Source organism: Silurus meridionalis, chromosome 25 (genome assembly GCF_014805685.1).
Source record: "Silurus meridionalis isolate SWU-2019-XX chromosome 25, ASM1480568v1, whole genome shotgun sequence".
Lineage (NCBI taxonomy): Eukaryota > Metazoa > Chordata > Actinopteri > Siluriformes > Siluridae > Silurus > Silurus meridionalis.
The window spans coordinates 14,732,948-14,877,126 of NC_060908.1; the positions used below are offsets into that span (position 1 = coordinate 14,732,948).

At 36.3% G+C, this 144,179-nt stretch overlaps 11 protein-coding genes across 22 annotated transcripts in view; 3 read left to right on the forward strand and 8 right to left on the reverse strand.

Moving 5' to 3' along the window:
- Positions 1-23,530: 23,530 nt before the first annotated feature.
- Positions 23,531-29,342, reverse strand: LOC124378791 (verrucotoxin subunit beta-like). The gene is made up of 4 exons (XM_046838560.1): positions 29,242-29,342; positions 28,055-28,181; positions 26,193-27,959; positions 23,531-24,265 (listed from the first exon to the last, which is right to left on the reverse strand). The coding sequence occupies exons 3-4, from the start codon at positions 27,844-27,846 to the stop codon at positions 24,129-24,131; spliced, it is 1,791 nt and encodes a 596-aa protein (XP_046694516.1). The 5' UTR covers positions 27,847-27,959; positions 28,055-28,181; positions 29,242-29,342; the 3' UTR covers positions 23,531-24,128.
- Positions 29,343-35,920: 6,578 nt separating this feature from the next.
- On the reverse strand, positions 35,921-77,317 carry LOC124379487. Its single transcript, XM_046839854.1, has 33 exons — positions 77,091-77,317; positions 76,735-76,945; positions 76,583-76,629; positions 75,223-75,380; positions 74,344-74,500; positions 73,875-74,099; positions 73,572-73,771; positions 73,259-73,324; positions 71,381-71,528; positions 65,019-65,243; positions 64,726-64,925; positions 64,097-64,124; positions 63,962-64,008; positions 63,605-63,673; positions 62,669-62,699; positions 62,446-62,507; positions 62,043-62,103; positions 61,158-61,772; positions 58,591-58,726; positions 53,376-53,416; positions 51,711-52,705; positions 44,829-44,907; positions 43,978-44,463; positions 42,024-42,175; positions 41,134-41,290; positions 40,686-40,910; positions 40,393-40,592; positions 39,441-39,468; positions 39,293-39,339; positions 38,955-39,020; positions 38,580-38,634; positions 38,326-38,424; positions 35,921-37,062 (listed from the first exon to the last, which is right to left on the reverse strand). The coding sequence occupies exons 1-33, from the start codon at positions 77,143-77,145 to the stop codon at positions 36,083-36,085; spliced, it is 6,351 nt and encodes a 2,116-aa protein (XP_046695810.1). The 5' UTR covers positions 77,146-77,317; the 3' UTR covers positions 35,921-36,082.
- Positions 44,446-46,567, reverse strand: LOC124379142 (verrucotoxin subunit beta-like). The gene is made up of 3 exons (XM_046839269.1): positions 46,524-46,567; positions 46,005-46,146; positions 44,446-45,743 (listed from the first exon to the last, which is right to left on the reverse strand). The coding sequence occupies exons 2-3, from the start codon at positions 46,102-46,104 to the stop codon at positions 44,455-44,457; spliced, it is 1,389 nt and encodes a 462-aa protein (XP_046695225.1). The 5' UTR covers positions 46,105-46,146; positions 46,524-46,567; the 3' UTR covers positions 44,446-44,454.
- Positions 77,318-81,987: 4,670 nt separating the features above from the next.
- LOC124379141 (immune-associated nucleotide-binding protein 9-like) lies at positions 81,988-88,897 on the reverse strand. Its single transcript, XM_046839268.1, has 10 exons — positions 87,304-88,897; positions 86,654-86,815; positions 86,186-86,410; positions 85,893-86,092; positions 85,280-85,307; positions 85,139-85,185; positions 84,794-84,869; positions 84,556-84,629; positions 84,145-84,205; positions 81,988-83,804 (listed from the first exon to the last, which is right to left on the reverse strand). The coding sequence occupies exons 2-10, from the start codon at positions 86,808-86,810 to the stop codon at positions 82,852-82,854; spliced, it is 1,821 nt and encodes a 606-aa protein (XP_046695224.1). The 5' UTR covers positions 86,811-86,815; positions 87,304-88,897; the 3' UTR covers positions 81,988-82,851.
- A 31-nt stretch (positions 88,898-88,928) lies between these two features.
- On the reverse strand, positions 88,929-105,129 carry LOC124379143. 3 transcript variants are annotated; one of them, XM_046839270.1, is made up of 23 exons: positions 105,008-105,129; positions 104,662-104,698; positions 103,249-103,320; positions 102,915-103,094; positions 101,776-101,969; positions 101,600-101,624; positions 101,283-101,405; positions 100,460-100,678; positions 100,094-100,287; positions 99,919-99,943; positions 99,603-99,725; positions 98,224-98,250; positions 98,109-98,122; positions 97,753-97,801; positions 96,955-97,173; positions 95,779-95,972; positions 95,603-95,624; positions 92,917-93,132; positions 91,352-91,536; positions 90,630-90,657; positions 90,497-90,546; positions 90,216-90,276; positions 88,929-89,535 (listed from the first exon to the last, which is right to left on the reverse strand). In XM_046839270.1, exons 1-23 carry the CDS (start codon positions 105,053-105,055, stop codon positions 89,420-89,422), a joined length of 2,421 nt encoding a protein of 806 aa, XP_046695226.1. In that variant the 5' UTR covers positions 105,056-105,129; the 3' UTR covers positions 88,929-89,419. The 3 variants fall into 3 exon arrangements, with proteins under 3 accessions (XP_046695226.1, XP_046695227.1, XP_046695228.1); XM_046839271.1 differs by having other exon boundaries at positions 104,662-104,799; positions 105,008-105,086; XM_046839272.1 differs by lacking the exon at positions 104,662-104,698 and having other exon boundaries at positions 105,008-105,086.
- A 93-nt stretch (positions 105,130-105,222) lies between these two features.
- Positions 105,223-111,948, forward strand: LOC124379145 (immune-associated nucleotide-binding protein 12-like). Of its 4 annotated transcripts, none has more exons than XM_046839274.1 (8): positions 105,223-105,489; positions 105,575-105,617; positions 106,655-106,981; positions 108,979-109,010; positions 109,168-109,200; positions 109,768-109,828; positions 110,074-110,247; positions 110,397-111,948. In XM_046839274.1, exons 2-8 carry the CDS (start codon positions 105,599-105,601, stop codon positions 111,641-111,643), a joined length of 1,893 nt encoding a protein of 630 aa, XP_046695230.1. In that variant the 5' UTR covers positions 105,223-105,489; positions 105,575-105,598; the 3' UTR covers positions 111,644-111,948. The 4 variants fall into 4 exon arrangements, with proteins under 4 accessions (XP_046695230.1, XP_046695229.1, XP_046695231.1 ...); XM_046839273.1 differs by having other exon boundaries at positions 105,262-105,489; positions 110,373-111,948; XM_046839275.1 differs by having other exon boundaries at positions 105,262-105,489; positions 106,743-106,981; positions 110,373-111,948.
- Positions 111,949-112,054: 106 nt separating this feature from the next.
- Positions 112,055-116,505, reverse strand: LOC124379185. The gene is made up of 6 exons (XM_046839340.1): positions 116,296-116,505; positions 116,031-116,108; positions 115,125-115,181; positions 114,429-114,553; positions 113,537-113,641; positions 112,055-112,786 (listed from the first exon to the last, which is right to left on the reverse strand). The coding sequence occupies exons 1-6, from the start codon at positions 116,420-116,422 to the stop codon at positions 112,649-112,651; spliced, it is 630 nt and encodes a 209-aa protein (XP_046695296.1). The 5' UTR covers positions 116,423-116,505; the 3' UTR covers positions 112,055-112,648.
- Positions 116,506-118,622: 2,117 nt separating this feature from the next.
- LOC124379186 lies at positions 118,623-126,452 on the reverse strand. 5 transcript variants are annotated; one of them, XM_046839345.1, is made up of 12 exons: positions 126,333-126,452; positions 125,306-125,503; positions 124,275-124,468; positions 124,109-124,142; positions 123,704-123,943; positions 121,894-122,081; positions 121,679-121,712; positions 121,249-121,488; positions 120,798-120,991; positions 120,555-120,654; positions 119,615-119,660; positions 118,623-119,514 (listed from the first exon to the last, which is right to left on the reverse strand). In XM_046839345.1, exons 1-10 carry the CDS (start codon positions 126,349-126,351, stop codon positions 120,595-120,597), a joined length of 1,401 nt encoding a protein of 466 aa, XP_046695301.1. In that variant the 5' UTR covers positions 126,352-126,452; the 3' UTR covers positions 118,623-119,514; positions 119,615-119,660; positions 120,555-120,594. The 5 variants fall into 5 exon arrangements, with proteins under 5 accessions (XP_046695301.1, XP_046695299.1, XP_046695300.1 ...); XM_046839343.1 differs by having other exon boundaries at positions 120,555-120,657; XM_046839344.1 differs by having other exon boundaries at positions 119,615-119,850; positions 120,555-120,657.
- A 515-nt stretch (positions 126,453-126,967) lies between these two features.
- Positions 126,968-130,357, forward strand: znhit1 (zinc finger, HIT-type containing 1). The gene is made up of 5 exons (XM_046839611.1): positions 126,968-127,048; positions 127,914-128,084; positions 128,760-128,839; positions 129,312-129,481; positions 129,799-130,357. The coding sequence occupies exons 1-5, from the start codon at positions 127,015-127,017 to the stop codon at positions 129,818-129,820; spliced, it is 477 nt and encodes a 158-aa protein (XP_046695567.1). The 5' UTR covers positions 126,968-127,014; the 3' UTR covers positions 129,821-130,357.
- A 116-nt stretch (positions 130,358-130,473) lies between these two features.
- Positions 130,474-137,346, reverse strand: mogat3b (monoacylglycerol O-acyltransferase 3b). Its single transcript, XM_046839612.1, is given in 9 exon segments — positions 130,474-131,205; positions 132,290-132,474; positions 132,789-132,822; positions 132,825-132,962; positions 133,551-133,755; positions 134,121-134,183; positions 134,736-134,869; positions 135,910-136,011; positions 136,900-137,346. Coding segments are annotated over 9 exon segments (1,029 nt in total). The 5' UTR covers positions 136,913-137,346; the 3' UTR covers positions 130,474-131,050.
- A 1,914-nt stretch (positions 137,347-139,260) lies between these two features.
- Positions 139,261-144,179, forward strand: part of LOC124379390 (neuronal tyrosine-phosphorylated phosphoinositide-3-kinase adapter 1) — a 35,090-nt gene continuing 30,171 nt past the window's right edge. For 2 of the 3 annotated variants that reach the window (XM_046839717.1, XM_046839720.1), the window contains exon 1: positions 139,261-140,117. The gene's annotated coding sequence lies outside the window, so the exon portion shown is untranslated. Of the gene's footprint in view, positions 140,118-143,377; positions 143,488-144,179 lie in introns of those variants that run through there. The other variant, XM_046839719.1, reaches the window with a different exon arrangement.

Here is a 144,179-nt window from a genome sequence, read left to right on the forward strand (position 1 = left end):
GGGAACATTTGAACTTTTGACAGCGCACTCGTGAATCCGATCCAGCATTTGGAAATGCTGATATATTTCTGAGGACTAAACGTTCAGAAGATTTAAGTTACTTGCAGGGTTGTAAGAGGATTTGGGAAAAAAAAACATTTAAAGAGCCATTGAATGCGAAACTCTCAAAATAAATAATCAAGCTGAAGTAAAAGAAAGAGTATAATCGAGATAGATAAAAAAGATAGCGAAGATGTGCACATGTCCTTTGGAGGAAGTGTGCAGTGACTCTTTTTCCTGTATTTATCCTGCACTAACAAAGATAGTGCTATAGTGGTAAACTGTTTATGCTTCACGACTGTTGTCTCCCCCTTTGAAGAACAGCGAGCTTTACATGCGCTGAGCATCAGTTATAAACAATGCGGTCTGCCTGCACATGAGCATTGTGTCCTCGCTATTTCGACATCGATCTACAGGCCACGGTGGTCAGGACAAATAAACGAGCATGGGCAAATGTAAACTTGCCAAAGTTTCTGGCTCTTTCTTCCACTCATGTCATAATAGCTCTTAAAACGATTTCCTCACTTTACATGCCGCTCCGCAACACAATGGCCATGGGATAAAAAGCCGATTGCTTCCTGTATTATTGTAATCTGTGAACATCTGCAAAGGCAGAGGGATTGACCCAAACTACCAGTGTTTTTCAATCAATGTTGTTTGTGTCACAATGCATTAAACGGGATTTCTTATACTTGTGTGTCTTTTTCCACTGAGATTGTGGAAACTGAGATTTCCACTATATTTAGCATTGTTTTGAAAAACATGGTTTGACCTATATATATATATATATATATATATATATATATATATATATATATATATATATATATATATATATATTTTACATTTTTACCAATATGGCTGGCTAATTACATACACTGGTTAGAAACTGACTGTCGTATTGGCTGTACATTAAGTGCTAAACACATGGGGGGAAAAATGAAAGAAGGAAATCGGCAGTACTGATACTTTAAAAATGTATTTTAAAGAAAACTCGCATATGAATAGCTGGATTCATTTATTTTAGCTAGCAGGTGGAAATTGTTTTGGAACTCGTGCCTGTTTTAAATCTCAGTTTTAAATAATTTTATAATAAAATATTTATAATATTATTTTAATCCTAATTGGTCAAACTACAATATTTTGCTAGAAATGTAAATTTATATTAAAAAAATATCGAAAAAATAATTTCTTTAAAGGTCATGTGATCAAATAAACTGCATACATGGGATAAAAATTCATCTTCAATTCGACCAACATAAATATTGTCTCCCACTGTTTCCCTCCACACAAATCATCTCTTTGTAAAGGCTGAGCTTAGTGTCATGTACAGCAGGTGAATCACACAAATGCCACAAAGTCTTTCCAGACACATCATTGGGCCCGAGAGAGGCAGCAGTGAGCCGTTACTGCAGTACAGAGCGCTGTTTAGCTGCAACAGGGATGAGCAGCTTCAAAAGGAACAGATGGGTAGGAGGGACAGGGAGGCCAAAGGATCAGGGCTACACCTCCAGATGTGAGAGCATCCTCTCCAGATGTGCTGGCCTCAGACCCTGGGCCCCGCCAGACACCTAGGATGAGATCCAGCAGGCATTCTGGCATGTTTCTTCACTGGCTAGGGAGAACTTGGACCTGATACACAGGGGCCCCGATGTGTGAGAAGGAAGTAAGCATGTCAGAGCCACGATGGTTAAACATCCGAGTGGCCGGAACAGTTACCACTAAAGAGGGAGGACGGTCTGGATGGGGGGCCATGAATAGATACAAACATCCAGACACAGGCGTGCACGTGCAAACACACACACACACACAGCTCTAAAAAGGCAAGGATTTTTCTTTAAAAACTGTCGTGTTTTTAATGATAATTATGCACTTTTCACAGGTTAGAAAGAGGAAATGTTTCCCACACCATGAATGAGCTTAAACTACTTGATTAAATGGCCCTGTGAGGGTCTGCAACTTTCCTGTTATGGATCCTAAATAACAGCACCATCATTTAACCATTCATCTTCCATGTGGGTATAGAAAATGTCTTACTTTTCTCCATAGTGGAAAAACTGGAAGAGAAAACCAAATGGTTGTGGTCTGAAATTTGCATTAGACCATTTAAATACACACAAGTATATACACACACAAGTATACACACACACACAAGTAAACTTTCTGGCCTAAACCTATATACACCAAAATACATATCATTTTATTGGCTGAATAAAACAAATTACATTAAGAAAAACCTGCAAGGTAATTTTAGAAGAAAAAAAAATCGTAAATTACTTTTGAAATATAAAAAAAAGATCATTTTAGTATTGTATAATAGCTGTGTTAAAAATATTTAACGACATAAAATCGAATAAAACAACAGTGAATTACATTATTCTTTAGTTACACTTTTATATCGAGCCCATTTATTTTATTATTATAAACTGAAGCTACAAATGGCACTATATCTTAAATAATGTGCTAGAATTTTGGTGCATATTTACTTTAGACACGCGACTATTTCATTAATTAAAACAAAAGGCAATTATTAACATTAAATAAATAAGCGAAAAAACGATCCCAAGGGCTGGCAGTGTGCACAAGGGTCTCTGAATGTAAAGTTATAGAGAAATGTTGGTATAGAGACACGGTGCAGTGGCAAATTACAATGTTCCAGTATGAATGTATGTGCTACATAATGAGCTACAAATGCACTGGTTCTGATCTAAAGATGTGTGCAAACAGTTTAGCCAAGTTTTTAGCTACTGACTGCTTGAGAACAAAGACAGCTGACAGTACAACATTTTGGAGGACGTGTTCACAAGCAAAAAATGTGTACATTTCCGTGTGTCTCTATGTATACGAAAGACAGACATACAGACACAAAAGCCTACGATAAGCAGGACAGAGACATTAGATCAGTAGCATGCTATGCTGTGGTTCATCATTAGTGCACAAGGCCAACGTGATCATTTATCACACTACACAACTTTTACCCCTCAGTAATGGGAATGCACACACACACACACACACACACACACACACACACACACACACACACACTCAAATACATACATACACTCACAACTCAAGCCTTTGAGGGCACTTCACGTCAGAAAAAGCTCTCCTCCCTACCCATCCAGCTGAGCAGGCGGCTTTTGTGTGCAGAGAGAAAGGAATCTACGCGGGAAGCAGCCTGAAAAACCATAATGGTGCTTCAGATGGTTCGAGAGGTGGAGACGAGGAAGGGGAAATCTTAATGAATATAGCATCCTCCTCGCTTAGTGACCCTTAACCCTTTCCCCGCTGGCACAATTCATGCTAATCAGGACACGAGCTTGTACAGTAAACTAGCATTTAGCATTTAGCAGTCTGCTAAATGGTATGCGTGCTCATTTTTTTAGCCATAATCAGAGCCGAAATGTAAATATCAGTGCTAAAATATTATAAAAACACAGATTTCTAAAGCCGTCCATAGATTTCGACCAGCTACACGTCCTGTATACTCAATTTCCACCTATATTTTTTTGCAAATTGCAAAATATGTTCTAGATTAAAGGTTGTACAACATTTCACGTTGAATAATCCGATCACCATGCAAGTGTGCCATTATGCAGGGAGGAATAGTCATGTAGAATCCTCAAATCCTTTATTTACTTACTCCAGGGTGCACACAGACTGTAAAGTGTGTCCAAGATGATCCTTGTATACAATGTATTTTGAGTTTTGTTCAGTTGTTGGTGTATAATATGCTAATTTGAGCTGTTGCTGGGTTCTATGGCTTTTTAATACAGACCAGTTAAACATGGCAGCAATACTGATATAAATACGAGCATATTAATAAATCGCATTGCATACACACAAACTGAGTGTGTCACCGAACAGCAGTTTGAAAAGGATCAGTGTATTGAATTAAATTGATTTTTACTGATTATTTCTTAGGATTAATTCGTAAATAACTTCAGCAAACACAACAATACAAATATTAACATAACATAATATTTAGCAATATATATACAATATTTTTGGCCTATAGATTTAAAGTGAATGAACACTAAGAACAGCTAATCTATGCATCCGCCTTTAATTAGTCTTGAAAAGCAAAAGGAGAATAATAAAATTAAAAAAAAGAGTCTCTCTAGGACATCCCCTTCTAAGACAAACAGCTGTTTAAACATGTCCCAGATACAGAAATTGGCTCCATTTATCCAGAGCAAGACTTCAAACGATGGGCGCGAGCAACTTCTATTTACATAACTCACTGAGAAGAGCATCTCCACTCGCCAGGGACATGGAGCACATTAAAAAAAGGCACAATAAAAAACTCCATTCTACACCACTACATATTTTTTTAATCTCAAACAAGTATTTCTGATATCCTGAACTATTTATCGCCCGTACACAAATCTCTGACGGGGTACGTGCACTTTACGTGATTGTGATAAAACCACATGCTCTGTAAAACTGATCTGTTTGTTCAAGTTATCCCTTGGAAATCGTTTTCCTTTGTATCCAAGTGCTAAGAGAGGAAAAAGTGCACTTCCATGTCAAGGATTTTGAAAAAACTCCAGATAAAAAAGCTTGAGCATTAATCTGGAGATATGGAACCCTAACAGTGGGAGGTTTTGATTTTGTTATAAGCAGAGCACAGACTATCTGTACGTGTTGAATCCGATCTCATACTGGGAAACGTGGAAGCTGTTTTCATGACAGAGGAATATAAATATATATCGCACAGGAACTAAAAGCTTTTTGGGACTTTTGAAGCTACTTAATATTTAACTTTTGGTTTTAACAACACTGTAAAATTAAACACTTTTAAAACGGCCTTTTTTTTAAATAGACTTTTGCCCAAATATATGATACACAGATTTGCTATGTACAAATAGGTCCAAAAAAAAGGAGTGTAAAAAGAGCTCTAGAAGAAAAAGGAGCTCTAGAAGAAAAAAAGAGCTCTGTAGCTCTCTAAGAACTCTTTTCAAACTCTATACAAAAGACAAACACCACTAATTATGCATTTTAATTACAAATTAAAAATATACAAACCATTGAACAAATACCAAGCAAGCCAGGTTTTTCTTAGCAGTACTGTAAAGGAAGATTGTTGTGCCAGGTTCAGGTTGTGTGTAACAGAAGCCTTTCAGCTGCTCACACTTGGCTCACTTACTGAGCTTCCAGCTCCCCTCTTAGGCCACACTGAGGAACAACTGACTCCATTGGTCCAGACTTTAATCTAACTTGGTTCTTGGTGTTGTGTGGATCGCGTGATCGCACACAACACAGGACACGTAGATGTTTCTATGTTGGGACCGATTTTTTTTTTTTTAGATCATATGTATGGGGGGAGTGGGTTATTAATATCGAGTTGAATTCGACAATGAATTTCTATTTAGAGCAAAAATAAAAATGTTATTGACTTTATTTGTATTTTGTTTCCTTATTTCTTCATTACGACTGTTAAAATGTATGGTCATGTTTTCAATTGCTTAAAGACAGTGGACCAAAAATAATACTCAATACCAATACCGCATTACAATACCCAAAAATAACCCAGAAAATATTTGCAATTTCGGGTAATTTAATGTGTACGGTAGGAAAACTATAATGTAAGAATAAACCAAAATATAATTTAAGTTTATCTATTACAAAAAAGAAGAGTCAAAAGTTGAGTTAGAAATGGAATAGTTTATGGTTTGTATTACACAATTGTTCATTTCATGCTACTTTTGTCAAATCTAATCCAATTGCCTTAAAATGCAAAATATAAATATTACAAATAATATAAATCATGGAGAGACAACACGTTTAATATTAAGCGTTATTTAATGTGCTTAAAGTAGCTAAAGTATAGTATTTCATTTATTGACAAAAGCTTTTTGAACCACTTTGACAGTAAATATAAACATACAAATCTGAATCTGAATGATTTTGCTCTCAAAAATGAATCAGATTCAATCAAATCTGCTGTTGAACCACATGTAACGATATTGAGATTTTTAATCGACACTGCTATGGTACAGTACGACTTTGTACTCTGAAACAATGAGATTTTTACCACAGCAGTTCTTTCCCAAGCATGTTGGTGTTTGGCCTCGCTGACAGGTGGTCCTCTGTGCCTTTCTTTGAAAAGTCAGGCTGATTTACAGCATTGCAAACTGAGAAAGCGTTCCTGCTCCATGATATCACTAAGCCCAGTTAGTAATTAATATGTGGTCAGGGAAAAGAGGATGAGCTGGACTAAGAATATTGCCAGGTGCTGCGAGTGAGTTTGTTACTATAGTGATCAGATGCCGTTTTTACTCTAGTGGGTTGTTGGCCTTTATTTATTTATTTATTTATTTATTTATTCATGTATTTATTATTAGAATTTTTTTTTTTACGATTATTGACAATGATGCCAATAAGACGTCCTGTCATTTAAGGATTTGACGGTATACTGACTTGGCAACCTACTGACTTGGCAACCTACTATTGAAAATAAAATTGGACACGTCTTGTGCACTTCCTTAATAAAACACACAAAACAAAATTAGTATTACGTCATCCTTTAGACCACTGAAGAATACAAAAAAATGATATGAATAAATTCTCAAACACAAATGTTTATACTATGAATGTTTCATGTTGTCTCAGGACAGTCAAAATGCTTTTTCTTTTGCTTGTTTTTTGGAAATTATGAACTACCATATTTTTTATAAAATACATATTTAATACAAATATTTTTTTCTAATAAGAATATATTTTAATACGATCTGTGACACCAATAATCAGGCAAAAAAAAATTAAATAATGAGCCTAAACTATTATTTTCTATAAAATACATATTTAAAACTTTTTTTTCTATTAAAATATATATTTGAATACGATTTGTGAACCCAATAATCAGGGAAATTTTTTTTAAAAATAAGCCTAATATTTCTATATATTATAGATAAAAAATCTCTATATTAATGTATGCAGAATCTATGTCCTGAGATCCAGAGTTTTCTAACAGGAGTCAGGGGCTGCACAAAGTTTACCACAAGCCACAACCAATTCTGAACTGGTCAGTCTGATGTTAATAACCACGGTTGATTACAAAAATGCAAAAAAAACAAATCTAAAAAATGAACAGAACCATAAGCTCTATAACAAGACGAAATAAAAGCTGTCCAGGATCAGTCGTCTTGGTCTTTAGACGCTTTGAACGACATAAATGTGACTTATCCGGAGTTTGCCAGAGAACCGGAGGTGCCGAAAGGCCAGTATGCTGAGTAATTTGGTCGTCTACAGCGGGTGTACAGGAGACAGAAAGCCTCCTCCAGCAACAAAACACGGCTGATAAAATCTGTCCAGATATTCCAGCCATGCAGCGGAGAGACAAAAGGAGGCATGGTGCAGGGGTCGGGAGGGACTCCTCTGCCCCGTAAAATAAAAGCCGCATCTTGTCACTTTTCCTTTGCTTTTTTTTTTTTTTTTTCAGTATAATTGGGGCCTCAGCTATGACAATTTGGTTGAGAGGAGACTCAAGAACCGGCTCTTTCTTCTAGGCTTTGCTCTCGGATTGACAGGATAATTGGTTATGGTAGTGGGGAATGTTTTCAGGCCCTCACATTCCTTGTGAATTGTCTTCCTCAGTTTCGACCATAACAGTTACACTGGCCTGCTTTGGATACATTCTCCAGCCATGTTTTGCACTGCTGAAAGAAGATCTCGGGTATAGATTTTGTTGACCGCGTTGTTTTTGCGTGACAGCGAAAAAGGCTTGGAGGCTTCGCTTCGTTTTTTTTTTGTTCCGTAAGTTATTCCATGCCAATTTACATCAAGGAGCCACAACGTTATTTAAAATTAGTGACTTACTAATATGAGTCACACATTAATTTAAGTCACGAAGTACTAATCTCGGACATATGGCAGCAGCTCAGCTTGAAACCCATGTCGTTAAAAAAACTAAAGGAAAGTTAAAATGAAGACGGGTTTCCACATTTGTTTCCTGTTTTGAAGTACGTTGCCAGACAAACAATTGTTTTTGTTTTATTCAAACGTGGAATTCGTTAACGTGCTTCGCCACTTAAAGAGCTGACTCGTTTAAACAACAGGATTTAATCTGTATGAAGGAGAACCCCAGCTAAACCCGACATGCACATTCATCGTGCCGTTCATGCCATGAATTCTTAAATCTGATGATCAGAACGTATTAAAATGATCCTTAGCAGCAAAAAGATATTTATTTCACATTTTTGGAAGTGTCTCCATTTCCATTGTAACAGTCAGGTATTATAATGATTACACGTAACAAACCCTATATCGCATTATGTCTGGTTTAATACATTTAATACAGGTATATAAGGACATTATATTATGTACCAAATAAAAAGTTTAAATATGCAATAAGCTACAGTAGGCAAAAATTTTAGCCAGGGTCCCTCTGTAAACAAGCTCAGTAATCTTGCTAGCAAGAGCTACAATACATTTAAATCTGTACAATGCAACACAGCGTTATAAATTTTTGAAATATATGTATATATTTGTATATATGTTTATTATATTAGAAATCTATGCTTAATTAAAGATAACAAAATAAGCTATGTATTTTAATGTCGATAAAAAAAAGCATTTACTTTTTAACAGAATAAAGAATTACGCAAGTTTGCCATTTGAAAACACAAGTTCAACAACAATTTCAATGCACAGTCGGATCCTCTGGAAGGTGCAGCAGTAAACGTGCATTTTGGAGCACAGGGTAAGGAAGGCCGGTTTCTTAGGGAGGTCAACGTGCCGGGAGCAGTTTTGATAAGGCCACGGGGCCCAGCCGTCTGTTGGTCCCTTATCAAGCCCGCAGTGCACTCTGTTTAAGATAACCGCTCTCCGGACACTAGGCCCTCTCCTTCTGCTCTGTTTGCCAAGCCACATCAAAGGGTTCATGCACAAGCTAACCAGCTGCATTAGTCATTGACAAATTAAGCAGAGTATCTTCTGGTTGGGGCTACCCCCACCCCCAACACACACACACACACACACTTTTCCAAACAAAAAAATCGTCCGGCTTCCTCGCACTGCCCGGAGGTGTTTTTGAGACTAATTACTCCTGAATAATGACAGTCAATGCTCCGGTAAGCTGTAAACAGCAGGAGCCTCGTAAAGTGGCTGTGACCAGTGAAGGTGTGAATGCTGTGGATTTAGTGGGCCTGCCCACACGTGCACACACACACACATTCAATTTTGAGACTGGAAATGACATGGCTGCTGCGCACTTTCACAACAGACATCGGGCAAACGGGGAAACTGCAGAGTGACTTTTCAGCATTAGTAAAACCAAAACATCTCCATTCATCATTTCCAAAAATCAAACAACCAAATAGCTCTAAGTATTTACAATGACTCAATTAAAACCTCTTACGGCCTCAAAGGAACCGGCTCGTTGTGGCACCGCTAACATCACTGGAACAATGTGAATTCTATCTCGAATCTATTTATATCACATTACCTCAGAACCGGTTCCAGAGCATCCCCTTCCCCCCTAAAAGTGTCAATTGTTCGCCACACAATGCAACTGACAACCTGTTTACTAAAGGAGTTTCCTAAAGAGAAAGGACTCACCTAGATATTTACTTTTGGCAGTAAACGGCTGATATAAATAGATAAATATCACAGCTGAGACTGTAGAGTTTTATTTTAGACCTGGAAGTTTGGGGGGGGGGCTGGGGGTGGGTTTTGGGAGGGAGATGAACATGCTTTAGGAGTCCAATCTTAAAGGAAGTGTTAAAAGTCAAGGTATTTTGATACAAAACAATATAAAATCGCTTGTGTTGGTGGAACATTGTAAACATGAGACAATGGCTGTTGTATATATACGTGGCTCTGCTTCTAAATCTTTCTGCATTTGGTTTCTGCACGAGAAAGAAATCTCAACTTGGTCAGTGACTCAAGTCAGTTTGCGAGGTACAGAGTTGTTACAGTGTCAGTGGTTTGTGACAATGTTCATCTAATAATTATAACTAAATTTAAGGGCGCTAAACCGTTTTGTGAAATATTTCACATCCCAATCTACCAATCTAATATAAAAGCTATTATGGTGGTATAATTTATAACCAAAAGTTTGGTGACACCTGACCATCACATCCATGTGTAGTTCTTTTCCAAGCAGGTGCCTGAGAGTCTGGGAAGCACACAATAATCAAGAATGGTGAATGGAGTCCAAACCTGTTTTATCATGACAATGCCCAAAACAAGCACCACATTGACATGGTTACCAAGATCTTCAAAAAGTTGGGCGATCAAGCCCACTAAGCATCTTTAGGATAAACTAAAATGTTGAGTGTCTGCCAGAGCTTCTCTCGTAACATTCTCTTCTGACCTCACTAACGATCTTCTGACTGAATGTACACCCAAGCTACAAAATCTAGTGGAAATCCATCACAAATGAGCAGAGGTAATTACAACAGCAAATGGGAACTAAATCTAGGATGGAAGGATCACCAAACACAGATATTGGTCAGGTGTCCACAAAACTATTGCCTTTACACTGGCCATTATTTCATTGTGTAGCAGCTGCCAAAAAACTCATCAGGGCATGGACCCAAACTCTGGTACCATATTATGGTATCTAGCCAGACATTAGCAACACATCATTTAAGCCCAATGAGTTTTGAGGTGGGGTTTCCATTTACATCAGACTTGTTTGTCCAGCAGATTCCACAGATGCCACAGAAATCCTACTGAAAAGGATCACTGGGATAAAGTTGTGTATTTGGTTAACAATGTTTGGGTAGGTGGTACTGTATGTGTAACATTCACATGAGGAACATTACATGAATGTTTCCAAGAAGAACATTGCTGAGAGCATCCTGATGTCACCTATTTCCTAGGCAAGTGATGCCGATGTATCACATCCAGCCATCACAATCAATGATGTAAAAGAAAAAACATCAGACCAGGCCACTGGACACTGCTTAGACAAGCTAAAAAGCACTATTTGTTTTGACATCCTTCTGTTGTATACTTCTTATGAGTGTTCTTATGAGCGTTCGTTTTCCCACACGCATCAGCCTTGGGTGTATGTTACTCTATTGTTGATTCACCAGCTGTCCTTTTTGGCAATGTTTGGTAGGTAGCAACCACTCCACAATAGAAGAATAGTGTAGAATAGAATAGGCTTTATTTGACACATATACATGACAGCACAATTAAATTCTTATCACAATTTGGTTCTTGTCAAAGTCACCAAGATGCTTGTCGATTTGTCTTTAGGAACTCACTTTACAGTTGCATATATACTTATTATTCTAATAAAACCAGGTCCATGACATTGTAACGTAATAATCCACCTTATTCACTTCATGTCAGGGGAAGTGGTAGCTCAGTGGTTAAGATGATGGACTTGTGATCAATAAGTTCAGCTCCACAAACAAAATGCCATGGTGAGACCCCCTGAGCAAGTCTCACTCAACTCATGTTCTGGATAATAGTGTGTACTAAAATGCTGTAAGTGTCATTTGTTTATGTTGTGCTGATCGGGGTAGATTCCCCACAGCCACTCTCTTTTCCAACTTATAACAGTAACAGTATTAAATACTCACATGATAACGTCAGGAAAACAACTGGGTGATTTGGTGGTCTTGTTTCCTTATGCTTTCTTTGAATTTTTTATGTATGCAAAAAACATCAATTCCTCTGCTCTATTTTTTACCACCATAATCAACGAATCCCATGATACCAAGATATTCTTGCTAAGGTTAACTTTCTCTGAGACTTTCGAAATGCTAAACCCCCAAGAGTAAACATTTTTACTCATCCTCAGAGAGTCATTGGTATAATAAAAAAAGAAACATTTGTGGAAATCTGGTTTATAGTCCCCCTTCCACCAAGGGTCTAGCAAGTGAAAAGGCTGGCATTTGATGAAAACGAAATCACAATAATGACCCTCTTTGCTAGAGTAAACTGGGTTTTCCCCAGAAACTTCGAGAAAGCCCAACGATGGGAAATGCGCTTTTCATTAAAAGAGATTGAATACGCTTCGTGTAGAATTGCTAGTAAAATACAGAGTGGCTGTGAAGCTGCGCTGAAATAAAACATCTAGACTTTGACCATTTATCACTGTTTTCTATTCATCACACTAATTGTTTGGGCGTTGGAGCATGTTTGCTTTGGAGAGCGGAGTCTTCATTTTGGTACATAAAGTTACTGTGCTGTAGCCGCTTAACAAAATGCCGTAAAAGAAAAAGTGCTGTCTCTGCTAAATTTATGACTCCCACAAATCAATTAAAATGTTCTTTTTTTGCCGAGAGAGCTGGCCTGTCTCTTCTTGTCCCCCTTATACAAAATGACATGCCTCAGACTATGAAAAGCCTTTTAAACAACACTGTGGTCTGTCAGGGAAAACAACCTATTCTTTCGAACCATGGGAGCTGTATGCTTGGTTGTGTGTGTGAGTCTTGTCTCTTGACAGTATTTATAATACACAGAAAGATACAAGGAGGATGAAAGGTTTTTGTGGATGCTGATTTCAAGTTATCATTGAAAAAGCCAGAGTGTCAGTAAATACTAGAGTGCTGGGTGGCCTTGCGAAAGTTTAAACAACAAAAAAAAAAGGGAGACACACTCAAATATTCCACGTTCCTCAGCGCACAGTTGGGAAACTGGAGCCATTTGAGATATTTGTCCACAGGTCACCACAAACAAGCAGCTGAGGCTGGAATACATCACACGAGGAATTAACAACAACTTCTGGTTTGTTGAAAATACAAGATATGATTGAAACAATGAAAAAAGGGTCAGATTATAGCAATTCTTTTAAAAATGGAAGATTTCAAAGTGATAGTTATATAATATGGAAGGCAATTCACAATGAAATGCAAAACATGAATTCCTTATTACTCAATAGATCCAGAAAATGCATTTATTGGGTGGTGTGGCAACTGCAGTAAATCCACTTCTCTTTGGAGAAAATCACAGCTCATCATGATGATAATAAGCAAATATAACAAATATTAATTATACTAGATTAATGGTAGTAAGTCCACAAAAATTGACCAGTTGTTTGTAAAACATTGACTTCAATGTTGATTTGCACAAAATCTAATTTTGTTAGTAACCAAACATCTATTAACCCCATGGATTAACCCCAAAGGACTTTTTGCAAGAGTGAAAACTTACATTCACATCAGACAAATGAATGTTAAATACCACCTCAAGCTAAGTTCACAAACACACAATACCTTGCAGTTACAAAGGAAAGCAGAGGCCATTCACTTTCAGTGAGATCTGCTCACTTCTAACCCCTGGCTACTTGATGTCAAAAGTGATGACCAGTGAGCTTTGGAAAACCAGTTACCAATACACTGGTTAAATCGTGCTATCTGGGTGACATTTATTCTTTATCTATTTGCATTTTTGGATGAAATATTTATTTAAAAGCACCCAAAGGTCAAGCCTTTGCTTGGATAAAACATGATAAGTTCACCCCCTCAGTGGTGCATGTATCGGCTTTTTATCAGATAAGTATTTCTGAGGTATTACAGTGTCAAAATGAAAAAGGTGTGCATGTTTTTACACTACAGGACAACCATACTGGCAACCCAAGGTTTGGATATTTCTCATATTATAAGTTTTCTTCTAATAACATAACTATATACCATAAAGAATATTCTAGGCAATGCTGCTAGCTGTGAACAAGCATGTGTTATTCCTTTTTAGTTCTAATAATAAAGGCTTAATAGCGATCAGATAGAGCGGCCCACTGCGATATGAAACCAGCTGCCTATAAATTTCTCATCATGAGGCAGCAGGTTCACAAGCAAGCGATTCTATGGCCCTTTTTTTAGTCAGAAAGTGACAAGTAAATATACAATTCTATAAACTATAACTGATAATAAATCCTAATAGGCATATTGTATTTTTTTTTTTTTAGGACCGGAAATGGAATGCATTCCTCTTGGTGACAGAAGTCTTTAAGTACAACATATTATAAATGTAAAGAAAACAAACACACATAAGGTACAAACATGTGCATGTTATATACAAAAGTTTGTAAATGGGAAGTAGTCTGTAGAAACTGTGGAGGTGTAAAAAAATTATAAATAGACTAAGAATATACTGTCCCTGTATATTTATATTGCACAAGGTGGTCCGATTGGTGGTCCATTGTGATTGGAGATGTTTGTTTCCTCACTCTGGGAATGTATAATTGGTAAAGAATGAAATGAGGAGCACTAATCCTCTCCGCAGTCCTGCCATGTTTAAAACTATTTGTATTTTGGAATATTTAGTACATTTTGAATTGTAAGGAGCAAAGGTAAAGGTAAGAACTGTGCAGTCAAAACTTTGTGAAAATGGACTAAAGGTTGAACAACACTGCCCCCAAGAGAGAATCCAACTGCCCAGTTTAAGGCAAAGCTACAATAATGGCAATTCCATCATGTCCTTACAAATTCCCAGATAACTTTGAACGTCAATGTTTTTTTAATCTAAATATGTTCAAGAATATTTTTTTGTCAAACCAGTGCACAATGTAGTCTTTTTGTTCAGTGTTTAAAATGGATGCAGGTTCCTACAAACCTAAGTTAATTTTTAAAACTAATATCTTTATACCCTGATTGTAAGTGACACCGGACCCCAAGTGTATTAGTATCAACCATGAAGGCAGAACCTGTCAGCAGTGTCTCCATTAAAATAGAGCAGATCTGACAATGGATCATTGTATCTTATCCGTCATTTCCAGCAAGGAAGTGGAACAGCAAAACTGAAAAATTGAGGCACCATATATTCAAATAAATCAGCAAGAATAAGGTCAAATCTCAGTGTTTAAAATTACAGCAACAAAATGTTAAACTAAAAATAAAATAAAAAGATATATTAAAAAATACAAATTTGAATATCACATTGCCTATATTTAATCAGGCAGGTTGTAAAAGGTTTTGAATGTAAAAAAACAATTTTTAACCTAAATGAAAATTATTTTAAGTTGAAAATATGCTATTTAAATAGTAAACCCTGGTTTCTGGTACAACTCCAACGGGTACACAGTGTAAAATGGATATAAAAACAGAATGCAATGATTTGCAAATCTCATATTCTATTCAGAAGAAAACCACATCAAATGTTTAAACAATTTTATACAATATACCATTCAATGGAAAAAAATACAGTAATTTTAAATTGAACAGCTAAAACAGATCTCATAAAAAGTTGGGACAGGACTGTTTTTACAAAATTTTTACCAACTCTTTATTTCAATGTTTATGCTACTTAAATAAATCTTAAATGACCTAAAAAAAATATATAAAATAACAATTTTAAAAACCTTTACTTTCTAAATCTGTATATACACACATGTTGGAAATCTTTATCACTTTCTGTCATTGTCTCACACACACACACACACGTTTGCTATCTCCAGGATGACACTGTGACCTGTGTTGCCAAAAACATTCTCATCAAACTTCACTTCTTCAAACTGTTCTCTCACCTGCTTCCATCATATCAATCCCTCCCTTTCTCTTTCTGGTGATAAACCCCCCGTGGTTTGTACAGGAGCCTGGCCCTGTCTGCTCCTAATGGACCTTCTGTCTGACCGCCCATCCGTCGCCCCTCTCTGTACTACCTCTGAATCCCAGGCCAAGCTTGTGTATGTGTGTGAGGACTACTCAGCCTTAAGTGCACCTAAGAGCACCCTCTTGAAGAGTGCAAGTCAGACAGCGATGGTGTTTAAGAAGTGGTCTGTCTGCACCACAGCCTGTGGTGAACTCATGAGTATCTATGCTAGGTATGCATTTTCCATGACTTAAATGCTTGCCTTGAGGAATTTATCAAGGTCTCTGTTAAAGTCTTTAAGAAAGCCCAAGAGCGTGTGTATGTAATATCAGTTTTGATATTCCATCAATTGGATAAAACATTAACTGAAGTGTAGTGTTTCGGAGCTTTGTGGCCTTAATTCAAACCTCGCATTAAGACAGGCACTGCACATAAAACAATTCCAGCATAGCACATTAAACTCTACAAACAAGCTTTTTTTCCCATGGCTCTCTCTGTTGAGTTGCTTCTTAAAAGCCTTTCTGTAACTAAGCCCAGACTTTGGACCCTCAACTTGACCAGGTGATAAATCTAGTAATGGCATTACACTAGCTCCTAAACTGCATCTAATAGGATCCAGCCTGAAAACAACAACCAAACATACAGCAGTCTTCCAGTTGTTTCCTTTGAAAAAGAAATTAGCGCAGACCCATGTCTTAGAAATAATCCTATTATACAAGAGCTTAGCAGCTCTCCCCTGTCTCAATAAGGGGTCAGGGTCTTAGTGACCCTACACTTTAGTGAGCCAATGGACTAGTGAATAACACAATAAGTGTTGCTCTGTCCCAATGCAGCAGCTCACACAACAGACGTTTTGTCCGGAGGGCAACTAAATACACTTTTCACTGACAATCATTTGGCTTTGGTTTCAGAGAACTAGATGATACTTGAGAAAAACTTAAACGTCGGTTTTATTGTTTTTTGGGGGGTTTTTTTAAACTGATTTCAAGCCCCGTAACTCCACAGAACAATGAGGTATGGAAGGAGGAATGTGGGTTTTTTCATGCCATAAGACAAACCACAGTCATGTTTTTAACCATCTGATACAACACAGTATGACAGTAGCAAATCAGCAGTTAGAACAAAAATCTTCAAAAATTTTAGCTAAGACAGAGAGGACACGTTAGCATATTTTAGCAAGTATTAAAACACTAATGAATTATACCATAGCACACGGATCTGGTGGAGACGGTACTCAGACAAGATGCTGTTGTCGATCGTTTACTAGACCAGGCCCCATCACACTTCAATTTCCACTATTGTGAATAGCAATAAAACCCTTCTAACAGTGCTGATTGGAAAGCCCATTAGAAGTTGATCAATCAAGCCAAATGCTTTGCTTAATAATTGATGACAAGCAATTTACACGCAGCCTGTTTGGAAGTTCTTTGTGTTTTTCTCAGGAAGTGTGTTCACATCAGTATTCAGTTTATTAACTAACATAGGCTTTCTATAAAACACAAAAAAGGAGGTAGGATCAGTCTAACTACAACTCGCTGTTTCTTAGAAGTCTAAGAAATCTGTCCTTTGGATTAATGTATGCAAACAGCATAAACTACTTTGCTTCGAACTACATTTTTAGAGCAAACAAAGTTGCCTCTTGGCACCACCTATATCAGCACCACTTAAGCTACAGTAGAAACAATGAATCTTTGTTTGCTCAAGTCAATGGACTGCTGTTCCTCACCCGGATAAAGAGCAGACAGACATTAGAAATCTCTTTCTCTGTCTCTACAATGTCAATCTGAAGACTCAGAGCCAGGCTTAGGCTCAGGGGCATTGTTATAAATTACGATGGCCGCAGACGACCAGTCTGTGCGGTGAGTCTGTCTCTAACCTCGTTTTCCCCTGCAACCTCTCGATGCTCACCCCTTTGATGTACGCCGCCATTATGCCTAATGGCCCTCATCTCACACAGGCTGTTGGGGCTTCATTAGGAGCTGATCAGGTGGCTGGAAGAACAGACATGTTCCTGATAAATCAATGCCAAAGCCTGAAGAGTTTGCAGAGAGACTGGAACCATATGGACCTGTGATAAGTCCTGCTCATCTGTAAAACGATGTGAATAAATCCAAGCTACGGGCTTCTATAATGGGGCAGAAGATCATGACTCGTAATCATGTAAAGGCTGTTTGAAATCATGCAGATTTTCCTAATCAATGCATTTTTTCTAACTTTCTATCTATTTTCTGGAAAATCTACTTGCATGAACAATAATTCATGCAAGAAAGCAACGGTTCATTAGCTAAATCCTTCACCATTGAGTTGTCAGATTGACGACTGTCATCTCGTCATCATACCACGATGACACAGTTCTAACAAGACAAATATCAGGGAGACACACACCACTTTCTTTGATAGGATCAGCACTTGGAATGACATTTCCATTTTTGGGGAGGGGGAAACGGTTTGAGGATTTCCTCCCAGTGTATCCTGGGGACAATTAGCGTACCAGTCAGCAAAACTAAGTGTGTCCATCTAAACCAATTACACAGCCTTAGTGGAGGCAACGCTAGCCGGTGGCAGGGCGGATGGCTCCTGTACTGATTAACCAGCAGACACATTGACCCTTGGTGCCCCCTGAACTCCCTAAGGGGGAAAACCACTGTCATAAACAATAAATCCAGCCCTTGCTCCACTTCAGCTTAGACAAGACCTCCGAATAAGCAATATCCCATTAGACATGAAGTGAGTATGGATAATAACAAACATGGCTCCTGCTCCACTGATCTTTGTGACTGTTTATGTTACGGTCGGATCAGACAGTGATACAATACGGAACCAAACAAAAGGACCGAACGTGATGCGATTAGGAGTTTAGAGGAAGTCCTTTGGGCTTCTGGGTTTTCCTTTGTCTTGAAGATTCAGGGATTGTGAAATGGATGTGATTAGTAAGATACACTTCTCTGAGACTCATTTAATGACTCTATCAAATGTACGTAATATAACAGAGCACATAGAAGTCTGGTTATTTAACAATGTTTGATCTTCGAAATAAAAAAAAAAGAAGCAGCTAATATCAATAGAACTGCTTAATCTGTATTGAAGGATAATTAATACATACAAGTGGCATTACATAAATATGAAATGATTCTTATACAAAATATTTAGTTCAATTGTGATAAAAAAATACAATTGCACTTCAAGAGCCAAAAACATCTGGTCAGGTCTTAAATTTTTGAAAAGCACAAACAAATAGAAATTTGCTGACATGCGCTTGATTTCTGTCTCCTGAAATACCGCAGGCACATGCAAAACCTTTTGTGTTTGTAAAAACATTTTACTTCTATAGATTTAAAAAAAATACGTCTAAAACGGGATCCTGTTTCGCTTTCCGCCTGCATCAAAACACATACATACCCTTATTGTGTTTAATTCAATAACAAGCCCAAGCCGTTCTTCAGGCCTTCCATAACCAAATCAGAGGGAGAACAGGATCCATTAATACCCTGAGGAATGAGAAGTCTCTCCATTCCCTGTCTGTCAAAGAGAAAACGCATTTCACCATTTCCCTCTTGCCTTTTGATAGATCCCTTTGCTCCAGGCACCATTACGCATGTCAAGCTGTAACAGAATTTCCACAAGCTGAAGCACAGGTTAGAATTAGGAACCATTATCCTGAATCATATTTGAAAATGTCAGAGCCCAACAAAGCGGGAGGTGTGCTGTAGCTCTGGCTTCAGACTCAGTATGACGTACCAGGCACTGATTGTATTATATTAATGTATCAATTACATTGAATGTGATTGCCCTTTAACTGGGATCAAAGCTGGGGCTCTTGTTCGAGGAGATCATCAGATTAGACGGGGCGACAGATACATGGCTAAAATAATCAGCAAAGGGTGCTGGGAGGGTCATGTGCTGCCTGTTAAAAGCGTTCTTTTATGTTGATTCGATCTGATACCAGGGATGTTTCGGTTGTAGTAAACGACATCTGTATGGGATGCGGTTTGGGGGTCAGTATTTTCAGCATCATGTTTTATCATTTGGGTTTCTGCTTTTGTTTCAGCACTTCAGTATACTGATTTTGTTCAATGCAGCTTTTTATACAGCTTCATTTGGGAATGCATCAATACCATTACTGGTGTCAGCCCAATGTGTGATCTATTGTTTGTCTTCATACTCGCAAACAATCCGACATTATACAATATACTGGACATACAGGTGCATCTCAATAAATATTAAAAAAAGTTGATTTATTTTAATAATTCAATACAAAAAGTGAAAAATATAAAAATTGATCACACATAGAATAATATATTTCAGATCACCTCGCATGCATGTTCATACTTTTCAGTAGTCCAAGATTTCAGTTTTTTTTATTTTTTTTTTTATTGGTTTTAAGTAATATACTGAATTTTTGAGATACTGACTTTTTGGATGTTTCATTAGCTGTAAGCCATAATTATCAAAATTAAAAGAAATAAACACTCGAAATATATCAGTCTGTGTGTGATGAATCTGATGTGTATATAATATACGAGTTTGACTTTTTTTTTTATTGGATTGCTAAAATAAATCAACTTTTTAATGATATTCTAATTTATTGAGATGCATCTGTTTTGCATAATGAATGATCAATGAATATTTTAATTGCCATAAGAAATGACAGGCAGGTGCTCATAAAAAAAATAAAAAAATTACAAATGGTTACTTTTAAACTTCTAAAAGGTACTTAATAGTAGTAAAACTAAACACTTTGGCCAGGAGTTTTTGATTTTTGATTTCTGTGCAGCCTCTTTCTCAGCGTTGAATTCCTGCAAAATAGTGAGTTTCAAACAACTTTTTTATAAAGTTGTATAACTGCATAACACATGAAGAATGTTTGCTGTTGCATTCCAGAGCAATCACAGGGTCCACAGGTGCAGATGATTCCCATCATAAAGATGTGAATCTCACATGCTAAGCTATGTGCAAAAAAAAGACCACTAGTGTTACAACCGCGTTAAACTGAACTGACGCTATCGCACAATAGGGAGGCATCATGATTTATCATTCCACCTCTACTACTTTATCTATAGTAATACTGTATTTAAAAAGAAAAAAACATGCTAATATTTAGCTTCATACTGTAAATCATGAATTATTAATGGATATCTAGGTTTAATTTAAAATTATGTTTAACATAATATATTTTAAATAAATAAAAAGCCTTAGTTTTTAACTTACACAATATCTGATGCAGATCTGGAATTTCTGTGTTGCCTTCCATGTTATTTTAAAGCAATCTTACCTCACACTAAGTGCGTATCCCTCAGACACCTCCTCATACCAACACGCCTCCTCTTAGGCAGGTGATCCATCATTCTCCATCTATCTCACTCCTGCACTCAGACAAACCCTGAGCCCGTCGCCCCACCAGTCTGATGTTAACACACAGACTTGAGAGCAGCGGCCGAGAGAGAAGTGCTCCCTTGTCAATTTAACGCCATTACGGAGGGTGCAGGCTTAACGGCTGTCAGAAACACTTCACACTCACTCCTGCTCTCAGATAAAGTGTCTCTATATACAACAAGGTGGACAAAAACTATACCAAAACACAGGAACAGAAAAACATTTCATGGAAAATATTTGCGTTAATGATTCTGGAATGTCAAAGTGGAGAAAAAGGTTATTCTAGTTTACCTGGAAGTATAAGCCTAAATACAGTTTATTTCGAAACAAGGCCATTACTGTGCAAAGATTAAGGCAGGTGTAAAAAAAAATTCAAGTTTTTTTTTGTTTTTTTTCCCTCACCCGAACACTGCTACTAAGCTGAGGCTGTGGAAGACCTGCGAGTTTTATGTCGCAGGTCACACACCGTGGCAAGATGGAGCCCAGCAATTAACTCGCAGAAACCAGTGGGACTGCAGCCAAAAAGTCATACCTCCAACATGGAAACAAGGCAAAGCGACTTAACTGAGAATCACTAGAACTGTGGACACCTCACAATTAAGTCCTTCAGGGTTGTTTGGGGAGGAGAGATGCCTAAATCAAATCAACTGGTCACTGGGGTTCTTCAGAGATCAGTCCTTGGACCGTTTATCTTTTTTATATACAGTACATCACTGGGACCCTTCATTCAGGCACATTGTTTTTCCTACCATTTTCTAAACTGATGACACACAGTGCTACCTCTCGTTTTAACCAGATGATCCAAAAGTCTTGGTGGAGTTTAGTGGAGGTGGATGTTTCTTACAAGAGGCATGGTGGAGGTTTCCTACAAGTTTGGGCTTACATTTCTGCAAACAGAGTTGGATTAAAGTAGAGTGCATAGACTTGTCCATCAAGCAGTACCATCAGTAAGGCATCCGACTGACCCTCAAATAATTCTGCAGGACAACGACAATAAACAGTTAATACTATCATCAGCACAGAGAAGAACAAGAATTCCTTGAAGTGATGGTTTGGCCCCCACAAAACCCTGATCTCAACATTATCGAGTGTGTCTGGCACAAAACTTATAACCATTATTATACCATCTCTTGTTCACACCATCATTAGGTTTTATCACTACGAATGTAGTGACATTTGTGCAGAGTGCCAACCAAAATGTCAGCGTAACAAGTACATTATTAGGGAATTAATCACAAGGTACTATTTACCTGTTCAAGATTAGTATCTTAGAAACAAATATAAGAAACAAGCACACAATTTATTGAAGTGTATTGTATTTTATGTTGAAGCACCCCTTTAAAAGCACCTTCCAGAAGCCTAAATAACAGCATAAAAAAAACAGCAGACCTCATTAGAAAACTGTATTGCGTAATCAAGAGTTTTGAAAACGTATATGATCAGACTCTGGTCTGTGCTGCCGCCTAGTGGACAATTGTAATACCGCAGCTCAAAATTCCCATCCTAACTCTGGGGTGGCAAATCTTTCAAAGTTGGGTTTAAAATGATTGTATCATTCATTTCATTTTTAGCAATAGTTAAATACAATAAATTACATACTATTGCTGCAATTGGAATTGTAAAATGTAGACGATTAAACCATTAGAAAAAAATATTAACAAAAGTTTGATATTATAAACCGTTTCCTATTCCATTACAGGTAAAACAGAGCAATAAAACGTTAATTTGACCTGGATTATGAATAGGAACTACACTTCCCATCATCCACTGCACCTCCCTGAACCATGTGCGGTCAGAGTTTGTGCACCTGTTTCAGATTTACAACTAATTAGCACTTAAGACTCACCTTGGTCTCATGGTCTCTTGGCCTTCACACACTCATGGTCATGGTTCTAGGTTTAGGGTGATTTCCTTGCTTCGTAACGGTGTCTCTTTTTTAAACAATGTAGTGGGTTTATAACAGTGGTGGTGAGTGTTTGCGTCATCTTTTTTTTAAATGGGAATAATTGGCGCAATTTCTGTGTCCTATGGATTTTTACTCAATTAAGAGTCAAATTGTCAGGCCCGATTAGCAGTGAATGGAAAATGATGTTTAACTCACTGGCTTTATGGTTATATACTCAATTACAATATTTGTGCATTGTAAATGTGCATTATTGAGTAACTTCATGACTTCATGCCAACACCTGTGCAGTGTGAGAGGATTAATTACTTACACATGAAAGCTTTTTCTTCTCATTATCATTCACAGAGCACATTAAAAACAAACACACCAAAAAATAATAAGGTATAAAAAATATCTGTCATCCATCTGAATGCATCACTGCTCACTTTCTATTCTAATGTAACCCTTCGAAAGAAAGAAATGAATTTATATCATTCTAAACACCTGATTTATTTACATTACAAAGGATTCAGCTGTCAAAACGTTTAATAGAGAAATAGGGATTTCTTGTGCTTTTTTTTTTTTAAATACGCACTTCTAAAGTAGGGAAGGAATTATGCTGTTAGAGAAAAAATTATAAATGAAAGTAATGTCACACAAGGCAAAGCATGAACAATATAGTGTCATATATGTGAGGTTTGAAATGCACCAGAATATCTGTATACAGTAACAAGACTTACACAATGGTAATGAAGCTTTTTTATTTGTGTATCCCATCAATAATACTTGCACAACATAATAACGAACCCTAATTTTAATTTGTAATATAACCATTGCACAAAGTATATTCCAGTTTGTGTCACTGACATTCATTAGTAGTTTTGAAAACTTGTTATATCTACTGTACAGATAGAACTTGTCATTTTTTTACACTCTTATAGTGAAAAACACAAATTAAAACCTATATGCTATTAATCAAACATACAGTCTGCAGAACAATAAAATAGGTCCGTTTGCTAAGAAACATTACAGAGAAACATTTGGCTATATAACATTTTTAACACCTAAAACAACGAGTAGAACATTTGCATCAGAATGATTCAACTAACCTAAAATGGACAATGTGTTCAATAAAATAAAAAATAACACAACAATTGTTGGTGTACCTGTTAACTGCTACATTTAATTGAGTTTCTGTTGATCATTAAAACAATGACACATGCCTGAAGGAAAATACTTTTTGTATGAGGATAAATGGAATTTGGAGTGTAAGAAGAAGTACAAACTTAATGAATTTAAAACATTTTCTACAGTGTATAACAGTGTAAAGAAATAGAAACTATTGTTTAGATCTCATACCAGAACTCTTTAGCTCTTGGTAGCGTGGCTGACTCTCATTTATTTGCTCGTCATCAGATGAGTTTCCAGAAACTGCTGTAGCACTTAAGTACTCCGAGGATTCAGCACTCTCTGTTTCTTGTTTTTAGAATGAATAAAAAAAAACATTACGAAAAAATGTAAAAAGTGGAAAAGGGTTTGGAGGAATGAGCAAAACAGTACAAATTATAGTTTTGTATTTTATCAGCTACTGCAGTTTACTTAAATGGGTATAACTGTTAAACATAAAACCGAAAAAGTACCTGCAATTTCAATACGTTTCATCACCTAAAACAGAGTAAAACCTTTACATCAGAATGATGAAATAAATCTTAAGAGGAAAATATGATAAAGCCGCCTAAAAAAGAACAAGTATCTGGTGTTTTCTGTATATAATATGAAGTTATGATCAGTGATGGTGCATTTTTTCAGCATACCTGCTCCTCAGTGCAGTATTTTACTTTTTCTACTTTTACTAAATTAATGTTCTAGAAGTTTCTGTGTCTAGCTAATTCAGTTTAGCCTTTATATGATGATGGGAACAGAGGGTTTACTGCCACCAAACTTGATTTTTTGAGACTTTAATGAACAATACACAGAAATAATTATTGGTCTAAATAAGATCCCCAGTGCAATGTAAGTTGTGTATTTTATCAGTTTTGTGAGCTTTGGTTAGCTTTTTGATTAGCATTAGCTTCCTTGTGAGGAGGATGAATGGATGGAGAAAAATACCATTTGTCTGAATAATCTACAAAAACAAATGGACTTTGGAGAGTGAGAAGAAGTGTAAATATTGATCTGAGTGCTGATATGGTCAGTCTATTTTCTATGGAGTTTACAGGCTGTATAGTTTGAAAATTATTCAGGGGTTATGTAAGACCATGGGTATCATTTTAGTTTCTAAGAAATTTAATTATAAATTTATGTAAATTCTGTCAGTTCAGCTGTTTTGTCTGTTCACATGTATATGTTAAGATGAAACCCCAACTCCAGAAATATTGGGACACTGTGAAAAATGTAAAGAAAAAAAAAAGAACAGAATGCAGCGATTTCAATCATTTCTATAATTGTAATATTTTCACTACATTTTAAATGTATGAATAACAATTAAAAACAATTACAATCTCCAGCCGTCCACAGCTCATTACATCTTATAAACTCATATTGTTTGTCACAGATTATTGTTTAGTAGTAAAAGTGGTAAAATCCTGAGTTTACATGCGGTATACTGTGGCTTCCTGTGCATCATATCAATGTATCCATGTAAGTAAATCAAAGATTAAATAAAGAAATCATGTGCCTTACATGGTAAAAATTATTGTGCAACCAAAGAATAATGAAAATTCAAACTCACACTAAGTGTGTAACTCACACACACATGAAAAATTCACTTTATTTTCAAGTGTAAAATGTGTAAAAGTGTAAAATGTGTAAAAGTGTAAAATGTGTAAAAGTGTAAAATGTGTAGATTTCACTTATGAATCATGTGAAGTTTCTGAGAGGAAACAATTTAGAGATTATCCAAAAATATTGATATTTAATGCATCATATATTGAAACTAATAATGACTAAAATTGAAATAAATGCTTTGCAGCTAATAAAGGAAAGAAAAAAATGAAGGGTGAGTCAACATTTTTCTGGTATCGGTTGGCAAAACAGCAGGTTTTGTGGCTTTTTAAAAGCATACATATTTTAATTATATATAATTTTATTACATTATATATTAAATACAATTATGAGTTTTATCAATAGAATATAAAAAAAAGATCATATAAAGTAGGTAATAACACTGTTCATGCAAGGAGATACTCATCCTTATCCCTAGTTCAGTTTAATTAAAACATTACATCATGCAGATCAATTTACAAATAAATAATTATAAATAGGTATCTGACTGCAAATTATAAATATTGATATTGTTATTATAATGTGTAAATTATAAGAATATATTACAATTTATATTTTTATTAAGTTTTCCTTTAGAAAATTGTATTTTTACTTCTTATAATATTACTTTGATACTTACCAATTTTCTGCTGGGTTGATTCACTTTCAGTTGACTTTGGTTCCTTCTGGGGTTTTACTGCAGACAGTGTAGTTGTAACAGTGTTTATGTCACTTTCAACCATGTAGTCAAGTTTTCCTACTGCTCCACATTTTATTTCATAATCAGTGCCTTCTTTAAGATCTGTCAGTGTGATTACATCCTGATCCACAGGCTGAGATTTCCAGTCTTTCTCTAGTTTCATTTTGTACAGTAGCTTCCTCTGCAGTGTAGCAGCACACGGAGAACCCATTTTTACTGTTACATTGTGATCAGTGACACACTCGATTTTTGGACATTCTGGCTTTGATGGAGGAGTAAAACAGATCGGTTCACTGCACCCATTTTCATACACTAGAATGCAGGAACATGGGCCATTTGATGTTTGATTCAGACTTTGGACAATGAATTTTGTGGACTCGCACTTATTATTAAATGTGATCAAATTCTTAAAAATTTGTAAATTGTTCTTCATGTGCATGAGCTCATCAGAAGTCAATGATTTCTCCTGAAAATCTGGATCAGGTGTATTTTCACAGGTATTTTCCATTGTTGAAGGGTCCAGGTAGATCTTTTGTTTAGTCAGGAGAAGATCTGAATACTGAAGACAGTTAAATGCATAAGCAACCAATTTTTCCACGTTCAAGTCCAGTAGATATTTGTGTATGTCATCATTCACTTCTGCACCAAGGTCACTGAGCTGCTTCAGGACTGTTTTTATTTGGATGGATTTCTTTTCTTTCTCTGTTATCCACTGCTGAAGATCACGAGTATTAAAAGGAGATTTCTCATGGGCTTGTAGGAGATCACTTACGGCACTGATATCTGTTTTACCTCCACGGATGTCTGGCAGAAGGAACCCGAGCTTTTTCATGAAATCTTGCTTGTACTCGTAGCAGAATTTCTGAAAATCCTGCACTTGTTTATAAAATGTGGTAAATGATTTTGCCACTGTGTCTTGTAACAAGTCACCACATTTCATGTTTGTGACATTTAAAGCTTCTATTACTGACTCCACAGCTCTAATTACATCTGTGCTGATAGTTCTTACAAGTTTGGCTGCTTTTGATTCCAGTTTAACCAGAGGATAAAGCCACACCCTCACTGGAACTGCATGTTTTCCATTCTCTCCAAGCAGCTTTGGAAGATCAGTGTAAACCTTCATAGCTTCATCAAAAGTCGCTGGATTTAAGGGCAAATTAAAATCCCCATAAAATGTACAGCTCAGTTGTTTCAATGCAGCCTTCTCATTTTCATCCATGTTTACTTTTGCACTTGCCCCAGCAAAAAGAAGATTTTTCAGCTTTTCAAGGTCAATTTTTCCTTCTACTCCTGCATTTGTTGTCTTCTTAGATAAATTCTTCTTTCTATCAAACACAAAGTAAGCATTGGCTCCATACAGCACTGCTGTAACCACGTGTGTTGCTACATCATGCTTAAAAACCCCATGGTGACCCATTTTTCCTTTACCCAGATGGTCCATACTCAACTGCTCGAACTTGGTGGTTGTTCTGTAGTGCAGCGTCAACCTCTCTTGTATAAATGATTTTTTCGTGTCATTGAAATATTTGGCAGAACCACTAAGTGGGACAATTCCTCCCATTAGACTCAGTTTCAGTTCACCTTCAACATTCATGTGCGTTGCTTTTTTCTCAATTGTGTCTGAAGTTGTAACATCAAACTCTGTATAATTTTGAGAACGAAAATCTCTGTCCTGCTGCAGCTGCTTTCAATCCCAAAGCGTGAATCCTGTTAGCATCCACATATAACAGATTTTTAATATAAAATCATTAAATTGCTACATTTTGTCAGTGTGAATAACAATAAGTTACAATCACTGATACCTGGTACTAATGCATCTCTTCTGCAGTCATACGGCATTCCTAGTCGAAATGGTCTCCCCAGTGCTGCTGTTTCTATTGTGTCTCCCATGTTAAGATGTTGAAATTATAAACTGATCTTCAAATCAACCTTTAACATCGACAAAGTTATTAGTATAGCAGGTATGAACTGAAATGATGCAAAAAAACATAACAGTGCCACAATTCCTAAACTTAAGTTATAATGCTCATGGTTCCATACTGACATGATTGAGTGGAATATTTCATTTAGAGGAAAAATGTAAATAAATGCACCCATATATTCAGGACTGTACCTCTCTGATTTACTCTGATTTGTTAAAGTTTAAAATGAAAAAGTGAAGTGGTAAAAAAAATCTAAATCTGAAGAGAATAGCAGATTATTAGTTTAAGGTGGCTCCATTTTTGTCTCATCATAAATCCTTTAGCTTTATTTGGCAGGTTGTATTACAAATGTAAATGTTTTTATTCCTGAATACCTACAGGATACGTTTGTCTTGGTTAACAAGTTGATTTTATCTCTTTGGACAAAAATACTTGCTTTTCACTGTTTTTCACCTCAGGTAAAAAATCTGATTTATGACCCAATACTGTTTTATTAGATGAAAATTTGCAAGAGCACAACTCTACTGAATTTCCAGATAACTGTGATCTGGTCATAGACACAAAGTCACAGTCCAAGCTGACATTCAGATTAATTACATCACTGTGAATTAAATATTAAATAAAGCTATTTTATAAAGTAATCAGGAAGGAAAAAGTTATATATATATATATATATATATATATATATATATATATATATATATATATATATATATATATATATATGGTTTTAACTATAACATACTGCGTTTAAATATATATATATATATATATATATATATATATATATATATATATATATATATATATATATATATATATATATTTAAACGCATATGTTATAGTTAAAAACCTGTGTTATAGTAAAGCATTGAAATGCATCTGTGCTTACTTTTGTGGAAGAACACAATAAACTTTCGCTTTTGTTTTCTCACAAAAATCTCATCTATATATATATATGTGTGTGTGTGTGTGTGTGTGTGTGTGTGTGTGTGTGTATGCTGTTATAGTTGAGTTGAAAAACAGTTCAAAAAGATCAAAAATATATTACATGCCTGGGTACTTACATGCATCATCCATCTGCAACAAATCTGAGGGTGAGCAAGCTGTTCTAGTCAAGTTTTGTTTGTTAAACAGTTTTGTCAGTTAAAACAGAGGGGAAACAGAAAGATTCAGACAGGAAGCAGAAGCAACTGAGCAAAAAAAACACAAGTACAAAGGAAGTTCTCACCTATGAAAATCCAAATGCTGCAAAATAAGTGCTAAATGCATGTGAAGTGTGAAAATAGAAACAAACATTAAATGAATTTAGATTTGTAAAAAGTAAGTCGAATTTGAGTATTGAGGGAACAATCCAAGTTGTACGCCACTGAATTTATAAAAGAAAAGAAATCACTCATATTACTTCAATATGAGTGAACACCACTGTGCCCACAATGAACAAAGTCACTTATTCTGATCCAGAATCTTGTGTTATGAGTAAACAGCCATGTAAATAAAATAGTTTAAAGGGGCAAAAGGTATTAATTTGATAAAAAAGATTGTTTAAAATGTGTAATAAAATAAAAAAAAAACAATATTTGCTTTGTTACTACTCAAATCAAGTTTCTAACTAAAATGGACTAAAGGAATTTCATGATTTTTTTTATTTTTTTATTTCCACATTAAACTTCTAATCATGCAAAGGCTGACTGCTACAGTGCTGGTTGCTATTACAATAGTATATTTATATACAGTGAGGAAAATAAGTATTTGAACACGCTGCTTTTTTGCAAGTTCTCCCACTTAGAAATCATGGAGGGGTGTGAAATTGTCATCGTAGGTGCATGTCCACTGTGAGAGACATAACTCAAAAAAAAAAAAAATCCAGAAATCACAATATATGATTTTTTTACTATTTATTTGTATGATACAGCTGCAAATAAGTATTTGAACACCTGTCTATCAGCTAGAATTCTGACTCTCAAAGACCTGTTAGTCTGCCTTTAAAATGTCCACCTCCACTACATTTATTATCCTAAATCAGATGCACCTGTTTGAGGTCGTTAGCGCCATAAAGACACCTGTCCACCCATACAATCAGTAAGAATCCAACTACTAACATGGCCAAGACCAAAGAGCTGTCCAAAGACACTAGAGACAAAATTGTACACCTCCACAAGGCTGGAAAGGGCTACGGGGAAATTGCCAAGCAGCTTGGTGAAAAAAGGTCCACTGTTGGAGCAATCATTAGAAAATGGAAGAAGCTAAACATGACTGTCAATCTCCCTCGGACTGGGGCTCCATGCAAGATCTCACCTCGTGGGGTCTCAATGATCCTAAGGAAGGTGAGAAATCAGCCCAGAACTACACGGGAGGAGCTGGTCAATGACCTGAAAAGAGCTGGGACCACCGTTTCCAAGGTTACTGTTGGTAATACACTAAGACGTCATGGTTTGAAATCATGCATGGCACGGAAGGTTCCCCTGCTTAAACCAGGCACATGTCCAGGCACGTCTTAAGTTTGCCAATGACCATTTGGATGATCCAGAGGAGTCATGGGAGAAAGTCATGTGGTCAGATGAGACCAAAATAAAACTTTTGGGTCATAATTCCACTAAACGTGTTTGGAGGAAGAAGAATGATGAGTACGATCCCGAGAACACCATCCCTACTGTGAAGCATGGGGTGGTAGCATAATGCTTTGGGACATGCACATGGGACAGGGCGACTGCACTGTATTAAGGAGAGGATGACCGGGGCCATGTATTGCGAGATTTTGGGGAACAAACTCCTTCCCTCAGTTAGAGCATTGAAGATGGGTCGAGGCTGGGTCTTCCAACATGACAATGACCCGAAGCACACAGCCAGAATAACCAAGGAGTGGCTCTCTAAGAAGCATATCAAGGTTCTGGCATGGCCTAGCCAGTCTCCAGACCTAAACCCAATAGAGAATCTTTGTAGGGAGCTCAAACTCCATGTTTCTCAGCAACAGGCCAGAAACCTGACTGATCTAGAGAAGATCTGTGTGGAGGAGTGGGCCAAAATCCCTCCTGCAGTGTGTGCAAACCTGGTGAAAAACTACAGGAAACGTTTCACCTCTGTAATTGCAAACAAAGTCTCCTGTACCAAATATTAACATTGACTTTCTCAGGTGTTCAAATACTTATTTGCAGCTGTATCATACAAATAAATAGTTAAAAAGTCATATATTGTGATTTCTGGATTTTTTTTTTAGATTATGTCTCTCACAGTGGACATGCACCTACGATGACAATTTCAGACCCCTCCATGATTTCTAAGTGGGAGAACTTGCAAAATAGCAGGGTGTTCAAATACTTATTTTCCTCACTGTATATACACACATGCTGTTATAGTTGATTTGAAAAACAGTTCATATAGATCAAAAATATATTACATGCCTGGGTACTTTCATGCATCTTCATCCATCTGCAACAAATCTGAATGTGAGCAAGCTGTTCTAGTCAAGTTTTGTTTGTTGAATATTTTTATTCCTTTTTACTGTAACTCAGGCGTGTACAGGAAACACTATTGTTTCATCTGAGCTACAGCAGAAAACAACTCCTGCTGTTTCCCTTTAAAGTCCCTTTACCTGATGAAAATCATTATATATTTACAATTTTTTCAACAAATGTTGCATGTTTTACCTGTTGATCATTACTCATTCCTTTTTTTAAAATTTCAAGATTTAAATATGTAAATGCAATTACATGTGATTGTATTTATGTATATTTACATGAGTGAGAACATTTAAAACTTCCACTGCAAGTTAAAACAGAGGGGGAACAGGAAGATTCAGACAGGAAGCAGAAGCAACTGAGCAAAATAAGTGCAAAGGAAGTTATGACTTGTGTAAGCAAACTTTCGCACCTATGAAAATCCAAATGCTGCAAAACAAGTGCTGAATGCATGTGAAGTGAGAAAATAGAAACAAACATTGAATGCATTCAGATTTGTAAAAAAAATTAGCAGAATTTGAGTATTGAGGGAACAATCCAAGTTGTATGTCCCTGAATGGTAAAAAAATAAAATAAAAAATCACTCATATTACTTCAATATGAGTGCACACTACTGTGCCCACAGTGGGTTTTTAAAATTTCCTGGGTTTTTCCCGGTTTCACAAACTTCAAGCCAAAAAACTGTCAGCCCGCTTGAGCACTTCAGGCATTACCGGCTCAATCACTGAGGAAACGCCCACTCCCAACCAGCTGCACGGATATGGCGTCTAATTTTCTCCAACCAGGAACCCTGACGCTGCCGTCGAGGCTGGAGAACGGCCCGAGCAGCCCTGCTTAAGAATGGCATAAGGCTTTGCCAGGGGGCCAACCGTAGGCAGCGCCTAGCCCCCCGCCACCGTGCCGGGCAACGAGTATGGCTCTCTACTCGGGACCTTCCCCTTAAGGCCACCTGTCGGAAGCTCGCCCCACGCTTCATTGGCCCTTTCCCCATTTCCAAGGTCGTCAATCCCGTGGCCCTCAGACTCAGGCTCCCCAGGGCGCTCCGGGTCCACCCTCTGTTTCATGTGTCTAGGGTTCGGCCTGTTCGGGCCTGTTTCCTGGTGCCCTCCGCCAGGCCCCATCCGCCCGCCCGGGTCAATGATGGGGGTCCTGCCTACACCGTGCGCTGCCTGCTCCGCTCCCGTCGTCGTGGTCGGGGCCTTCAGTACCTTGTGGATTGGGAGGGCTATGGTCCTGAGGAACGCTCCTGGGTCCCCTACCGCTTTATCCTGGACCGTGACTTGATTGGTGGCTTTCATCGGGCCCACCCGGGGCAGCCTGTTAGGGCGTCTGAAGCCGCCCTGGACAGGGGGGTACTGTCAGCCCGCTTGAGCATTTCAGGCATTACCGGCTCAATCACTGAGGAAACGCCCACTCCCAACCAGCTGCATGGATATGGCGTCTAATTTTCTGGCACTGATAAGGACGCCTGAATCCTCCAGACAGTGCCAGATTGTCTTTAGGCTTGCCCTGATCACTCTCCAGCATATTCTCTGTTTTGTTTATTCGTTCTTTTGTTTCTGACCTGACCATTCTGTCCTCCGCGCTTCGGTTTCCGGCTCTGCTCTGCTCGCGCTGGACGCGCTCCGGTTTCCGGCTCGGCTCGGCTCTGCTCGCGCTGAACGCGCTTCGGTTTCCGGCTCGGCTCGGCTCGCGCTGAACGCGCGTTTCGGTTTCCGGCTCGTGCTGAACGCGCGTTTCGGTTTCCGGCTCGTGCTGAACGCGTTCCGGTTTCCGGCTCGAAATCCTCACCCTCCGTGCACATCGGCTCCCTGATTCGGCTCACTGATTCGGCTCCCTGAATCGACTCCCTGAATCGGCTTCCCGATTTAGCTCTGCACAGCCTTTTTCCCTGCTCTTTTTGCATCTGCCTTGGATCCTATAACCTGAATTTTTTAACAAAAACTGAACCCCATAACATTACACCAATGACATTTCCGAACGGAAACAAAAAAAAAAACGCACTTCACCTGTGTTCTGAGCTGCACGGCATCGGGAGAAAAAACTTTTTTTTTTAAAGCACAACGATGCCAAAAGTTAAACTCCCGAGAGAAATAGTTGTGAAAGGAAGGAGGAAGACAGTGAACAATGACTGTCTTGGTCGTTGTAACGTGTTGAGTCTGGGTGAAGGGAGAGCTCACTAACTCCAGTTGCAACAGAAATCATATAAGCACAGACAGTTTTCCAAAACTCGTGCTTTTTTATTTTTCTTGACAACAGTGTTACGGGTTAGTCAAAGAAACTTAGAAATGAGCATCAGAAAATAATAAGGGCATATTCCTTGGCCTTGCACACGCAGTAATACCGTACAAAATGCAGTGGCATGCTATTCCCAAAATACCGCTATGCTCATAAAGGAAGCGCAACATATTTAACTCGTTACACCGTGTAACATGTCTTTCGTTAAAGCCTGTGTAAAGTTCATTCATTTTATAAGTGCGGATTATAGACAGGTGCAGATTATTTATGTTCACAATAAAAATATTTGTAAAATTCAGTGGGTGCGGCTTGTATATGGGTGCGCTTTAAAGTCCGGAAATTACGGTAATATTAATTAACATTTCCCGAAGTAAATTAACAAGATTTTTAATTAAATTGTGTTATTCTTATATCCCTTTATTTATTCTTCATGTATTAATATTTGAAAAGTTTCAAGTCTCTATGTAGATAAACAGTACTAGTATTTAAAGGTTAACTAAAATGTAATAAATTAATTTCAGTTTTATGTTTGTCCATTTCCACATTGCACTTGTAAACCTGCAGAGGCTAAAAAATGTAAATCTAAAAAAAAAAAAATTAACAAGCCACAACAATAGACAATTACTTTCAATTCTTTTCCAGCCTGAACTTGTCAGGGGTTTATTTTTTGTAATATATACCATAATTCTCATTTTGAAAATGTAAATTATTTCACACTACTGAATGATTCCACAAAAAACACAAATTGCCACAAATTGCATTCAATATTTTATAAACTTTACAGTATATGCGCATACATTCATACTGCATTGTAACAAAGTTCAGTATTAATTGTAACAAAAAACATTTACTGTGAATAAATGTAATAAAAACTTCAAAAAAAAAATTACTACAATATTTAAAGTGTTTTGCTCAAGGACCCACACACTGCTTTATGATTGTGCTGGGATTTGAACACTTGCCCTTCTTACTGAGCCATTACAACTAGCTCGGCATGCTTGTATTGTTTCGACACAATCGTTTGTGGAGTTAATTCACTGGTAGGAGTAATGCAAGCTGCTGTAGCTGAGGTGTTATGGTAGTATAGTTGTGGTGATTCAGCTATTAATAATTTCAGTAACAAAACAGAAGTTGTTTGTTCAATTAGCAGCACCTCCAAGATACCATGGTGAGACAAGACACTTCCACCCAGCTGCATCTTATTTCAGTGTTCTACAGTATGTGTTATTACAGCAGTTTTACACATGTTGCCAAATACTGTAAAATTTAAAGCACTTCATGTATAATTAACAGATTAAGGCCTCGTTTTGCCACTAGCCTCAATTCTTCATGGCATGGATTCCACAAAATGATGGAAACATTCTTTGGAGATTATGTTCGCTGTTGACATGATTACATCACACAATTCCTGCAGATTTTCCAGCTAAATTTTTATCCCCTTTCATTCTACCATAGCTTGTTTATATATTGCTTTAGGAAGCACGTCCAGCATAAAACTTGTGCCAAATCAAATATGCGGATCAGGAAAAGGTTGATCCCTTCACACTGAAGGCATCAAAACTATGAATTAACACATGTAGAATTATATATGGAATTATATACATAACAAAAAAGTGAACTGAAAATATGTCATATTGTAGGTTCTTCAAAGTAGCTACCTTTTGCTTAGATTACTGCTTTGCACACTCTTGGCATTCTCTTGATGTCTACTTTGAAGAACCTACAATATGACATATTTTCAGTTCACTTTTTGTTATGTATATAATTCCATATATAATTCTACATGTGTTAATTCATAGTTTTGATGCCTTCTGTGTGAATCTACAATTTTCATAGTCATGAAAATAAAGAAAACTCTTTGAATCTGGCTTTTGGACTTTTGGTCTGTACTGTGTGTGTGTGTGTGTGTGTGTGTGTGTGTGTGTGTGTGTGTGTGTGTGTGTGTATATATATATATATATATATATATATATATATATATATATATATATATATATATATATATATATATAAATTGTATGGTGCATATATATTATATATACACCAAATCCTTCAACAATTTTAGAGACTAGTGAATGTTTGATTACTTCCTTCACATGTAAGATATTTGACTCGCTAACAGATATTCATGACCTCTGCTGCAATCTACCTCTTATCAGGTATATATCAACGAAATATTAATCATCTTCATCTTCACAATTTATTTATTTTTTTAATGTTTTACTCCTATGGTCTTTAAGAACAATTCTTTAAGTTGGGCTAACACCTTTTCAGAATTTACGGTCTGTTGATTTGGCAGTGAAATCCATATAGACTGCTGGTTTTCTGGCAAAATAACTCTAATAAACTGTCTTTCTTCCAGCCTTGCAGCTCTGCCATACATTTCCTTTATATTCTCTCCAATTTCCTTCATTAACTCATGTTTCTCTTTCAACTTGGAAATCATTTCCTTATTTACAGGAACAATCTGTCGTGTCTCTAACTCTTTTAGATCTTCTGCATATTTCTTAATATTCTCCTCTATGGCTTTAAGTTTATTCTCCATTTCAAGTTCCACTTGTCTGATTGATGCATCTTTCTCCTGGCGTTCTCTCTCCATATCTTTAATCATCTGAGAAATCTCACTTGCATTTTTGTTTCTGTTGAGCATCTTTTCTATTTTTTCTAGCAGTTCTGAAACCTGAGAACCATCTCCACTGTCCTTAATGTTAAGACAGTGAAACCTGTTCCCACATTTTTCTACAAGTCTCCTGGTCCTCAGATCTCCTGATTGGATAAACTCTTCGATTTGTCTCTCCTGAAGTTTATCAGAATCAGTGAAAAGGATCATGGTGTTGGACCAACATTTTTTTCCAAAAATCTCCTCTATTGTTTCAGGTGACATTTGTGTTTCATCTACATTGTGCACTTTGTCTTCTGAATTCTTTACAGGTATGACCAGGAGGAAAGCTTGTGGTCCCACACACTGTTTCACTTCCTGAATTTCAGGAGAAGACCCATCAAGATTGTCCACCATGATCATCTTCCTTCCAGCTGAAGCATGTGTGCTCTGACTCTGCTCTGTGGCTGTAGCTGTAGATGTTGTAGCCAGGTTCACCTCCTCTCTGCCCTGGATAATGTTTTTTGCTGCAGTCTTATCAGATCCACTCTCCCCCACAAGCACCAACCGCAGTTCTGTTGTGATAATTAACTCTAAAACAAAACAATAACTGTTATTTCTTGTCATGGATTTTGACACAAATTAAAGTAGCAAAAGAGAGAATATAATGTTCAACCACTAACACTGCTAACAGGTGCAAACATAGCAGAGGATCACAAAAAATCCATCTCTGTCATTCCGAGTGTGATGGTGGAGAATGGCCCCCTTCTGTGTGACACTATTGTTTGTCTGACTGTTGTATTTAAATGCCCAGGAAGGAAGTGTATCAAGGTTTAATGTGTGATACCTGCCCTTTCTGGTCTTCTGTGGTAGGGGTCTTTTCAGGCACTACATTGTTATAGATGTAGATTTCTTCTTAGAATTGTATTATTATTATTATTATTATTATTATTATTATTATTATTATTATTATTATTAGGTTGTTGCCTAATCTGTGGGTGTGCTTTCCCAACCTGAGTTAAAATAGATCTCTGCATTTATCTATTATGTATGTAGGGTTATTGCCTTCGTTTATCTATAATCAGCTTATTGCCAGTGGAAATAATGTTCTTGTGCTGCAGCATTGTTGTCCAGGCGGTGAACTTTGGGTTAAGCTGCTGTTTGTGTCTAATCTGCTGTGTTTTTACTCTATAGTGCTGTTGTTTTTTGTCAATGGTGTTATTTTTGGATAATGTATTTTATTAGTTTTGCTGCCCCCAAGGTGACTCTTACATTTTTGGTTTCTTTTCTTCCTCATTTGTCAATATTTACATGTATATGAACTTTAGTGTATCAGGTTTTTACCAAGGTATGTGTGTGTGTGTGTGTGGCTACAGTTGCTGTTGTTAACTTGTCTGGAAATAATTAGCATGCTGTTTTAGTTCTGCAGTTTCAGCATTTCTGTGTTTATTATAAAGTGACATATTTTGGTTTTAATGTGTTCATGTTGTCTTGAAATCATAGCTCTGATGCTTCATTGTGCCAAAAAACTGTTCATCCTTAGGGTGGTTCCCTGGGTAAAATGTCCAGAGTGGCATAGCAATCCATAATACAGGATATATTTACCAATGACAGTTCTGTATTTAATCAAACACAAATGCATCATTTTTAAGAGTGTAACTTGTTCATGAACAGGCGAATTACAAAGTTAGAGGATTTTACCAGACTACTATTGTCCTTAATACGACATTGGTTTCACAATGCACACATTATAGATATACAACTATACTATTATATATCAGCGACAAAAACTCTTCTCTATATATATTATACATTTAAAAATATTTAAATAAATTTATCATAACTTACACACTTACCTTTGTTCACACTTAATTCTGCTTCCTTTTTTAAAAGTTCTTTTTTTACGTTTTCCAGTTGTTTAATGTTCTCAGATAAAATATCTGTAGTTGAAAATCCTTCCAGATGACCATATTTAAAAACAATAATCATTGTACATTATAGTGTTCATAAATAAAAAAAACAAATATGCTGTATTCTTTGACTAAGCTCCTGGTGTACGCTGTTTAAGTTTATTATAACGATTGTTTTATATCACAGTTATTACACTTACCGACAGCATTTCTAAATTCACGTGCTTGTTTCTGGCTTTCAAATGTGGTACATGGCTGTTACATAAAAAACATTCATTAAATATGTAATAATTCACTGTGTTTTAAGTTTAAAAATAAATGAGGATAAGATTACATAACACTACTGTAAGAAAGGTTGTAAGCTGTACGCTGATCCCACATGCATTAAATATTAGCATAACTCGGACCACAAAATAGCTGTATATATATTTCTGTTCTACTGTAACTAAAATATCTTCAGTAAGAGAAAAAGGATCAACCCAGGCATCCAGCGTAAAAACATGTGCCAAATCAAACATGCGGATCATGAATCAGAATTTTGTAATGTAGTCCATAACCTAAACCTGAAAACTCACCTGTGTCCCTTGTTTATTTTGTTCATTAATTTCTTTGTGTCGTGAGTCTATTGCTGGATTCTCTTTCTAATGAGGTAAAACAAAGTACACAGAATTCTGGTCTATTATATACATTAATAATAAAATTGAGCATTTATGAAAATATATATAAAAATACATTTAATAATATTTTTTTTTATCTAAATTGTCACTCTAATCATTATATTGCAGTTAATATATACACTGGACCGAATTCACATGCACAGAATTAAAAGTTAATTGAATTCTGGTCTACTTTACTGCATACACAAATTCAGGAAAAGGAAAAGAAATCAGTGGAAATGTGTTTCCATACTCACACGTGTAGAAGATCTCTGTTCACTTTTATTATTAATATTTGACCACTCTAAATAAGTAAAATTTATTTTATTAATTGTTTTCCATTCATAATAAGAGCCTTATTTTGTAAAACAACTTATTTATATATAAAGTACCGAATATTATTACCTGTAAGGTCCAAGAATGGGATCTGTATCTAAAATATAAAAGAAAGTTTAGGCAGTATACTCATACAACTCCAGAATTGTTTCAATTATATAGTCTCATCAAATGAACAAACATGGATGAATTAATAGAAGAAAACATTCGATATCTCTTTATTTTTAACTAAATGTCACAATCACCATGGACAGTACCAACATATCAAGGCTACAAAATTTGCTGTGAAACCTTGAATTATGGTCCTGAAGGCGCCTACTTAGGTTTGTGTCATTGCTGTTTGTCCAATTCAGCCTTACTTCCTGTTGGAAACTTCTCTGATAGATACAATAATTACAGACCTTATGAAGTTATAAATTATTTTGAAAACTTTTTGAGGCTCAATCTGAAAATACATTGTTAACTTGTTTGTTTGGTGAAGATACGTGGTAATCCAGGGGTGTCCATGGAAACATGGTTCAAAAGTTATGACAATAAACAAACCTAAAGACCTAAGACCTAAAAGACCTAAGACCTAAGACCTAAAGTTGTTGGAGAATTAGGAGCACTTGTCCAAAATCTGGTTAGAATGTTCCCTAGACCCTCCTTAATGCATCCATCAGAGTTCACAAACTGACAAATTAGCCATAATAATAACAAAAAAATGTTTAATAATGTTTAAAATAATTATTGCATTTATTTTAAAAAAATGCACAATTATTTAAAAAAATCTTTTTTTTACTGTTTATTATGTTGAAGCTTTTAAATAACTCTGGAATTCTGGTTTGTGTACTTAATAATTGCTGGTATGAATATGCAGAAATTTATATCTTGTCTTCAGAATGAACAGCAATATATTCTTAATTTTTTGTTGCTTTTTCCTCTACATGAGAACATATTGCTGGTGAAAGATCATATCAGTTTTTCCTTATTCATGGGTATATATGAATAAGAGCTTCACATATATGTTAAAAGAAAATACCTTTGTTTGTGTTTTTATTTGTGTTTTAATATTGTTAATGACATCAGCATTCCTCTTGCATTGCAGTAATCCCCGATCTTCATGGAACAGACAGTCATATGTGATCATATTCTCTCTTTTAGCAGTTCTGCTGCTGTCTGATACTACACACTCTGGATCAAACGTGTGATGGAGCACCACCAGAACAGCAGGTTTTGTGGCTTTTGAAAAATATAAAAATATTAATTTATACATTTTAAATAATAAAGTTATGAGTTTTAACTACAAATTAGTAAAAAAAGATTGTTTTCTACCTGAAATGTTATGAAGACTTTTCTCTGCTGCTTTAATGTCATTTCCAGCTTGTGACACAACAGGACAGAAAACCAGAATGAAATCACACTCATCCACTGTTTTCACCTCCTGCAGCCAGGGTGTGCTCTTTTTTAGCTGATCCATAAATTCTTTATGAGAATTCAATGTTCTCCCAGTTACATGAATAAAGAACTTGTTCCCGAGCAATACAGGTTTTATATTTCCTGTGAATAAAGACAAATAATTTGTATTATCATTTTTATGAACATTTATTCCCTTGAAATGCTCAAGCCAGTGTGGGTCTGTAGGAAACAAACAACAACAAAATGTTTTTGATCATCATTTCTATAACATTAATGTGATGAATCATGATGTCTGATTGATCTGCAAATTACATACTATTGCTTTGTTGTGAATTTGAAAAAAGCTTTTAATGTGAATTTGTACCAGCAATCTTTTGATCTTTGGAGGTTTTCCTTTGATTTGTTTTATCTTCTGAACTTGTACTGGGCTTTTCACCTTCTGGTACAGTATTCATTGGCTTTGACTGATCCGTCTGGAACTGCTCATGCGGCTCTTCACAGTTGCTACTCATCTTATTTCGCTACAAGACACAAACAAATTGATAATGAAATATGAACAAAATTCTTGTTCATTGATGATCATTCATGTGTCCTAACTCGGGCTACAAAATAACAATAAGCATTACTACTGTAACTAATGTCCTAAATTATTCAGTAATAAATTCAGTAAAAAGGAAATAATAAATAAAATGTAGCCTTGTTTTGTTATTTTAAAATTAGTATGTGAATATGTACATTTGACCCTAAATTTTTATTGTTGATGGATAAAGTTCATTGAATTTATTACTAACCTAAAAATAAATGCATACACATTCAGAAAGAATAAAGAAAATAAAACACATGAAAATAAATAATGGCATAATGTGGAAGATCTTGGTTCACTTTTATTATTTATATTTAACAACCTTAAATAAGTAAATGTAATTATATCACATACATGATAATAACATTAAAATATTTCAAACAACTACTTAATATTTTTATTTTATAATATTTTTTTATGCTTTTGATTGATGATATTCTGATTGTATACTTAATCATTACTGGTAAGAATGAAACTTTATATGTAGAAATACATGTCTTGTCTTTATAATGCTACAAACAGCTATATTTTTTCAATTTGTCTATTTCTATGTGAACACATACAGTATTTCGTGTAAAAAGTCACAACTGTTATTCCTCATTCGTGGAAATAGAAGGAACTTGTATTTATAGGAACTTGTGAAACCAGTAATCATTAATTCAAATAAACACCTCTGGTAGTATTTGCTTTTCAGTGCTGCCACTGTTACTTGTGTCATCAAAACGTGTACTGGGCTTTTTGTCTTCTACTGGAGAATCCACTGATCCTGACTGATCCATCTGTGGTTTCTCAGGGTTCTCATTACAGTTGTGAACCATGTTACCTGGATACAAGTCACAAACAAATTGCTAATTGATAAATTGTCCCACAAAATAACAATAAACACGGCATTACTTGGTTTTTGCAAGGATATAGATTTGATAAGTTAAATATTTACTAAATAAATAAGTTTGAACACTTCAAATATGGCAGCCATTTATTCCAAATCCCACACCACATCTTTAACATTAATTAACACTCTGATTAAGTGCACAGTTTTTTCAGCTACACAAGGATTTAATGGTTGGTTTTTAAATCGTGTATATTTGTTTGCTACTTTAATCCTGGTCTGTTTGTTTAATTATTCCAGATTTCTGCAAGGCTCTTGATAGACTGTTAGTGAATCACGTATTGCCTTGCGAGTTGTTTATTGATTCGGTCCCTCTGCTATCTGCTATTAAATCTGTCTAAAACTGCAGCCACATCTGTCTAGTGCCTTATATGTATTAAATAGAGTAACACTGTTTATAAAGTGTATTTATAATTTATTTTTAGATCATTTTAGATAAATATGTTTTTGCTTTTCCTGTTTAAAAAATGGCTGATATTCAAGATCTAGGGAACTTTTTTCCCCTATAGAACTGTTTAAAACTATTAATACTGTAACAGCATCACTGTTATAGAAAAACAATGACTGATGCCTGTTTTAGGATTGGAATAATTTGGCTTGATTTAAGTGATTATAATTCAGCAGTGTTGAACTCTAACATCAGCAACTATAAACGTATATTTGATTACCACCTACACATCATGTGCTCTGAAGGCAGACGTGTAACTCAGAACATTCATTATGTGTTTTATACACTGAAGGTGGAATCTGATGTTTTAATACCACTATACTTTCAATCATTTCTATAATTGTAATATTTTCACTATATTTTTTATGTATGTATTGAAAATGCATTAATTTCTCTACCTTGACTATTTTATTATTATTATAGTATGTTTCCTGTTACTGTACATACTTTTACTTTCTGTTTTCATTGTGTGATCATCATTGTTTCTGATTGTTGACCTTGAGAACATTATACCCTGCATTCACTTCTTCCCCTCATTAATCAGATCATCATTTGGTCATTTTCAATATTAGTCTGTCTTTCAGAACTGTGGCCTATTAAAGGAGAAAATATATTTTGTCTTGACATTTTACTAAAAATCATTAAAAACAATTACAATCCTCAGCCGTCCACAGCTCATTACATCTTATAAGATCATAATGTTTGTCACAGATTATAGTTTACACTTGAAAAGTAGTAAAAGTGGTCAAATCCTGATAGTTTACATGCGGTATACTGTGGCTTCCTGTGCATCATATATCCATGTAAGTAAATCAAAGATTAAATAAAGAAATCATGTGCCTTACATTGTAAAAATTATTGTGCAACCAAAGAATAATGACAATTCAAACTCACACTAAGTGTGTAACTCACACACACATGAAAAATTCACTTTATTTCACTTATGAATCATGTTTCTAGGATGAAACAATTTAGAGATTATCCAAAATTATTGATATTTAATGCGTCATATATTGAAAATAATAATAACTAAAATTTAAATAAATGCTGATTCAACATTTTTCTGGTATCGGTTGGCAAAACAGCAGGTTTTGTGGCTTTTGGAAAGCATAAATATATTAATTATATATAATTTCATTACACATATATATATATCTGAAAGCAAATTATTAAATTTGATATTATTATAATGTGTAAATTAAAAGAATGTATTACTATTTATATTTTTATTAAGTTTTCCTTTAGAAAATTGTATTTTTACTTCTTATAATATTACTTTGATACTTACCAATTTTCTGCTGGGTTGATTCACTTTCAGTTGACTTTGGTTCCATCTGGGGTTTTACCACAGACAGTGTAGTTGTAACAGTGTTTATGTCACTTTCAACCATGTAGTCAAGTTTTCCTACTGCTCCACATTTTATTTCATAATCAGTGCCTTCTTTAAGATCTGTCAGTGTGATTACATCCTGATCCACAGGCTGAGATTTCCAGTCTTTCTCTAGTTTCATTTTGTACAGTAGCTTCCTCTGCAGTGTAGCAGCACACGGAGAACCCATTTTTACTGTTACATTGTGATCAGTGACACACTCGATTTTTGGACATTCTGGCTTTGATGGAGGAGTAAAACAGATCGGTTCACTGCATTCATTGTCATACACCAGAATGCAGGAACATGGGCCATTTGATGTTTGAGGCAGACTTTGGACAATAAACTTTGTGGACTCAGACTTATTATTGAATGTGATCAAATTCTTAAAGATTTTTAATTGTTCTTCATGTGCATGAGCTCAACAGAAGTCCATGATTTTTCCTGAAAATCTGGATCAGGTGTATTTTCACTGAAATTTTTCATTGTTGAAGGGTTCAGGTAGATCTTTTGTTTAGTCAGGAGAAGATCTGAATACTGAAGACAGTTAAATGCATAAGCAACCAATTTTTCCACGTTCAAGTCCAGTAGATATTTGTGTATGTCATCATTCACTTCTGCACCAAGGTCACAGAGCTGCTTCAGCACTGTTTTTATTTGGATGTTTTTTTTTTCTTTCTCTGTTATCCACTGCTGAAGATCACGAGTATTAAAAGGAGATTTCTCATGGGCTTGTATGAGATCACTTACGGCACTGATATCTGTTTTACCTCCACGGATGTCTGGCAGAAGGAACCCGAGCTTTTTCATGAAATCTTGCTTGTACTCGTAGCAGAATTTCTGAAAATCCTGCACTTGTTTATAAAATGTGGTAAAAGATTTTGCCACTGTGTCTTGTAACAAGTCACCACATTTCATGTTTGTGACATTTAAAGCTTCAATTACTGACTCCACAGCTCTAATTACATCTGTGCTGATGTTTCTTTCAAGTTTGGCTGCTCTTGGGTCCAGTTTAACCAGAGGATAAAGCCAAACCCTCACTGGAACTGCATGTTCTCCATTTTCTCCAAGCATCTTAGGAAGATCAGTGTAAACCTTCATAGCTTCATCAAAAGTCGCTGGATTTGAGGGCAAAATAAAATCCCCATAAAATGTACAGCTCAGTTGTTTTGCGACTTTCTTGTCATTTTCATTCATGTTTAATGCTGCATGTGCCCCAACAGAAAGAAGACTCTTCAGCTTATCCAATGAAATCTTTCCTTCTACTTCTACATTTGTTGTCTCCTTAGATAAATTATTTTCTCTATCAAACACAAAGTAAGCATCAGCTCCATACAGCACTGCTGTAACCACATGTGTTGCTACATCATGATCAAACACCTCATGGTGACCCATTTTTCCTTTAGCCAGATGGTTCATAGTCAACTGCTCGAACTTAGTGGTTGTTCTGTAGTGCAGCGTCAACCTGTCTTGTATAAATGACTTTTTGGTGTCATTGAAATATCGGGCTGCACCACTTATTGTGACTAGACTTCCCAAAAGACTCAGTTTCAGTTCACCATCAACTTTCAGGTGCTTTGCTTTTTCATCAATTGTGTCTGAAGTTGTAACTCGGAATTCTGTATTATTTTGTGGTTTAACATCTATGTTCTGCTGCAGCTGCTCTTGATCCCAAAGTGTCATTCCTGTAATCAATTACAAATAATAACATAAGAGTAAATCGAAGCTCTTTAATACATTTATTTTTAATTGTCTTCTGTGTTTGAACTGATTCCTACAGGATAATTTGGATGAGTCTGTGGACACCTTGTACATAGAAATAAACATGATTAAAGTTTGGGAATGGGAATTTTATGGTTTTAATATAAAAATAGCAAATAAGTTTACAAAGATTAACCTGGAAAAATCTATTATATAAAATACACATAATGTAAATATTGTTATACCTGGTACTATTGTATCATTTCTGCAGTCATACAGCATTCCCAGATGAAATGGTCTCCCCAGAGCTGCTGTTTCTATTAAATTGTCTCGTACAGAAGCCATGTTTTCAGCTGATGGTGTCGTGACATTTAACTTCAAGTCGACCTTTGAAATTTTTCAAATTGTTAAAAAAAAAGCAGGTGTGAATTCAGACAAAAATAAATAACTAATAAAATCCATAACACAAGCAATAGGGATGAAATGTACTTTTTGATAATGCCTGTGTTTATGTTCCTCTTTACAGTTTGTTATAAATTGGTTACAAGCGCTTATAACATACTTATGCATTTTCTTTCAACTTTACCAAACTAGCCATTATTCAGCCTTCTTTATACACTCCCGAATCATTCAGTGGATATTAATCACTTATTTATTTATAGATTAACAACTCTTTCAGCATTACTGCTGACCAATAAATTCAACAAGAACTTATATTTTGTCCACCAACACCTTAAAATTCTATCTGAGTATCAAACACTTACATATTGGTACGTATGAGTTGAAAACAGGAAACACCCGTTACTTCCTGAAAAAAAAAAGTAAAATACTCAAAAGAAAATTAAAGCTAAAAGATCATTTACATATTTACACACACACACACAGACACACACACACACACACACACACACACACACACACACACACACACACACACACACACACAAAAGGAAAAAAGCCTCAGAAACTCTTAGCAAAACATGACATACATCAAGTTCATCGTTCAAACAGTGCAAACACACAATGCATTTTCACTTTCTATCTCATGTGAGTTCCGCCCTTTTTAACCCTCTAGTTGCCAGAAACAATCTTAATGTGCCTTCAGAACAGCTTCTTCTTTAAATCTTTATTTATCAATTTAAATTATATTTTGTAATATTTGCATTAATCTGAGCCACACAATCACTTTGGCATAATTCACAGTTCTACCTAAGTCCAGCAGCTACAGTTCAGCAGGGGTCTTGAACTGAGACAGTGATAAACATAGACTGAGACACTTATAGACATATAACCCACTGAGTCTTTAGAGATGACGGGTTTTGCTGTTTTATGAGGTCTATATTTAGTTTTACTCCTCTACCAGCAAAAAGAGAAATTATTTATAAAGAAGTACTAGTTAGTTTCTGAGAAAGGAAAACCGGAATTATGGTTAGGGTTAAGATAACAGCTAAACCCAACATTATTATCACAAAGGCACACACACACACACACACACACACACACACACACGCACAAACACACTTCAAAAAGTGCAATAACACAGTGCATCTTTCACTTTCATTTTTAGTCTTTTCACACTCTTTTAACCCTCTGATTGTCAGAATTCAGCTTAAAGAACTACTTCACTCTGGTAAATAGTAATATTTATACACATACAGAGCTTTTCCCGAGTCACCATAGCTTTATTTTTATTATAATAATACTACATTTGACTTGACAAATATTAAAAAAATTAGTGTGAAGGCTTCACATCTTTTATTTCCTGGTGGAAGGAGGAAACTGCTTCCTCGAGTATGTTCATGCTGTACATCTAGTTTTAGCTTTTACCTGATCACAGATACGCACCAGTAATGAAACTGCAGATGTTTCCTGTCTCTAAAGTGAACACAGTGTGTGTGTCAGTAACTCTCAGTGAGTGTGTTGGAGCAGTTAAAGTAAACAGGTGTATGGATTTATTATCTTTAAATCAAACACAATCACAACACAAGTTTTGCTTTATTTATATAATGAATTGAGGCAACAGGAACATCATGCAGTGATTAACAAATAGTTTAAATGTATAAGGAAAAAGAAAGAGAATCATCTGATTTATCTTTGGTCGGAAACCATCAATATCTCTAAACTATCAGTGTTTCTTTACCATCTCCCAATAATTCAGCTTTATCCCAAGGGCCATATAAGATAAAAAGATCACTTAATTCATCCCAGAGGGAAATTTACACATCTACAGTGATGAAAATAAGTATTTGAACACCCTGCTATTTTGCAAGTTCTCCCACTTAGAAATCATGGAGAGGTCTGAAATTGTCATCGTAGGTGCATGTCCACTGTGAGAGACATAATCTAAAAAAAAATACAGAAATCACAATATATGATTTTTTAACTATTTATTTGTATGATACAGCTGCAAATAAGTATTTGAACACCTGTCTATCAGCTAGAATTCTGACCCTCAAAGACCTGTTAGTCTGCCTTTAAAATGTCCACCTCCACTACATTTATTATCCTAAATTAGATGCACCTGTTTGAGGTCGTTAGCTGCATAAAGACTCCTGTCCACGGGAGAAAGTCATGTGGTCAGATAAGACCAAAATAGAACTTTTGGGTCATAATTTCACTAATTGTGTTTGGAGGAAGAAGAATGATGAGTACCATCCCAAGAACACCATCCCTACTGTGAAGCATGGGGGTGGTAGAATCATGCTTTGGGGGTGTTTTTCTGCACATGGGACAGGGCGACTGCACTGTATTAAGGAGAGGATGGCCGGGGCCATGTATTGCGAGATTTTGGGGAACAACCTCCTTCCCTCAGTTAGAGTATTGAAGATGGCTCGAGGCTGGGTCTTACAACATGACAATGACCCGAAGCACACAGCCAGGATAACCAAGGAGTGGCTCTGTAAGAAGCATATCAAGGTTCTGGCGTGGCCTAGCCAGTCTCCAGACCTAAACTCAATAGAGAATCTTTGGAGGGAGCTCGAACTCCGTGTTTCTCAGCAACAGGCCAGAAACCTGACTGATCTAGAGAAGATCTGTGTGGAGGAGTGGACCAAAATCCCTCCTGCAGTGTGTGTGTGTGCAAACCTGGTGAAAAACTACAGGAAACGTTTGACCTCTGTAATTGCAAACAAAGGCTACTGTACCAAATATTAACATTGACTTTCTCAGGTGTTCAAATACTTATTTGCAGCTGTATCATACAAATAAATAGTTATAAAAATCATACATTGTGATTTCTGGAATTTTTTTTTAGATTATGTCTCTCACAGTGGACATGCACCTACGATGACAATTTCAGACCCCTCCATGATTTCTAAGTGGGAGAACTTGCAAAATAGCAGGTGTTCAAATACTTATTTTCCTCACTGTATATACACACATGCTGTTATAGTTGATTTGAAAAACAGTTCATATAGATCAAAAATATATTACATGCCTGGGTATTTCCATGCATCTTCATCCATCTGCAACAAATCTGAGTGTGAGCAAGCTGTTCTAGTCAAGTTTTGTTTGTTGAATATTTTTATTCCTTTTTACTGTAACTCAGGCGTGTACAGGAAACACTATTGTTTCATCTGAGCTACAGCAGAAAACAACTCCTGCTGTTTCCCTTTAAAGTCCATTTAACTCTCTTACACATTACAATTATTAAATATAAAATCATTATATATTTACAATTTTTTTCAACAAATGTTGCATGTTTTACCTGTTGATCATTACTCATTCCTTTTTTTATATTTCAAGATTTAAATATGTAAATGCAATTACATGTGATTGTATTTATGTATATTTACATGAGTGAGAACATTTAAAACTTCCACTGCAAGTTAAAACAGAGGGAAAACAGAAAGATTCAGACAGGAAGCAGAAGCAACTGAGCAAAATAAGTTCAAAGGAAGTTATGATTTGTGTAAGCAAACATTCCCACCTATGTCTGGGGGTAGTCTAGATTAGTCTGGGTGGTGAGAAAAGAATTGTGAAGCTGATAACAAAAAAGCATCTCAATTAGGTGAAGCAAAAACAATACATAAAGTATTTTACGGACTATAAGCCACTACTTTATTCCCACGTTTTGAACCCCGCGGCTTAAACAACGGAGCGTTTCACAAACTTCGAGCCAAAAAACTGAACCCCATAACATTAGACCAATGAAATTTCCGAACGGAAACGAAAAAACGCACCTCACCTGTGTTCTGAGCTGCACGGCATCGGGAGAAAAAACGTTTTTTTTTAACGCACGACGATGCCAAAAGATAAACTCCCGAGAGAAATAGTTGTGAAAGGAAGGAGAAAGACAGTGAACAATGACTTTCTTGGTCGGTTACTGTTTAGATACAAGCCGTTGTAACGCGTTGAGTCTGGGTGAAGAGAGAGCTCCAACTCCCTTTACAACAGAAATCATATAAGCATAGACAGGTTTCCAAAACTCCTGCTTTTTTATTTTTCTTGGCAACAGCGTTACGGGTTAGTCAAAGAAACTTAGAATTGAGCATCAGAAAATAATAAGGACATATTCCTCGGTCTTGGACACACGCAGTAATAGCGGAAGAAAAGCAGTACCAGGCTATTCCCAAAATACAGCTATGCTCCTAAAGGAAGCGCAACATATTTCACCCGTTACACCGTGTGTACCGTGTCTTTCATTAAACCCTGTGCAAAGTTTATTAGTGTAGACACCTGCAACTTATAGACAGGTGCGGCTTATTTATGTTCAAAATAAAAATATTTGTAAAATTCAGTGCTTAAATTCAGCTTATATAAGGGTGTGCTTTATAGTCCGGTAATGAAATTACGGTAATATTAATTAATATTTTTCTAAGGTAAATTAACAAGATTTTAAATTAAATTGTGTTATTCTTATATCCCTTTATTTATTCTTCATGTATTAATATTTGGAAAGTATCAAGTCTCTATGTAGATAAACAGTACTAGTATTTAAAGGTTAACTAAAATAAATTTTTTAATTAATTTCAGTTTTATGTTTGTCCATTTCCACATTGCACTTGTAAACCTGCAGAGGCTAAAAAATGTAAATCAAAAAAAAAAATTAACAAGCCACAACAATAGACAATTACTTTCAATTTGAATCTCACTTTTTTTTATTCTTTATCCTGAACTTATTTTTTGAGTTTATTGTTTGTAATATATGCCATAATTCTCATTTTGAAAATTGGAATCATTTCACACTACTGTAAATGATGCCACAAAAAAAACACAAATTGCATTTAATATTTCATAAATGTTACAGTATATGCGCATACATTCATAGTGCATTATAACATAGGTGTTATGGTAGTATAGTTGTGGTGATTCAGCTATTAATAATTTCAGTAACAAAACAAAAGTTTTTTGTTCAATTAGCAGCACCTCCAAGATACCATGGTGAGACAAGACACTTTCACCCAGCTGCATCTTATTTCAGTGATCTACAGTATGTGTTATTACAGCAGTTTTACAGTTGTTGCCAAATACTGTAAAATTTAAAGCACTTCATGTATAATTAACAGATTAAGGCCTCGTTTTGCCACTAGCCTCAATTCTTCATGGCATGGATTCCACAAAATGATGGAAACATTCTTTGGAGATTATGTTCGCTGTTGACATGATTACATCACACAATTCCTGCAGATTTACAAATAAACTTTTATCTTCTTCTAGCTTGGAAGGGCATCCAGCATAAAACGTGCAAAAAATCAAATATGCGGATCAGGAAAAGGTTGATCCGCTGTGGCGACCCCTAATGGGAAAAGCCGAAAAAAGAATAAACATATATATTTTTTTTATATGCAACAAATCCTTCAACACTTTTGGAGACTAGTGAATGTTTGATTACTTCCTTCACATGTAAGATATTTGACTCGCTAACAGATATTTATGACCTCTTCTGCAATCTACCTCTTATCAGGTATATATCAACTAAACATTAATCATCTTCATCTTCACAAATATTATTTTTTATTTTCATGTTTCTCTCCTATGGTCTTTGAGAACAATTCTTCAAGTTGGGCTAACACTTTGTCCTTTTCAGAATTTACAGTCTGTTGATTTGGCAGTGAAATCCATATAGGCTGCTGGTTTTCTGGCAAAATAACTCTAATAAACTGTCTTTCTTCCAGCCCTGCACCTCTGCCATACATTTCCTTTATATTCTCTCCAATTTCCTTCATTAACTCATGTTTCTCTTTCAACTTGGAAACCATTTCCTTATTTCCAGGAACAATCTGTCGTGTCTCTAACTCTTTTAGATCTTCTGCATATTTCTTAATATTCTCCTCTATGGCTTTAAGTTTATTCTCCATTTTAAGTTCCACTTGTCTGATTGGTGCATCTTTCTCCTGGCGTTCTCTCTCCATATCTTTAATCATCTGAGAAATCTCAATTGCATTTTTGTTTCTGTTGAGCATCTTTTCTATTTTTTCTAGCAGTTCTGAAACCTGAGAACCATCTCCACTGTCCTTAATGTTAAGACAGTGAAACCTGTTCCCACATTTTTCTACAAGTCTCCTGGTGTTCAGATCTCCTGATTGGATAAACTCTTCAATGTGTCTCTCCTGAAGTTTATCAGAAACAGTGAAAAGGATCATGGTGTTGGACCAACATTTTTTTCCAAAAATCTCCTCCATTGTTTCAGGTGACACTTGTGTTTCATCTACATTGTGCACTTTGTCTTCTGAATTCTTTACAGGTATAACCAGAAGGAAAGCTTGTGGTCCCACACACTGTTTCACTTCCTGAATTTCAGGAGAGGACCCATCAAGATTGTCCACCATGATCACCTTCCTTCCAGCTGAAGCATGTGTGCTCTGACTCTGCTCTGTGGCTGTAGCTGTAGATGTTGTAGCCAGGTTCACCTCCTCTCTGCCCTGGATAGTGTTTTTTGCTGCAGTCTTATCAGATCCACTCTCCCCCACAAGCACCAACCGCAGTTCTGTTGTAATAATTAACTCTAAAACAAAACATTAACTGTTATTTTTTGTCAGAGATTTTGACACAAATTAAAGTAGCAAAAGAGAGAATATAATGTTCAACATATATAATTGTTATAAAGTTGTTGTTTGTCTGATTGACTGTTGTATTTTAATGCCCAGGAAGGAAGTGTATCAAGGTATATTGTGTGATACCTGCCCTTTCTGGTCTTCTGTGGTAGTTATAAAGTGACTTGTCTACATATTTTGGTTTTAATGTGTTCATGTTGTCTTGAAATCATAGCTCTGATGCATCATTGTGCCAAAAAACTCGCACAATGACCTTAGGGTGGTTCCCTGAGTAAAATGTCCAGAGTGGCATAGACATCCATAATCAATAATACCCCATGTTGCCACAACAACAAGTAAATACAGGATATATTTACCAATGACAGTTATGTATTTAATCAAACACAAATGCATCATTTTTAAGAGTTTATCTTGTTCATGAACAGGCGAATTACAAAGTTAAAGGATTTTACCAGACTACTATTGTCCTTAATACGACATTGGTTTCACAATGCTCACATTATATATATATATATATATATATATACAGTTATACTATTATACATCAGCGACAAAAACTCTTCTCTATATATTATACATTTAAAAATATTTAAATAAATTTATCATAACTTACACACTTACCTTTGTTCACACTTAATTCTGCTTCCTTTATTAAAAGCATTCTATTTTACATCTTCCAGTTGTTTAATGTTCTCAGATAAAATAGCTGTAGTTGAAAATCCATCCAGATAACCATATTTAAAAACAATAATCATCGTACATTATATTGTTCATAAATGAAAAAACAAATATGCTGTATTCTTTGACTAAGCTCTTGGTGTACGCTGTTTAAGTTTAATATAACGATTGTTTTATATCACAGTTATTACACTTACCGACAGCCTCTATATATGTACATGCTTGGGTCTGGTTTTCAGATGTGGTACATGGCTGTTACATAAAGGACATTCATTAAATATGTAATAATTCACAGTGTCTTAAGTTTAAAAATAAATGAGGATAAGATTACATAACACTACTGTAAGAAAGGTTGTAAGCTGTACGCTGATCCCACATGCATTAAATATTAGCATAACTCAGACCACAAAATAGCTGTATATATATTTCTGTTCTACTTTAACTAAAATATCTTCAGTAAGAAAAAGGATCAACCCAGCCATTAGGGTTGCACAATCCAGTGCACTCTTAGTGCCGATGCCACCCCAGATAAATGGAGAGGGTTGCGTTAGGAAGGGCATCCAGCGTAAAACGTGCCAAATCAAATATGCGGATCACAAATCAGAATTTTGGATCGGTTGAGGCCCGAGTTACCAACGAGCACCGCAGTTATTGTTAGCCAACAGGGTACCGGTGGAAATTGGGCTACTGTTGGCCGAAGTAGGAGAAGGAGAGGAGGAAGACATCTACAGAGACAGCAGGGAAAGGAGAAGTGTAGGAGAGTGGAGGTTCGGATTGGTACTTTAAATGTTGGTACTATGACTGGTAAAGGGAGAGAGAGCTGATATGATGGAAAGGAGAAAGGTAGATTTGCTGTATGTTCAGGAGACCAGGTGAAAAGGGAGTAAGACCAGGAATATTGGAGGTGTTTAAACTGTTCTTTTATGGTGTAGATGGAAAGAGAAATGGTGTGGGGGTGATCCTAAAGGAAGAGTACAGTAAGAGTGTAGTGAAGGTGAAGGAATGAGGAATGCAGGAAATTAGGATCATGTGATGGACAGGATGACAAACGAGGTCAGACAGGAGTCTCCGTGGACTATGATGTTTGTGGATGATATTGTGATTTGTGGTGAGAGTAGGGAGCAGGTTAAGAAGAGCCTGGAGAGGTGGAGATATGTGCTGGAGAGAAGGGGAATGAAAGTCAGTAGGAGTAAGACAGAGTACATGTGTGTGAATGAGAGGGAGGGCAGTGGAGGGTGAGGTTGCAGGGAGAAGAGGTGGAGAAGGTGGAGGAGTTCAGGTACCTGGGGTCAACAGTGCAGAGTAATAAAGAGTGTGTTAGAGAAGTGAAGAAAAGAGTGCAGGCAGGGTGGAGTGGGTGGAGAAGAGTGATAGCAGGAGTGATTTGTGATAGAAGAGTATCTGTGAGAGTGAAAGGGAAAGTTTATAGGACTGTGGTGAGACCTGAGATGTTGTATGGATTAAAGACAGTGGCATTGAGTAAAAGACAGGAGATGGAGCTGGAGGTAGCAGAGCTGAAGAGGGACAGCCCATGTAGGACGTTTTGGAGACAAGGTGAGGGAGGTGAGATTGAGATGGTTTGGACATGTGCAGAATGCTGAGGATGAACCCACCAGGAAGGAGGAAAAGAGAAAGACCAAGAAGGAGGTTTATGGATGTGGTGAGGGAAGACTTGCAAGAGGAAAGAGGCAGATGTAGAGGACAGGGTGGTATGGAGACGGATGATCCGCTGTGGTGACCCCTAATGGGAGAAGCCGAAAGAAGAAGAAGAAGAAGAAGAAGAAGAATAGGAAAGGAACAAATAAACAAAATGTAGGCATAGTTTCCATACTCATGTCACGGAAGCAGAAGCAGATGCAAATTTAATACACTTAACAAAACATAAGAAAAAAATGATTGACTTTACAGTGTGCAGTGAATGATGCAGTTCTACACACAATTGGTAACAGGATACAGATGAATCATGTGCACAGACGTGAGACATGGACTCGTTATGTACAGTCGCTGATTGGAAATGTAGTCCAAACCCTAAACCTGACAACTCACCTGTGTCCCTTGTTCACTTTGTTTACTAATTTCTTTGCATCGTGAGTCTATTGCAGGATTCTCTTTCTAATGAGGTAAAACAAAGTACACAGAATTCTGGCCATTATAAACATTATTAATAAAAATGAGCATTTATGAAAATATATATAAAAATACATTTAATAATATTTTTTTTTATCTAAATTGTCACTCTACTCATTCTATTTATGAATATGATTCTACTCATTTCAGTTAATATGTACACTGGACCGAATTCACATACACAGAATTCAAGTTAATTGAATTCTGGTCTACTTTACTGCATACACAAATTCAGGAAAAGGAAAAGAAATCAGTGGAAATGTGTTTCCATACTCACACGTGTAGAAGATCTCTGTTCACTTTTATTATTAATATTTGACCACTCTAAATAAGTAAAATTTATTTTATTAATTGTTTTCCATTCATAATAAGAGCCTTATTTTGTAAAACAACTTATTTATATATAAAGTACCGAATATTATTACCTGTAAGGTCCAAGAATGGGATCTGTATCTAAAATATAAAAGAAAGTTTAGGCAGTATACTCATACAACTCCAGAATTGTTTCAATTATATAGTCTCATCAAATGAACAAACATGGATGAATTAATAGAAGAAAACATTCGATATCTCTTTATTTTCAACTCAATGTCACAATCACAAAATTTCAAGGCTACAAAATTTGCTGCGAAACCTTGAATTATGGTCCTGAAGGCGCCTACTTAGGTTTGTGTCATTGCTGTTTGTCCAATTCAGCCTTACTTCCAGTTGGAAACTTCTCTGTTAGATACAATAATTACAGACCTTATGATGTTATAAATTATTTTGAAAACTTTTTGAGGCTCAATCTGAAAATACATTGTTAACTTGTTTGTTTGGTGAAGATACGTGGTAATCCAGGGGTGTCCATGGAAACATGGTTCAAAAGTTATGACAATAAACAAACCTCCAAATAAGACCTAAAGTTGAACTTTGGAGAATTAGGAGCACTTGTCCAAAATCTGGTTAGAATGTTCCCTAGACCCTCCTTAATGCATCCATCAGAGTTCACAAACTGACAAATTAGCCATAATAATAAAATATATATTATAATAATGATTATAATAATTATTGCATTTATTTTTAAAAATGCACAATTATAAAAAAAATCTTTTTTGAATAATTGTGTTTACTGTTTATTATGTTGAAGCATTTAAATAACTCTGGAATTCTGGATTGTGTACTTAATAATTGCTGGTATGAATATGCAGAAATCTTGTCTTCTGAATGAACAGCAATATATTCTTAATTTTTTTGTTTCTTTTTCCTCTACATGAGAACATATTGCTGGTGAAAGATCATATCAGTTATCCCTTATTCATGGGTGTATATGAATAAGAGCTTGGAAAAACAATCATTTTTTTTAAATAAATACCTTTGTTTTTGTTTTTATCTGTGTTTTAATATTGTTAATGACATCAGCATTCCTCTTGCATTGCAGTAATCCCTGATCTTCATGGAACAGACAGTCATATGTGATCATATTCTCTCTGGTTACGGCTCTGCTGCTTTCTGGTACTACACACTCTGGTTCAAACGTGTGATGGAGCACCACCAGAACAGCAGGTTTTGTGGCTTTTGAAAAATATAAAAATATTAATTTATACATTTTATATAATAAAGTTATGAGTTTTAACTACAAATTAGTAAAAAAAGATTGTTTTCTACCTGAAATTTTACGAAGACTTTTCTCTGCTGCTTTAATGTCAGTTCCAGCTCGTGACACAACAGGGCAGAAAACCAGAATGAAATCACACTCATCCACTGTTTCCACCTCCTGCAGCCAGGGTGTGCTCTTTTTTAGCCGATCCATAAATTCTTTATGAGAATTCAATGTTCTCCCAGTTACATGAATAAAGAATTTGTTCCCGAGCAATACAGGTTTTATATTTCCTGTGAATAAAGACAAATAATTTGTATTATCATTTTTATGAACATTTATTCCCTTGAAATGCTCAAGCCAGTGTGGGTCTGTAGGAAACAAACAACAACAAAAAGTTTTTGATTATCATTTCTATAACATTAATGTGATGAATCATGATGTCTGATTGATCTGCAAATTACATACTATTGCTTTGTTGTGAATTTGAAAAAAAGCTTTTGATGTGAATTTGTACCAGCAATCCTTTGATCTTCTGAGGTTTCCCTTTGATTTGTTTTATCTTCTGAACTTGTACTGGGCTTTTCACCTTCTGGTACAGTATTCATTGGCTTTGACTGATCCGTCTGGAACTGCTCGTGCGGCTCTTCACAGTTGCTAGCCATCTTATTTCGCTACAAACAAGTTTATAATGAAATATGAACAAAATTCTTGTTCATTGATGATCATTCATGTGTCCTAACTCGGGCTACAAAATAACAATAAGCATTACTACTGTAACTAATGTCCTAAATTATTTGCATAAATAAATTTAGTAAAAAGGAAATGATAAATAAAATGTAGCTATGTTTTGTTATTTTAAAATTAGTATGTTAATATGTATAATGGACCCGAAATTTTTATTGTTGATAGAGAAAGTTAATTGAATTTATTACTAACCTAAAAATAAATGCATACACTTTCAGAAAGAATAAAGAAAAGAAACACATGAAAATAAATAATAGCATGTGTTTTCATACTAACCTATGTGGAAGATCTTTGTTCAATTTTATTATTTATATTTAACAATCCTAAATAAGTAAATGTAATTATATAAAGTTAAGTGAATGTAATTATATCACATACATGATAATATTATACTATTTGAAACAATTACTTAATATTTTTATTTTATAATGTGTTTTTATGTTTCTGATTGATAAAATTCTGATTGTATACTTAATCATTACTGGTAAGAATGAAACTTATGTAGAAATACATGTCTTGTCTTTATAATGCTACAAACAGCTATATTTTTTACATTTCACTATTTCTACGTGAACACATACAGTATTCCGTGTAAAAAGTCACAGCTGTTATTCCTCATTTGTGGGAATAGAAGGAACTTGTATTTATAGGAACTTGCAAAACCAGTCATCATTAATTCAAATAAACACCTCTGGTAGTATTTGCTTTCCAGTGCTGTCACTGTTACTTGTGTCATCAAAACTTGTACTGGGCTTTTTGTCTTCTTCTGGAGTATCCACTGGTTCTGGCTGATCCATCTGTGGTTTCTCAGGGTTCTCATTACAGTTATCAGCCATGTTACCTGGATACAAGTCACAAACAAATTGCTAACTGATAATTTGGGCCACAAAATAACAATAAACACGGCATTACCTGGTTTTTGCAAAGATATAGATGTGACCATTGTCAGGAAAATATTTGATAAGTTGAATATTTACTAAATAAATAAATTTGAACACTTCAAATATGGCAGCCATGTATTCCAAATCCCACACCACATCTTTAACATTAATTAATAAGCTGATTACGTACACTGTTTTTTCAGCTACACAAGGATTTAATGGTTGTTGTTTTGTTTATCTTGTATATTTGTTTGCTACTTTAATCCTGGTCTGTTTGTTTAATTATCATCATCTCTGCTATCTATTATTAAATCTGTCTAAAACTGCAGCCACATCTGTCTAGTGCCTTATATGTATTCAGTAGAGTAACTCTGTTTATAAAGAGGAAAAGAATGAGGAAGTACATTTTTTTTTTGCTTTTCCTGCTTTAAAAACGGTTGATATTTAAGATCTAGGGAACTTTTTTCCCCTTTAGAACTGTTTAAAACTATTAATACTGTAACAGCATCACTGTTATAGAAAACAATATAACAGAAGTACAGTAGCACAGACATTTCAGACAAACATGTAAGAACTCATGCAGATAAAATAATTCACTTACATCACACACACACACACACACACACACACACACACACACACACACACACACACACACACACACTCACGATCATTCACACACACACACACACACACACACACACACTCACGATCATTCACACACACACACACACACACACTCACGATCATTCACACACACACACACACACACACACACACACACACACACACACTCACGATCATTCACACACACACACACACACACACTCACGATTATTCACACACACATGCACACACACACACACACACACACACACAGCCCCCACAACATAAATGAATTTAATAAATAAGCAAGATTTTGTATAATTCATGTAGAAAATACCTGCTGCTGCTCCACTGTTCTATCAGAATGACTGTGCAAACACACACTGTGTTCTTGAATAATGCTGCTCCACTGCTCTATCAGAATGACTGTGCAAACACACAAGACACTTTCACTTTTGTTTTTAATAACTGAATGCTTTATCAGTATGAACTCTCTCACTGCCACCTTTGTGTAACACTTGATTTTATAGACTCACACACACCCTGAATTTGATGCCTGTTTTAGGATTGAAATAATTTGGCTTGATTTAAGTGATTATAATTCAGCAGTGTTGAACTCTAACATCAGCAACTATAAACGTATATTTGATTACCACCTACACATCATGTGCTCTGAAGGCAGACGTGTAACTCAGAACATTCATTATGTGTTTTATACACTGAAGGTGGAATCTGATGTTTTAATACCACTATACTTTCAATCATTTCTATAACTGTAATATTTTCACTATATTTTATATGTATGTATTGAAAATGCATTAATTTCTCTACCTTGACTATTTTATTATTATTATAGTATATGTTTCCTGTTACTGTACATACTTTTACTTTCTGTTTTCATTGTGTGATCATCATTGTTTCTGATTGTTGACCTTTAGAACATCATAAACTTTTTTTCTGGTATGGGTTCAGAATTTGGCTTCTTTTTTTTTTTATGAATTTTAATTGGAAAGAGATTTTTTAGAAATAAAACCCAACATGGCCTGCTTTTCATAAGAAAATAACTATAATCCTATAAAACCATTTTCTTTTGAATTTGGACTTTAAAAAAAAAAACATTACTTTTTTATAGAAACGCATAAACATATTTTTGTCTTCAGATCTTGTTCCCAATTATTCTCTCACCAGCTTCTTTCATGAAGTAAAAAATATACAAACAGAAATAAATTCATTATTTTAGAATGATCCTGAAGGAGAAGTGTTGGTTTGACCATCAAGTTTATTACATAAAACATCAAACTTCATATCAGCATATACATTATCCAATCAATATTATATAATTATGAGATAAACGAGTACAGTAAAAGACTTGGAAAGTAGAGTAGAGAGAGGAAGTTAAGGACTGGGAAACATGTTAAAGTTTGGAAAAACAGAACTCATATATGCAACTATTTAACAAATGAAATATTATATATATATATATATATAAATATTAACAGTAATATATATTAACAGTTAACATACTTCTCCACATTTCATGCAAGGTAATCTTCATTTCTTCTCTCTCTGCCTCCATGGTGACCACGTCTTCATTCACTTCCTGGCTTCCTATCTCAATATTTTCGTTGAGTTGTTTCACATGTTGCTCGATTGCCTGATTTTTGGGTTTTCTCATTATCATTTTATTCCCTGCTTCATCAAGTTTCTTTAATTTCTCACTTATCTTTTCCTCAATCTTTCCAATCTGAGCAAACGTCTTCAGATAAATGTCTCTGCTATAGAATTACTCACTTCCGTTCACCATCTTCTCTATCTTTTCAAACAACTCAGAAACTTGTGAACCACCTCCACTCTCCTTAATGTTGAGACAGAAAAACCTGTTCCCACATTTCTCTAAAAGGGTCTGGACCTCCTCATTTTCTGATTGGATTAAAATCTCAGTATTTTTTCTCTGATGTTCATCAGTAACAGTAAAAAGAATTATGGTGTTCCTGCAACATCTTTCCCCAAACATCTCCTCCATCTTTGGAATAATCACTTTTAATTCATCTTCTATATGAACTTTGTTTGTGGAATGCATCACTGGTATGACCAGGAGGAAGGCATGGGGTCCTGAAGAGGACATCTGGACACAGTGATCTACATCTTCTCTTACTTTCTCCAGAGAAAGTTCAGGACAGAACCAGTCAGGAGTCTCCACCACAATTACCTTCTTCCCAGCCACCTCCCCCAGTGTGCTCTCACTCTGCTGGGTGGATGTAGATGTAGCTGCAGTTGCAGCAGCCTGGATCTTCTCCTCTATGCCCAGGATGATGTTTCTTGCTGAACTTTTTCCAGAGTCCTTTCTTCCCAACATCACTAACCTCAGTGGAGATTCTGGAATTATAGAACCTTTTACATCTCAATGAAAAGAATAAAAAGGTAAAAATGCATGTTATTTGTGCTTCTACCACTAGGGTTATAAGAGAAAATATTTGTTTTCTATTATTAGAGAGGAGTAAACGATTAGGAAGTAATATGGAATGAATATAAATCCAATCATAATAAAACAAAAATATAATTTTAAAAAGTTCAATTGCTCATGTTATATTACGACTCCCCAAACCCACTTTTGAAACCACCGCTTACCAACTGCATACAGTGTAAATTTCAGAAAAACAGAGTACATACTTTCATACGCATTTTTCTCCAGATCTTGTTCCGGGTTTTTTGGTTCTTCTAAGCTTTCGTACTAATAAAGAAGATAATGAAAGATGATTTTGTAACAAATCTAAAATCAGGTATAATGCACAGGTTTCTTGAACAAATCAAATCAAATTAAATTGTATTGTATTTTTATTACTCTCAATCTTTCACTTGTAAACCTTTATGTCGTTGCTAACATGGCTGGGTCAAGATTATCAATCACTAATAAGTTTGCATGTGATAAATGATCACACACACACACACACACACACACACACACACACACACACACACACACACACACACACACACACTACAGAATAAATTTTTTTCATTCATTTATATATATATATGCTATTATTACAGTATTGAAGTCAAAGAATATTACCTTTCTGCAATTACAATGTAATAGATTCCAGATCCAGAACCACACAGTCAGCAAACATTTAACTAATACATATAAATAATAATGAATAATTAGCAATAACATCACAATTGATTGTAGCAACATGAATCTATTTATGAAACAATATTATTGCAGTCATCCTCATCTCAAATAAAATCCTTCTAAATGTGCATAATCTATAATCTTTATAAATAAAAATACATACCGAAAGAGCTCCAAAAAGTTCCACCTGTCTCCTGAAAGAAAAAAGTCAACATATCAGTTACACACCTTTTGCAGTAACCAGTTTACAAATGCTTTTGAAAGTGGGTGAAGAAAAAGCTTGAACCCTCTTATTATGCTTCCTGGATCCCACTTGAAAATCTGTTTGACAAAAATCGATTTCATTCTCTTACCTACTACAATATATAACTCTATAAACCTGCCAAAACTATTACACAAAATAAACAAATCAAACAAACAAATGCAAATTGAATGATATTCATCATATAATTCCCGCGATTTACATAACATTGCTTAAAAATTTAATTATAATAATAATAAAAAGTGCACTCTTAGTGCCGATCACAAGCCCGGATAAATGGGGAGGGTTAAAATAGGGAGGGCATCCAGCATAAAAACATGTGCCAAATCAAATATGCAGATCACAAAGAGGTGGGAGGAGAGGAAGTGGAGAAGGTGGAGGAGTTCAGGTACCTGGGTTAGCAGTGCAGAGTAATGGAGAGTGTGTTAGAGAAGTGAAGAAAAGAGTGCAGGCAGGGTGGAGTGGGTGGAGAAGAGTGATAGCAGGAGTGATTTGTGATAGAAGAGTATCTGTGAGAGTGAAAGGGAAAGTTTATAGGACTGTGGTGAGACCTGCGATGTTGTATGGATTAGAGACAGTGGCATTGAGTAAAAGACAGGAGGTGGAGCTGGAGGTAGCAGAGCTGAAGATGTTGAGGTTTTCGTAGGGAGTGTAATACACTTACATGCATGTATATAAAAAACACACAGAACTATGGTTAAACATAAGAGAACACACACACTACACACAATTGCTAACAGGATACAGATGAATCATGTGCACAGACGTGAGACATGGACTCGCTATGTACAGTCGCTGATTGGAAATGTAGTCCATAACCTAAACCTGACAACTCACCTGTGTCCCTTGTTCACTTTGTTCTCTAATTTCTTCGCCTATTTCTTCGTCTATTGCAGGATTCTCTTTCTGATGAGGTAAAAAAAGTACACAGAATTCTGGTCATGATATACATTAATAATAAAAATGAGCATTTATGAAAAAAAAAATATAAATACATTTAATGATAGTGTTACAACGCCCCAACCCCCCCACCCCACCCCACTTTAAACATTATATTGCAGTTAATATGTACACTGGACTGAATTCACATACACAGAATTTAAAGTTAATTGAATTCTGGGCTGCTTTACTGCATACACAAATTCAAGAAAAGGAAGAGAAATCATAGAAGTGCAAATGTGTTTCCATACTTACACGTGTAGAAGATCTCTGTTCACTTTTATTATTCCAATTAAGCCGCTCTAAATAAGTAAAATGAGTTATATATAATGTTTTCCATTCAAAATAATAGACTTTTTTGAGAACAAATACTTATACTATATTTTTTACCTATAGAGACCATGATTCGGTTCTGGATCTAAAAAACAAAAAAACAAAAATCAAAATCAAAAATCACTCATACAACTCCAGAATTGTTTCAATTATATAGTCTCATCATGAAAATGAACAAACATGGATAAATGAATAGAAGAAAACATTGGATATCTGTTTATTTTGAACTAAATGTCACCATCACCATGGACAGTACCAACATTTCAAGGCTACAAAATTTGCTACGAAACCTTATTATAACAATAATTACAATAACAATAATAAAAGAAAACAACAAGGAGAAAAAGAAGGAGAAATAAAGGTAGAATAAGTTAAATATAAACCTACATTCCTTTGCTCATAATAATATATTAACAGTGCATTTATAAAAAAAAAAAAAAAAAAAAAACACGATTATTTAAAATTAAATTAAATAACTCTGGAATTCTTGATTGTGTACTTAATAATTGCTGGTATGAATATGCAGAAATGTATATCTTGTCTTCAGAATGAACAGCAATATTCTTAATTTTTTGTTTCTTTTTTCCTCTACATGAGAACATATTGCTGGTGAAAGATCATATCAGTTTTTCCTTATTCATGGGTATATATGAATAGGAGCTTCACATATATGTTAAAATAAATACCTTTGTTTGTGGTTTTATCTGTGTTTTAATATTGTTGATGACATCAGCATTCCTCTTGCATTGCAGTAATCCCCGATCTTCATGGAACAGACAGTCATATGTGATCATATTCTCTCTTTTAGCAGTTCTGCTGCTGTCTGATACTACACACTCTGGATCAAACGTGTAATGGAGCACCACCAGAACAGCAGGTTTTGTGGCTTTTGAGAAATATAAATATATTAATTTACACATTTTTTTGAATAAAGTTATGAGTTTTAACTACAAATTAGTAAAAAAAGATTGTTTTCTACCTGAAATTTTATAAAGACTTTTCTCTGCTGCTTCAATGTCAGTTCCAGCTCGTGACACAACAGGGCAGAAAACCAGAATGAAATCACACTCATCCACTGTTTCCACCTCCTGCAGCCAGGGTGTGCTATTTTTTAGCTGATCCATAAATTCTTTATGAGAATTCAATGTTTTTCCGGTTACATGAATAAAGAACTTGTTTCCGAGCAATACAGGTTTTATATTTTCTGTAAATAAAGACAAATAATTTGTATTATCATTTTTATGAACATTTATTCCCTTGAAATGCTCAAGCCAGTGTGGGCCTGTAGGAAACAAACAACAACAAAAAGTCATCATTTCTATAACATTAATGTGATGAATCATGATGTCTGATTGATCTGCAAATTACATACTATTGCTTTGTTGTGAATTTTGAAAAAAGCTTTTGATGTGAATTTGTACCAGTAATCCTTTGATCTTCTGAGGTTTCCCTTTGATTTGTTTTATCTTCTGAACTTGTACTGGGCTTTTCACCTTCTGGTACAGTATTCATTGGCTTTGACTGATCCGTCTGGAACTGCTCATGCGGCTCTTCACTACTCATCTTATTTCGCTACAAGACACAAACAAATTGATAATGAAATATGAACAAAATTCTTGTTCATTGATGATCATTCATGTGTCCTAACTCGGGCTACAAAATAACAATAAGCATTACTACTGTAACTGATGTCCTAAATTTTTTGCATAAATAAATTTAGTAAAAAGGAAATAATAAATAAAATGTAGCTATGTTTTGTTATTTTAAAATTAGTATGTTAATATGTATAATGGACCCGAAATTTTTATTGTTGATAGAGAAAGTTAATTAAATTTATTACTAACCTAAAAATAAATGCATACAATTTCAGAAAGAATAAAGAAAAGAAACACATGAAAATAAATAATGCCATGTGTTTTCATACTAACCTATGTGGAAGATCTTTGTTGCCTTTTATTATTTATATTTAAAAATCCTAAATAAGTCAATGTAATTAAATAAAGTTAAGTGAATGTAAGTATATCACATACATCGGGGTGGCCAACCCGCGGCTCGCGAACCGCATGCGGCTCTTTGGCTGGTTTCATGCGGCTCTTACGTTTATATCGATTTTTGTGTGTTTGATTTTTAATGTGCGTGTTCGCTTCGCTTACGTTCAATACGGTATTTTTAAGACTTAAATGAGCTTGCCCCTACTGGGAAACTGGGAAGACCTTGGCATGAGGCCAATCATAAATTACGATGCACAGAGAATTTTCGGAAATACCTAAATACCCGAAACAACACGGCAGAAACACAATTGTAATGACGCAATAAAAAAGCGCAGCAGCACACGGTTATCTGGATAAGAGCAACATGTCTGCGGTGTGCGGAAAGCGATTTGCAAAACATGCAATGCTGAAATTTCAAGAGGGGGTGTATCTGCATAGAGTTTCTCCAAGTCGGGTTTAATTTATCACCTGAAATCCAAACATCCAGATTTCCTTTAAATATGAGAAGAACGCGGCGCAGATAAGTAAAGTCAATCCGAGCATGCGCACTCCGTCTGTAGAGGACGTTTTTGAAAAGGCAGGAAAGTTTTCCAGTGATGGTGCAGAGGCAAAAGGCATAACACAAAAAATTATATATTTCATTGACTTTTGAATTGAATTTTCATTTCGGTGCATCCCTGAAATATTATCGTTGGTGTGGCCCTCTGACACAATTCAGGTTTCTCATGTGGGCCCCTTGTAAAAATTAAATGCCCCCCCCCCTGCGGTATATTCATCTCACGCACATGCGCATTTGACGAAAATACCGTAATGAACTCAAGCGAAGTGAACACGCATATAAAAACACAAAGTCTGTTTTTTTTCTACACTGAAACACGTGAAATCAAAGCATCGATCTGTTCTGACAGACACCCATGTGAAAGAATTGCTTCGAGTGGCAACAACGGAATACGAGGCAGATTTGAAGGGGATTGTTCAAGGCAAGGATGCCAAAAGTCCCACTAAGTAACATGCATAGTAAAAGAAAAACACTATTGTAAATTATTATATTTTTGTTTGTGGACTTGGTTAAACAGAGTTTGTGTGTGTGAGACAGTGCACTCAATGTTGATTGTTGAAAATGACTGTCCTGTGGTCTTAGAACTGTAGGAGTCAATTTCTGTCATTATGTTAGTGTGTGACATTTACAATAAATCTGGCTGAGCAGAGGTGTGTGTGTGTGTGTGTGTGTGTGTGTGTGTGTGTGTGTGTGTGTGTGTGTGTAAGAGGAAGGGATGGGTGATGTTCATGTGTGCCCATGTGTATGATGTGGCTCTCGGTCTCTGACTGGTTGGCCACCCCTGACATACATGATAATATTATACTCTTTTAAAATTACTTAATATTTTTGTTTTATAATATGTTTTTGTTTCTAATTGATAAAATTCTGATTGTATACTTAATCATTACTGGTAAGAATGAAACTTTATATGTAGAAATACATGTCTTGTCTTTATAATGCTACAAACAACTATATTTTTTTAAATTTGTCTATTTCTACGTGAACACATACAGTATTTCGTGTAAAAAGTCACAGCTGTTATTCCTCATTCATGGAAATAGAAGGAGCTTGTATTTATAGGAACTTGCAAAACCAGTCATCATTAATTCAAATAAACACCTCTGGTAGTATTTGCTTTCCAGTGCTGTCAATGTCACTGTTACTTGTGTCATAAAATCTTGTACTGGGCTTGTTGTCTTCTTCTGGAGTATCCACTGGTTCTGGCTGATCCATCTGTGGTTTCTCAGGGTTCTCATTACAGTTATCAGCCATGTTACCTGGATACAAGTCACAAACAAATTGCTAACTGATAATTTGGGCCACAAAATAACAATAAACACGGCATTACCTGGTTTTTGCAAAGATATAGATGTGACCATTGTCAGGAAAATATTTGATAAGTTGAATATTTACTAAATAAATAAATTTGAACACTTCAAATATGGCAGCCATGTATTCCAAATCCCACACCACATCTTTAACATTAATTAATAAGCTGATTACGTACACTGTTTTTTCAGCTACACAAGGATTTAATGGTTGTTGTTTTGTTTATCTTGTATATTTGTTTGCTACTTTAATCCTGGTCTGTTTGTTTAATTATCATCATCTCTGCTATCTATTATTAAATCTGTCTAAAACTGCAGCCACATCTGTCTAGTGCCTTATATGTATTCAGTAGAGTAACTCTGTTTATAAAGAGGAAAAGAATGAGGAAGTAAATGAGGAAGTACATTTTTTGTTGCTTTTCCTGTTTTAAAAACGGCTGATATTTAAGATCTAGGGAACTTTTTTCCCCTTTAGAACTGTTTAAATCTATTAATACTGTAACAGCATCACTGTTATAGAAAACAATATAACAGAAGTACAGTAGCACAGACATTTCAGACAAACATGTAAGAACTCATGCAGATAAAATAATTCACTTACATCACACACACACACACACACACACACACACACACACACACACACACACACACACACACAGCCCCCACAACATAAATTAATTGAATAAATAAGCAAATTATTAAGTAAATAAAAAAAATAAATAAGATTTTGTATAATGCATGTAGAAAATACCTGCTGCTGCTCCACTGCTCCACTGCTCTATCAGAATGACTGTGCAAACACACACACACACACACACACACACACACACACACACACACACACACAGCCTCCACAACACACACTGTGTTCTTGAATAATGCTGCTCCACTGCTCCACTGCTCTATCAGAATGACTGTGCAAACACACACACACACTTTCACTTTTGTGTAACACTTGATTTTATAGACTCACACACACCCTGAATTTGATGCCTGTTTTAGGATTGAAATAATTTGGCTTGATTTAAGTGATTATAATTCAGCAGTGTTGAACTCTAACATCAGCAACTATAAACATATTTGATTACCACCTACACATCATGTGCTCTGAAGGCAGACGTGTAACTCAGAACATTCATTATGTGTTTTATACACTGAAGGTGGAATCTGATGTTTTAATACCACTATACTTTCAATCATTTCTATAACTGTAATATTTTCACTATATTTTATATGTATGTATTGAAAATGCATTAATTTCTCTACCTTGACTATTTTATTATTATTATAGTATATGTTTCCTGTTACTGTACATACTTTTACTTTCTGTTTTCATTGTGTGATCATCATTGTTTCTGATTGTTGACCTTTAGAACATCATAAACTTTTTTTCTGGTATGGGTTCAGAATTTCAAATTTATTTATTTATTTTTTTTTTTTACATGAATTTTAATTGGAAAGAGATTTTTTAGAAATAAAACCCAACATGGCCTGCTTTTTATAAGAAAATAACTATAATCCTATAAAACCATTTTCTTTTGAATTTTGACTTTTTTGATAAACACACATTACTTTTTTTATAGAAACGCATAAACATATGTTTGTCTTCAGATCTTGTTTCCAGTTATTCTCTCACCAGCTTCTTTCATGAAGTAGAAAATATACAAACAGAAATAAATTCATTATTTTAGAATGATCCTGAAGGAGAAGTGTTGGTTTGACCATCAAGTTTATTACATAAAAACATCAAACTTCATATCAGCATATACATTATCCAATCAATATTATATAATTATGAGATAAACGAGTACAGTAAAAGACTTGGAAAGTAGAGTAGAGAGAGGAAGTGGAGGACTGGGAAACATGTTAAAGTTTGGAAAAACAAAACTCATATGCAACAATTAACAAATGAAATATATATATATATATATATATATATAAATATTAACAGTAATATATATTAACAGTTAACATACTTCTCTACATTTCATGCAAGGTATATTTTCATTTCTTCTCTCTCTGCCTCCATGGTGACCACGTCTTCATTCACTTCCTGGCTTTCTATCTCAGTATTTTCGTTGAGTTGTTTCACATGTTGCTCGATTGCCTGATTTTTGGGTTTTCTCATTATCATTTTATTCCCTGCTTCATCAAGTTTCTTTAATTTCTCACTTATCTTTTCCTCAATCTTTCCAATCTGAGCAAACGTCTTCAGATAAATGTCTCTATGGAGACGGATGATCCGTCTAATGGGAGAAGCCGAAAAAAGAAGAAGAAGAATAGGAAAGGAACAAATAAACAGAATGTAGGCATATTTTGTTATTTTGCATTGTTTCCATACTCATGTCACGGAAGCAGAAGCAGATGCAATTTCAATACACTTACATGCATGTATATAAAAAAACACAGAACTATGGTTAAACATAAACAAAATTTGCTGCAAAGCCTTATTATAACAATAATTACAATAACAATAATAAAAGAAAAAAAGGAGAAAAAGAAGGAGAAATAAAGGTAGAATAAGTTAAATATAAACCTACATTCCTTTGCTCATAATAATAATATTAACAGTGCATTTATTTAAAAAAAAAGCACAATTATTTAAAAAAATCTTTTTTGAATAATTGTGTTTACTGTTTATTATTTTAAAGCATTTAAATAACAGCAAAATGTTCTTAATAGTTCCCTTATTCATGGGTATACATGAATAAGAGCTTGGAAAAACAAATCATTTGTTAAAATAAATACCTTTGTTTTTATCTGTGTTTTAATATTGTTGATGACATCAGCATTCCTCTTGCATTGCAGTAATCCATGATCTTCATAGAACAGACAGTCATATGTGATCATATTCTCTCTTTTAGCAGCTCTGCTGCTGTCTGATACTACACACCCTGGATCAGAGGTGTGATGGAGCACCACCAGAACAGCAGGTTTTGTGGCTTTTGAAAAATATAAATATATTAATTTACACATTTTATATAATAAAGTTATGAGTTTTAACTACAAATAAGTAAAAAAAAAAGATTGTTTTCTACCTGAAATGTTATGAAGACTTTTCTCTGCTGCTTTAATGTCAGTTCCAGCTCGTGACACAACAGGGCAGAAAACCAGAATGAAATCACACTCATCCACTGTTTCACCTCCTGCAGCCAGGGTGTGCTATTTTTTAGCCAATCCATGAAATTGTTATGAGAATTCAATGTTTTTCCAGTTACATGAATAAGGAATTTGTTCCCGAGCAATACAGGTTTTATATTTTCTGTAAATAAAGACAAATAATTTGTATTATCATTTTTATGAACATTTAATTCCTTGAAATGCTCAAGCCAGTGTGGGTCTGTAGGAAACAAACAACAACAAATAGTCATCATTTCTATAACATTAATGTGATGAATCATGATGTCTGATTGATCTGCAAATTACATACTATTGCTTTGTTGTGAATTTGAAAAAAGCTTTTGATGTGAATTTGTACCAGCAATCCTTTGATCTTCTGAGGTTTCCCTTTGATTTGTTTTATCTTCTGAAATTGTACTGGGCTTTTCAGCTTCTGGTACAGTATTCATTGGCTTTGACTGATCCGTCTGGAACTGCTCTTGCGGCTCTTCACAGTTGCTACTCATCTTATTTCGTTACAAGACACAAACAAATTGATAATGAAATATGAACAAAATTCTTGTTCATTGATGATCATTCATGTGTCCTAACTCGGGCTACAAAATAACAATAAGCATTACTACTGTAACTGATGTCCTAAATTTTTTGCGTAAATAAATTCAGTAAAAAGGAAATAATAAATAAAATCTAGCTATGTTTTAAAATTTTGAAGTTCGTATTTTAATATTGTACAATTAATATTGTATTGTAAAATTGTACATTGAACCCGAAAGTTGTATTGTTGCTGGATAAAGTTCATTCAGAAAGAATAAAGAAAAGAACCAATGCCATGTGTTTTCATACTAACATTTTTATTTATATTTAACAATCCTAAATGAGTTAATGTAATTATATAAACTTAAGTCAATTTAATTATATACACCTAAAAACATGTAATTATAACCCATACATGGTAATAACATGATATTTTAAACAATCACTTAATATTTTTATTTTATAATATGTTTTATGTTTCTGATTGATGATATTCTGATTGTATACTTAATCATTACTGGTCAAAATGAAAATGTATATGTAGAAAAACATGTCTTGGCTTGCTAGTTGTTTAAAGATTCTGTACCTCTGCTACCTGCTATTAAATCTGTCTTAAACTGCAGCCACATCTGTCTAGTGCTTATATGTATTCAGTGACAAAAATCGATTTCATTCTCTTACCTACTACAATATATAACTCTATAAACCTGCCAAAACTATTTAAAAAAATAAACAAATCAAACAAACAAATGCAAATTGAATGATATTCATCATATAATTCCTGGAATTTACATAACATTGCTTAATAATAAAATAATAAAATAATAATAATTAAAAGTGCACTCTTAGTGCCGGTCACAAGCCCGGATAAATAGGGAGGGTTACATCAGGAAGGGCATCCAACGTAAAAACATGTGCCAAATCAAGCAGGAGTGATTTGTGATAGAAGAGTATCTGTGAGAGTGAAAGGGAAAGTTTATAGGACTGTGGTGAGACCTGAGATGATGTATGGATTAGAGACAGGGGTATTGAGTAAAAGACAGGAGGTGGAGCTGGAGGTAGCAGAGCTGAAGATGTTGAGATGTTCGTTGGGAGTGATGACGATGGACAGGATTAGAAATGAGTTTATCAGAGGGACAGCGCATGTAGGACGTTTTGGAGACAAAGTGAGGGAGGTGAGATTGAGATGGTTTGGACATGTACAGAGGAGGGACATGGGGTATATCAGGAGGAGATTTCTGAGGATGGAGCCACCAGGAAGGAGGAAAAGAGGAAGACCAAGGAGGAGGTTCATGGATGTGGTGAGGGAAGACATGCAGGTAGTTGGTTTAAAAGAGGCAGATGTAGAGGACAGGGGGGGACAGAGTACGGATGTCCGCTGTGGCGCCCCCTAATGGGAGAAGCCGAAAAAATAAGAAGAAGAATAGGAAAGGAATAAATAAACAGAATGTAGGCATATTTTGGTATTTTGCATTGTATCCATACTCATGTCACGGAAGCAGAAGCAGATGCAATTTCAATACACTTACATGCATGTATATAAAAAACACACAGAACTATGGTTAAACATAAGAGAACACACACACTACACACAATTGCTAACAGGATACAGATGAATCATGTGCACAGACGTGAGACATGGACTCGTTATGTACAGTCGCTGATTGGAAATGTAGTCCATAACCTAAACCTGACAAATCACCTGTGTCCCTTGTTCACTTTCTTTACTATTTTTTTCGCGTCGTGAGTCTATTGCAGGATTCTCTTTCTAATATGGTAAAACAAAGTACACAGAATTCTGGTCATTATATACATTAATAATAAAAATGATCATTTATGAAAACATATATAAAAATACATTTAATAATAGTGTTACAATCCTCCCCATCCCCACCCCGCACCCCTAAAATGTCACTTTAAACATTATATTGCAGTAAATATGTACACTGGACTGAATTCACATACACAGAATTCAAAGTTAATTGACTTTAAATAAATGACTTTAAAATAAATACCTTTGTTTGTGTTTTTGTCTGTGTTTTAATATTGTTGATGACATCAGCATTCCTCTTGCATTGCAGTAATCCGTGATCTTCATGGAACAGACAGTCATATGTGATCATATTCTCTCTTTTAGCAGCTCTGCTGCTGTCTGATACTACACACTCTGGATGAGAGGTGTGATGGAGCACCACCAGAACAGCAGGTTTTGTGGCTTTTGAAAAATATAAATATATTAATTTACACATTTTTTATAATAAAGTAATGAGTTTTAACTACAAATAAGTAAAAAAAAAAAAAAAAAGATTGTTTTCTACCTGAAATGTTATGAAGACTTTTCTCTGCTGCTTCAATGTCAGTTCCAGCTCGTGACACAACAGGGCAGAAAACCAGAATGAAATCACACTCATCCACTGTTTCCACCTCCTGCAGCCAGGGTGTGCTATTTTTTAGCCAATCCATGAAATTGTTATGAGAATTCAATGTTTTTCCAGTTACATGAATAAGGAATTTGTTCCCAAGCAATACAGGTTTTATATTTCCTGTGAATAAAGACAAATAATTTGTATTATCATTTTTATGAACATTTATTCCCTTGAAATGCTCAAGCCAGTGTGGGTCTGTAGGAAACAAACAACAACAAAAAGTCATCATTTCTATAACATTAATGTGATGGATCATGATGTCTGATTGATCAAAGTAAGCAATTAGACAGGTTTTATCTGCAAATTACATACTATTGCTTTGTTGTGAATTTTGAAAAAAGCTTTTGATGTGAATTTGTACCATCAATCCTTTGATCTTCTGAGGTTTCCCTTTGATTTGTTTTATCTTCTGAACTTGTACTGGGCTTTTCAGCTTCTGGTACAGTATTCATTGGCTTTGACTGATCTGTCTGGAACTGCTCATGCAGCTCATCACAGTTGCTACTCATCTTATTTCGCTACAAGACACAAACAAATTTATAATAAAATATGAACAAAATTCTTGTTTATTGATGATCATTCATGTGTCCTAACTCGGGCTACAAAATAACAATAAGCATTACTACTGTAACTAATGTCCTAAATTATTTGCGTAAATAAATTTAGTAAAAAGGAAATAATAAATAAAAATTAGTATGTTAATATGTATAATGGACCCGAAATTTTTATTGTTGATAAATAAAGTTAACTTAATTTATTACTAACCTAAAAATAAAAACATACACATTCAGAAAGAATAAAGAAAAGTAACACATGAAAATAAATAATAGCATGTGTTTTCATACTAACCTATATGGAAGATCTTTGTTTACTTTTATTATTTATATTTAACAATCCTAAATAAGTAAATGTAATTATATCACATACATGATAATATTATACTATTTTAAACAATTACTTAATATTTTTATTGTATAATATTTATTCTGTTTCCGATTGATAAAATTCTGATTGTATACTTAATCATTACTGGTAAGAATGAAACTTTATATGTAGAAATACATGTCTTGTCTTTATAATGCTACAAACAGCTATATTTTTTACATTTCACTATTTCTACGTGAACACATACAGTATTTCGTGTAAAAAGTCACAGCTGTTATTCCTCATTCATGGAAATAGAAGGAGCTTGTATTTATAGGAACTTGCGAAACCAGTCATCATTAATTCAAATAAACACCTCTGGTAGTATTTGCTTTCCAGTGCTGTCAATGTCACTGTTACTTGTGTCATAAAATCTTTTACTGGGCTTGTTGTCTTCTTCTGGAGTATCTACTGGTTCTGGCTGATCCATCTGTGGTTTCTCAGGGTTCTCATTACAGTTGTGAGCCATGTTACCTGGATATAAGTCACAAACAAATTGATAACTTCAGCCACAAAATAACAATAAACACGGCATTACTTGGTTTTTGCAAAGATATAGATTTGACTATTATCAGGAAAATATTTGATAAGTTGAATATTTACCAAATAAATAAATTTGAACACTTCAAATATGGCAGCCATGTATTCCAAATCCCACACCACATCTTTAACATTAATTAACACTCTGATTACGTACACTGTTTTTTCAGCTACACAAGGATTTAATGGTTGTTGTTTTTTTATATCTCGTATATTTGTTTGCTACTTTAATCCTGGTCTGTTTGTTGAATTATTAATACCTCTGCTATCTACAATTAAATTTGTCTAAAACTGCAGCCACATCTGTCTAGTGCCTTATATGTATTCAGTAGAGTAACTCTTTTTATAAAGAGGAAAAGAATGAGGAAGTACATTTTTTTTGCTTTTCCTGCTTTAAAAACGGCTGATATTTAAGATCTAGGGAAATTTTTTCCCCTTTAGAACTGTTTAAAACTATTAATACTGTAACAGCATCACTGTTATAGAAAACAATATAACAGAAGTACAGTAGCACAGACATTTCAGACAAACATGTAAGAACTCATGCAGATAAAATATTTCACTTACATCACACACACACACACACACTCAGGATCATTCACACACACACACACACACACACAAACGCGCACACACACACACACACACACACACACACACACTCACGATCATTCACACACACACACACACACTCATGATCATTCACACACACACACACACGATCATTCACACACACACACACACACACACACACACACACGATCATTCACACACACACACACACACACACACTCAAGATCATTCACACAAACATGCACACACACACACACACACACACACACACACACACACACACACACACACACACACACACACACACACACTCACGATTATTCACACACACACACACACACACACACACACACACACACACACACGATCATTCACACACACACACACACACACACACACACACACACACTCACAATCATTCACACACTCACACGCACACACTCAAGATCATTCACGCACACACACACACACACACACACACACACACACACACACACACAGCCCCACAACATAAATTAATTTAATAAATAAGCAAGCTTTTGTATAATGCATGTAGAAACTACCTACTGCTGCTCCACTGCTCCACTGCTCCACTGCTCTATCAGAATGACTGTGCAAACACACACACACACACACACACACACACAGCCCACACAACATAAATTAATTGAATAAATAAGCAAGATTTTGTATAATGCATGTAGAAATTACCTACTGCTTCTCCACTGCTCCACTGCTCCACTGCTCTATCAGAATGACTGTGCAAACACACACACACACACACACACACACACACACACACACACACACACACACACACATAGCCCCCACAACATAAATGAATTGAATAAATAAGCAAGATTTTGTATAATGCATGTAGAAAATACCTGCTGCTGCTCCACTGCTCCACTGCTCTATCAGAATGACTGTGCAAACACACACACACACACACACACACACACACACACACACACACACACACACACACACACACACACACACAGCCCCTACAACATAAATTAATTGAATAAATAAGCAAGATTTTGTATAATGCATGTAGAAAATACCTACTGCTGCTGCACTGCTCCACTGCTCTATCACTAAACGTAATAACTAAATGTTTCATCAGTATGAACTCTCTCACTGCCGGCTTTGTGTAAGACTTGATTTTATAGACTCACACACATCGTGAATTTGATGCCTGTTTTTGGATTGAAATAATTTGGCTTGATTTGTCAGAAAGTTCAGGTTATAGGATCCAAGGCAGATGCAAAAAGAGCAGAGCAGGAGAAAGGCTGTGCAGAGCTAAATCAGGAAACCGATTCAGGGAGCCGATTCAGGGAGCCGATTCAGGGAGCTGATTCAGGAAGCCGATGTGCGCGGAGGGTAAGGATGCCGAGCCGGAAACTGAAACGCGCGTTCAGCGCGAGCGGAGCCGAGCCGGAAACCGGAGCGCGTTCAACGTGAGCAGAGCAGAGCCGAGCTGGAAACCGGAGCACGTTCAGAGCAGAGCCGAGCCGGACACTGGAGCGCGTTCAGCGCGAGCCAAGCAGAGCCGAGCCGGAAACCGGAGCACGTTCAGCGCGAGCCAAACCGGAAACCGGAGGACAGAATAATCAGGTCAGAAACAAAAGAACAAACAAAACAGAGAATACGCTGGAGAGTGATCAGGGCAAGCCTAAAACCAGGGAGCAGGCCCAAACGGGTCGAACCCTAGACACATGAAATGTAGGGTGGACCCGGAGCGCACTGGGGAGCCTGAGCCGGTAGGCCACGGGATTGACGACTTTGGAAATAGGGAAGGGGCCGATGAAGCATGGGGCGAGCTTCCGACAGATGGCCTTAAGGAGAAGGTCCCGAGTAGAGAGCCATACAAGTTGCCCAGCGCGGTAGTGGGGGGCTAGGCGCCGCTTACGGTTGGCCCCCTGGCAAAGCCTTATGCCATTTTTAAGCAGGGCTGCTCGGGCCATTTTCCAGCCTCGACGGCAGCATCGGAAGAAAAGGGCGGCAGAAGGAACGGCGGACCGGGGTTCCTGGTTGGAGAATGTTGGCGGCAGGAAACTGTGGACCACCTGGAAGGGCGCAAGTCCTGTGGCAGCAGTGAGAAGAGTGTTATGGGCATACTCAATCCACAAAAGTTTATCCGACCAGGAGGAGGGTTCCCGACTGCAAAGGAGGCGGAGACCAGTCTCAAGAGCCTGGTTGAGTCTCTCGGTCTGTCCGTTCGTCTGGGGGTGAAACCCAGATGAGAGGCTGGTCGAGATGCCCAGGAGGCGGCAGAACTCCCTCCAAAACTGCGCTGAGAATTGGGGTCCGCGTGGGTTTCCTCTGGGAAATGTGTGCTGGAGGGCCAGCTTGGCGGTTTCTTTGGCAGATGGCAGCTTGGGTAGAGCGTTAAAGTGGCCCATCTTAGAAAACCGATCAATGACCGTCATGACGACCGTGTTGCCACTGGAAACGGGCAGCCCGGTAACAAAGTCCATGGCCACCACGGGCGTTTCGGGATAGTAAGGGGCCGAAGAAGACCTTGTGGGCGGCCACGAGGGTTCTTGTGTTGGGCACAGTCGGGGCAGGCTGCAACAAAGTCCCAGGTGTCCTTTACCATGGAAGGCCACCAAAAGCCAGAGACAAGGTGCGAGGCTGACCGGGGTGACAGAAGAACAGGGAGTTGTGACACCATTGAAGAACTCCAGAGCGGAGACCCTCGGGGACGAACAGGAGACCAGTGGGGCAACCCTTGGGGACAGGACCCCTGTCACAGGCATTCTTGACCCGCTCCTCCAAGGCGAGACTAAGGGTGTGGACCAACACAGACTTGCCAAGAATGGTCTCTGGGCATGGCTCCTCCTCCTTCAAGGCATGAACTCTAGAGAGCGCATCAGGCTTGACATTTCGGTTCCCAGGCCGGTACGAAAGAGAGAACTGGAAGCGGCCAAAGAAAAGGCCCCTAGCCTGTCGGGGGTTGAGTCATTTAGCCAATTGGAGGTACTTAAGGTTGCGATGATCCGTCCAGACCAGAAAGGGGACCTCTGCACCCTCCAACCAATGGCGCCATTCCTCCAAGGCCAGTTTGACAGCAAGGAGCTCCCTCTCACCCACCAGGTAGTTACGTTCCGAGGAGCTAAGGCGCCTGGAAAAAAAGACGCAAGGATGCAGGCGGTTATCCTCAGGGCAGACATGGGAGAGCACCGCCCCTACTCCTAGCCAGAGGCGTCGACTTCAACAACGAACTGCCAAACCGGGTCAGGAAAGATGAGGATGGGCGCTTCCGTGAATCGCCGCTTAAGCTCCAGAAATGCCTCCTCAGCCTCAGGGCCCCAAAAGAACGAGTGGAGGGAAGACGTCAGGAGGTGGAGGGGCGCCGCCACCGAACTATAGCCCTTTACGAAGCGGCAATAAAAATTGGCGAAGCCAATTTTGGCGGTCTTCCATTCATCCCCCTCCCTGATACGCACCAGGTGGTACACGTTGCGTAGATCCAGCTTATTGAAGATCGTGGCACCTTGCAGGAGCTCAAACGCCGAGGCCATAAGCGGCAAGGGGTAACAGTTCCGGACAGTGATTGCATTAAGACCCCGGTAATCAATACATGGGCGTAGGGACTTATCCTTCTTTTTGACAAAGAAGAAACCTGCCCCAGCTGGGGAGGAGGATGGTCGGATGATACCTGCTGCCAGGGACTCCTGGATATACTGGTTCATGGCAGTCCTCTCTGGGGCAGATAACTGATACAGGCACCCCCCAGGGGACTGGCTCCAGGAAGCAGTTCGATGGCACAGTCGAAGTGCCAGTGGGGAGGCAGGGAGGTAGCCAAGGCCTTACTGAACAAGCGCACAAGGCCATGATAGATCTCAGGAACCGATGCTAAATTGGAGTGCTCTGGAGTGACAGCCGGCAGTGGTTTGGGTGGAGGAAGAGCAAGGCAGTGGCCGAAGCAATGCACACCCCAATCCAGAATACTCCCTGTCATCCAATCAACACATGGGTTGTGAGTTCAGAAACAAAAGAACAAACAAAACAGGGAATACGCTGGAGAGTGATCAGGGCAAGCCTAAAGACAATCTGTCTGGAGGATTCAGGCGTCCTTATAAGTGCCAGAACATTAGACGCCATTTCCGTGCAGCTGGTTGGAAGCGGGCGTTTCCTCTGTGATTGAGGCTGTAATGCCTGAAGTGCTCAAGCGGGCTGACAGAATTGAGTGATTATAATTCAGCAGTGTTGAACTCTAACATCAGCAACTATAAACGTATATTTGATTACCACCTACACATCATGTGCTCTGAAGGCAGATGTGTAACTCAGAACATTCATTATGTGTGTTACCCCCTTTATGGTTACGAGTGTATAGGGTCTTGGCGCACAGGAGCCTGTGGTCCCAGCTGATAGATTGAGAATTATGCTGGGCTTTCACCTATAGTTCCTTTTCCCAAAATACAATAAAATAAAACAGTAGAAATGTCTATGCCGGTGCCTCCAAAATGTAATAGTTACCGTTGATCAGTATGTTCTCAATGAATCCCGAAACATTTATCCTGGATTATGAACAAAAATAAGATATTTATTATTCTAAACCAATCTGCAGTGAAACAAAATAATAACAGTAAATTAAAGAAATGTTAAATTAGACTCAGACAGGGATTTAAATATATCAGCAATAAAAACAGAAACAAATCAGCCTGTCAGTTCCTTTGGACGATATTTTATACAGATGTGGCAATAAACTGAAATAGACAGTCAATGACTATTGAAACCAATAACCGAGTAGTCAGTTCAAAAGGAAAACAACATGTAGAAACACAAATATAGAAATACCCGGGTATGAAATTAGTTGGGGCCCTTAGCGTTGGTGCACGTTTGCGGAAAAGGCATCCATTCAGCAACAAACAGGTGCTTTCAGAATAAGTTTTCAGCTTCCAAGTTACTCACGAAAACAAACGATTCTCATTCAGTAAAACAGGGTTTTCTCTGGTTTATTCCTTCCTGCTGCAAGGTCATCCGCGACGAGAACAAAACAGTACCGGAAAAAGTTGTAGGCGATCGCAACTCCACTGGCACGCAAAAGTCCGCAGGATAACACCTGACTGAAATCCGTCTGGTTTCGCTTGTCGGCCGAGTCCCGAACTCTCTCCCGATCTGCTGTTGGGCGACGATTACTTTGGTCGTCGGATTTCGAAACAAATCAAAAATGATATTCGTTATACCCGGGCTGAACGAACTTAATCCAACTGTCTAGATATTAATACTTTCTGGGAAAACATCCCGCACCGCCATTTTTCTGTCTCGCTCCTTTTTCTTTTTTCCCGCGTTCCTCCACCAACAACCAGTCCACCTCCGAAACCTGATTGGACAAACAGTCTGTCCCTCATACAGGGAGAAAATCCTCATTTGCTATTTTTCATGCCCTATCAAGACAATATATTCTTACAGTATTACAATAAAACAATTTTTCATTAAATGGGTTTGAAAATAAAATGAAATGAAATATATACATTGCCCTAAATCCATAGTATGTTACATGTGTTTTATATACTAAAGGTGGAATCTGATGTACCTTGACTATATTATTATTATAGTATATGTGTCCTGTTACTGTACATACTTTTGCTTTCTGTTTTCATTGTGTGGTCATCAGTGTTCCTGATTGTTGACCTTTAGAACATCATAAAGGAAAGGAAAATTTCTTTTTTTCTGGTATGGGTTCAGAATTTGGCATTTTTCTTATGAATTTTAATTGGAAAGAGATTTTTTAGAAATAAAAACACACCATGGCCTGCTTTTCATAAGAAAATAACTATAATCCTTTAAAACCATTTTCCTTTGAATTTGGACTTTTTAATAGGAAGGCATACACACTTTTTGTCTTCAGATCTTGTTCCAAATTATTCTTTTACCAGCTTCTTTCATTAAGTAAAAAAATATACAAACAGAAATAAATTCATTATTTTAGAATGATCCTGAAGGAGAAGTGTTGGTTTGACCATCAAGTTTATTACATAAAAACATCAAACTTCATATCAGCATATACATTATCCAATCAATATTATATAATTATGAGATAAACGAATACAGTAAAAGACTTGGAAAGTAGAGTAGAGAGAGGAAGTTAAGGACTGGGAAACATGTTAAAGTTTGGAAAAACAGAACTCATATATATGCAACCATTAACAAATTAAATATTATATATATATATATATATATATATATATATATATATATATATATATATATATATATATATATATATACACAGTGTTCCCCTGAAAATAAGACCAGGTCTTAGATAAATGTTTTATTTTCGGGTGATGTCTACTTTTCATGTACAAAAATCTATCAGTAAATTTGTTTATGTATGGTACAAAAATCTATATATCATCCACTTCATTACTTGCACAAAGCCATCTGCTTGGGTATTTACGAATACTTATCAGTAATTAATCAATACATTCAATACATTATGTATTGCATCAGACCTATGGTACTCCCGGCTGACGATCTTAACTAGGGCTTATTTTCAGGGAAACAAAGTATATATATGTATATATATATACATATATATACATATATATATGTATATATATGTATATAAAGACAATGTAATGAGAATTCAGGGCTTGTAGCATTCTATTCTATACACAGCTTTACTGCAATGCAATTTTCAGTTTTCTTTATTGTACCTGTTTATTATTAAACATTACACAGATGAAATACACTTTACTTGTGAAAGTACAAAAAAAATTTAAACTGAATACAAATGTTTTTGATTTTCATTGTTATGCCTGAAGAAAAATTAAAATCAAATACTTTTTATTCAGTTTTCATTTTTTGTACTTTTTTATTTCTTAAACTCTCTGTCCCTCTCCTCATTCTGCCTTTTATTCTCATCCATCTGTCTGCTGAAATCTTCTTGCATCTTCATACTAGCAGTTAACATACTTCTCCACATTTCATGCAAGGTAATCTTCATTTCTTCTCTCTCTGCCTCCATGGTGACCACGTCTTCATGCACTTCCTGGCTTCCTATCTCAATATTTTCGTTGAGTTGTTTCACATGTTGCTCCATTGCCTGATTTTTGGGTTTTCTCATTATCATTCTATTCCCTGGTGCATCAAGTTTCTTTAATTTCTCACTTATCTTTTCCTCAATCTTTCCAATGTAAGCAAATGTCTTCAGATAAATGTCACTGCTATAGAATGTTTCACTTCCTTTCACCATCTTCGCTATCTTCTCAAACAACTCAGAAACTTGTGAACCACCTCCACTCTCCTTAATGTTGAGACAGAAAAACCTGTTCCCACATTTCTCTAAAAGGGTCTGGACCTCCTCATTTTCTGATTGGATCAAAATCTCAGTATTTTTTCTCTGATGTTCATCAGTAACAGTAAAAAGAATTATGGTGTTCCTGCAACATCTTTCCCCAAACATCTCCTCCATCTTTGGAATAATCACTTTTAATTCATCTTCTATATGAACTTTGTTTGTGTAATGCCTCACTGGTATGACCAGGAGGAAGGCATGGGGTCCTGGAAAGGACATCTGGACACAGAGATCTACATCTTCTCTTACTTTCTCCAGAGAAAGTCCAGGAGCGAACCAGTCAGGAGTCTCCACCACAATTACCTTCTTCCCAGCCACCTCCCCCTGTGTGCTCTCACTCTGCTGGGTGGATGTAGATGTAGCTGCAGTTGCAGCAGCCTGGATCTTCTCCTCTTTGCCCAGGATGCTGTTTCTTGCTGAACTTTTTCCAGAGTCCGTTCTTCCCAACATCACTAACCTCAGTGGAGATTCTGGAAAATATAGAACCTTTTACATCTCAAGGAAAAAAATAAAAAGGTAAAAGTGCATGTTATTTGTGCTTCTACCACTAGGGTTATAAGAGAAAATATTTGTTTTCTATTATTAGAGAGGAGTAAACGATTAGGAAGTAATGTGGAATAAATATAAATCCAATCATAATAATAAAAAAATATTATTTAAAAAAGTTCAATTGTATTTTGACAAATGTACAAGATGAAAAAAATTCATGGGCCTCTGCTCATGTTATATTATGACTCCCCAAACCCCACTTTTGAAACCACCGCTTACCAACTGCATACAGTGTAAATTTCAGAAAAACAGAGTACATACTTCCATACGCATCCGTCTCCAGATCTTGTTCCATTTTTTTTTGTTTTCCTAAGCTTTTGTCCTAAAAAAGAAGATGACGGAAGATGATTTTGTAACCAATCTAAAATCAGGTATAATGCACAGGTTTCTTGAACAAATCAAATCAAATTTTATTTTATTGCATTTTTATTATTCCTAATCTTTCACTTGTAAACATTTATGTCGTTGCTAACATGGCTGGGTCAAGATTATCAATCACTAATAAGTTTGCATGTTTTTAAAATGATCACACACACACACACACACACACACACACACACACACACACACACACACACACACACACAAACACACACACATAAAGCCAAAGAATACTTTTTTTCATTTTTAAATATATGCTATTATTACAGTATTAAAGTCAAAGAATATTACCTTTCTGCAATCACATGGAAAAAAATATCGTAATAGAAAACGGAACGTGAACCGCACAAACTGCACACAGTTACCTAATAAATATAAATAATAACAAATGAATAGCAATAACATCACAATTGATTGTAATTAGCAACATGAATCTATTTATTAACAATATTATTGCAGTCATCCTCATCTAAAATAAAATCCTTCTAAATGTGCATAATCTTTAATCTTTATAAATAAAAATACATACCCAAATAGCTAAAAGAAGTTGTCTCCTGAAAGAAACTTCTCAAATCAAACATGCGGAAGATCCATTGTGACGACCCCTAACGGGAGAAGCCGAAAGAAAGTTTTTATAGACATTAATAATAAAAATGATCATTTATGAAAATATATATAAAAATACATTTAATAATAGTGTCGCCACCCCTCTAAATTGTCACTTTAAACATTATATTGCAGTTAATATGTACATTGGACTGAATTCACATACACAGAATTTAAAGTTAATTGAATTCTGGGCTGCTTTACTGCATACACAAATTCAAGAAAAGGAAGAGAAATCATAGAAGTGCAAATGTGTTTCCATACTTACACGTGTAGAAGATCTCTGTTCACTTTTATTATTCCAATTAAGCCGCTCTAAATAAGTAAAATAAGTTATATATAATGTTTTCCATTCAAAATAATAGACTTTTTTTTCTGTAAAAACAAATACTTATACTATATTTTTTACTTGTAGAGACCATGATTGAGTTCTGGATCTAAAAAAAACAAAAATCAAAGTTTAAGCAGTATACTCATACAACTCCAGAATTGTTTCAATTATATAGTCTCATCATGAAAATGAACAAACATGGATAAATGAATAGAAGAAACATTGGATATCTGTTTATTTTTAACTTAATGTCACCATCACCATGGACAGTACCAAAACTGCGAAACCTTATTATGACAATAATTACAATAACAATAATAATAGAAAACAACAAGGAGAAAAAGAAGGAGAAATAAAGGTAGAATAAGTTCTATATAAACCTACATTCCTTTGCTCATAATAATAATATTAACAGTGCATTTATAAAAAAAAAAAAAAAAAAAGCACAATTATCAAAAAAAATCTTTTTTGGAATAATTGTGTTTACTGTTTATTATTTTGAAGCTTTTAAATAACTCTGGAATTCTGGATTGTATACTTAATAATTGCTGGTATGAATATGCACTTCTTTTCATTTCTTTTTCCTCTACATGAGAACATATTGCTGGTGAAAGATCATATCAGGTATACCTTATTCATGGGTATATATGAATAAGAGCTTGGAAAAACAAACTTTTGTTAAAATAAATACCTTTGTTTGTGTTTTTATCTGTGTTTTAATATTGTTAATGACATCAGCATTCCTCTTGCATTGCAGTAATCCCTGATCTTCATGGAACAGACAGTCATATGTGATCATATTCTCTCTTTTAGCAGCTCTGCTGCTGTCTGATACTACACACTCTGGATCAGAGGTGTGATGGAGCACCACCAGAACAGCAGGTTTTGTGGCTTTTGAGAAATATAAATATATTAATTTACACATTTTTTTGAATAAAGTTATGAGTTTTAACTACAAATTAGTAAAAAAAGATTGTTTTCTACCTGAAATTTTATAAAGACTTTTCTCTGCTGCTTCAATGTCAGTTCCAGCTCGTGACACAACAGGGCAGAAAACCAGAATGAAATCACACTCATCCACTGTTTCCACCTCCTGCAGCCAGGGTGTGCTATTTTTTAGCTGATCCATAAATTCTTTATGAGAATTCAATGTTTTTCCGGTTACATGAATAAAGAACTTGTTTCCGAGCAATACAGGTTTTATATTTTCTGTAAATAAAGACAAATAATTTGTATTATCATTTTTATGAACATTTATTCCCTTTAAATGCTCAAGCCAGTGTGGGTCTGTAGGAAACAAACAACAACAAAAAGTCATCATTTCTATAACATTAATGTGATGGATCATGATGTCTAATTGATCAAAGTAAGCAATTAGACTGCTTTTATCTGCAAATTACATACTATTGCTTTGTTGTGAATTTGAAAAAAGCTTTTGATGTGAATTTGTACCAGCAATCCTTTGATCTTCTGAGGTTTCCCTTTGATTTGTTTTATCTTCTGAACTTGTACTGGGCTTTTCAGCTTCTGGTACAGTATTCATTGGCTTTGACTGTTCTGGCTGATCCATCTGTGGTTTCTCAGGGTTCTCATTACACTTGTGAACCATGTTACCTGGATACAAGTCACAAACAAATTGATAATTGATAATTTGGGCCTCAAAATAACAATAAACACGGCATTACTTGGTTTTTGCAAAGATATAGATTTGACATTATCAAGAAAATATTTGATAAGTTAAAAAATGTACAAAATAAATAAATTTGAACACTTAATTATGGCAGCCATGTATTCCAAATCCCACACCACATCTTTAACATTAATTAACATTTTAAATAAGTGCATCACTGTTATAGAAAACAATATAACAGAAGTACAGTAGCACAGACATTTCAGACAAACTTGTAAGAACTCATGCAGATAAAATAATTCACTTACATCACACACACACACACACACACACACACACACACACACACACACACACACACACACACACACACACACACACACACACACACACACACACACACACACACACACACACACATTGTGTTATTGAATAAATACGAAAGATTTTGGATAAGGCATGTAGAAAATACCTGCTTCTGCTCCACGGCTCTGCACTGCACTGATCAGTTTGACAGTGGAAAAATACAACACACTTTCACTTTTGTTTTTAATAACTGAATGCTTTATCAGTATGAACTCTCTCACTGCCGGCTTTGTGTAACACTTGATTTTATAGACTCACACACACCCTGAATTTGATGCCTGTTTTAGGATTGAAATAATTTGGCTTGATTTAAGTGATTATAATTCAGCAGTGTTGAACTCTAACATCAGCAACTATAAACGTATATTTGATTACCACCTACACATCATGTGCTCTGAAGGCAGACGTGTAACTCAGAACATTCATTATGTGTTTTATACACTAAAGGTGGAATCTGATGTTTTAATACCACTATACTTTCAATCATTTCTATAACTGTAATATTTTCACTATATTTTATATGTATGTATTGAAAATGCATTAATTTCTCTACCTTGACTATTTTATTATTATTATAGTATATGTTTCCTGTTACTGTACATACTTTTACTTTCTGTTTTCATTGTGTGATCATCATTGTTTCTGATTGTTGACCTTTAGAACATCATAAAGGAAAGGGAAATTCACTTTTTTTCTGGTATGGGTTCAGAATTTGCCTTTTTTTTTTTTTTTTTACATGAATTTGAATTGGAAAAAGATTTTTTTAGAAATAAAAACCCAACATGGCCTGCTTTTTATAAGTAAATAACTAAAATTCTATAAAACCATTTTCTTTTGAATTTTGACGCACATAGCTTTTTTTATAGGAAGGCATAAACATCTTTTTGTCTTCAGAACTTGTTCCCAATTATTCTCTCACCAGCTTCTTTCATGAAGTAAAAAAATAAATAAACAGAAATAAATTCATTAATTCAGAATTATCTTGAAGAAGTAAAATTGTTGGCTTGACCATCAAGATTATTACATAAAATCGAGATGCAATCAAACATCAAACGTCATATCAGCATATACATTATCCAATCATATATATATATATTTTATTTGTGTATGGGCCACAGGGATTACAGATATGGATGATCAGCAGTGGCGACCCCTAATTGGAGAAGCCGAAAGAAGAAGAAGAAGATAAGACCTACAAATAGCACAAGGTATGATTTTGTTGATATTGTAATTTTTCTAGATTTCTCTATGCAGATGGACAGATTTTCAGAGACTCTAATATGGTGTATAATGGACATTGTGGCATGACAGTAAAGCAAATAACATTCATGAATTTAAAGCATATATAATCTTTGTTCAAAATATTAGTTTTGTGCTAAACCCAAACTCAGCAGAACATTCAGAAATTCATCACATTCAACAAAACACAAAAGTACAAACAAGTGAACAAGATAAATATACCGTGAATATGGATGATAGCAACCCTGAAAGATGACAAATGTGTTACAATGAGTAATATAAAAGGTGATGTTTTATACCAGGGGTCACCACCTTTTTGAAAGTGAGAGCAACTTCTTGGGTACTGATTAACGTGAAGGGCTACCAGTTTAATACACAGTTTTCAGTTTGATCTGAAATAACAAATTTGCTCAATTTACCTTTTATTATGTTATTATTAATAATTAATAATATTCATCTATGTGAAGACACTGATCATGTTAATGATTTCTCACAATAATTATCAACAATGATTTAACAAAGTAAAATTATTCTATTTTTACAAAAGGCATGGGCTACTCATGTGGTCCTTGCGGGCTACCAGGAGCCCACGGGCACCATGTTGGTGACCCCTGATTTATACTATATAAAAGGCTGGATAAGTCAAATCAGACTGTCAAATCAGACACTGGGCATATACTGTACATGCACATGCACTGCAGGAGTAATAATGTTTACATTTACATTTCAAAATTTCACCTTCTCTGAAGTAAATACAAACATTTCAATCAATAAATAATTGACTACAATGTCAGAATAATGTGATTATACATTTACAAATATCGATATGATCATTTGAGTAGTATATCTACTGTAGAACAACATGCAACCAGGAATTCCAAATTCAACTGTGTATAACAGGACCATAAAAACTGCAGGTCAGCACATAATTCACAATCTTGGAAAATGAGATTGGAGTTAAATATGGCCACGGGAACTGCATCTCACATTCTGTATCCACCACATTCACCTTCCCAATGAGCTCTCATTTCTCTGGGCTCTCTCTTTTGCCCTCTCCCCTCTTGGTCATCATCATCATCTTTATCATCATCTTTCATGTCTTCAAAAAAAAAGCATTTATTTGTGTATATTTTGTAAAAGTAAAGTCACATTTGGAAAATAAAACATAAAAACGGAAAGCATCAAGGACTTAGAAATAAAAATGTCAAATGTCAAATTACTGTCAAATGCTTAATCTGTAATTTAGTGAAGTCTTTAAATAAACACTTAAAATACAAACGAGTGATTTGTTGTGTGTGTAATGCATTCACAAATGTTTTAGTGTTGTTTAGGATCTATATGATGCAAAAGCACTACTTCAGCTTGTGTCTCTTTGTTGCTCACCATAAGTTTCAGTGATGCCATGATGTCTGTATAACAGACTTGTAAAGTTCAGTTCATGCAGTAGGCAGCAGAATGATACTGATCCTGATTAATGTTATTTTAGTGTAAAATATAAATGTAGTAAATCGGGTCATTTCTTTTCGTATTTTAAGCTATTCTGCATTTATAATCATAAACATGTATGTAAGGAGGTGTAAATAAAAATGATAACAATACAATTAAAATAAATTTGCTGATAAAAAAAAACTTGCAAATTCAATTTACTGATAAATAATAATTATAGATAAGTAAATAGGTGTCTAAAAAACAAATTATAAATAGTTGATAATATTTTAATAAACAAAATCACATACTGACATCTACCTCAGTCATAACATAAGAATCCCAACTACTTACCTACAAATACAAAACTGTCCTGTTTTTTGTCTTCTTCACTTTTCTTCTCCTGTGTTAACAACTGAAAACATGATTTATGAAAGAATGGTATAAGTACAATAATAATAAATATATCATTATAATAATTCACCTTAGCTAGTGGACTTCACTAAATTATTTATCATACATGTTGCTAAATATAACTGCTGAACATTCTCCATGAAATATAATTATACATTTTTTACACACTATATTTTTACCCTAGTTGTAATTAAGGAAGCATTAAAATAAAAGTGTAATACCTGGGTGCTTGATCCTACTATCTTACTTGCTATTAACTGAGGCAGATGTGCTGCGATACATAAAAAAGGTCACAAACCGTAATGATTTCAAGTTAAACAATTACAAATTTACATGTAAATATGAAAAACCTACCTAAAAATTGTAAAACAAAGTCTGAAATCTAAAAGCAGAAAAGAAAAAGGAGAATAAATTCTGTTACTCAAATATCTGTAATTATTAACCTTTTTTTTATACAGTACAGACCAAAAGTTTGGACACACCTTGTGTGATCAAACTTTTGGTCTGTACTTTATATATATTATATATACAGTACAGACCAAAAGTTTATATATATTATATATACAGTACAGACCAAAAGTTTATATATATTATATATACAGTACAGACCAAAAGTTTGGACACACCTGCTCATTCAAAGAGTTTTCTTTATTTTCATGACTATGAAAATTGTAGATTCACACTGAAGGCATCAAAACTATGAATTAACACGTGGAATTATATACATAACAAAAAAGTGAACTGAAAATATGTCATATTGTAGGTTCTTCAAAGTAGGCATCAAGAGAATGCCAAGAGTGTGCAAAGCAGTAATCTAAGCAAAAGGTGGCTACTTTGAAGAACCTACAATATGACATATTTTCAGTTGTTTCACACTTTTTTGTTATGTATATAATTCCACATGTTAATTCAAAGTTTTGATGCCTTCAGTGTGAATCTACAATTTTCATAGTCATGAAAATAAAGAAAACTCAGCTGTGTCCAAACTTTTGGTCTGTACTGTATATACATATATACTTGTTTTAGGATAGAAATGAATGTATTTAAATTGTTCAGTTTCCTGTGACTAACACTACCTGGTATTTATTGCTCCAAACGATCCATATCAATTCCCCCAAAAATTGGAGTAATGACTGATTTTTATAGATCTGACAGCTGATTATGAACGTGTTTTCTCTGTTAACAGCTCTGCTGATGTTTAGTTCAACACACTTTGCCTCAGTTGCATGAGGAAGTAGCACCAGAACAGCAGGTTTGGTATCTAAAAATGTATAACATTTAGTCAGTATACAGCTTTAATCATTCATACAATTATAATTTAATTGTGTATACAATTATGCAATATACTATTATAACCATGTGCATATGCCCCATACTGACAAAGTGAATTCTAGAATGCTAGATTTAAAAAAAAAAAAACCCTGAAATATCACATGTACAAAAGTATTCAGACCCTTTACACAGTACTTAGTTTAAGTAACTTTGACAACAATTACAGCATTAAGTCTTTTTGCGTTTGATGCAACAACCTTTTACACATGGATTGGGGGATTTACTGACATTCTTCATGGCAAATCTTCTCAAGCTGGGTTTTCAAGTCAGAGCTCTGACAGGACTATTCCAGGACACTTCCAGAGTTTCTAAGGCACTCCTTTGTTGTCTTGGCTGTGTGCTTAGGGTTGTTGTCATGTAGGAACCTTTTCCCAGACTGAGGTCCTGAGCGCTACAGATTTTAATCAAACAGCAGGTTTTAAAACCCCAGTCTGCTTTGAAATCTTTGTTTGGAATCAGTGGCGAATTGTGTATTTCACACCATAGCCTTCAGTGGTGTTTTGCCTGAATCACTCCACTAATACTATAATTATGATGGCACAGCCATAGAAACCATCAGTATTATAGAGATTACGCTGCATTGCAGACAGGTATCTAATGCAGCAAGAATGAATTACTGAAGCAGGAAACTCAATTAACACAATTCAACAGGTCTCCTTTCACTGCAGCCATAGCTGTGCTGAAACTATCATCTCTAGCAACCTCATTGAATGACCATATGATTCTGTGCATTACAGTTTAATTGGGATTTTGAAATTAAGGCAAATTTTGTGTTTTGGGGCAAATTCAACAGGAAAGAAAACACTAAATTATAAAGGTTTATAAAAAAAAAGCTTAACAACCGTTTTTACTGTTTTGGTTCCTTTCCAGCTTTTCTTGAAAAGTCTGTCTTTGTAAGTGTATCTACTACCAATTTCTTCTTCTCCTTCAGCCATTGTGGAATGAAAAACAGCTATTAAATCCAACAAGGACCAATCCAATCAAAGGTTGTGAAAATGCAAACGTGACTGGATGCCTATTAAGGGTCCTTGCAGTGGCAAAATCTCAATCTGATTGGTTAAAACAACATGGGTTTTAATCTACTAAGAGCCCACACTGTTCATTTCTGCTAGCCTTGTGGCAGTGTGTGATGTGATGATTGAAATCAGATTGGATAGAAACTCTAACTGAAAGGGAACTCGGATGTGCTGATTTGGATTGCTCTTCTGTCCATTTACTTTCAATATTGTTAATATCTATAATATATAGCCTTTTTTTACAATAGTTAAGTAAAATAGACACACACACACACACACATGCACACACACACCTGAAGTATCCTGGATCTTTTTCAGTGCTAATTCTATGCCAAATTCATCTTGTGAAACAGCAGAATAGAAAGCAAGAATCAAATCGCACTCCTCCACAGTAGACACCTCCTCAAGTCCTGGTATTTCATTCTTAAAATGTTCCCCGGATGTCCAATTATTTTCAAAAGAAATAATGAAACACTTTTTCCTTAATAAAAAACTCTGAGATATGTTTCCTATAAATACAAAGAAAAGATATTGATTATGAGTAGTATTTTTCTTAATACTCTTTGCATATTTCAGTAAATGCTAAACAGTGCTTAGATCATATAGGAATCAATTTCATATACTATATTTATATAAATCTTAAATGTAAAACAAATCTTATAAGTAAATACAATTCGTATATATACAGTGCCCTCCACAATTATTGGCACCCCTGTTTAAGATGTGGTCGTGGACTTCTAAAAATTCTCCTTTTTTTTAAAACAACATAGAACCCAAATGCAAAAAAAGAGAAAAATCCAACCTTTTATTTAAGTACATTACTTTGGTGGTAAAAAAAAATCATACATTTAGAAAAAAAAAAAACTTGAAATCATGTGTCCCACAATTATTGGCACCCCTAACAATTCCTCTGAAAAATTTAATTGTTTTTTTTTTTATATATATTTTTCTGTAGTTGCTAAGGTTGGTCAGGGTATCTAGGGACTTTTAAATAGTAATTCATGATTTCCTGTTTCCCTGGGGTATAAATATGACGTGACACAGAGGCCTAATTCTCTTACCCATTTGTCAACATGGCAAAGACAAGAGAACACACCATTCAAGTAAGGCAGATGTGTGTCGACCTTCATAAGTCAGGCAATGGCTACAAGAAAATAGCCACTCGCCTTAACTTGCCGGTATCTACAGTCAGAGGAATCATTAAGAAGTTTAAAACAACTGGAACAGTGACAAACAAGGCTGGAAGAGGTCCCAAGTTTATCTTGCCACAACGCACAGTGAGGAGGATGGTAAGAGAAGTAAAAAAATTTCCCAAGCTCACCGTCACAGAATTGCATCAAAGAGTGGCATCTTGGGGTCACAGAGTCTCCAAAACAATCATCAGCCACATGCCAACAAGCTGTTTGGGAGGCATGCAAGGAAAAAGCCTTTTCTCACTAACACTCACAAACGTAAACGTCTGGAGTTTGCTAAGCGGTACTGGGACTTCAACTGGGATCGTGTGCTTTGGTCAGATGAGACTAAGATTGAGCTTTTTGGCAACAAACACTCTAAGTGGGTCTGGCGTAAAACAAAAGATGAGTATGCCGAAAAGCACCTCATGCCCACCGTGAAGTATGGTGGAGGATCTGTGATGCTGTGGGCCTGTTTCTCTTCCAAAGGCCCTGGGAACCTTGTTAGGGTGCATGGCATTATGAACGCTTTGAAGTACCAGGATATTTTAAATAAAAACCTGATGGCCTCTGCCAGAAAGCTGAAGATGGGTCGTCATTGGGTCTTTCAGCAGGATAATGATCCAAAACATGTGGCAAAATCTACACAAAAGTGGTTCAGCAGTCACAAACTCAAGGTCCTCCCATGGCCATCTCAGTCCCCAGACCTCAACCCAATCGAAAACCTGTGGGGCGAGCTAAAGAGAAGAGTGCATAAGAGAGGACCCAGGACACTGGATGATCTAGAAAGATTGTGCAAAGAAGAATGGTCAAAAATCCCTCTCTCTGTGTTCTCCAATCTTGTGAATTGTTATAGGAGGAGATTAAGTGCTGTCTTGTTGGCAAAAGGAGGTTGTACAAAGTATTAACATCAGGGGTGCCAATAATTGTGGCACACATGATTTCAAGGTTTTTTTTTTTTCAAAATGTGTGATTTTTTTACCACCAAAGTTATGTACTTAAATAAAAGGTTGGATTTTTCTCTTTTTTTGCATTTGGGTTCTATGTTGTTTTAAAGAAAAGGAGAATTTTTAGAAGTCTACGACCACATCTTAAACAGGGGTGCCAATAATTGTGGAGGGCACTGTACATTTAAAATGTGCTTCACTGGGAAAACAGGTTTAATTATTTACACCATACTGTAACATTTTGAAACAGTCCAAGGGTGGCTACTATTTATTGTTTAGGTACAATAGAGTTAATCTTATATATTTAAAACAATAATAGTAATAACATTCTGTTCTAAACTTTGACAACCCAAATGCAGTACATCAAAAAAAGAATTGCACTGCTATTGATATTTGATATCCACTGGGTATATAAAATGTACACATCATTATGAAACTACAGGTTTTTTAAATATAATGATAGAAATAGCATGAACAATAAAGTCAGACTTTTTTGCCTTTAATATGACATTGAGTCTTTGGGAACAAGTCCCTATTAACTTCACACATCCGTTATTTCAAATTGTGAGGGGACCTCTTATGTATATCTCTTTTGAGGCCATTCGATTGGGATTGAGGTCTTAAAACCAATGGTAACAATTGCTGATGTGTCCTGCATTTGGGTCCTTTCAGTTGGTCACTGACATTCATTAGGTTTTGTAGACTTGTTATATCTACTGTACAGATAGAACTTGTAAATTTTTCCTACACTCTTATAGTGAAAAACACAAATTCAAACCTATATGCTATTAATCAAGCATACAGTCTGCAGTACAACTAAATAGGTATATTTGCTAAGAAACATTACACAAAAACATTACCTGCAATTTGGCCATATAACACCTAAAACAACGAGTAGAACATTTGCATCAGAATGATTCAACTAACCCAAAATGGACAATGTGTTCAATAAAATAAAAAAGGAAAATCAACAAAACAAGTATCTGGTGTTTTATGTATATAATATGAAGTGATGGTGCATTTTTTTTCAGCATACCTGGTTCTCACGCCAGTATTTTATTTTTGTGTAAGCCACATTATTCTTTGTGCATTGCAGTAATCCCTGATCTTCATAGAACAGACAGTCGACTGTGAGCACATTCTTTCTGGTTACAGCTCTGCTGCTGTCTGGAACTACACTCTCTGGATTAAATGTGTGATGGAGCACCACCAGAACAGCAGGTTTGGTTTCTAGATTAAAAAAAGTATTAGACATATTCAGATTATACAATGCATTTATTACATATTACATATATTTTTCTGTAATAAATGTACATGTATACATGTATTTGATATAAATATATATGCTATAAATTTATTTAGAAAAAAGTTTAATAGAAAAATGAACTAAATAAATATTGTGATTGGAGATCAGGACATTTCGTTATAATCAGCAATAAACAATCATTCAATGATCATGTTCCTACAGCAGGGGTGACCAAACCGCGGCTCGCGAGCCGCATGCGGCTCTTTGGCTGGTTTCATGCGGCTCTTACGTTCATATCGAAGTTTGTGTTTGTGTTTTTATTTTAATGTGCGTGTTCGCTGCGCTTGAGTTCAATACGGTATTTTTAAGGCTTAAATGATCTTGCCCCTACTGGGAAACTTTGCGGTATATTCATCTCACGCGCATGCGCATTTGACGAAAATACCGTATTGAACTCAAGCGAAGTGAACACGCACATAAAAAAAACACAAAGTCTGTTTTCTACACTGAAACACGTGAAATCAAAGCATCGATCTGTTCTGACTGACACCCATGTGAAAGAATTGCTTCGAGTGGCAACAACGGAATACGAGGCAGATTTGAAGGGGATTGTTCAAGGCAAGGATGCCAAAAGTCCCACTAAGTAACATGCATAGTAAAAGAAAAACACTATTGTAAATTATTATAGTTTTGTTTGTGGACTTGGTTAAACAGAGTTTGTGTGTGTGTGTGTGTGTGTGTGTGTGTGTGTGTGTGTGTGTGTGTGTGTGTGCGTGCGTGCGTGTTCGCGCGTGTGTGTGTGTGTAAGAGGAAGGGATGGGTGATGTTCATGTGTGCCCATGTGTATGATGTGGCTCTTTGCGGTAACACAGTAAAAAATGTGGCTCTCGGTCTCTGACTGGTTGGCCACCCCTGTCCTAAAGGAACATGTCCAGTCCAGTTTTATTCCTTAACACATTTCAATACCTGAAATTCTCTGAAGCTTGTGCTCTGCTGCTTCAATGTCAGTTCCAGCTCGTGAAACAACAGGGCAGAAAACCAGAATGAAATCACTCTGATCCACACTATCCACCTCCTGCAGATCTGATATTTCTCCTCGAAGATGATCCACAAAGGTCTTATGTGCATTCAGTGTATTTCCAGTCAGAAGAACTGAAAACCTTTTTCCTATTAATGTTATATTTTCTGTAAATAAAAATGGATTTTTAAAATGCAGTCACCATTATTAAGACATTAACCACTGCTTAACGTTTTAAGCACTCACCTTTTCGTAAATATAATGCAAAAATGATTAATATATTATATAATCACCTGTGTGCTGGTATATAATTGTAAAGAATAAGTCATTGACCATCTGTACATATTCACTGTAAACCAATCTTTAATTTCTAATCTGTAGATTGTCTAATTGTAAACATGTGAATAACATTAAGTTCAATTGATTGAAATAAATACATTTAATCCAGAAAAATATTACAATACACATTCCTGTAGAAACATCGCATTCTGAAATTGATTTGTCTTTCCGGCACTAAATTCATGTTCTAGAAGTTTCTGTGTCTAGCTAATTCAGTTTAGCCCTAATACGATGATGGGAACAGAGGGTTTACTGCCATTAATGAACAATACACAGAAATAATTATTGGTCTTAATAAGATCCCCAGTGTGATGTAAGTTTTTTATCAGTTTTGATACAGGATTTGAACAATATCACTTACTGAATTATTTAACTCAGATGTAGGCATAAGAATTCTTCATACTTACCTACAAATTCAAAATCGTCCTCTATATTGCATGTTTTAATGTCTTTCTCCTGTGCAAACAAGTGAATACATGAATTATATAAGAATGGAAGTAGAATAATAAACATCAGGTACTGGATTTTCACTAAAATGTATCGTTTGCTAATTATAATTGCGGAATCAACTTAAATATAGTGTATAATATGATATAAAAATATAAATATAATTTATAAAAACAATTGATTATGTCTACAATATATTTTCACTCTATTTGCAATTAGTGCAGTATTTAAATAAAAAGGTATAGTAAGGTATAGTTATAGTTATAGTTATAGTTATAGTTATAGGAATAGATATAGTTGTTGATTTTTCACATACCTGAGGGACAAGTGCTGAAATATTTAAAAAATAATAATAATCACAGACCTTTAACTGATTTCAATTTAAACAATAACAGAAAACAGATCTTTAGAAATAAATATTAAAAACCTACTTGAATGTTGTTGTGAATGGCTGGAATCTAAAAGCAGAAAAGAAAAAGGAGTACATCATTTCTGTTACTCAGTCATCTGCTATTTTAGCCTTTTCATTATAATCTTAAAATAGATAATAATATGTAATAATATTGGAGCACTTATTTTAAGAAAAAGGAGGAAGGTGCACACAGGTGGACTATGTTCTATGCAGGAGATGCAACCTGAAGGAGATTGGAGACTGTAAGGTGTTGGCAGGGGAACAGTGTAGCTAGACAGCATCGGATGGTGGTCTGTAGGATGGTTTTGGAGGTGAAGAAGAAGAGAGGAGTGTGAGGACTGAAAGAAGAATAAGATGGTGGAAACTGAAGAGAAAAGACTGTAGTTCAGGGAAGAGGTCAGACAGGGGCTCGGTGGTGGTGAAGAGGTGCTGGATGAATGGGCAACTACTGCAGAAGTGATAAGGGAGACAGCTAGAAAAGTACTTGGTGTGACATCTGGAAATAGAAAAAAAGACAAGGAGACGTGGTGGTGGAATGAGGAAGTGAAGGAGAGCATAAGGAGAAAGAGGTTGGCAAAACAGAAGTGGGGTCAACAGAGTGATGAGAAAATTAGGCACCAGTACAAGGAGATGCAGCAGGTAAAGAGGGATGTGGCGAAAGCCAAAGAGAAGGCATATGAGGAGGCTCAGGAATGGAGAAAGAGTGTGCTGGTAAGAAGCAAGTCAGAAGTAAGTCTTTAATAATAAGGGAGATGTGCAGACCTGCAGTAACTACAGGGGAATGAAGTTGATCAGTCACACCATGACGTTATGGGAAAGAGTAGCGGAAGCCAGGCTGAGAGAAGAGGTGACCATCTGTGAGGATCAGTCAGGGTAGAGAGAGGAGTTGTGGTATTGTATGAGCAAGTCAGGTGTGTCAGAGAAGTATGTGAGGGTGGTGCAGGACATGTATGAGGACAGTGTGACAACAGTGAAGTGTTTATATTCAGGATTCCACATACCCTGTGTCTGTCTTTATTCTTGCTCCGGTTTACATTTGATGACAAAATAGTTTTAATTTCACTACAAATTATATATAATAATATCGTCTTCCTTTTGCATGGTTTTGCTTCTAAAGCCTCTAAAATCGCCTGATTTACTTGAAATTGACACATTAACAATAACATGTATGAAGATAAATGATTTCTTGTCCTACCCCTACAACACTGGTTTAACATATAAAACAATGATAAATGCCTGAAGGAAAATACTTTTTGTTGGAATAATCTAAAGTTTGTTCCTGTATGAGGATAAATGGAATTTGGAGTGTAAGAAGAAGTATAAACTTAATGAATTGAAAACATTTTCTACAGTGTATAACAGTGTAAAGAAATAGAAACTATTGTTTAGATCTCATACCAGAACTCTTTAGCTCTTGTGTCCGACTCTCATCCATTTGCTCGTCATCAGATGGCTTTTTACTGTGATTTTCAAAAACTGCTGTAGCACTTGCGTCCTCCCAAGATTCATCACCCTCTGTTTCTTGTTTTTAGAATGAATAAAAAAATCATTACAAGAAAAATGTTAGGAAGACACATTGAGGTGAAAAAGAAAAGAGAAGAGAAAAGGGTTTGGAGGAATGAGCAAAACAGTACAAATTATAGTTCTGTATTTTATCAGCTACTGCAGTTTACTTAAATGGGTTTAACTGCTAAACATAAAACCGAAAAAGTACCTGCAATCTGAATACGTTTCATCACCTAAAACAGAGTAAAACCTTTACATCAGAATGATTAAAATAAATCTTGAGAGAAAAATATGATAAAGCCGCCTAAAAAAGAACAAGTATCTGGTGTTTTATGTATATAATATGAAGTTGTGGTCAGTGATGGTGCATTTTTTCATCATACCTGCTTCTCAATCCAGAATTTTACTCTGTTGTAAGTCACATTATTCTTCGTGCACTGCAGTAATCCCAGATCTTCATAGAACAGACAGTCGACTGTGAGCACATTCTCTCTGGTTACGGCTCTGCTGCTGTCTGGTACTACACTCTCTGGATCAAATGTGTGATGGAGCACCACCAGAACAGCAGGTTTGGTTTCTAGATAAAAACAGTATTAGACATATTTAGATTACAATGCATATTACATATATTTTTTACATAATACATACAAATATGAATGTATTTATAAAAAAGTATGATTGAAAAGTTCTGATCATGTTCCTCATGCAGCATGTCCTGTCCAGTTTTATTCCTTAACACATTTCAATACCTGAAATTCTCTGAAGCTTGCGCTCTGCTGCTTCAATGTCAGTTCCAGCTCGTGAAACAACAGGGCAGAAAACCAGAATGAAATCACTCTGATCCACTCTATCCACCTCCTGCAGATCTGATATTTCTCCTCGAAGATGATCCACAAAGGTCTTATGTGCATTCTGTGTATTTCCAGTCAGAAGAACTGAAAACCTTTTTCCTACTGATGTTATATTATCTGTAAATAAGTAAATAATTTTTTTACAAGATTGTATGTATCATTATTAACTGTCCATGCTGCAGAAAAACATTTGTACCACCGTTAATCAGACATCAGAAGCTGTAAAAGGTTGTTGAAAGACTCCTTCAAAGCGTTAGTCTTTCAGAGATTCAGGAAGTTATGCGTAACAGGTAAAAAATAGTTTGCAACCTGATGACCTCAGATTGCGAAATATGTTATATTGTTGATTCAGCAACATAAGTTTGTTGAAAAAAAAAAATGACATGGCTAATCCAGACAGAAATAAAACCACAAAGCAGCACTTGCTCTTTTGTTTCTGGAAGAGAGAGGGGAAAAGGAGAGTTGGGGGGCACACAAGATTTGCTGGTGTAACTGTTTACTGCTACATATTTAAGTGAGTTTCTGTTGATAAATGATACAAAAAGGGACCAGACACATGCCTGAAGAAAATACTTTTTGTTGGAATAATCTAAAGTTTGTTCCTGTATGAGGATAAATGGAATTTGGAGTGTAAGAAGAAGTATAAACTTAATGAATTGAAAACATTTTCTACAGTGTATAACAGTGTAAAGAAATAGAAACTATTGTTTAGATCTCATACCAGAACTCTTTAGCTCTTGTGTCCGACTCTCATCCATTTGCTCGTCATCAGAGGAGTTTTTACTGTGATTTTCAGAAACTTCTGTAGCACTTACATCCTCCCAAGATTCATCACCCTCTGTTTCTTGTTTTTAGAATGAATAAAAAAAAACATTACAAGAAAAATGTAAGGAAGACACATTGAGGTGAAAAAGAAAAAAGAAGAGAAAAGGGTTTGGAGGAATGAGCAAAACAGTACAAATTATAGTTCTGTATTTTATCAGCTACTGCAGTTTACTTAAATGGGTATAACTGCTAAACATAAAACCAAAAAAGTACCTGCAATCTGAATACGTTTCATCACCTAAAACAGAGTAAAACCTTTACATCAGAATGATTAAAATAAATCTTAAGAGAAAAATATGATAAAGCCGCCTAAAAAAGAACAAGTATCTGGTGTTTTCTGTATATAATATGAAGTTGTGGGTCAGTGATGGTGCATTTTTTCATCATACCTGCTTCTCACTCCAGAATTTAACTTTGTTGTAAGCCACATCATTCTTCGTGCACTGCAGTAATCCCAGATCTTCATAGGACAGACAGTCGACTGGGAGCACATTCTCTCTGGTTACAGCTCTACTGCTGTCTGGTACTACACTCACTGGATCAAATGTGTGATGGAGCACCACCAGAACAGCAGGTTTGGTTTCTAGATAAAAAGTATTAGACATGTTGATTCAGCAACATAAGTTTGTTGAAAAAAAAAAGAGTGACATGGCTAATCCAGACAGAAATAAAACCACATAGGGGCACCTGCAATCGATGAAAGTTCAAGATCCACTTAATTTAAAAAATGTATAGTTTATATAGTTTAACATTTTTAATACAGAACAGTTAATAATGTTTCCGTCTCTTGCACTTTTTTCCTGTAACTTTCCTGTAACTTTTTCCTGAAAGGGAAAGTTTATAGGACTGTGGTGAGACCTGAGATGTTGTATGGTTTAGAGACAGTGGTGTTGAGTAAAAGACAGGAGGTGGAGCTGGAGGTAGCAGAGCTGAAGATGTTGAGATTTTCGTTGGGAGTGCTGAGGATGGACAGGATTAGAAACGAGTTTATTAGAGGGACAGCACATGTAGGATGTTTTAGAGAAAAGGTGGCGAGATTGAGGCGAGATTGAGATGGTTTGGACATGTGCAGAGGAGGGACATGGGGTTTATCAGTAGGAGAATGCTGAGGATGGAGCCACCAGGAAGGAGGAAAAGAGGAAGACCAAGGAGAAGGTTTATGGATGCGGTAAAGGAAGACATGCAGGTAGTTGGTTTGAAAAAGGGAGATGTAGAGGACAGAGTAGTGTGGAGACGGATGATCCGCTGTGGCGACCCCTAGTGGGAGCGGCCAATTGAAGAAGTAGGAGAAGAAGATTGTATCGTATTGTAGAAAAAACATTTGTACAGCAGGGAGTAGGTTAAAGTGGATCAACCTAATAATCTATTCTATTCTTTATAATATAATATAATATCTATTATTTATAATCGTTTCTATCATACACTAGCATGTTTCGTTCAGCAAAATTCCTAACAGGCAGCAGCAAATAAGAATGGCATCTAATCTGAGAAAAAAAAAAAGAATAAAAACCTAGTTTTGAATTCCTACCAGAGGTTGTTGGTTCATCACTACTTCTCTTTATCTCAGTGGAGTTAACACTTTCACATTCAGAAGTCGCTGCAAGGTTCAAATCATCAGATATACTGCTCTCTGATTTTTCCTGTAGCAAGGTCTCATTTTGTATACGTGTGTTTTCCTCCATGTCTTTTGGTTGCCAAAAGATATCAGCTAAAAAATATTAAATAGGAAGCAAAAAAGGAAAATGTTTCAAATTCCTCCCAATTCTGCATGTCTTAAAAATGTGTATATTGTCATACAACTTTTTTTACAATCGTTTCAACAGGATTTTCTGATATCTGCCTTTGTTTCCATCATGCCTTACCTTTTCTACAGCTAATTCTTGAGGTCAGTTTTGGTAGATGGTAGAACAGCTTGCTGCACTGTTTACTTAAGACTGGAAATACCAAAATAATAAGATTAGGAAGACAAAATGGCAAACTTATAAAGTGCTGTTAAAAAGTAGATTTGTCCTTTTTTATATATTTTCACTCCAGATTCAGATCATGAAGCAAATTTTACTATTACACAAAGAAAACCCAAGCAAACAAAAAAATACTGCTGTTCAAAAACCTACCTGGCCCTATGTGGAAAAACTAATTGTCCCCTAAACCGTATAATTGGTTTGTGCCACCTTTGGCCACTGAATTTTGGCCTACAATTTTTTGCAGATTTGTTTTAATTCAGCCACATTTATCTATCAACAGCCTTTTTAAGGTCACAGCATCTGAATTGCATTTATACTTTAAACATATCCACAGCAGTCACATCAAACATATACACACACACCTGCAATTTTCATAAAAAAATATAAACCTCATTATTATAGGGAATAAACCTTTATAACCCACCTCAACTGTTGTTGAGTCTGCAGAGGAACTGTGCAAAAACACCTTGAACTTTCACTTTCTTTTTGAATATCTCACCATGTCTTTTTTCCACTGGTAAATCTCTAAGCACCAGGACTCAGTTAAAACTGTTTATATTCAGGATTCCACATACCCTATGTCTGTCTTTATTATTGCTCCGGTTTACATTTGATGAGAAATTAGTTTTAATTTCACTACAAATTATAATGATAGACTTCTTTTTGCATGGTCATGCTGCTAAAGCCTCTAAAATCGCCTGATTTACTCGAAATTGGCACATGAACAGAAACGTGTCTGAAGATAAAGGATTTCTTGTCCTACCCCTACAACACTGGTTTAACCTTTATGTAATAATGTCAACACAATTGAGTCCCCACCCAACCCAGCCTAGTTATGAATACTATTCATCTATAGCTTTGTCAACATACTGTAGAACTGTATTTTGTATGTAGCATTGCACAAGTGCTGTTTTTTGTTGTTGTTGTTGTTGTTGTTGTTGTTTCTTGGAAGAGAGAGGGGGAAAGGAGAGGTGGGGGGGGCACACAACAATTGTTGGTGTACCTGTTTACTGCTACATATTTATGTGTACATATTTATGTGAGTTTCTGTTGTTTAATAAAACAATAAACTAGTTTTTGTAATCTGTAGCATGCGTCTGCAGCAACCTACCGGAAGCAGTGTGTACAATAATCCACACCTTATCTATCTAAGTATGTATTTAGGACTTGTATGGCTTGTTAGATTTTTTACATCCTGTAGATAGATAGATAGATAGATAGATAGATAGATAGATAGATAGATAGATAGATAGATAGATAGATAGATAGATAGATAGATAGATAGATGTCTTGGTTTTCTTAACGCTTTACCTTTTCTCCAGCTGCTTTTGTCCCTCAGTGTTGGTAGCTGATTAAAACCCAAAAAAACAGGTCAAGAACAAACAATAGAAGAAGCTTCTCGATGTCAAATTGAGATTTGTTCACTTTTACAGCTTGCTGTACTGTTTACTGAAGACCAGAAGAGTCGGGGGTGTAATAGATAGCAAGACAAAACAATGTAAATTTACATTATAAATACATATATACATTTGCATATAAATACATATTCATAGGAAACACACGATCACACAACACACCATTATCATGACATTAATATACGAAAAAGTCCAAAAAAGTCATAATCATGTTAAAAAGCTCTTCAGGAGGATTTACTCACCTCGATTGTTGTCTTGAGTCTGAAAAACAACTGCGGAGAAAAAAACATTTAGCTTTTACTTTCGATATAAATGTGTTCCGCCTTGGCTGCGTTTTTAATTCCTTCACCAACCACTAGGGTTCAGTATTGTTATATAAATTAGCACACGCTGTCTGACTTGTGTTAAAACTGTATTTGTCTTCTAGTGTGTAATTTTGCTAAATCTTATATCGATCAAATGTGTAAAATTCGGGCAACACAAAACGATCTTCTTCTTTTTTTCACTGAACAAATATCCAAACACGCATGCGCAGAAACGTATCCTTTCTGCATGCAGCTCAGTGGTTCGCTCTTTTCACTTGTTTTTCTTCTTTCAAGTAAAGAAATCATTTGAGTTTATTTCCGTGCACAGAGAATCCGTATGTTGGGCTTCCTGTCTCAAAGCCCCAAAATACATAACCGTCACACTAAAGCCACAGGGGTCTGTGAGAAGACCAGTAAAGGTAAGAAAGGAACGTTCTACTAAAAGTTGCATTAATGTATAGACAATATATTCATTATATCAATATATTCTCTATTTCTCTAAAGGATTTGATTGAATTGAAATCAGAGATGGCTGCAGCATCCAACAGTAAGTAAAATATTAACATTTTAAGCCTCATGTTCCCATGATGGCTTATATCATTAATTAAGGAAAAAACATCTCTATCTGTACTCTTTATCTAACTATGTTTTTTAAAACATAGTACTTGTTATCTATTAACCAAATTTGAATCAGATGTTATGCCTAAAATACTGTAAAAAACTGTATTTATACATGTATTCACATGTTCATATGTTCAGGTCACTTTTAAGCCTGGACGTTTCATTGGCATTTTTATAGCAAAACAAGGTACAAGGTACACTTTAAGTACATCTCATGCGCATCTTGACATAGCAAATGGAACAGGAGTATTGTGACAAAATAGCAAGGGCGTCAAAGAGGAAGTTACAATGATGCAGCAGAAACTGTAGAAGCCTCACAGCTAGAGGTTCATAGTACTGAGATTGAATTATTGTCTGTCTGGAATTTGGCTTGTTTTCTACCAATTTCCGCATACTGTCTAATATCATGCAGGCAGGTGAATTGGCAGTGCTAAAATGTGTGAGTGAGTGTGTGAGTGCATCTATGCATGATGTTCTCTGATGGACAGGTGTAATGTCTTTGGTGAATTCTCCTCCCTTGTGCCCAGTGTTTACAGGGTCCTGAGTCTCCACATCCATCAGCAAGAAAAAGAGCTACTAAAGATAAAAGACTGGATTAAGAAATTGTTAATACTAAAAACCTTTTTTTCTACAAGCGAGTGTTTTTTTTTTTTTTTTTTTAATTAGCTCTTGATTTTATGTGCTAAAGGAGAAAACTGTATAGTAATAAAGTGCACTTTTTTAGATAGTTTTAACTTGTGAAGAAAAGTGGTGCCATGCATTAGTGTGTTACATTAAAAGAAGCATCAGGTTGCTTGAGAAAGTATTAAGAAATGCAAATTTTGCATTTCTTTCCAAAAACATGGACAGTGTGAGGCAAATAATCTTACTTCTAAGATTCCAATGTACTTATGTGATAATATTGTGCATAAAAGGTGAGTAAAAGATGTGATAAATTCAATTGTGTGTTACTTTATCACACAGACGAGTTAAAACTCATTTTGCACCAAGATAAACGGGTTCAGCTTGGCTCCACTGTCACGTTGTCCTGCTGTCTGTCTCCTGAAATCAGTGCTGCTGATATGGAGATCCGGTGGTTTAAGGGGACAGACTGTGTTTGCCTCTATAAGAGCAAAAAGATGACCGAGGGAAGAGGTTATAAAGGCAGAGTGAGTCTTCTCACTCCGGAGCTGGACAAAGGAAACATCAACTTACAGCTGAGAGAAAGTCGAGAATCGGATATAGGACATTACCTTTGTCACGTGACGGATGGAGTAAGAACGGGGAGGCTTGCAATAAGACTTTGGTGGCGTAAGTATCCCAGAACATTACTCTCCAACAGCACTTGTAAAAGGGCAAAGTTTGACAAAAACGATGGGCACTAATATAAAGTTGGGATAGCAGCACATAGGGGTGTGATGTGATATGGCCCACATACACTATATTTCCAAAAGTATTGGGTCACCTGGTCACAAGTACGGCATGTGATTTTTGAGCATTGTATTCCACATTTAGTCCCAATTCACTCTTATAATTCCCTCCACGATTCTGGAAAGATGTTCCACTAGATTTTGGATTGTGCTTATGGTTTGTGTTCATCAGCCACAAGGGTGTTACAAAAGGCAGGTACTGATGTAGGTGAGAAGGTGAGGAGACCTGGGGTGTTCACATTCATCCCAAAGGTGTTCAGTAGGGATGAGATCAGAGCTCTATAGCAGGCCACTCAAGATCTTCCGCTTAAACGCATGTAAACCAGATCTTCAAGGAGCTCACTTTGTGCACAGTGGCATTGCCATGCTGGAACAGGTTTGGGTTTCTAAATTTCAAGTGAATGCTAAATTTGATTATAGCGCATCTAACGACATCCTGTATAATTGAGTGGCTCAGCTTTGTGGTAACAGTTTGGAAAATAACCACATATAGCAGGAAAGATCATGTGACCCAATACTTTTGGAAATATAGTGTATATTTGGCAATAGAAACCGATCAGGCATAACATTATGACCACTGACAGGTGAAGTAAATTACACTGATTATCTCTTCATCATGGCACCTGTTAGTGGGTGGATATATTTATTAGGCAGCAAGTGAAAATTTTTTCCCCTTAAAGTTGATGTTAGAAGCAGGAAAAATGGGCAAGCATAAGGATTTGAGTGAATTTGACAAGGGCTAATTGTGATGTCTAGATGACTGGGTCTGAGCATCTCCGAACCTGCAGCTCTTGTGGGATGTTCCTGGTCTGCAGTGATCTGTATCTATCAAAATTGCTCCAAAGAAGGAACAGTGGTGAACCGACGACAGGGTTGTGGGCAGACGAGTCTCATTGATGCATGTGGGGAGTGAAGGCTGGTCCATGTGGTCCGATCCAACAGAGCTGCTGAAGAAGTTCATGCTGTTAATGCCCAAATGTTATGCCTGATAGATGTAGTCTAAGAAATAAAACACTTAAGGGTGATAGAGTAAAGTATCACAGGAGTGAAGATAATTACAAAAAAACAGTATGTTCTCAAGTGTTGTACAAACCCTGAATATTTCACTTGACTGGCAGAAAGTTCTGGAACTGGGGACTGCTTTGAACTATTATGTATATATGTGTGTGTGTGTGTGTGTGTGTGTGTGTGTGTGTGTTCTGTAACTCAGAAATTTGTCCTGCATTTTAAAAAAGGTCCTAGTTTATGTAGTGTTCTAGTTTTGCATCCTGTGTGCTGCTGAGTGTTTTGTAAAATGATACAGGTTGCCAGTTTAACTTCCTGTTTCACCTTTTTGTTTGCTGCAGTGTGTGGGGTACCTTCCTGTTTTTCTTATTTCAGTTTCACATATTAAAGCTGCTTTGCCTGTCACGGCACCACAATCCCACATTTACTAGTGATTTAGCACCATGTTTATGCAAACTTACAATATGCAATGGTCTGTTGGTTTTATTAAATCTTCCCCACTAGGTGTCACTGTTGTTCATTTTAAATTCATTTATTAGCAAACTGTGGTCCAGATGAGTCCTATGAAAGATTTTTTCCTATGATTGGGCAAAAAATAAATCTTGATTGAGGGCCAGTAGAGGTATATAGTAGAGGTGGGCATTTTTGCAGTTTAAAAAATAAAATAAATTATATTAAATGTTGAATTAGAAAGGAAAATTTGTGGCGATGGCAATGGTCATACATGACATAGCAAACTATATACATTATATGCATAAAACATGGCTTTCAGGTAAAAGAAATTATAAATATGTAATATGTGTAAACAGAGTCTATTATTTAGAGCAGTTGTTGGTCTGTTGGACTTAAATTCTCTTTATTGATCTCATGCAGATCCTCTCCAAAGCTTTAGCAGACTCTTTCAGGTAATTCTTATAGTTTGTATATGTTTATGTCAAATTCTGTATGCATTTCTTCTACTGCTCCTGATTTTTTTTTTTTTCTTGTGGCATATAAAATGTTTTATCATAAACATATCTTGCTAGTTTTTTGTTCTGTAGATAATCAGGTTCTTTCTTCTAGTGCGGTGTCATCCCTTATATTTACATCCAGCAGGTAGGCACATAAATATTTCAAACTGAAGTCTGTTATATAATGGAGAGTATAATCCTGCATCATCCTAAATTAATCAGTCTCACTGCTATTAGTAAGGATGATCGATAGATGGCAGCATTGTGCAAATTCTCATGTGCAGATAAATATATCTACAGCAACGAAATATAAAGGCTCTGGGTGTGCAGAATCTGATACATAAGTACAGTAAGTGTTTACTGCATATGGAAATTTTAAATTAGGAAACATTCAGGGTGTGTGTAATAGATGTAGATGTAAAAAATATGAGATATATAAATTTACACTATAGAATATGTATATGTATATGGGATATTGAATGTACATTGGCACCAAGATAATGCAAAGTGTATATACTGATGGTATACAGATATATAGAAGATAATCTATATGTGCTCTGACTTATCATATTTACTGGCAGTAAAACTGCAAAGCATCAATAAGCCATCAGTGTCCTTGCGGTGTAGTGTAGAGTTCAGTAGCATGATGGTTGTTGGATATAAATTATATAATATATTGCCATTATCTACTCTTATTTGTTTGCATTTGCAGTGGGGAAGAAAATGGACAGATGAGGAAAAAATGAAAATGGAAGAGTCTTCACTGCTGACTGGTGGGTTTTGTTATGTCACCACTCAAACTCCATTTCCCATCAGACACCACGGCTTTCAAACATGGCCGCCCTTAATCGCCAACTCCCAACACACACTTGCAAGTTCAGAATCATCCTCATACTGATCAGTTATACCTGTTTTTAGTTATATTCATCACAGCCACAGTTTAAAAAGACTCTCATTTGTTCAGCTCCATTTAGTTTGTTCTCTGTTGTTTATTCATTGTTAATGTTAATAACTACAGAATATAATATGGATGTTAAAAGCATCATGAAGGAACTCATAAAGAAGCAAAGCACACTAGAGAAAACCGAGGAGCAACTGAAAAACACAAAGCTGGACTTACAAAGAGCAACAGATGATCTGGAGAATATCACAGTTCCAGACCAATCAGGTTCCATGCCAAAAGTGGATCCCAGTGAGTGGCTTTTGACTATACATTATATAATGTTAATTAGAAAAAGCTAAAATATTATATGTACCTGAATCTAATTAAGTTGATTAACAGTCATTTAAGTTTTTTATTATTGTTTCTATTATCAGTGAGTGGAAAATTATCATGTTCAGATTCTCCACAATTGAGGCTGCTGCTGCTAGGGAGGACGGGGTCTGGGAAGACTGCAGCAAGAAACACCATCCTGGGCAAAGAGGAGAGAAACCAGGCTGAAACAGCTACACCTTCATCTACATCCACCCAGCAGAGTGAAAGCACACAGGCAGAGGTGGCTGGGAGAAAACTGACTGTGGTGGACACTCCTGACTGGTTCTCTCCTGGACTCTCTCTGGAAATATTAAAGCAAGATGTAGAACTCTGCGTTCATCTCTCTGCTCCCGGACCCCACGCCTTCCTCCTGGTAATACCTGTAAAGCAGCCTACAGGAGAGGAAAGGGGGATGCTGGAGAAAATAGAGGAGGTTTTTGGAGAGAAATGTTGGGAAATGGCCATCCTCCTTTTTACTGTCTTTGATGAAGCTCAGAAGAAGACCATTGAGGAGTTTGTTCAATCAGGAAACCAAGAAGTCCAAAAACTTATGGAGAAATGTGGGAACAGGTTTTACTGTCTCAACATTAAGGACAGTGGAGATGGTTCTCAGATCTCAGAGCTGCTGGTAAAGGTAGAGAAGATGGTGTCAGAAAATGAAGGGAGATTCCACAGTAGGGAGATTTTTCTGGATACAGAATCTGAGATTGAAAAAATGCTCCAGTGGGCTAAGGATAAGAAGGTAGCGAATGAAGAAAGGGAAATGAAGGTGAAGTTGGAGCAGGAGGTCCAGAATTCTCAAAGAAAAATTGAAGGAATGATCCAGGAGCACGAGGAAGATATCAAGCAGCTCAACAGTCAAATAGCCGAACTGGAAGAGAAAATAAAAGAAGAAATGGATGAAATGAAAAAAGAGGAACTGAAAGGAGAACTGGAAGGAGAAATGCAAAGGAAGACAAAGATTGAGAATATAGTTATGATACTGAATGAAAAGATAGAATGGGAGAAGAGAAAGATGGAGGACAGTCTCAGGAAAATGGTGGAGGAAATCAAAAAGGCCTACGAAGAAGAGGCTGCAATGGAAGCAGAGAGAAACCTTATGAAGATAATGCTTCCTGAAATCCAGAGGCATTTTTTGACCTCCAAAGTAAAGATGGAGGAAGATTTTAGAGGACAAATGGAAGAGAAGGATAGAGAACTGGAGTTACTGAAACAGACTCTGATGAAGCTTAGAGAAGAGGCAAAACAATCCACTTTGCGGAACGAGGGTCAAGAGGTCTCTGGAGAAGTTGTCCCTCAAAACCAGTGTAGAAAACGTATTGGGAGCATCTAAATACTGAGAATTTACCCAAAAAAATCTATAATTGATTCTTACAAAATTTTCTGGAGAGAAATAAATCTACTCTTGTCTGTGTCACAGACCTGGCAACCGGACTCATACAATAGTGCTGCAAATGATTTTGTTGGATTAAATAGGAATTACAGAAGAAAAGCCATTAGGGTGTTTATGCAACTCATGTCAAGTCAAGTCAAGTTTATTTAAATCTTTGAGTATTTGAGTTTATTGTCTCAATGCAGCTTTACAGAATTTAAGAGTTGAACAATGTGTGTTTATCCCTGATGAGCAGCCATGGCGACTGTGGCGAGGAAAAACCTCCTTAGATGTTGTGAGGGAGAAACCTTGAGAGGAACCAGACTCAAACGGGAAACCCATCCTCATTTGAGTGACATCAAGAGTGTGATTATAGTCTTCAAACAATACAGAACACTGGAGAATGAGAACTAACATGAGCACTGGAACATAAGATTATGAGTAATGATCTTTCTACAGTCTTCTACAGTCTTTTGAGGTTATGGAACCATAATTTAATGTGATGGATCATGTAATCCTTAAAAATTACTACTTTTCCCTGTTGTTTATGGTCATGAATTGTATAATAAGCCTTTGTGCAATGCTGTATAACAGTGCATCAGTGGCAGTCCGATAAATGTTATAGAGAAACATGACGAGGCAATATTGTGATGATCACACTATAATCTTTATATGAGTTATTACAACCAAAAACACAAACAGTTATGACTAATAATTGTATTTAATAAATGTATGCGCCAAACATATATGGAAGACACGTGTAAATAAACTTTCACAGGCTCCAATGTTTAAGCAAAATGCTGAAGACACCTATTTTCTTCAGTACACACACACACACACACACACACACACACACACACACACACACACACACACACACACACACACATATATATATAACACAGTATTACTTAGGTATGTCATTTAACATTTAGGTATGTTATAAAATATAAAATACAATATTACTTAGGTATGTTTTTGTGCTGCTTTTTCACACACCCATCCTTCACCCATCTTGGTGTCAGGGGTCTCACCAAAGAAGTCACAGTCATATGCATCATCATTATCATCATCATCATCATCGACACCATCGATATGAAAATCCTGAAAAGAGATTTGATCCCAGTTATTAACATGCTGTATTATTTATATTTTATCTGAATATATTATATACACAGGACTGGTGGAATGTTCCCATTTTTTGTATGACAAATATTAATTAGGGAACAAAAGTTCATGTAATCATGCCGATTGCTCAAAATCGCATTTTTAAATACTGATTGTTTTTTATAATAAAAATGTCTCTTTGTAACTTTTAAACTTCAAACTGCAATATATAATTTCAGATTAAAATTTTATTGGTTGCATACTTAACCATTAACAGTATAAATTCTCTGTTATTTATTCATTTATTTTTTGTACTTTTTTATGTAAAACATATGTAAAGTTTATTTTGCAATCTGAAACCAATATTCAATTAAGTTCAGTTTAATTGTATTTGTAGATTTGTAGAGAGCTTTTAATAATGAACATTGTCCAAAAGCAGTTTATGAGGAAACAGTTTCAGTAACATTTTCAGTAGAAGTTGCTAGTGTCAGCACATTAAATATAAGGTTTCAGACGGAGGAAAATCTTTAGGACTCAGGGATTTATGCTTTGGGGTTAGTCAGTAACATGACAAACTGTATTTGTATGTATTATTAAAGGCTGGTAAGAGACCTAAACATTCATTATAGCAGCACACCAAGTCATGTTTCATTCTATTACATTCGCTGTAAATCCAGCTGGTATATGATGCAGCAATCGTGATGTAAAATACTGAAAATAGCGACGTGATAAGGGTATAGTAGTTACCTCATGGATTAAAAAACCATCTCCAGAGCTATCTTCTGATATTCTTTTGGGCTGGTCCTTTTTCACTAGCATGCGCTTTCCATTGATCTGTAACAGCAGCCAGTCCTACACACACACACACACACACACACATTCAGGAGACCAATGAAACAGAATTAGGACATGACCCGTACAATCTTTCACAGTTTTACAGTTTTTCTGTACACCTACTGTATGTACAGACACTGACAGATTTCTTTTTTTTTTTTGAAAGAAGGCATAAACAGGACGTTTTTACTATCATGCAGTGGAAACTCTGGGAAAGTTCATTAACAGCAACACTATTCTGTACACACCAACAGTGTGCCCAATGTTCTTGCTGGAACAGTGCAAACCAATTGTTAAAGTAAATAAAGTGTTATTTGGGAGCTATTGTTGTTGAAGCTGGGTATGCTAGTTCCCTTAGCTTACCCAGTCGGATTAGATAGCGTAGCAAAGTATTTGTTTTTCCTGCAGCCCCATGGTGTCCAGTAGAGTGAACATAAAACAAACCTTTTCTAGATTACTCCAAGCTTAAATCTAAATTTTTCAAGATTTGATTAATTGAAAGATTCAAATGGGTAAAACTGAACTTCTCACCACAAGAGATGTTTTTGCAGATACACACTTGTATGCATGTTTTAAGCAGCTATCTATAGGCTCGAAGTGAGTGATCGAAACAAAAAAGCAGATGTTGTGGCTTGTGGTTCTAGAAGCTTCACTGAACATCAAAAGCATTAACACAAACTACATTCTTAAGAAAACTATTAAAGGCTTCACAGGCTTTGTTCAACTCTGTTACAGTAAATGCCTACAGTTTGTGTGTGTGTGTGTGTGTGTGTGTGTGTGTGTGTGTGTGTGTGTGTGTGTGTACCTTGTTGAATGTTGTAACAGTTGCGAGATTGGCCGTCCTTTCTGCACAAAAACGTTTAGCTATCTCACACTGTCCCTGGTTACTCCAGAACAAATAGAATGTTTCATCATGGAGATACCAGCTCTCTGGAAGATCACAGAAAATATCATATGATGTTTTCTGTTTTACATGTACTGTACGATCCAAAATATGTGGAAACCTGACACATCACACCCATATGTTTAAAAAACATTTATGTACAGGTATGATACTCATACACTAAATGGACAATAGATTGACAACACCTGAACATCCCATTCCACATTTAGTCCCCATTTGCTGTTATAATAGCCTTCACTCTTCTGGGAAGATGTTCGCCTAAATTTTGGAGTGTGCTTGTGGAGTTTTCTAATTATTCAGTAATATGGGTGTTAGTAACGTCGGCTACTGATGTTGTATGAGGAGGCCTGGGGTGCACTAGAATCCCCCACCACCAGCTGTTAAAAAAAGTAATGAAAAAACTCAGTAATGAACTACTTTTTTACTTTTACTTCAGTAAATTTTTATACTCGTAACTTGATCTTACGCAAAATGTCATTGAAATAGCAGTACTTTTATTAAGTACAATATTTTATTACTTTTTCCACCTCTGTTTATCAGCCACAATAAAGTAACTTTATGGTTCATATGCACAGTGAGAAATAATTGGAAATGTACCTTTGGTAGACTTTTGGTAGTTCATCATTTCTGCCCCAGTTTGTTTTGAGTGGTGGTCTAAAAAAAATTACATTTGTTTATTACAACTATATTGCAATGCCATTATTTGTTTTTTTTATCAGTTTAGTGCTTCAGATTTTTGTATGTTGTTAGATTGGAAATCTTTAAGACCCTAAAAAATATGGTTACTACCGCTACCTATATATATATATATATATATATATATATATATATATATATATATATATATATATATATATATATATATATATATATATTCTGTATGGTGCAGTGGTTGTTCGTGACAAAATTAAGTTTCATTCATCGTTTTTGTCACACAAACTAAACATAGAAACAATTAAGGCACCAAAAAGGGCAAAAAAATGGGTTTCTGCCACTGATGAAAGTTAAAGACACTGCAATGCACCAAGGCAAGAAGATGCATAGGTTAAGCTCAGTGATAAAACAATCAAGATTTTAAACATCATAGAATTCATCAGTACATTATAGAATACATTTTTTGTTCATTCTGTTTAATCTGTTTATAATCAGTTGCTTTACTACAACCAGAGTGCACTGTGTACTTTAATCTCCCCGCTCAAAACCCACTCCAACCACTAACCACTGAAACATGACAACATATATATTAAATATATTTTAGTTAAAGCTGTCGTTAAATAACAAACCTGACTAAATGAATAAAAAAAATTCATTGTTGTTAGTTATTTTATCTACAGATCCGAAATTTTGCTCAAATAAAGATTACATATATTTATGTTTATATTTGTCTAAATTACATTCTCACTTTTAATCTGAAGAATGGTATTTTTCTCTCTTGGATGTAAATTTGCTTATAACCTTTCACAGCAATGCACACATTTACCAGATAAAGTGAACAAAACTCACAGTTCATCCCAGTGACTGAAAGATTGGCGGTCAGTAAGACAATGATTATGGTGAAAAGTAGAACTTTTATCTTCTGCCCTAGATTTGAAAGGCAATTAAAATGATATACAAATGAAATTACATTTACAAAAAAATACAAAATTAACCAGAAATCATTCCAGTTTCTGGTCTACTTCCACAAGTATAAAGTCACACGAAGACATCTTTCATTCAAGAATCCATTGGTTTGTTCACTTATCTTTACATTTAGTCACCCTTTTCTTACCTGAACTTTTTCTTGCAGGTGCTGTATGTGGGGTCTGCAGACATTGGTATATGTCCTCAGTTTTTGCTTGTTCATCTGAATTATCATACACATTCATTGACACAGCACTTCTCTGTTGCAGTTCCATTGTCTAAAAAATACTCACGACATGACCAGACAAAAAAGGAACCCAGATACTTCAATGAAGGCTGGAGATGTTTTACTTAGTGATGAAGTGCAACCTTATATACATGTTTCAAAGATCACGCATACACCCACACAGCACAATGTCTAAACCACACTTCCTTCTACATGTAGTTTCTCTTCCCAAACTACATGAAAGTTGCATTTTTTCATTTTTTATAGATTTTTACTTAAACAACTAAAACCAAAAACCCATACATTAAATGTTTAAGGGTTATATATAAAACATATTAAATGTTTTGTGAACTGGGTGTAAATTATGAAAAAACTAGTGTAGGTTTTTGATGTTCTTTGTCTGCCTGGAAAGAAACACCAATACCTGATGGTAAAACAAAAAAGAAATAGAGGAAAGCAAATTTTAAACTTAATGTTAGGATACCAAGATACACATTATGCCTCAAAAATTCATATATGAAGTTTAATTTTCTTGCCTACATTTTTACTAAAGGCCATCAATAGAGCTTCTACTGCAGTTGGTGCACTTAGAGTCAAACTCTGAATTATTGCAGCCTTTGAACACAAAATGAACACAAAATTGTACCAACCACTCTTCATGTTCTTCATTTTATTTTTGTTAGAAGAAAACCACACGAATGTGGTTGTACCCGTTTTTTTCATGTGTACAAACCAAACCAAACCATGTACTGCGAAACACTTTTAATAGATGGCAAAAGCTTATATTTTTACCATATGTACAGTGAGAATGTGTTTGTTTTAGATATTCTGCATTATATTAGGAAATGTCCTGAATTATTGTCTCTGTATTTTTTTCTCAATGCAGAAATACCAATAATAAATCCATTTTATAAGGTCACAGGTCTTTGTTCTTCTTGCAATGATACACTGACGTGAATGAATGAGACGAAAGACTTTATTTGGATGATTCAGATTGTAAAGAAGAAGCAAAACGGTTGATTCTTAATGTCAGCTGATGCTCCTTGGTCCTCCTGTATTTCAGCGAATAAAATACAAGGAATTATTTAACCCTGAATAATCACAGGGCAGAAGGTCTATTTAAACAATGCCTAAATAAACATACAGTATATGTATAACCTTGTGAGTGTATTATCCTGTAAAGAAATGTAAAAGCAAATTCAAACTCAAGACCTTGTTGGTGGTGGTGGTACAAACTCTTCTATAATAGATTCTCTGAAAGGAAAAAAAAAAAAAAGTCATGAAATGTGTATTAACATTTTATTTCTTTGATGCTTTTCAGTCAAACCATTGCAGCATGTTACATATTGAATGCAAAATCTAAAGACTGCAGCTTCAACTCAAAATTCTGGCACTGTTCACTTTGTTTTACTATATTCATCTACTTCTCTACAGAAAGCTTCACCTGAGCCATGTGCATATTTCTATCTGTTGATCATTAGACAATGAAGGGAAGTCAGAATAGGGGAGAGGCTCAGCAGAGGCATTTTTTGGGACCAACAAGGTTGGCTGACTGAATGAAGTAATCTTGGGGAAAAAAGTACACCATGCTTTAATTAAGGTTCTCACCATGTTCGGCCATGATCAATTACAGGGGGGTGTACTAACTTTTCATCATGACTGCATATCGAGAAAGCGAGGATGAAAGTTTTGATATCTTTGAAATGATAAGCTGTTTTTTTGTTTTTTTGTTGGTTTAGCGATGGCTCTTCTAGTTAGATTATTCGGAATTGAAAGCTTATCTAAGATTTACCACAACATATCTGCTGTATCTATGGTGGAAGCAGGCTGATTGAGAAAGTTGTTTGGCTTGTAACATGTCCCTGATAGATGAAAGTCGAAATGAAAACTGTGTGATTTCGACCGACAGTGTGATCGTTACCACCGTTATGAATTTCACCTCACGGTATGACGTTACATTCTTTATCAACAATGGCCAATATAGTTCTAAACAATAAATGAGATAAACAGATATTTATATATATTTACAGTCATGTTTGCAATTTACAAACCTTTTCAGAAATTGCTCTGTCCTGTCCTGAAAATCAATTACTAGTTCTAATCTGTTCAACACAGAAATTTATCAATGCAATCATATAATCTAGTACAGCAGAAATATTTAAAAAGGTAACACATTTATTCAAACACTTTACTGAGAAGCAGCTTCAAAGACATAAACAAAAAGGTTGATTGTGTTTGTTTTTGATTAAATTTTTTCTTAGTTATCAATGAATCAGTTTTTAAACAATTATGTAAATAAATGTATTTTCGAGTGTTGCATATTCACGTTCAGAATCTTATGGACAAACAGTTTTCCATGAAGTACTTTCACATCATCTCAGCTCGAAACTCTATTATTAAGTAGGTATGTACAGTTGCAGGATAATATTGGCTGCAACTTCAACAAGTTGTTATTATTTACGTTATTATTATATGCTAATGGACAAGAGAGACATTTTCCATTGCAAAAATGTTGACATTTTAACACTTAAGATTCCTTTATGATCTTGTGATTAAGATCTTATGTTTTATTAACTGCAAAAAGGAAGATGTAAATAAATTACTCTTTACGACTGAATTACATTTGATTTATTGCAATCGATAATATAAACATTTCTCTTTTTTGAAACTATTAATGAATGTAAAATGTCTACTCACTAAATTAATACAAGTATTAATGTTGGCCACTTGCTGTTGTTTTTATTGTAGCAACACGCCCCCTAGGGTTTCATTTTTGACATTTATTATCACATACTAATACATGTAACTGCTTATTAGAATTATTTCATTTACTCATATTGTATCTATCATATAGTCTATTACAGTTTCCACTGATCATAAATAAATTAGAAGGTTGAAGTAGGAAGACCACAGCCACAAATAAACATGAGTCATAAGGAAACTTGTATTTAGCAGTACTACAAACATTAGTCATAATGAAAGGTATAATATATATAATAAAAATATGCATGTTTTATTCATTTATTTATTTTGTAATGGTGATTTATTAAGCTACTGTGCAGTTGTGCGTCAGTTAAAACACTTTAAGATGAATCAAAGGTCCTTCAGGGTCTGGCAGATGGTCCAGGCAGAACATGGATTCTTCATTCCAGGTGAAGAGAAATAAAACACATTTTAGATTTTAAACATGTTCAATCCTTGAATTAAGTATGAGGTAAATATATTTTAAAAAATCACTTACTGTTAGGTTCAGGAACGTTTTGAACCCATTCCCAAGAAACATTTTACTGAATAAAACAACATTCAATAGTGTTAATAAAATTGTTATTGTTATCTTGCTAATATTTGTCAGAAGTTTCCTTAATATAAAGGACTATTTTACAGCCAGTATAAGAGAACATGTAGCTTAAGTGAATTTCAAATCTTGTCAAATTCACAAGTTTCGGTTCTGTTACTCTTTTCAGAATTTTTATCATCCTGCAAACATACACAAAATAAACAACATTTACAAACTGTTAAATGCTAATGAACAAACACCATTGAAACCCATTACAGAAGAACTATTTGAAAGTGATTTCTTTTTCTAAGAAAAAGAAAACGGCTACAAATATCTACATTTTAAGAGAATTGACTTTAGAAATCCTTTATGCTTTAATGCCGTTTGTTACAAAATCTTTACTTAGTCTTAAACTGTGATCATTTTAGAAAAGTCCTGCCATGAATTATTATTTTGCTTTGTAGCCACAAGTTCAGTATTCAGTTTAATCCAGATTTATCTCATTCATCTAATATCAGAATTGCTTTATAATTTGTTGTGAAAAAACATTTGGCTTTAGTTGTATGTTAATATGAGTATCATATTAACATAATATGATTAAGATAAGCATGAACATGAACAAGATGGACATACAACACAAGACAATACACATAACACAAGAGACCAGTAAACCTACTGTATACTCTGAATATACAGTACTGTGCAAAGAGGACCATAAAAACTAGGATTATATGTAAACAAACACAGTGCAGTGGAAATTACACTTCAATAATGAGATTTTACATATGCGGTAGTTATATAGGATATGCTAATGTTGCATCAACAGTGAATATAGAATTTGACGATATATTAAGTCATAATCACCTAATTGCAATCACAGTAATAGCTTGTGGCCACAACTTACTAAAAATGACTAACGTCAACTCAGAGGCTCCATGGTGCTTTTAAAATTTTTTTGGCTTAATCAAATTGGATATAGTCCATTTCTTGGTCTTTGGTGCTACCTGCTTACCAGAGAAACAAAAACAATCATTATATTAGTAACACTATGGACTACCCAATCATGTGCAAATAAAAAGGCAGAGTGGGTGTGGAATAGTTAGATAGAAATTGAACAAAACAATTTGAAAACTTAAAACAAACCTACCCGAGTCTCAATCCAGTGTGAAACTGAGGTTAAAGCCTCTTTATTCTTTCCACACTGCAGTAATCCCTGATCTTCATGGAACAGACAGTCGACCGTGACCGTGTTCTCTCTGGTTACAGCTCTGCTGCTGTCTACTGCTACATATTCTGGATCAAATGTGTGATGAAGCACCACCAGAACAGCGGGTTTGTTACCTTTTTGGAGACATTAGGAGTTTAGTGGATATTTTATGTATGTAAAACTCAAACTGAAAGATTCAAAATGAGGACAAATAACATTTTTTCATTTCGCCCATCAAATTGACACATAGTATTAACAAAGTTGCTGAAATCGTCAGTCATTTATCTATACTTTACAACTTACTTTACACAGTGACAACAAAAACAAATTCAAATCTCACACAAGAGCACATGTGCATTAACAAACAGAATTGGAATATTTAATGATGTACCTGGTGGTGTACTAAGCTTCTTTAATGCTGCTGCAATATCTGTTCCAGCTCGTGAAACAACAGGGCAGAAAACCAGAATGAAATCGCACTCCTCCAAATTCTTCACCTTCTGCAGACCTGGTATTAGATTTTGAAGCTTCTTCTCAATGCTCACATCTTGTCCTAATGTTTCTCCGGTGGTAAGAGTGAAGTGTTTTATAGGAGGACACTTCAGCATCTGGTAATTGGGAAAGGCGTGAGCTAAAGAACAATAAATTATAGAGTGACACCAAATGATAAGTCAATATTATTGATTCTTGGGACTATTTCAGCTCTACTTAATGATTTGGGCTTAGATGAAACTGAACAACACAATAATCTCATTTTGATCAAATATTTGGTAGTGTTTCATTTTGTATAATAATAAAATGGCTGTAACTTTGTTACTTACGCTGACTTTTACTTGGTTCCATTTTTGAAGATTTCTGTCAAATACATCTTGTTAGCAAATGTCAGTAACATTACTGACTCTTTCAGAAAATGTTTAAGTTGTTTGACCACTAAAATTTAGAGATTATTCTATTTAATTTTGTTGTTCTCTAATAATGTGTAATTCTCTAATCAATATAGAATAATCATACGTTTTGAAGACAAAACAAAACTCACCTCAGGATAAAGCCAGTTAATTATTGTTGACAGTGATTCTTCATTTTCAGAACACTGCATTAGCTCCAGATCTTCATTAAACAGACAGTTAACTGCAGTTGTATTCCTCCTGTCTGCAGTTGTGATTTTTGGTACATTATGTTCTGGATCAAATTTATGAAGCATCACCAGAACTGCACGTTTATTACCTTTGGATGTAAACATTTAATAATGAGTTTATTTGATTTAACAGTTCTGCTTTATTTGTTGCCATTTAAACGCAGCAATACAACAAACAAGAAAGCGAAAGCATTATGTGTGTTGCACTTTAACATTGGACAAAAATACAAGTTAATTTAAAGCTGAAACCATTGAGTGATAATTTGCATTGCTGACTGCCATCTGGTATCTGTAATCTTGTTTCTATTAAACTACATTTTGTTCAGTCCCTCACTGCTCTGTAGTGCCTGTATGTGTAAATGTGCAGTGTTGGAGTTCTCCAATGTTTGTAGGTGGAAAAGAACAATTGGGCAGCAGGGTAGCAGTAATGCTACAACTGCCTCTACTGCTGTAACCTGTAATGATGTATGTTTCCCCTTCAGGAACTCGAGCTGTGTCAACAACGCTTCCGGAACGCCTCTGCATGACTACGCTCTGAACCACTTGTGTATTCAGTCCAACAAAAAAATACGACGTCACCAGTGGGGTGACGTCACGACCAGTAAGCATGCCTCAAGGTTCTGGCCCCAATTCCGCTGAGTCAAAGTGTCGTTAGAGGTCATGGGGTATGCAAATGGATCTGACAGAGGGATTCGAGACGATCTCTTTGATAGGGACTGAGCCGTTCTACTGGAAGTCCCCTTCGTGCCGACTGGCCTCACTGTTACTACGGACATCGACAGGTTTCAGGTGGGAAAGAGACAGGCGTTACTCTCATGGGGTTGCTCAGTGTGCGCAGCCCCAGCCCAGTATGAGTGGGCATCGGGAGTTAAAAAAAAGTCAGCGTCGCAGGGATGTTAGGTGATGGCCTAGGTCGAAGCCCAGGGAGATGACAGATCTGAGGACCACCATCTTTAACCAGGGGGTCCCCCAGGTGCCCTTAAGATATCTGACAGTTAGGACTGTGTTTCTACTGGCCATTTCATCTCTAAAGAGAGTTGGTGACCTTCACACATTTCAGTGACCACCTCCAGTCTGGAGAACACCCAAGGCATAGCTAGTGCCTTTCTCTACCCCAGGCAGGGGTATGTCCCCAAGGTTCCTTCAGCTGCCCCATGACCAGTCAGGCATTCTATCCTCATCCTTTTCAGGCCCCTGACCAGGAGAAGCTTAACCAGGTGTGTCTCGTGCAAGCACTAGACTCATACGTCCACAGAACTGCCTTGTGGAGAAAGTTGGACCAGCTGTTGTCTTCTACTGTCCATATAAGAAGGGTCTCCCTGCGGAGATCATTTTGGTGCCAGACACCCTGCATTCTTGCAATTGCTTCCATCCCTTTCAAAGCTAGCGCCGTGTTCATGGCATGTGCTTTTATAGCTTCCTGGTCATGATGTCACCCTGCCGGCAAAGTGGCGTTTTTGCGTTGGACCGATTACACATGTGGTTTGGAGCGTGGCCATGCAGAGGTGTTCACGAAGCGTTGTTCACTCAGCACCTCATTCCTTTGGGCACCAAGGTTACATGCATAACCTAAAGATGCTATTTGTCTTGGAATGTTTGTGGATTTGTCTAGAGATAATTCTTTCTATCTAATGCTTCACAGTGCTATACTGTATTGATTCTACACTGACTGTTAAATTCTACACATTTGTTGAAATAATGCATAAATTACCTTGTATAGTGTTAAGCATCTTCACTGCTACTTCAAATTCAGTTCCACTCCGTGAAAAAGCAGAGCAGAAAACGAGAATGAAATCACACTCCTCCAAATTCTGTACCTCTTGCAGGCCCAGTATTGATTTTTGAAGTTGCATGTGCATTTGCACACCATGTCTTAATGGGCTTCCAAATGTCAGAGTGAAATATTTTTGAACAGGATGCTCCAACATCTGGTGCACAACTTGGCCTTGAGCTAACAAAATATAAATTGCAGAGGGACACCAGAGGATCAGTCAATATAATATGATTTAATTTCTGGGACAATTTTATCTGTATTGCACGATTCGGGTTAATGATTTAACAATAAAAGTGAGTGTTGTATTGAACGTTTCGAACTGTTTGTAACAATGTGACTAACCTGCACTTTGTTCTGGTGTCCTTCTTAAACCGTCCTGTAAAATGTATCGTTTGAACATTTCCAAGAGATTTGAAGAGTTAAAATATAAAGATAATGATTTAATTTTGTTGTAAAGTATGAAAATCACCAGAAATAGTGATAGAAGAAAAATAGAAGAAATCTTTACCACAGGATGTATCAACTCTATCATTTTGGACAGTGCTTCATCATTTTTGGAACACAGCAGCAATTCCTGATTTTCATTTAACAGACAGTCGACCGTGGTTGTATTATCTCTGTTTACAGCTTTGCTGCTGTCTGGTACAACATTCTCTGACTCAAACGTCTGATGAAGCACCACTAGCACTGCAGGTTTGTTTCCTTTTAATGAAGATATTTGAGAAAGGGTTTAATAAATTTATCAGAGTACAGAAATATAGCCACTGAGATGTTGCTCAGAGTATCAGATAAAATTGATACCAGCCATCCAAACGCAACAATTACTATAAATTAAGTTACAAAACAAAGTCAATTAAACATGCAAGCAGAATTTTTAAGGGCCAAGCACCCAGACTTGGTGAGCCGCATATTCACATATAAGCTACAATAGTTGCTTAAGCAATCAGATGACCATGGGTTTAGCCAAAGAGATTCTAGAGTGATTTGTATCTTTACATTATGAATGATATTGTGGGATTTTCTGACTGAACAAGGAAAGGTCTAGAAAACTAGAAATTGGCAACATGGTAGCATTGCTGCTACATCTGTTGTACCTATGGCATTGTTTGTTTCTATTTAGACCAGTGGTCATGATTGATACTGTTCTTGACTAGCTTCACTGCATTGTCCTGAAGATTCTCACCAAGATTTGTGAGTGTGCATGGATGTTGCTGAGATATAATCTTGCTTTCTGTTTTTGTCAGCTTTGCTATCAGATTTATTGGTCTACTACGGGCAAACCATATAGAAGTTTCATCATAAAAGATTTTGACATTTTGCCACTTTGGAGTTTACATTTACATTACATGTTCGGCTTTTACATTTTGGACACATAGTTCAAAAGTTAAGGCCATAAATGTACAAACGTAACCAATAGTGCTGCTAAAGCACTTACACCACTCAGCCCAATATTTGGTCAGAATATTCCTTAACCTTCATGGATTCCACACAGACTCTATGTTAAATATTAGACATGTATTGAAATAGTGAGTGAATTACCTGGTAGAGTGTTAAGGATCTTCACTGCTGCTTCTATGCCAATTCTAGCTTGTGAAAAAGCAGACCAAATAAAGAAAATTATATCACACTCCTCCAAAAACTGCACCTCCTGCAAACCTGGTATTAGTTCTTCAAGTCTCTTCACTATGCCCACATCATTTCCTAATGTGTAGTATTTTTGAGGAGGATGGTTATGAGCTATAAAAATGAATTGCAGAGAAACACCAAATGATCAGTCACCAGAATATAATATAATTCATTCCTGTGATTATTTTAGCCATATTGCACAATTCAGGATACTTTATGAACAATAAAAGTAATATTTCAAGGAGTTAATGTCCCAAGTCTTAAAAACACACTGAAAAATAATTCATTACATTTACATAAAGAACTGTCTGTAACAATATGACTTACTTAGAATTATTTTCTATATTCATAAAACAAAAAAAACTAAAATACAATACTGTAAATATTATAATACACTGAATAAAAGCCTGAATAATTAGAAATCACACACACACACACACACACACACACACACACACACACACACACACACCTATTTCTGTAGTTGTTGTGGTGATGTGTTGTTCACCCCAGAAGTCATTTTGAAAGTAAAACTTTTACTTACATTTTGACTGAAAGTAAATGTAATTTTTTTATTTCTTTTATTTTAAAACTCATATCGTTAACACGGGTCTTGGTTAACCTCATTTTGTGGATTTAATACCTTTTAAAAAATATTCCTCAACTTTCAACTCATCAAAATGGTAAAAAAAAAAAAAAAAAATTGGGAGGTAGGAAATAAATAAATAAAAATAGACAAAAAATTATTTTAAATTGAATTCCTATCATAGATTTACCAATCACCATTTTTAAACAGTAATAAACAAATAAATAAAATAAAAATAAAAAAATATATAAGAGCTAAATAGCACCCCATTTATTTACCATCAGAGAACCAAACAACATCCTTTAAACACACAAAAAAAGACAATACAAACACAATAACGTAACATTAACATACCCATTGTTGCTGTCGCCATTTCTTTTAGTGACTGGATATATGTGTATATACTACAACCAGAAATTTCCGAGAATCCCCTGTATAAAGCTCAACACTTTTACTGTAAACGCGTCAGAGAATCTTTCTGATTATTTTACTTTCACTTTTTGTTTTTGAGCAATTAACAATTGTTAAATATTATCCAGTACAGATCATACAGGTCATACACAGGGATAAAGTCATGCAATAAGATCACTTTTATTTTTACAATCTTTTTATTTGACATACGCAATGGCATCATATATAAATAAATAAATAAAATTAGACATGACTGTAAATGTTGGGTGGTGGTGGTGGTGGTGGTGTGTGTTGGGGGTATTTACATATTAGGCAAATTTTCCAGTAATACAGATCTTCTGCACAACATCACACTGACTCTTTCATTATTTAATTAGAATTTCATTATTACCTCTAAATTCTTTAGAAATTTTTCACTCTGTATTTCAGCTGTAACTGTATGCCAATATTTATGAATAATTTACATATGACCAACAAACAAAAACTTAAAAAAAAAAAAAACTAAACAACAATCTACTCAATTTTCTCATTTAGATTCTTCTATCATGTTCTGTTACTCCTCAAACTTCAGGAACGCATTTTACGAAACGCATCTGGTTTGTTCTCTTCGGCTCGCCGTAGCGGCATGATTTTGAAAATGGCGGAGAAGAAAATCGCAGGTTGGTGTGTGTGTTTGTTTATTTATTTATTTTGTCGAAAACGTTTGGATGATGTTTAATATTTTGTTTAAACGTTTGTTAGCTAGCTGGTTATAATCTTATTTACTCTGTAACTGATTTATTAATAATAAAAAAGCTGCTCTTTGAGCCAAATTGGTCAATATTCATGTTTCCGTTTACATTATTATAAATTATTATGAGAAAAATATAAATATTAAAAAAAAAATATATATATATATATATATATATATATATATATATATATATATATATATAGTGCATTCAAGAAGTATTCAGACCCTCTTTATTTTTTAAATTTTATGTTGTAGCCTAAAACTAAACTTATTAATAATTTCCTCATTAATTTATTTCCTGAAACCTCAAGTCTTTTTGGATTTGACACAAGATTTCCACACCTGGATTGGGGGATTTTCTGCCATATTTCAGGGCAAATCCTCTCAAACTGGGGCAGGTTGGATGGGGATTGTTGGTGGACATCCACGTTCAGGTCCCTCTAGATATATTCAGTAGTTTGAGCCACTCTAGGATATTCAGGAGTCATCTCTATCCCCCTGGTGTGTTGTTTTGCCTGTGTGTTCAGCGTCGTTGTCATGTAGGAAGATAAACTTTCAGCCCAGTCTAAGGTCCAAGGAAGCTTATGGGAGAATCTCTGTATTTAGCACCATTCAACTTTCAATCACCTCTGACCAGTCTCCCAGTTCCTGCTGTGGAAGACATCGCCACAGCATGATGCAGCCTCCACCATGCTTCACTTTTGGGATGGTTTTGGGCAGGTGGCTGGTTTACTCCTGATGTAATGTTTAGAATTGTGTTGCCAAACATTTAATTCTTGGTTTTCCTTCAGTGCGCTCTCAGGACCCGAGTCAGCGGCGTGTGCTGGATGTAGCGACCCGGCAGAGGAGGCTCACTCGCCAGCTCGAGGCACTGGAGAAGGACAACTTTCAGGACGACCCGCACGCGAGTCTCCCGCCGCCGGTCAAGCGCCTGCCGCATTTCGACGAGAGCGATGAACCCGGTATGAGCTACACTCAGAGACGTGCGGTCAGGAGAGGCGGTGAAATGATCATTTTTAAACACAGCTTTTTCTCTTTGATCTGTGTTATGACTGCACTTTCTCTGGGAGTCTGATTGGCTGTAATTCCCAGCAGGGCACAAAGTGCAGAAGCCAACAGTTTGGATTAAATATCCTATTAAAACTAAACTGAGCGCAGGGAATAAGCGTGATCCTGTGATTGTGTCAGTATAGACCTCTAATTTGCATCGCCTTCTATAGACCGGGGAACTTTTTTGACATCTGTGTAAAATTTGTTTATTGATAAAAGTGCCATGGTGCAATGATGAGGTTTGTGAGAGTCCAAGTACTGGATTTCATTTGTAAATAAAGATAAAACTATGTGGAATCAATGCTGAACGGAAAAAAGGGCGGTTTGGAAATGTAACAGGTTCTTCTTTGGTTCTATACAAAATATATAAAACCCTGCGTGAGTGATGTTTCCAGCCCAGAGAACATCTGTATTAATTATCATGGGTCACACCCCAGGGAGGGTCGACATGGCGTTCATCTTCACTACTCCGAAAGAACTCTTTTGTGTTGACGTCTGTTCACACGCGAGATCTCTGCGCCTTTGTTTTAGCCTTTTGCTCCCGTTCTTTAACTGGACACGTCTGTGTTTTTGTTGTATCTCATAAGGAAAACGGAGGAAAAAAACCAGAGGCGACCATTTCAAGCAGCGCTTCCGGAAGAACTTCCAGGCCCTGCTCGAGGAGGAGGTGAGGCACTCGCAAGCGTTTAGAGACCGAATACACAGTGTGATGTTTTCAGGGCAGCAAAAATAGGAAATAAATGAAAAAAAATCCATCTGCTTAGCTGAAGCTCTATACATTTTTTTTTCTAATTTCCCAGCAATGTTAGGAAGCTGTCAGCTGTTTCCCCCCTGAGAAAAAGTCAAAGGGTCATTTGAGCAAATGAAAGAAAGAATGACTTGATTTAAGTCATTCTTTGTCATTCAATGATTGAGAAGGAAAGAAAGAATGAAAATCTAAAATACATTTTTGCTTTGAACATGGTTTTATTTCTCTCTCAATTCTAATTCTTTTATTCATTGGTTTTATTGGCATGACAACAAATTGTACATTTCTATGGCAAATATGTGTAGAAAAAAAAAGTATAATATACATTTAAGTAACAGAATGAAGTAATATCAGTTTATCCCTCTCTCTCCCTCTCTTTCTCTCTATCTAGGACTTGAGTGTGAGCGATGGTCCGAACTACCTGACAGCCTGCGCCGAGCCGTCAAAACTCCCCCATCGTCACTTCTGCGCCATCTGCGGCTTCCCTTCCAACTACACCTGCGTGTCCTGCGGCGCTCGCTACTGCTGCGTACGCTGCCTGACGACACATCACGAGACACGGTAACGCACGACCGCTTATCACAATATATAACGTGAAGCTTTTACAGCAACTCGGATATGTTTCAGCGTTATATTGCAGAAGACCCCGTGTGAGAACATTCAATTATACCATCGTTCTAAAACGCGCTTTTTTCCATTTTTTTTTTTTATATTTCTCCCTGAAGTGAAAATGAATCAGTCTTGGTCCATACGATCAGGATTATTATTTTTAATGCAACTGTAAATCCATGAACCAAAAAAGACTAATGATTGACTGTGTTTGTTTCACTCTGTTCATCCAGACTGCATTTGATTTTTTTCTTGTTTTTTCTTTTCAGGTGTCTAAAGTGGACCGTATGATCGATCGCAGTCCACAGATGAAAGAATCGCATTAGATCGCCTTAGAATTAAAACCCTGTATTAACCTACAGCGCTGTTGGTTCCAAAACCCTGGTTTTTGATGTACGAGTGTGTCGTGAAGAGAACCGAGTTCGGGATGAAGCACCTACAGTGGTGAGAACAATAACTGTGAAACTATGATCTGATTTTCTAAAACCGACGACGTCGATGTATAAAAATAAACCATGGCGGTACGACTGCAGCTGAACGGGATCGTGTTTCCTCCAACAGCGCCGGATTTACTCCCAGAAACCCACCTAACGGTTAGAAATCCAGAGAAACACGTTCTGAAGATGTCTTTCGTTCCCAGTGTGTAACGGAAATCGTACGGAGGGTGTGTTTACATGGTGTAAATAGCCATCAGTGGTTTTTTCTGCAGTCTAGCTGAAGGCCTGTACAGACTAAACCTTTCGCTTGTTAAGACTTTTGTTTTGTTGCTTTACCGATGCTGAAATAACACACGTGAATATATACTATAATAAATACACTTGTCTTCTCTGTTGGACCAAACTCAGAATCACTGACTTGCGGTTTAAATCACATGGGCTGCTCTGTACCTGTGTGCAATCAAAACTATCTCTCCCCCCCCCCAGTAATGACCAGATGAAAGCTGCTTCGAGGGGATTTGTTTATTTGTATCAAATTCACACAATAAACATAGCATAATATAAAAAAACAAACGAAGTGCACATATTTAATAATCTCAGTGTCTAGCATCAAGCTTCATCTCACATTAGAAATTCGTATTTTATATTTAATCGATATCAATTATATACTGGATTCCAACAGATGGATTATTTCCAGATTATGACATCAAGATAATGCAGTTACAGAAAAAGAGAAAAGGCAGTGAATTATTTAAAAAAAAATGTATAATAAAAAAACACTCTACAGGCCCTGGTTTTATTTTAGTAAAGATCTGGCAACATTTATCCACCCAGGGCAAAATGTGTCAATTTTAAACAAAATTGGTATTTAGAAATATTTAATATGTCCCTGTAGTTAGTTTAGTTTAAAAATTGCAGAATCATTCTAAATCAATCTAAAGAATCAATTATTCACAAACTGTACAAGTAAACACGTTTGTATTGATGCCTCTTTGGTTTAAACTATAAAAAAAAAAAAAAAAAGTCCTGAGACCTTCTTGTCCTGAATGCTTGTATATGTGTGTGTATAAAATGTGTTCAGTGTTCAGATGATGCGTAGTTGGTGTGTGTCGGCGAGTCCACTGCTGGATTTGTGTGCGTGGAAGAGTTTGGACAGAGACTCCATGTACAGCTTGTGATAGTGGTCCACCTGCTGTTCAGATGGATTGCATACATGAGGCACAGAGATGGGGCTTCCAACTGAGGCAGAGAACAAAGAGAGAACAATTCAGCATGTGTCTCATGTATCACAATATGTCACTGGCAGAACTGCGTGCTGAAAGATTTCCTGTACAGGATGAGCTTTAGGTCGAGAGAAAAGCTTTCAAGTGCAAAGCAGACTGAAGATCTATTCCGACTGGATTAGTTTTGTGATTAATGAAGTTATTACCAAATAATCTGTGCAATGTTTTTTTTTTTTTCTTTTCTTTAACACACACTGGTGTATTTCTGCATCAGGAAAGATTGCACAGTATCCTCTCCTGCCAAACCCGAAAACAAAGGCATGGTTTGGCCAAGATACAAATTCCAAGTCCAATATTATTAGTCCTACTACACAAAAACCACATGCAGGACCGATGCATAAAATGGATACAAAAAAATAGTACAATAAAACAAAATGGAATTTATATAATAAAACGAGTAACTCATTTTTTTTATTTTTGGTAAGTTATTGATTTCAAGCATCAACTTCTACGCTCACATACACTATATGAACAAAATCTTTTGGACACCTGACCATAAGATTGAGTGCTTTTTGAGTATCCAATTCCACATTTAGTCCCTGTTTGCTCTTCTGAGATGATGTTCCACTAGATTTTGGAGTGTGTTTGTGGAGATTTGTGCTCGTTTAGCCACAAGGGTGTGAGTAAAGTCAGGTCCTGATGTAGGTGAGGTGATGGGTTTAGAGATCTATAGCAGGAGATCTTCCACTCCAACCCATGTAAAGCATATCTTAATGGAGCTGGCTTTGTGCATGAGAGCATCGTCATGCTGGAACAGGTTTGGGTCTCCTAGCCCTAAAAAGGAACATTTCATGCGCATCCCATTACAATTGTGTGTCTCCAACTTTGTGCTAGAAGTTTGGAAAAGAAGCACATTTAGCTGCAAAAGTCAGGTGTCCCAGTGTTTTTGTTCATATAGTGTATATTATGGTCATATGGTTTGTCTTGATATGAGATTTGAGCATCACTCATAGCACTACGTTGTAATTGTAAGTATTGCAGATGTCCTCCTGTACTGAACCAAGTACAGAGGTTCATTCCCACAGCATTGCTCCACTCACCCACAGTAGTGATGGGTCTCCTGTAAGGCAGGAACAACCAGCGTCCTCCAGTGAAGAGACATGGAGCAAAACCCATCACGCGCTTAAACAGATCCTGGAGCTTGCGGCCCACGCTGCCCTCGGACAGCAGCACCTGCGGGAACAGCTCATTCTCCCCGAACGAGTACACTGGGACCAGGTCAGCCCTGAAAACACAACCAAGGAATATGTGTAGGAGCATTCGTAATGCCCAGCACGCTGAAGCACCTTCAAAACAAAGGAAGTGTTTCTTCTGACTTTTGTCAGAACTTCCACAGGATTAAATGAACATCGCGCTGGTAGAAAAAGAACCATGTGGTGTTTGGAAAAGTCAAATGACCTTCCAGGTATGACACTGATAAGGACATTACTCAGATTTACATTTACTCAAAAGTGATGAGTCGTTACTGGAACGCGTTCGTTTGTAAGTGCACTTCCTTTATGATCTGGCTGTTGATAATGGTGTATTTTCTCTCCTCACCCGTTCTCCAGAGCGAGACGAACAAAGCCTTTCTATGCTTCATGACTACAGTGTTTATTCCAGGAGAGGAAGCCAGAGACTCCTCAGCTCCTCCGATGATGATCACTATGGCGTTGCCTACACCTTTTTGACTCAGCATGTACCCCAGAGCCGCCTTACTGACCGGCAAGAGACCTGAGAAAGAAAGAAAGAGAGAGGGAGAGAGAGAGAGAGAGAGAAAAGGAGAGTGAAAGAGAGAGAGAAAAGGAGAGAGAGAGAGAGAGATTTCTTATGATCTTTGTGGAATTTTTTTTTCTTTGCTTTGAATTCCTTAAAGCGCCTTAAAATTCAACACTTACACTATTAATGAAACTGTTAATCGTGTTTATTGAAAAGTAAAAAGAATTCACGCAGGAAGGAGGCGTATTAAAATTTTATTCAAGTGTAATTCAATTTTCTGCATGTGCTTTGAGGATTTTCTTTTTTTTTCCACCAGGACAATAACACAGTTAAATGCCCAGTAATGCAATAGAACTGTAATGATTTCACATAAAAGCTGTGATTTAAAAAAAAACCCTGTAGTCTGCATCAGTTGCTATTTTAATTATATGCTCAATATTACAGAGCGTATACTGTACTTCTGTGACAAATTTCTATTTATACAGTAGGCACACGTGTGTGTACGTTAATTTATAAAAATAATTCTGAATTCATTATCACAGTGTACCAGTACACACACACACACACACACACACACACACACACACACACACACACACTGACCTGCAGACATGACGTATTCTCTGAAGAGTGGTATACGGAAGAGGCCAGCCAGTATAGCCAGAGAGGAGTGCATTCCCGGGAACATCTGTTCAAACCCGCCGGTGTCTGTGTTGAAGCAGGAGAAGGCGCCGATGCTCATGATGCCGTGCGGGTGGCAACCCAGGATATAGTTCTTACTGGGATTCAGCTCAGCCGTCTTCACCAACTGAAAGAGCGAAATCATTCTGGAATTGTCCAAAACATTTTACACCCAAGCGTAGCTCATCATGGTGTAATGGACAGAGTACTAGCATGCTAACTAGCATTGTTATGGTACATGAAAATATTCTTGCAAATCTAATTTGAATATAAAGCAAATGTCCTATGTTTTTTTCCATGTTCACTACCTGGAATATTAGAACTCCTCATACATATGTTCTGCATCTCGGATCTTCAGCTATGTGTATTTTTTTGGCTTAGAGCTATTAAATCTCTGAACCAGTCCCTATACTGGTTATAGTCTCCCAGTGGAATTGGCTTGGAGACAGGAGTCGAGACAAGTAGTGGAAATGGAGGCCAGGTTTATTTTACCTTTACTGGGAAGTAGTCTTTAAAGTGCTTCCACACTCTCCATCTCCTCACAAACGCATTTTTCTGCCACCTGATTAACACACAAAGATGGGATTATAACTTGTACCACTGTAGCGTCATATCTTGGTTCCTAAATTGTCATTTTGCAACGATTTTAATCTTAGAAAAAACTTTTAAACAGAAAGAAACACATTTACGAGGCAAATACAGAAATAAATAAAAAACATCTTTGTTTCAAATAACCTCGTTCGAGTTTCTTCTGTATACCTAATATACAAAATAATGTTTGCATGTTTCCATAATAGGAATTGTGTGTGAGTGACATTTCAACAAAGCATCACGATATCCATATTTAATACTGCGGTAATACTGCCCCCCCCCCTTCCTAATATATATCAGCTTGAAAGTTCTAGCTAATCAGAAATAATGACTTGGCCATGATTTATGAATGAGTAATAAAATAATGCATTTGTTTTTGTTTACACTTTAACAGTGTGGTTTGAGCAGTAAGAAGCCTGACAGCGATGCTGATGAAGGTTCCTACTTTTTTACGATATCAGGTGTTTGCGTATGAGACGGTGAAACGGTAAGACGTTGCATGCTCCCGTTTCGCACGTGTTTGCGTTGTGTTTGTTTAAAACCTCGCTCAGGTGAATCCCAGTCCACCAACTGCCACGTGAAGTAGAGAGTGGGAATGGGCCAGAGTGGCGTGAACATCAGATAAATCATCAACACCAGACAGGACACGGCTGCACACACAAAATACAGTAGCATCAATACGATACATTACAACGATAAAGAAATCTACCACTGAACCAAATCTGACTTCTAATACAATTTTCACACAAGTGTTGATTTTATCTCATTAACATACCCCACAGCAGTGTTTTTTTGGTGAGATCCTCGACCAAAATGAACCCAGAATCTAACCAATCGCTTTAATGTAAGCTAAAATGCTGACTCATTACAGTAGCTAGCACGATAACAAGCCAGCTGACATTGAAAGTTCAAAAAAAGTCACATCAGCACTACAGATCGAAGATCTAGTTTGGATATATTGGCTTTTTCCTTCATCTGTCTCATAATATTACATATTGTAAGACTGGAACCACTTTTGGATTTGTAACTGGATACTGTTGGTGAGTTTCCCATAATCACACAGTCTACAGATTAGATTTCAGGAAAATGCTGGTGTTTTTACTTCAATAAGAGGATGATCAAAACAGTACAGGAACACGGAGGAACTTCTGCCAGCTGTGTGACTTCCAGCTGTTATCAATTTATACCACAGCATTGTTAAATTCTCAACCAATCAGAAATCTGTTTGTTTTCTACGACATTGTGTTTCATATCGTTTTTTATTTTAGCATCCATTCAGCCAGAACATTAGCTATTCTCCTCATTATGTCTCCTGGTACCACCAAACCAGTTTAGACCCATTAAGACGCACTCTAACACCTCAAACTCTTTGTCATGTTCCTCAAATTATTCCTGAACATGTTCTGCAGTGAAGATCTTTCACCACGCATTATCCTCCTGAAATGGGCCACTGGCTACGGGGAATGCTGTTGGTATTTAAAGGTGGTGTGTTTGGAGGCAGGACATATGGGCAAGTGGGTCAGAGCTGTTTTGTCGTCCCAGTGTTACGGTTGATCATTGTATCTGATAACAGTAACTACTGCAACCAGAAGATATATTTTTAGAAAAAAGATATGGTCTCACACTCATTGGTTAACTTCTAACATAACAGGTGTGTGTGCGTGTTGTAGGCTTGAGAACTCGATCTCACCCATAAGCAAGAACGAGAGCACCAGCTGTAAGACGCTGATATCCTCAATAAACAGTTTCCATCGGGATTTCTCTCCATGCTTCTCCTCCATCTTCTCAACTGCAGCAAGAGAAAAAGACATTCACTGGGTTTTAGTGTTTAACCACAATTGGGAAACAAATCAATATTACACAACTGTCCACAATATTACACAACATAAGGTGGATTATAACCTCAGACTTTCTCGTGTGGTTTCAGACACAGTGATTACGCAGAAAATATCACAAATAAACAAACAAATAAATACGAACATTTCTCCTGCCGTGTTCACATCAGTTCTGATCCGTACTTTTGTAAGTAACTTCGGATTGCGATCGATTCATCGGACCGACCTCTGCCCTGTTACACTATCAGATCTGCCAGCATGACTGACCTTCTCACCTTGTGCACAATGATATTAGGTAATCCATCAGATAGCAGGTTCTTACACACTGCGCTGGTATTTACTGAAACACCGCAATCTTCTCTTTCTGGTTTCTTAGTGTAATAATCATTTCCCAATCTTCCTTTGGGTTTCTGTGGCCTAAGAGTTTTAGTGTTATATATTATATTTACTATTATGCTTTAATATAAATAGTAAAGGATTCCTCTGAACTTCCTGAGAGACAAAAAAGAGATGGAAGGAGATACAATAAGAGATGAGTTCAGCTGCAAATTAAAGAACCAGATGTGGAGAATGGAATGAGAGAGAGAGAGAGAGAGAGAGAGAGAGAGAGAAAAGAGAGGAAGGAAAGGTAAGGGGCAGAGGAGGAAAAAGAGAAAGGGGGGAAGTAAAGAGGAAGTGCCCTGACAGACAGACAGACAGACAGACAGACAGACAGACAGACAGACAGACAGACAGACAGACAGACAGACAGACAGACAGACAGACAGACAGATAGATAGATAGATAGATAGATAGATAGATAGATAGATAGATAGATAGATAGATAGATAGATAGATAGACTCACCTGTTCCGTTCATCTCTGCCACTGTGGTCTCTCCTGAGGTTCTCTGCGCGTTCACTTGTTTGCGCGCTCCCGTCCCCGCGCGCGCCACCCTGCACTTTGGTCCGCGCGCAGCAGATAAAAGAAGTTCGGTGCGGCGGCGGCGCGCGTGAAAAAAACACACGGTCTCATGGTGCTGCTGCTGCAGTCAGACCAGGAATCATGTCGTGGGAAGTTCTCACATCAGTCACCATTCTGCGGTGGAGAAACGCGCGTGTGTGTGTGTGATTTTTCCCCTCTGAGCACGAGCGTCAGTGCGAGCGCGTGCCAGGAGGAAGCTGTCGCGGAGAGAGAGAAAAAAAGGGAAACGTAAAAGGAAGTGTGCGAGCGCGTGGGCGTGGCCTTGGGCGTGGGCGTGGCAAAACAGTTCAACACAGTTTTGCTGCATGTCCATGACTCAACAAAGGGACCAGGATTTTAACAATAAAGAATAAAGACAAAATGAAGATGAAAACAAAATAATGGAAAACATATAAAGCACCTTTGTTTATTTATTTACACATTATATATTAAATGTTGCTCAAATTGGAAATAAAATACATTTTATAATTGTAACATCCTTAGTAAGAAAAGCAATAAAAAACTAATCAGGATGTGCATTTATTGGAAAATGATCAAATCCCAGATGGAGGATTGTGTCAGAAAGCATCACACCTATCGGCAAGTGATTTACACAATACCAGTAAATCCAGTAAAAGCTGAGTAACTGGTCAAAGAGTCAAAGCTGGTGTGAGCAATCTGATAAAAAAAAAACCACCACCACCTAGTGTGTAATGAGATGAATGGCCAGCAGGGGGAGCCAGATTTCCTCTGACTAGTCTGAATGTTTATTTCATAGGGGGAAAAAAACGCCTTTCTAACATATAGTAATTATAAATAGTAAATAGAATAGGAATATCAATATATTTGTATAATATTATCTGTAACTAATATCCCATAATCTATAATTAAAACAGTGCTCTTTCTTTCTTTCTCTCTCTCCCTCCCTCTCTATTTCTTCCCTCATCTCGCTGTAGCTTACACATTATGTGGCCTAATAGACTACTAAAAGCATGTTTACAGCCTATTAAATATGACATTTACAGTCTTTTAAATATATGCTGTAGGCTATAATAATTACTCTAGTATGCAGGGTGTATAGTACATTTTGTGTTTTCCTGATAAGTGCAATAAGTAACATCAAAATAACGACACACACACACACGGGACCGTTTCACTGGAGACAATAAAAAGGCAGGGGTGGTGAGTTAGAAACATTATCACTGAGAGATAACTATAATACGTGTCCACGTGTGCAGAGTTTTGGCGTGATCTCATCGTTAGTGCAGTCGTTATCATTGTTCTGATTCTGAGATTTTGGATCTCGGTGTAACGTTCGGATCCTGAGAACAGAGGAATTATAAACGTACAGACAGGAACAATTTGCCTTGAAGATCAATAAATTGTTGATTAATACCACATATTAGAGATTATTCCACTTATAATTACTGTGTTACATCTACATATACATCAACATATACATGTACATCCAGGCGTGGAGATGCAGAATAAATACACACTATATACATCTCTTATAATAAGCTCCACTCTTCTGGGAAGATGTTCCTCTACATTTTGTGCAGATTTGAGCTCATTCAGAAGTAAAGTCAGGTAGTGATGTAGGTGGTGTGAGGAGGCCTGAGGGTGCAGTTAGCGTTCCTACTCATCCCGAAGGTGTTAAACAGGGTTGGAGCTCTATAGGAGATCTTCCACTCCAACCCATGTAAAGCAGATCTTCATGGACCTGGCTTTGTGCACTGGGACATTGTCATGCTGGAACAGCTTTGGGTCTCTGAGTTGAAATGAAGGGAAGATGTGATGCTACCAACCTCCGAAGACGTGTAATACAGTCATGTGCCTTTAACCTTCGTGAGAACAGTTAGAAGAACAATCACACGTGGGTGGAAAAGTGTCCAAATACTTTTGTGTGGAAAGTGTTTGAGAAGTGGATTTCATGTTAATCATGATTAGGATGTGGAACGCTGAACTGAAGGGCAGAGTGAAACCAAACGCTGCGGGTCGATCGAACTATTTTTAAAGCGTAATTTTAGCTCGGACGATTCTGCAAAAACATGAGATGTTACTTAAGCGGCAACTTCAGAAACCATGCTTTTTGGATGATGATGGATCGATCTCGAGGTCAAACATACGATGAGAGTCTTTACACGTTTATTTCTAATTATAGGACAGGTGCGTTATTGCATCATAACATGTGAGAGCCAATCAGGTTCTGATATGCAAATGTAACAGCACCTGTAATACAGTGGAGGCTGGATGTGAGGTTATAAGGCCTTTTTTTAAATATACCCATCAGCCTGGTCCTGGTTTTGGTTCATCCTTCATGGATGGAACACCAGGCCATCGGCAGTGAGGACATGAGAGGAAACCAGAGAACCAGGTGGAAACCCACACAGACATTTTGATGGCAAGTGAAGCAGCCACTCACTGATAGTAAGACTCAGGATCCTGATGCACAAAAAAGAAAAAAAAAGAAAAAGAAAATAATGCAAATTCTCTTACTGATGCTGGTGGATCTGAACTCATGGGCATGAAGGTTTTGTGATTGACTGCAGTTTAGATTCGGGTTGCACCTGATGATTCCAGGTGTACAGCATCTCCACACCGTCACACGAGCGCGGGTTCAATTAAGGTGCTGTGTGTGTGTGTGTGTGTGTGTGTGTGTGTTTGTGTGTGTGTTCCTGACGAGAAAATAAAAATAGACTGTCTGACATAGTGGGGTGTCTAGACATGTCCTCCGAGTGTGTATATAAGAACGAGTGTGTGCGTGTGTGAGTGTGTGTGTGTGATCAGAGAATAAAATAGTCCGTTTGATATCTCGGGGTGTCCAGACACGTTCTGCTTGTGTGTGTCTGTGTGTGCGTGCGTCTGAGAGATCGCGCGCGTGCGCGTCATCAAGGGCTGGTGAGTGTGTGTGTGTGTGTGTGTGTGTGTGTGTGTGTGTCGCGCGCGAGCGCGCGTGCTTTCTCTCCCCCGACGCCTCGCGTTGTCGGACGAGGCTGATCGCGGTAGTGAAACCTGTCAGTCCGCCGCGACGAGACTCTTTCAGTCGGTCAGTGGAGACGGGACGGGACGGGACGGAGACTGGGGAGGATGGAGGAGACGAGGACGGGCTCGTCCTCAAGGTGAGCGCAAAAAAATAAATAAATAAATAAATCCATAGGAGATATTCGTCCTATAAATAAATAAATTGCGCGCGCCGGAGCTGGTTTTTTTTATACCACCGCCGACGTACAAATTCGTGTCCATGCAAATTCTTCCTTCATCCCCTTCGTCTTCTTCTTATTCTTCATCATCATCATCTTCTTCTTCTTCATTCAGCGCCGCGAAAACCTGCGCACGGAAATGCCGGTACGTCACGAGACCATCATAAAATCACCGCATATTCATATAAACATATCAAATCTCGGTGTTTTTGCGCACTGAAGCGCGAGCCGCCGTTTAATTACATTTTATTTTATTTTATTTATTTATTTGTGGCTGAACGGGAGGATTGTTTACATAAACGCCGCCGCCGCCGCCGCCGCCGCCACAACCGACCTACAGACCCCCAGACGAGTCCTGATTTATTCTCAGATCTTGTGATTATTATTATTATTATTATTATTATTATTATTATTATTATTATTATTATTATCATCCTTGGAAAGGGCAATATAGGTGTCGGTGGTGTTGTCGGTAGTGGAGTCGGTGTCGGTTCTGATGTCGGTGTTGGTGTCGGTTCTGATGTCGGTGTTGGTGTCGGTGTTGGTGTCGGTTCTGGTGTCGGTGTTGGAGTCCGTGTGCGCAAACCGCCGTGGATTTGTGGTGAATTTTGTCCTCTGCATTAAAGCGTGAGTGCGTTTATTTATTTATTTATAATGTATTTCCCCCCGGGTGGGGTGGGGTGGGGTGGGGGGTGTTTAATATAACCCACGGGACGGTTTGTAATAGTTGTGATGGTCGTTGTGGTGAAACCTGAGCAGCTCCGGTATCGATCTGTGTACGAACCTACGCTTACAAACATTCGAGCGTACGCGCGCGCGCGTGAGTGTGCGTGTGCGTGTGTGTGTGTGTGTGTGTGTCTTCAAGCTGCAGTTAAAAAACACCTCGGACGCATTCACTTTACACGTGTGTTTGTTTGTATGTGGTGTTTATATATATATATATATATATATATATATATATATATATATATATATATATATATATATATCGTGTGATGCGCGTGACGCTGTCGCCGTCTGGTCACCCTGATGCGCGCGCTCCACACGTTCACATGCCCGGGCTATAAAATCAGGGTTGTTATATATAAATATATATATATGAATGTATATGTATGTTTGCATATATTGCGTGTGAACGCACGGCGCTGCTCCCTGGAATAAACCAAAATAATGGGCGTTTCGGTGGCGTTCCGCCATGTTCTGCTCCGCGCGCGCCGTCTCGCCTGTCTGCGTAAAACGCGCGTTTCAGGATTTGGGGTTGCCAGATTAGTGTATACCCTTTTTTTGCTAACCCGTCCAAAAAATGTCATCATCCGGCTCATCACTGTGAACCACAACTAACCCAAAAACACAGCATTATTGAACAAAATCAAACAGAATTTCTTTATATACAGGTGGAAATAAGTGGATATATGAATATAGTTGATATAAATATGGAGTAAAATGGAGCTGGTCAGCATGTTAAATGTCAGCAGAACAGGGAAGCTTTTTACTTGTCATGAACATTACAGCACAGTGAAATTCTTTCTTCACATATCACTGTAATGTTAGGAAGCTGGGGATACAGCGCCCCTGGAGCACAGAAGGTTAAGGGCCTTGCTTAAGGGCCCACGAGTTGCAGCTTTGGCTACACTCAGGCCTTCTGATCAGTAACCCAGAGCCTAAACCACTGAGCCACTACTTCTCCAAGTTACCCTGCATTAAACAGCTAAACAGTTTGGCCGAGGGACAGAAATGTTTCAGCTCTGACACGCCATCCGGTGGATTCTGAATTTAATCCTACGTATATATACGTTAGATTTGCAGGTATGCGAGCAATGCCATGCACAGATAGCAGCTGAGCGCACGCACATGGTGAAAGTGAGGTCTGTTTTAACTCTTGAATTGAAGGTACAGAAAGGTGGATTTTGTGAATACGCTCCCTGTAACCCCTTCATTGCTGGGATGGATTCTGATAAAGCAGGATGGCAATCTGGACAGGAAGTCGGTCCAACAAAGGGCACCGTGCAAACACTTGTTAATATCAAGGAGACATGTGTCAAAGACATTTAACCGAATAGCATGGAGGAAACCAGAGAACCCAGAGAGAACCCAGAGAGAACCCAGAGAGAACCCAGAGAGACATGAGTGGTAGAGGCTCAGTGGTTAGTAGCACTGGTCATGAGAGACAAATGTAAGTTGTATGAATGAGACACATGTGAGTTGCTCTGAATGAGGACGTCTGCCAAATGCTATAAATGTAAACGTGCATGAGGAGAAGATCTTAAATGCCACACAATGGAATTTCGAATCTCCAACTGTGAACAACTGATTGGACATCAAATTGGTCATATTTTCACCACATTTTTTATATATTTCATAACATTTTAGAATTATTCTTTATAGTATGACCCGGTCCTGGGATTAATACTGTGCTTGCTAACATACTTGCATGTCTAATTTTATATATATATATATATATATATATATATATATATATATATATATATATATATATATATATATATATTATAATTATATATATTAAACAGTATACTTTATTAGACTCGTTTGACTCATGCATGTAATCAAAAAAGTAGCCAAGGATGGTATTATATATCCCATTTCTTTATTATTTTTTATTATTGCTGTTCAGTTTCTATTCTGTCAATAATGAACGCTCACTGAAGCTCAATGAGTTCCATTTAGAGTCTGGTTCCTCTCAAGGGTTCTTCCTTGCCACATTCTTTTAAGATCCAACATATACCTTTTTTATTTTAGAACCTATTTATGAGCGTGAAGCTGCTTTGGGACACTGTTGATTATATGAGCCGATAGGACATAACATGAGGTCTGATGAAATATGACACAAAATAGGCTTCTGTGTCGAAAATATCTTCAGATGATGTAATAGTGGGGGGTTTTCCCCACCACATCCTCCAGTTTAAAAAAAGGAGGAATTTTTTAAAAGAAATTAAAAAATCCCAATCTGGCAATCCGGGGATCCACACGCTGTAACCTACTACTGCGACGCGGCTTGTGGAAACGGAGAAAGTGGGCGTGTCTCTGGCGGGGTATGCGTTAATGTTCAATGCGTGAACACACACACACACACACACGCATACATACATACATACATAGATACAGAGGGAGGTCTACGTCATAGCAGTGCGGTAGTAGCGCAGACATGCGGTTTGGAGGGTCACCATGGCAACCCCCCGGTGATGACGTGCTGTTTTGACGCGCTCGAGCCGCTCGCTGATCAATCCTGCTGATGGTCGAGATTAAATGATGCATGAGATATGATGCGGTATTGACGCACTAAAGTGCACTGATTTTTTTGGCGGTATTAATTACAGAGTAATGAATGAATAATGCATTCGGACTGGATCTGAGACTGTGTGTGTGTGTGTGTGTGTGTGTGTGTGTGTGTGTGTGTGTGTGTGTGATCGCTTGGATCGTCCGCTTGTTCGCCGCACGTATCACTGACTAGCCATTGATTTCTGAAGACGCGCGCACACACACACACACACACACACACACACATGCACACACGCTGATTTCTGCAGTAGCCTCATCTTAAACATTAATAATTTTAAATCTCTCTGTCTCTTACTCCTTATCTATCTATCTATCTATCTATCTGTCTGTCTGTCTGTCTGTCTGTCTGTCTGTCTGTTTTATTCTTTCTCTCTCTTTCTCTCTCTCTCTCTCTCTCTCTCTCTCTCTTTCTCTCTCTCTCTCTCTCTCTCTCTCTCTCTCTCTCTCTCTCTCTCTCTATCTATCTATCTATCTATCTATCTATATCTCTATATCTCTATATCTCTATCTATCTTTCTCCCTTCCTCCTCTCACACACAAGCGGTTCATTCACAGTAAAAGGCGACCCGCGGTGTCTTCGGCGTGATTAGTAGCTCATTTGGAAGTGAAGGAAGAGGAAGAGAGGGAGTACGAGGAGGAGAGTGGGGCAGATAATGGAGGCAAGCTGGGATCTGAGGGATT

Coding starts and splice junctions, on each gene's coding strand:
- LOC124379142 (XM_046839269.1), bottom strand. CDS start 46,104: ATGGCTTCTGTACGAGACAATTTAATAGAAACAGCAGCTCTGGGGAGA. Junction 45,744..46,004: donor AAATGATACAATAGTACCAG/GTATAACAATAT, acceptor AATTGATTACAG/GAATGACACTTTGGGATCAA.
- znhit1 (XM_046839611.1), top strand. CDS start 127,015: ATGATTTTGAAAATGGCGGAGAAGAAAATCGCAG. Junction 127,049..127,913: donor GGCGGAGAAGAAAATCGCAG/GTTGGTGTGTGT, acceptor GTTTTCCTTCAG/TGCGCTCTCAGGACCCGAGT. Junction 128,085..128,759: donor CGACGAGAGCGATGAACCCG/GTATGAGCTACA, acceptor GTATCTCATAAG/GAAAACGGAGGAAAAAAACC.
- LOC124379185 (XM_046839340.1), bottom strand. CDS start 116,422: ATGGAACTGCAACAGAGAAGTGCTGTGTCAATGAATGTGTATGATAAT. Junction 115,182..116,030: donor TTCAGTCACTGGGATGAACT/GTGAGTTTTGTT, acceptor AATTTTTTTTAG/ACCACCACTCAAAACAAACT. Junction 113,642..114,428: donor CTGTTACAACATTCAACAAG/GTACACACACAC, acceptor GTGTGTGTGTAG/GACTGGCTGCTGTTACAGAT.
- LOC124378791 (XM_046838560.1), bottom strand. CDS start 27,846: ATGAATGTTGAAGGTGAACTGAAACTGAGTCTAATGGGAGGAATTGTC. Junction 24,266..26,192: donor ATCAACCCAGCAGAAAATTG/GTAAGTATCAAA, acceptor TCTAAAAACAAG/AAACAGAGAGTGCTGAATCC.
- LOC124379145 (XM_046839273.1), top strand. Junction 109,201..109,767: donor CTTATATTTACATCCAGCAG/GTAGGCACATAA, acceptor TTGCATTTGCAG/TGGGGAAGAAAATGGACAGA. Junction 110,248..110,372: donor CATGCCAAAAGTGGATCCCA/GTGAGTGGCTTT, acceptor TTCTATTATCAG/TGAGTGGAAAATTATCATGT.
- LOC124379141 (XM_046839268.1), bottom strand. CDS start 86,810: ATGGTTCACAAGTGTAATGAGAACCCTGAGAAACCACAGATGGATCAG. Junction 86,411..86,653: donor AGAAGATCAAAGGATTGCTG/GTACAAATTCAC, acceptor CTTTATTTACAG/AAAATATAAAACCTGTATTG. Junction 84,870..85,138: donor AACAGAGATCTTCTACACGT/GTAAGTATGGAA, acceptor TTCTCCCGTTAG/GGGTCGTCACAATGGATCTT.
- LOC124379143 (XM_046839270.1), bottom strand. CDS start 105,055: ATGTTTTTTTCTCCGCAGTTGTTTTTCAGACTCAAGACAACAATCGAG. Junction 90,658..91,351: donor TTTGGAGCAATAAATACCAG/GTAGTGTTAGTC, acceptor TTCTGCTTTTAG/ATTTCAGACTTTGTTTTACA. Junction 89,536..90,215: donor GGACAGTTTTGTATTTGTAG/GTAAGTAGTTGG, acceptor TTTTTTTTGAAG/ACATGAAAGATGATGATAAA.
- LOC124379487 (XM_046839854.1), bottom strand. CDS start 77,145: ATGAAACATTTAGTTATTACGTTTAGTGATAGAGCAGTGGAGCAGTGC. Junction 39,340..39,440: donor CCCATTCTTGGACCTTACAG/GTAATAATATTC, acceptor TTACTTATTTAG/AGTGGTCAAATATTAATAAT. Junction 38,425..38,579: donor TGAATTTAGAAATGCTGTCG/GTAAGTGTAATA, acceptor GTCATCTGGAAG/GATTTTCAACTACAGATATT.
- LOC124379186 (XM_046839343.1), bottom strand. Junction 123,944..124,108: donor GACACCAGAACAAAGTGCAG/GTTAGTCACATT, acceptor ATATTTTGTTAG/CTCAAGGCCAAGTTGTGCAC. Junction 121,713..121,893: donor TTAACTGGCTTTATCCTGAG/GTGAGTTTTGTT, acceptor TGTATTTGACAG/AAATCTTCAAAAATGGAACC.